We start from the raw sequence: 121,337 nt of genomic DNA on the forward strand, positions 1-121,337 counted from the left end.
CATGGCAGCTGGTCAGCTGCTGTAAAGTCTTTTCCTTTAGAAAAGCCAGAGTGCGACCCAGATGAGAGCGGTGTTTGCGGAGTCAGCATTGCTCAACACAAGAGCTAAAGTACATGTTGATCTCTAAATTAAACAACAACACTTACCTCTTCCCTTAAAAATCTAATTTGCCAAATTCTGAAATATCATCCGATGACTTTCACAATACATGTCATTTTACACCCTGCATGAGCTACATATTTGCCGTAAGTGTGTCTGTTTCCTGGAACACTAATGAATACTGGTACTGTCCTAGCAGACAAGAAGGGGGGTTGGTGTGTTGGGTGGTACACCTTTGGAACATCCAAGATGTCATATGATATTGTAGAAATGAAGCATACATAAAACAATTCACATGGCCCTATCTTCTTTCGATAAACAATGGCAGTGTATTTGTTCTTTGTTTTTCTTTGGACTGCTTAAGGTGAGAGAAATGGGCAGAAGAAGAAAGATGTCATATGATATTGTAGAAATGAGGCATACATAAATTACATCCACTTTGATTGTCCTGTGGAAAACCTGTTTCCGTCTCACCTCATCTTCTTTTAGTAAACAATGGCAGTGTATTCTCTTTGTTTTTCTTTTGTTTGTTTTTGGACTAAGGTGAGAGAAATGGGCAGAAGAAACCCAAAGTCTTAAGAGTTATGTGTCCATAGCTGATACACCTGTGTTCAGTAGAATGCAACTTACTAAAAATTTCACGTTTGTCTCTGAAAGTTTGCAGGGGAAGGGCAAAGGATTATGGCTAAGAAGAAGTGGCAGGTAAAGTGGGCGTCAATAAGGTCCAAGTTCTCCAGATATCTAGTTAAAAGCCTTGCAAAGTGCGATCATTGAAATTATGATATTGACAAGATTAGAATCCTTTGCCTCCATAGAACATTTTTACTTTGTGCTACACTAGAACATTACAGGTGATTTGGGGGCTGAACCGATGACCCTGAGGTATTAGTCAACCTAGTATACACAATCATGTGAACTTTGACTACTTGACCACTAACTCAGCAGTGTTGGTGTAGTGACTCCTCTCGCCTAAGCAGTGACTACAGCCTAGTTATCCATGGTCAACCTGATTTGTTCTGTGCTATCAGCATATGTTTACCATGGATGTCAGCATGTTGACACTGTATTGCAACCACAGTTATTTCCTGGACCTTTAATAAAAGCAGGTATTGTTCCTGTAGATAAGAGGGAGGAGGGAGGGGGGAGGGGGGGGGGGGGGGGGGGGGGGGTGGCAAGTGGTGCAACTTCAAAATGTCCAAGTAGCCATGTGTTATTGTAGGAATGAAGAATAAGTATACTGAAATAAACCTACAATCCTTTTCATTTGGGCTTTTCTTTTTTCACTAAGCAACAAGGGTCTCTGTCTGCCAACCACAATCCTGACAAGGCGATCAGAGGACCGCCACATCCTACTGCCAAAGCCGAAGCTTTTGTAAGTCATAATAGCCTCAATTACCACAGCAAATAAGTGGCATAACCTAATTTGTTTCTAGGTCAAGGTCAGATTTAAGATGTTCTTGTGGAATGACACTAGGAAGAACAGACACAACAAATACAGGATGAAAGACATGAAACTAAAGGAACTGGTGACTCTTGATGAGTTTAAAGCAACTGTCAGATCAAGGGAAGATGAATCTATCAGTAATTGTCAGTGATTTTAGAAAGATGTTGCCCATATATTTTATTGTACTCTACCTCTACTTGTCCCCTCCCTTTTCTTATCGCTCTCTCTCTATCCTTCCTTCCTTCTCTCTTTCTTTTTTGTGTTCACTACTTTACACTGTATTGTATTTTATGCTTTGTCATATTTAGTATATTGTAACTTTATTTTTGCTATATGCTGTCTGTCTGTCTGCACCTCTTTGCTGTGGTCTTGGCCAGGTCTCCCTTGAAAAAGAGATTTTTAATCTCAGTGGGATTTACCTGGTTCTACCCTAAGGTCCCTCATGCTGGACCATCATTACAAAAACGTTTCACAGGCAAGTTTGTTTAAACCCACAGAATTTTAACCAGATATGTCATGCTTAATTACAAGGTCATGTGTATAAAATGGTGCACAAATTTTTTTTTTCCATTTGTTGTAATGGTGCAGCCATAAAAAATGTCATCTTGGGTTTGATCATTTAACTCAATATAAGCGTGCTATAGTTTCAACGAAGTGTTGGAACAAGCAGATACAGAATATGTGTGTGACATTGTCATATAGTTTGGAAAAAAGTTTTTTTCTAACTTTGAAGCTACTTCATAGGAAACTCAGTGTGTAAGGGGTTAAATAAAAATGAGACTCAATGAGGTTCAGCTGTAGCAGGAGAAACCAGTTATGCAGATACAGTATGTATGTGATATATCTGCTGAGAATTAGCAGTTTTACCTTTGCCTTGTAAACTAATTATTTGCATGTAAAGTTTGAATGGATTTTTCAGACTGTTAATGAGATCACTGGAAGGGAACTTTACAGTGAGAAAAGGGGCCAATAAAACCAAAAGCCATAATAGGCATCTGTCCTTGATCACTGTCTGTGGATAACAAACAGCAGTGTCAAACCTTTGAAATACAGCAGTAAACTCCATGCCGTTCATGAGCTCCATGCATGTGGAGTGAGATTATCTGATAATTTGCTGTTTGTTCCTGAAAGCTTGTGGGGAATGAATAAAATGACTCAAGTCAAGGACAAGCATCAGATAAATTGGGCGCTAATTTTGTCTAAGCCTTCAGATGTCAAAGCTACATTTTAACTACTGTGAATGTCAGAAAAAGAGGATAGTGGCATGGCTGAAGTCATGATAGCCACAATACAATACAAGTGCAATAGGATCCTTTACAATATCAGCCTATTTAGAACAACTTTACTGTCTGCCACATTAGGATTTCACTGATTTTGGTGTTGAGCTGAATAAATTTTAGTCACACTACAAATATTGCAACAGTAAAATGTACCTCAAACGAGTGTCAACATGAGGAATAGAAAAGGTCAAGTGTATATTGTATTCAGAAAATAGTGTAAAACATGTAGCATAGTATATAACCTATTTGCAGGGCGTCTGTGTTCCCCACCCACTCTAGTCTGCTGTCCAGGTAAAACCCAGGTATTTGCAGGACATGACCACCTCAACGTCCAGACAGGGGTCGGTGCAGTCCCAGCCCTCCTGAAGTCCACCATCTGCTATTTTTTGGCTATAATGTTGAGCTGGAGCTGGTTCTGGCCACACCATGTATTCTGCCTCCTACCCCCCTCTGATTCACCCCACTACTGCAGAGTCGTCAGACAACTCAGAGAAGACGTTTCACACTTTACTTAGCCTCATGCCTTCTCAGTTGTGTCTATTTAATTAGATTTAGTGTCTGAACTTATGTCTATCACCATTTTGAAGTATTATTTTAATAATATAGAATAGATGTGCTTTAATGAAACACATTTACTGCTGACAATAATTATCAAAATATTTGGATACATTTGATGACAGAATATTTGTGATTTGTAACAAGATACATTTTATTGTATCTTTGTCCATCTGTGCTGACACTTGACTCAGCTGTGTTAGTGTAATGACACCTCCTGATAACACAGCTGGTCTAAAGCCTGTTACATTACTTTCCTGCTCATTGCACAAGTTGACATGCATTGCATGCATTATTGAACAACAAAATAAGCACTCTTACTATTCATATGAGGAGGATTTCTACCATAAGCACCAGACTAAAACACTGCTTGTATGAATTTAAAATTGAGTTTTGTTTGTTTTACTGCTAAAAACAAGGGGTATTCTAGAGAATATAAAAAATCTGTGTAAGAGGAGCTATATAATAATAAAATTACTGTTTTGGATTTGCATCTGTAATGCTAATCTTGAATATTAAGGAATGTCATTCAGTAGTTTCATGATACTTTCATGTTATCTGAATAACTGTAATCCTGCTTCCTGAAATGCCCCCATGACTCTGACTGCTCTACATCGCCTGTATGTTGAGGGGGTCAGGTGATAGTAGTCCACTAGGCCATCCTGACAACACTAAATAAGACTAGATAAGCTTATCATCAATGATTATTCACCTGAAACATCCAGAGCAGGAGGATAAGGGGCAGGGGGCATAACCTGAAGTGCTTGAAAAATGTTTTCTAATATTTCTTTTCATGGTTGGCCTTTGTTGCATCTCTTGTTGCAGTCAATATTGCTACAGGTATATGTAAAACATAGTACAGATTACTTGTAAATGTGCCATTGCATCAAAGAAAAGTTTTTTTAGAACGTATTTTAAGCATTTATCAAGTGTTGCCAAGGTAAATAGTATGTACTGTAATATGTACTCTGAACTTCACTGAGAGGTAAATGTTTAGTATGACATCAGTCAGCTCATCTCAGTCAGTGGTGATTCATCTTGATACCCTCAGCTGACACTGGTCCTCTCTTGATCATTCTCGTTGAAAACAGAGATGGTTTCCAGATAAAACCTTGTCTGGCTTTTTGCTTGTGTGTGGAAAGAGAAACAGAGAGAGAGCATTACTGGAACTCACCACCCAACGTCAAAGGGATCGGGAAATCAATTTAAATCTCTCCATGATAGGGGCAAGTAAATTTTTAATTCTTCCAAAATGGACTAGTACCTTGGTAGCTTCCTTGAATATACAAAGGTGGGGAGATGATTTTGGAGGCGTTGGATTATCACGTCTGTACTGTAGGAAGAGCATTTGGTAATCAGATTCCACTTTGGTTGATGGGACATCCCTGATCTGAGCTGCTTCTATTGTGACTATATGTTATTCATTGTGACTGGAGCATTTCTATTCTTTAGCCTTTGACTCATTTTATCTGCATGTGTCTGCATATTTGACTGCATAATGATCCCATCTTCATTCACACAGTTACACACATTTACCCCTGTATGCTGCCCTGGACATCTTTCGGCCACTACTCAGACCCACAAGAGCACTTTGGGGACAAGTGCCTTGTTGTATAGGAAGGGAGAAATCCCATCCAGATTTTACCAGCAAGTCCAGGGATTCAAACTGCCAACCTTCTGTCTACAAACCAGCTTCTAGGCCATATGTTAAACTCTCAGTGCTGCTCAGCTCCCAGACAGGTCATTGATCATACATTAACTTCCATTGACTGCATTCTGAGAATAAGCTGAAAGGTGCATAGGTGAATGGGGTCAACACCCTTCTTATGCAACAGAAGACCCTCAAACAAGCCAGGTCTGAAGGCAGCTGTCCTGGTTACCTTATTAGTTATTCAGCACTGTTATATACAGTATATCTTTAGGTTTACTGTGAAATTAATGCATGTTGTTGCTGTCAGGTGAAAACCACCAAAACCACAAAATGTCAACTTTTCAGCAACCAAGAAAAACAGCCTTGTTCTTAGATTGATGACAATGCATTTTGACATTATCCAGTGGGTTTTGAAAGGGTTTCATAAGCCCAAGAGGTCAGAGAATTGTCTCAACCCATAGAGGAGCATTTGATCCTTCAATTTAAGTGAAACATGAAAATCACCAAAATTGGAGTTAAAAGATGTGGATATTTTGACCTTTGATATATGTGCTCACAATTTAAATTCCAGATACCATCTTGCAAAGAATACCTAGATCTACACTGTCTATTGTTTATTGCCTTCTTTGCCAAATGTTGAATTGCATGTGGGGGACAGGTGGCAAACATAACATTTTGATTTTTTACCAGCCTAATTATAGCATTTTTAAGCTGTGTATTGTCTCCAATGTGAGTTGCTGGTGTGACAATTGAATTTCACTCTCACACTGATAAAGTATATTTGTACTGTATGTATGCATCTATCTACTGTATCTTCAGCTGGGCTTTGGTATTCCTCCTTCACTCAGCAGTGCCTTTTGTCAGCAAATTTCCTCCCACACAGCTTTTGTCCATTACACAATATAAGAGGTTGAGGAATGCCCTTCCCGTAATATACACACAGCTAGGAGAGTGAAGTACAGTCAACGGCCTCATCTGTTTGATCAGGTGCAAATCCCTCTCTTTCAACTCTGACCATTGCCCTATAGAGATAACGTGAAGGGGTATTAACTGTTGGCGACCTCATCCAAAGGGGAATATAAAAATGAATGTACCCATGACCTGCAACAGCCAAATTAGCAATTGTGAAATCAACAACTCTTTCCTAAAGTAGGAAACCAAATCTGACCTATGAAGTCAGAGTAATGTACAGTGACAATATATGCAAGACTGACTTTGTTGATCCTAAAATTTGGCTTTGACATCCAAAATAATATTAAAATGATTATGGTGCCAGGAGTGCATTCTGAACTACAAGTTGTACCCTCATCCCCAGGTATCCTCAATACCATCAGCACATTTTCCTGTTTTCCAGTCTAGTTTCTAATTGTAGATTTATATGACTGCTGATTTGCAGGCCAGACAAGCACTTCACTTTTTTCTGGCTATGAGAGACAGCAATGCCGACTTACAGTATATAGACGTTTAGGACATACAGGAAACTTTTAACTCTTTTAGGGCATACAGGAAAATCAAACTTCTGTGGGCTAAAGTTTATAAAAAATTTAAAATTAATATTTAAGCAGAACACAAGTGAGAAGATGTGGTCTGTAATTTGTCCACATTTACCAAGGAGAACGGTCACAAGGGGCAAGATTCAGGCACATATTCCCTAAAATCTACAATCAACAAAAAGCATGTGTTTAATAATTTGTGTAGATAACAGGAATTATACCCCTTCTTATATTCAACATCATCACCTCTGTGATTTGGTTGCAGACGAACCACGGGCAAGTCTTGACTGTGGGCAAAAATTTAGAACAGAAAATTTAGATAAATCCCAATTGATTACATTTGAACATGTATTTGAATAGCTTGCAACGCATGTCAGAGCTTATTTGTAAATTGATTTGGGTTTCTACCTATGACCTTTATCCCATGGCATCATCATGGCTCTGAGGTTACATTCCACAGACCGACCAATGTGCAAAGCATGTAACAGAAGACCAAGCAAAAATCCCCTTGGTTTTGGTGGTTATATTTCAGCATCAGCATATTTTCTTGGCAGCATATAAAAAAGAAAGGAAACAGAACGACTACAACTAAATATCAGTCTCTCTACACCATCCCTGTACAGTGTAGGTCCGATTGATGAGATGAACCGCCCCTCATTCATTCACTTCTGTATCAAAAGTCAAGTCAAAATCTGAAAACCGATCTACTAGTCTCTAATTAACCAATAGAAACTTGAGTAAAAATGTGCAGATCTACCCAATCCTCTCAGATCTACACAAGTGTCTCAGGGACATTAGACACATTTACTTGATTTGTAATTTGTAGACCTTTTGTCTTAATACCCCTACCCTCCCAAATAATTACAATAATGGTTCAACCAATAACCAAGTGAGAGACCACATTTGGGACAAGTAGGTGCTCAGGTAAAAAAAAAAGAAAAAAAAAGAATGAGCCTTCCCTTACCTGTCCCCAGGTACAGAAAATAATAACAACAAGAGCTAGAAAATAAATTCTGACATTTGAAAATCCTTTATGGGAGGTAAAAGTTTGTTTTTACAAGTCCCCAGTGCCTCATCAATCAGTGATCCATTATTTTGGGATTTTCATTTTTATATAAGCTATATCAAATATATTCTATCCTGATGTGCCTCAGTGTATCAGAACAAAATGAAACCTAAATCAGAATAGAATATATCACATAATAGAAAAATTAAAGAGTGCTGGCATCCATAACACCTTACTGGCCAAATGTTGAGCACTACAAAGGGATTAGGCTGTCAGTAGAAACATCGGTATTCAGACTAGTAGAATGGTGGGAAAAGCCGTCCATCCACTAACAGATGTCTTGGCAATAGGGGGCCTAATTCCAGGAGAACAGAAGGTCAAGGCCAGTAACACCATCCCAGGTCATTGGTGAAGGGGCGAGGTCTACCAGAGAGATACAGGCAGGCAAAGGGGTAGGGGGGGGGCTAGTTCCTCTCCTGCACAAATACAGTCTCCTGTGGACAAAGCCCCGCCTCCTGCAGTGTGATGTCATAGTCCAAGTGGGCGAGCTTCCGTCTGGGGAAGTTGGTGACAAGCTCGAAGCGTTCGTTAGGGTAACCCTTGGACTGGACGTGTCTTACCAGCGCCTTGAAGGGAGAGAGGAACAGATGAGAGACGTTTTAAGAAGCAATCAGTATTCAAGCCACAATATGCAATAATCACTGGGCATAGAGAGGAAGCCCTTGCTTTCATTTTAACTGATATGCAGTAAATGTGCCGTGTTCTCACCATAAGTTTGGCTTTGGACGACAGAGAAATTTGCTCTCTCTGTCCATCTGGGTATCGAAGCATCAACCTGGCTTTGGGACCTTGGGAAAAATCAAAATGGAAAACGGAAATGTTAAACATTAACATCTCCTACATATGATGCAGTCCTCCTCTGGGCCAATCGGTAACAAATATGTCACCTAGTTTTGACTGATAATTGTAACCCGTCAAAATTAGATCAGTGGTGCCTTAAATGTTGTGCATGGCATGTGAACAAACAATGCTGCGTCTTCCTTGGGCTAATTAGTGTCATTTTGAAAATGGAGTGAAGGTCTGCCCTGCGTTCAGCCCCGACAAAACGTAGCAAAACGTTTATTTAAACGGAAACGGTGGTGCATTGAAAACCCTGTTGTGTTACGCAAGCGTTGCAACTATGGCAGCTGAGAAGGCCATTCTTTGCATTCTTTTCGAAGAATTTTCGGAGCCTGATTAAATCGGTTTAAATACGTGTTTAATACTACAAAATACGCTCAATGTTACAGTCACTGCCCTTGCCGTCCAGAATAGCAGAGAACATCCAAATCGAGTGAAGGGGTTTGTGGAAACTGTGCTTCCTAATTATAGTGATCCAGCATTTGCCTCATCTGCATTTCAGGGTGACAAGGCAAACATTTCAGGTGAAGGATAATCCACTTCTTACCTTCGAGACTGTGTTACGATCTATATGAGCTAATTATTTTATTATGAGTATTAGGACTATCATTATTGCTGATCACTGTTGTTGTGATATGATATTGTAATATTTACCATTATATATTTAGAGGAGTAGAGTGGAGTAGAAAAGTTTATGAAAGTGTCACTCCACAATGGTACATACAATAGCAAAAGATACAAATATGTCTTAAAATCACATTGCCGACCACTCTTAACAGTGGGTAGGCCCATGTCATTTAAATATAGCCTACAGTATATTTATTTGTTACATTAATCATAATTCCTAGCACACCTTCCTAAGGAAAGGAAATGCACCAGAAGACATTGCTATTACTAAATGATATTTAGACAGACTTTAATAAGCTCCAGATCTATATGCTTGTGCTCTTATTATTGGAGTTGTTCCATTGTGCGCACTGCCTTTTTAATACGGCGGGGTTTATATACACGTCGCTGCTGAACACCTCTGACACACCCACCAAACGAGAGACAACGTACCTCAAAGCCCGTTGCACACTGTTTCGAGGAAACATGACGTTCAACCCGGAAACCGTAGCAAAATGGTGCACGCCATTTTCAGATTTTACGTGCCCCTGGTCACACTATGCACCAAAGTGCACGAATATTTGCTTCGCCCCTCATTCACCTCCATTGAAAACCAAGCAAAGGCTGAATAAAAAACAATTTCTGGTTGTAAAGTAATTTCACTCCTTTGCTTTCGTGCAGAGGGTTTGAAACAAAATCCAACATGGCGGACTCGAATCATGGCAGTATCACATCATCCAATTTAAGACAAGTCAGTTGTGAGGAAGGAACAGATGACACACTTGCTTGTGTAATGATTTGATAGATACTAGCATGCTAGTAGCTAAGTCAACAACAACCCCCTGACCCAAGAAATCATACACAAAAACAAAAGTTCATCATTATTTCTGCTTTTCAAGCATGATGCTAAGCTAACTCAGCTCCAAGATAGCCGCTAGTAGATAGCATCATTCCCAAGTTTTGTCAAAATCAGTTGAGTTTGTGATACCAAAAATTACTGACAGGTTAAAATTGTGTAAGCATAGGCTAGATGTAGGGCTTGATATGGACAAAATCAATATCACAATATAAAGCGATATTGGTATGTAAAAATTGCATTGAATTGCATGGTAATATAAAGTATGATAAAATTCCTTCATTAGTTTTAGATCCCATTTTATGAGATTTTAATTAGTATTTACTTTTTAATATGAATTTAGACAACAAAATTGTGTATCAGGATAACTTGATATCGCTATTTTTCATCACGATATGATTCTACTGAAAGATGATAAACGATAATATGAACTTAGTGCCAAGCCCTAGCTAGATGCATTCTCATATTCAGACAAATTAAACATATAAAGAATGTGCATTGACACACATGGACATACATGCACACACTCATACAGTTTGCACATTGAGTTGCACATTGTCATACCATTGTCATCAAGGCAGTCCGAGTCACAGGGTTTGGAGGTGCTGGTCTTGGAAGGCCCAGCGCTTTGGGCTGTTGTGGTACAGTGGTTCCCTCCAGAGTCTGCGTCAGGCTGAGAATGACGAATCGCAGCAGCTGGGGGTTCCAGGTGGTTCTTTTTGCTCTCCTCTTTCCTGTGGCTGTGGTTGTTTTCTTTGTACGAGGACTTTCTGTGGCAAGAAGAAGAAACGGGGCTGTCCGGACAAAGAGGCTGGGAGGCTGCAGCGGCAGGAGGAGCAGGCGTGTGTTTGCTGGCAGAACTTTTCTCTTCCTGGGGTTCTGGCGTTTCGTTGTCTGAGCCGTCGACAGAAATGAGGCCCTCGCTGTCGGAGAAAGGCTCTGCATCCGAGTCGTCGTCCGATCGGGGGGAATCGGGGGCTTCTGGGACGTTGGAGGACTCGTAGTGGGTCTCCTGTAGGGACGCTCGAATGGCTGCCTCCAGCTGACTGTCCTCACTGGCATCAATCAGACTCTCCTGGACCAGAAAGCAGAGTGTGCAGGTGTTGAAAACAAACCAAAGAGCTGGATGAATTCACATAAAGAAAAGGAAAAAAGTGAATCAACAGACAAATAACTGTGAGAGAAGAAACTCCCCAAACTTTATTTTAGTGAAGAATAAACAAGCAGCAAGCAAAGAGTTACAGAGAGAGAGGAGAGAAAGAGACTGAGAATTAGAGCAGCCACATGAGATGAGAGACTCACAGAACGAGCTCGTTTGGCAGGGGGTGCATGGCAGGATGGCCCATCTAGCTGTCCGTGCTCTGCCAGGAAGCCAGTCGCCTGCTCCAGGAACGATGCCACATCCAGCTGGTTCCACTCCACCATTTTTTGACCTAAAGGGGACAAGTTATGAGGGGAACAGTACAACACAACTCTAGGGTTTATATGTACACAAACCGTTTTTTGAAGTAAAACAGAACATACATTTTAACTAACTACAAGATTTTTTTAAGATAGGAAAAGCGGAAAATGGAAATATTTCAACAGGTGTGTTCAGATGCATGGACCTTGAACTACAATGAACTGGGGTATTCAGTCCATCACGTGTAAAAAATAATAATAATAATGCTCTGCCACAGTCAGTTGTTCAAGGATGAGCTATAACTTTTGAATTCTTTCACATAATAGCACTGCCTTGTTTTCTAATTGGTGTGCACACAGGCAGGTTAGGCTGCCTTCTTTTAAAAATAGCTGCACCAAATATTAGCGGAGGCATGGTGCAATTCACACACCGACGTCATGGTGGCAAATGAGGAATACTTTTGAAAACAGCTCCCAAAGAGATTGATGAAGACAGGTCAGGGAAGGTTCCTGTTCTTTTGAAAATCTACCTATGAATGTCAATTACTAGTATTTATGTATTCAATCTTTTCGTTTCCTATTCTCAAATCTTTCTGATCATTAAATTGTGTTAATGTATTGATTAACTACTAAACATGACAGTTTGAACGTGTCTGAATATCCATGACCCATCAGCTGTTTCTGCGTCCCCCCTATAAACACTCACCTGTACGGGGGTCGAGGATGGAAATGTACGGGAACTTGTTCAGCTTGTAGAACTGGATGTATCTCTGTCCCTCTTCACTGTCATGATATACCTGTAATAAAGAAAATATGTGAGTGCATAAAATCAGTGGCATGCTGTCAAGACTAGCTTTAAGAGACTTGGAGAGTGGACATTTTTGTGATGACAACATTTTCTCAGTGAATCGAAAACCATGTCAAATCAGTTTCATCTCAATACGTTTGGGCCACAGGACAATTGAGGAAAACCCGGCACACAGCTTGGAAGGAACATAACTGCATCACAGATAAAGCACGAAACCAGGCTTAGAAACTGCATACCTGCCAGAATATGAAGTGCTCTCTGATGATGGTCCTTACTGCATCGTTACTCCACACATCCCTGTTCAGACACTGGCAGGCAAAGTCCTGCACATTCTGAATGTTGATCATTAGCCACTTGTTCTCCAGTTGTCCACAGTCTTTTGCCTATAGGCACAGGGGAGAAAATATAGAATGAGAATAAACAGAAACAACCAAATTGGGTCTAGTCAATTACTGTAGAATGAGGAAATCATTAACATGGCAAGTCTTGATGGGAGGAACAAGCAGATCTATTGTGAAGATACAGCCTGATGGCAGACAAACAACTTATTTGAGGAAATGAACAGGTGTGCCTTTATGGAGAACAGACATAACCATCTGTATCAGTGGTGGGCAACCATATGCCAGGGAGGGACAAGGGTATGCAGGTTTCATTTCCTAACGCTACACCAGCTGATTTCACAAATGAGCACACCTTCAACCGGAGAGGAAGAACTCATCAGTGAAATTAGTGTTTGGTTGGAATGAAAACCTGCATACTCCTGGCCTTCCGTGTCACATGGTTGCCAACTGATCTACATAGTCACCATGGAAATATCACTGAAAGTTCAGAACCCATGCAAAGTGAATAAAGACGTGTGGTGTACAGGGTCCAGCGAGTGACTCCTTACCGTCTCAAAGCTGCCTTTGTGCATGAGCTCAATGGGAGGACGGAAAAGGTCTGCCAGGGTGCTCAGTTTCTTATCCACAGTGCTACCGTTACGCAGCTCCTGCTCCTGGCGAACTAGGAAACAACATACATCCACAGTCATTACAGCAGGTAAAGGTATGGTATGAATACAATGACAGTAAGGGTGAGACAAAGAGAGTCAGGGATTTCATCGTTGGATGTGATTACACTGTATTATCACTGCATTGAGCAACCACGTTATTTATCAACCTCTTTAAGCTCAGGAAAAAAAACTTGGAGAGATTTAAAATACTCACTAGTTTCTGTTTGGAAATCCCGGAAGCCATCAAATATAGATCTAGCAGGTCTTCGTCGCTTTGGCACTGTGCGTATAATAAACACATCACAAGTCACGTTCAGAAAGTAATCAATGTCAGTACTCTCAGTAATAACAATGATTTAGTGTTGAGATCCAATAATATGAGGTAGTGTAAGGTCAGATGCAATATAGTACCTCCAAACAGTGGTTCTGGTTCCACCAATATGTCCTGCTTCTGGGGAATGGGCGCTCGTACTTCACTGAAACATAAGGCAACATATATATAGTCTAAAAAGAATCTACTGTAAAAAAAACAAAAAAAATCAAAATAAACCAAAATAAAGTTAAAAAGATGAGAAAACATGCCAAAGAAAAACAAAACTAAAGAATTTCCAAACCAAAATGCTTGTCCTACACAAGTCTGTGACGTAAAACATCAACTTACTCTGCAGGGGGACCTCTGCTGCTTGAAGCCCCTGTTGAACTGGAGCTGGTGCTGGGCTCTTCCGCTATTGCCCCTCCATCCAGGAACATGGTCACTGCCATCTCTAGGTTGTTGTTGCATGCTTCTAACATATGTTTTCCTACACTCTCTGTGGCCCCTAGCAGAATGATACACACACAGATCTTGGTAAACATTTTGGATTAAATAGTAATACATAATAGATAGTTATGCCTGTGTGACAACTGACACCATTCACGTGATGTATTTATTGACTTAGTTAAAATGTGCCAGACAATGCAACTGACGCCATACTATACACAAAACATCAATATTAAGACTCTGGTTTGATGCATAAAGATACACAGTAATATATTGTAATAATTCAATTAAAGTCAAGAGATCATTCATCAGCACAATGTCAACAATCTGAAAAGCTTTTGCATATATGTAAAGACTCTATTTGTGGTGTAATCTTGAGTGTTAAAGTGTACAGTAACGTTAGGGTAGGATCAGACTTTCCCGTGTGCACTGCGCATGTCCGTTTCACTTTCCAAGTCTTCTACACAAGCAGCCCCGAGCTGACTCGTCTCTTCCATTAAACAACTTAATATTGAAACACTGTTCGCCGTGTTAACGCGGTTAAACTATCAAACAACTTTTAACATGGCGGTGACAGAAACACTGCTCTCGAGTAAGAGCACACCGCATGAAACTGAAGATGTTTCAACCCGTAACATAAGGCGGAGCCTGGGGAGCTACAAGCCGAGCTGATGGTGAAGGAAAATGTTGCACACCCGACGTCCATTCCACATAATCAAACAAGCAATACGAAAAGATAAGACAAGCAAGCCCAGGCGAACGTTATCTCGCTGTAATCAACACCACAACACAATCAGATTTTTTTTAAAGTGACTGTGAGAGGTTACATTTGAGCCTTGTGGTTTTATGAGCCTTTTTCAGTCTTTTGCTTGACAGTTTACCAGCTAGCTACACACATTCTTAGCGGCCGTTACTGGCTGCTGTTCTTTTCCCTCTGCAAAGCATTGACAGGGCAGGGGGCAGTGCAAGACTTAATGCCCGTTTTGTTTCCTGCGTAGTAAATTCGAGGTGCTTGAGCGAGGAAGCTATTTTTCTAGGGTAACCCATGCCGACTTTATGGATCAAAGGCTAAATAAAATATTTTCTTTACCTGTTATTGCTGTGAATTGTTGTATTAACCCATTCACCCCCGGAGCTGATGCATCTCCGAGCGCCGCCATCTTACCGCCACAAACAACAACACAAATGCTGCGCATGCGTTTCGCCGTCCTTTCCGTGGCGCGAGGGCCTTTGCGTCACCAAAGACCTTTGTTGCATTGTGGGATATGTAGTTCACCCTATCCATTCCAATTCTAATATGACTTAGAACCCTTTTAATATTAAAAACTAAAAATTGCATAAACTTGCTATTTAAAGTAGTGTGATTTTATTGTTATTATTTGTATAATACATTCAGTTCAAAAACAGTCAGCCAAGTCCAAAACCTGAAGCCCCAGAACAACAGTTATTAGCAGTCAACTGCTCATTCAGTGAAGAGCAAACAAGATCAAGGTCATCTTAATTATCTCACAAGAGGAAAACTGTTGTACAGCCTGGCATAAACAAAAAACATCCCATGTTTTTGGATTTCACTTTTATGTAGGGAGGGGGATGGCACTGGCTTCCCTATGTCATAGCAAAAAATGTCAAAAGTATATTTATGAGTACACATAGTAACACTTCCAACCCGACTGGCCCATTGTATACATTTTTGTTCATGCTGCATGTAATGTAATATCACATTCATGTTGATAATGTCACATCAGCTTCGTTCCAACAGAGGGTTCGAATTTAAAGACAATCTGATATTCCTGGGGCCATAAACCTTCTCCGGATGAGTCATGGTCTAGGTCGTTTTACCATAAACCTCTGGATTTAAAACAGGGCCTGTGACAAGGAGCAAATGGTAAGAGCTCAAATGTTATACTGTTATTTTCTTGCCTCCAGTAGCAAATTGAGTAATAGGTACTCAGGCCACTTCTTTATGGTTTTGAAGGCCCATTAAGTGCAGATGCAAGGGATGAGATGGTAATGGTCAGGGTCTTATATTGCAATAAAAAAAGAACACGCTTATTTTAGCACTTTTTGTCTAAATCCACCATTGCATGAAACCATGCAACACACTACAAGTGAATTCTACTCTGTGGAAAGCAGAGATTTGATGCTACCAAATTGTATCCATGTTGGGCCTTTTAGTCCTGAGGCAGAAATTGAGTCTTGTATAAAAGATGCATCTCTTTAATTGTAACAGGGAGTAAATCAAGTGCACTCAAGCATTATATACAAGAGACCATATGGATACGTCAGTTTTTTTCCATGTGGTCATCTCAGTGTTTGGTGAATTAATAAATCCTATGGCAAACATGGCCAACAAGTACACACCAAAAACTCCTATTTAAGCAACATTAGTGTGAAGGCCAATTATAGAATACTACAGAAGATGTCACTGTAGTACCACAGCCTTAACACAGCTTAAAAACAATGTGTAAAAAAAAAAGACATAAGATGTCCGAGCCTATATCATTAAGTTTCTTATAACCGTAGTTAGCAATGCCTATGAGACCAGTTCACCTGTTGATATGAAAATCCACCTTAAAAAAAGAAATTACATTACTGTTGTGATCTCAGAAGTCCAATTAGTATTTGTGAGCATGAACAATTGTTTCCTAAAGTTAGAGACCAGAGAACCAAGGCTCTAATCGGTGATGTCTTCAAGAGAAAAAAAACTCCGCTTCACTGACTATGAAATGGAGACTAACTTTAGGGACACATTAAATGATTTTACATTCACATGAGCTTTATTTCACTGTAGTGGTCAGTTTTGTCAACCGGAAAATGGGCCTGGCTATATTCTGTAAAACCTCTGCTGATGAGATAGTCAAACCTGCTGGACAGCAAAGTTTGCCCCATATCAGGAACAGATGAAATACTGGTTTATTAAAATTATTTGTCAGTTTATGCTGTAAAGGATATAATTTCCTTAAAAGAAACACTGTATGCAAGTGCCACCTTACTGAGCTACTTTAAAATGATATGAACTGTAGGGCATCTATATTGCATCTGAAGCTTCATTTGAGATATTTCTATGACTACAATGTTTGGTACCTGGTTCAGTACATCGTTTTGAAGCGGAAAGTGTGTGTTGAGATCAAGTGTGAAAATATACAACATCCCAAGGATTAACATGTGTAAATTCTGTTTTAGAATGGATTTTCCCTTTAAATAATCTTGAAGTTTAGGAGTTCACGACTCTGCTTTATCCTGATACCTGGTTTGTAACTTATGAGACCAGTCTCATTCTGTCAAAACAAAGGATTAGTACTCACAAAATCCCTCAAGTAGTAAGATTGCAGTGCAACTTCAACAATAATGTGATAAATAAGATGAATTCTGATGGGCGTTGTGAGGATGAAGCCTCTATCCCATACTGTATCCCACATGCAAGAACAAAAAAATAATAATGGCAGGAAGAAAAAATTAAGTAATGGGAGTAGGATAAAGTCAACTTTTTGATATCTTGTTTTCACAGTTCATATCCAGCCTAATAAATTAATAAGCTTTCACACAATAGCATAGATCAAGTTGTGTATGAGTGCATACTTAAGTGCACGTATGTTTGCGTGTTAAGTGAGTGAGCCATGGGTGAATTTCATGTCAGAATGTACGCGTGTATATTTGTGTATGAGCGAGTATGATTGTGTGCGCGTCGGCATAGTGTCTGTGAGGCCAATGTGTTTCAGAATGAGGTCCGTTTCGTGGGCAGGGCAGGCAGGGTGCTAAGGTAAGGGAGAACACTGTGACGTTGGCAGACGGAGTGCGGGACTGCGGCTCAGAAGCGGATGAAGGTGGCATCGATCTGGCGTACGCTGGGCAGCGCCAGCATGATCTTTCGCCGGTACTGAGGGTCCTTCTGTAGCGGGTTCCTCTCCAGATAGACCGTCTCCAGAGATTTGGCGTTCTTCAACTCATCGAGATCTGACCAGTTGTCTATCTGGTTATCGTTCATCTGAGGAGAGAGGGGGAGGGGAGAGATTGCATCGGAAATGAGAGGACGCAATTTGTTTTGTCTTATGTAGCCCAGACACATATTTTAGGCACACCTATCACAAGGCAGCATATTACAGATACATTTTAAGTGCATCAAATAATACCCCCATGTCAGTCCACAAAATCTGACTTATATCCATACCCAGAACTCCTGTAGCTCTGTCAGATGGCTGATGTTTTCAATTTTCTTCACTCGATTGGCTGCAATGTCCAGAGTCGTGAGCTTTTTCTGTAAGGGAAAACAACAGTGTTGACACAACATTTTGGCATATAGTGACAAACTTTGTTGTTATATGTTTTGCACTGCTAGCAAAGTGCTTGATGGACAGTGTGGCATCTAGCCCTTTCAGAAATGGTCTGTTGTATTTCTATAACTCACATTGTTCTCTAAGCCCTCAATGACCTCAATGCCATTGTGGCTCAGATAGAGCTCTCTCAGGCTGACAAGGCTCTGCAGACCCTCAATTTTAGTGATGCGGTTACTCTGGAGATAAATACACAAACACACTCAGTCATCCATTTCAAATCATTAAGTAATATCTCAAAATATACAATTTTCATTTTTTCTTATTACGACTCCGACAAATGTTGAAGAGAATTTGTGTGAGAATACCTGAATGCTTAAAACAGTCAGGTTGTGCAAACCCTCTAGATGCTGAAGCTGAGTTATCTTATTGGTGCCAAGGAACAAACTTTGCAAAGAGGCGAGTGTATCCAAATTCTCTATTACCTGTGAACACAACAAAATGGAGACAGACGCACACAGACATACATCAAAATGATTGAATTACCCTTTCAGAAATTTCTTTTAATTTCTTATTTTTCTCACTCCATAATGCTGCAATGAAAGTGTTTTAATTTGTGTAATATCTGATTTACACAAAGTTTCAACAGGTAATGTCTCACTGGCCGACTGGCCCTTTCTGTCTCACCCGGATGCGGTTGGAGCCCAGCTCCAGCATCTCCAGGCCTGTGAGGTGTTCCAGGTTGGCAATGCAGCTTATTTTGTTGTGCAGCAGAAAGAGTTTCTTCAGCCGAGTCAAGTGCTCCAGACCCTCCACCTTCCTCAGGATGTTGAAGGACACGTCCAGCTGCCTGTTAATCAGTCAAACAAATATGTTGAATAGGGTAAATGTAATTGAGAAGAGGTCTCCATGTCCTAAAATGTCAGCCATAGAAAAATAGAATTGAGGTGGGGGTAATGTGATCATTGGTGGAGCATGTTTGTAATTTTACCATCTGAATCACCATCTGACCATGTTAGTCTTTTTTACAGACTGCGTGGGCCTCTGCCAGTAAAAATCTGGCCCCTTTTTCCTCCTGTACGTTGCCCTACATTGCCCCCATACTATATTGTTATTTTTTTTAACATATCAACGTCAATTGTGGAAGTTACTTATGACGCATGGTACATTTTTAATGCAATGACAACATGTAAATGGAGCAGGCATTCCCATCTCTGTAATTTTGGAGATTACAGAGATCTCTTCTCCTGTCTGACCTGGCCATTAACATTACAGATGTCCTATGTTAACAACTACTTTACGCACACTGTCCTGAAAACGAATTTGGACCAAATAGGGCTTAAGTTGAGTAAGTTTAGTCAGCAAGCCTATAGTTTCCTTTGGACTCACTCCAACTCTGTGAGGCCCTGCAGGTTCTCCAGTTTGCGGATCTGATTGTCATAGAGATCCACTTCCCGCAGTGAGCTCAGACTGTCAAGGTTCTCTATCTTTTTGATGAGATTCTGTCGTAAGGAGAGTGTCTGCATAAACACAGAGATAAGAAGAAAACAATCAATTGATACAATCAGATATCAACAGCTCTATTTTATCATACAACAAGCACCTTCGTTCTTCAGATATGATTAACTAAGAAAAAAAAACATGGTTGAAAGAAACCCAAATTCTAATTAGTTTTTCCTGTCAGGTCACAAACTAAGGAGTAATCCCAGACCCTGCATACAACATGGCTACCATTACTGCATCAGACACTGACAGAGGAAGACAGAGTGGCAGTTACAGGGCACAAAATAGGTTATAACCAGTTACTTACTTTAGCCTTCAGAAGCACCTCCAATCCTTCAATCTTTCCAATACGACAGTGAACAAGATCAACATCCTAGAAACATAAGAGGCAGTTTAAGTTGACATGTTAATGTGTATAATTTACTGCTTCCAGACTCACAAAACATGGGTCAAGCAAGCTTTGTGATTGTGGGTGGAGGCAAACACCAACGGTGTCTTCTCACCTCTTCCTCTGGGTCCAGGGTTATGGTGTCCATATCAACAGGAGACTCTTCTTTACCTAAAAGGTGAGTAGGAATAAATTAGATCAACTAATTCTGCTATTACATCAAGGTAGGATAATCATATAGATCATGTAGACACAGAGAGGCTAAGTGTTTTAAAACAACATCAGTGGCACCTGCCTAAATATTTTTGCCTGAAAAGACCAGTGATGGTTATGCAACACTGTCATGGATAGGCTAACCACTATGTTTTGCATGTCTGATTGTTATTGATGTAAAAGTCTTTTTACAGATGACAACCTGAATGCCACTATGTGCCTGACTGATTATGGAGGGAGAGGAGTTGTGATGATTTACTTGTGGTAGCGGGCTGATTGGGGTCCACCTCGCCATTGATACTCTTCCTCCGGGTCTCATCATCACCAGACTCCTCAGACTCACCCCTCCGGTCCACTACAGGCAGCAGACAATGGGAAGGGATGCTTAATTTCATTATATATAAACATACATATACATGTCTCAGTGACACATTCAGAAATCAACTTCTGTGCATGTCAGATTCTAGTCAGTAGGATGCCAAGGCTAGGCCTAGCCCCAGCTAACCCGTGGAAGAGTCAGGGCAGCCATGTGCGGCAGTCATCCTCTGCTGGAGGGTTACCAGGTTAAACTAACGATGGCTTGCCGGCGGTCATGTCTCTGCAACCACGATCCTACTGCAAGAGTCATGTCTACACAACTAGGAATACAACAAAATATATCTAGCAATGAGCCCTGAATCAAGCTGTGACTCGCTGTGAATGGGATCAGGGCAACCCCTCTTCATCATGTCAGAGATAGCTTGCTAGCTTGATAACGACGTTAGCTAACGTACAAGCTAAACAAGGCTAACCATGTTAGCGTTAGCTAGGTAGCTGGCCAGACCTGAGTTACCCTGTAGATACCGTTACTTAAAACGGAAAACACATAATATGGACGGACATGGCATGTAAAACAGAAAATCAATTTCCGACCATTGGACTAAGCAAAATAGATAGGAAAACTGAAATAACTACCATTAGCAAGACAATGTGGGATAGCGTTAGCTAACGTTAACTGTATAACGTTCACGCTAGCTAGTTTGTTGTTAGCATATTAGCTAGCAAGCCAAGGATGAAGCACTGGCCAGCAACTAGGAATAATAATGTTGATTTGATCACCTGATGTGCTCAAATGGATATAGAGATGTTTGTCTAGATAAATGTCGGTTCAACCAACTGATAAAATCATGAAACGGCTGCATCTTTATTTATTTACTCACCTTCCATTTCTTGAAGCTCTCCAACAGACAGGGAAGCCATATTTCCTGTAAACAGTCCTGACAACCGCTCAGCCAATCCGGTGGAAGCACACCTGGCGCGCTCTGCTTTCAGACACCAGAGGGCGCTGTGAGCACACAGGAAACAGCCAGGCTGCTGGAAACGAATGGTAGAATAAAGGGGTATACTACTACTAGGCCTACTTCTACTACTACAACTACTAGCCTACCACTACTACTACTAGCACTACTACTACTACTACTACTAACAATAATAATAATAATAATAATAATAATAATAATAAGAAGAAGAAGAAGAAGAAGAAGAAGAAGAAGAAGAAGAAGGACAACAACAACAACAACAACAATAACAACAACAACAATAAGAAGAATAACATCAACACCAATAATAATCATAAACATTATTGATCTACACAAGGCAATTATCTTTCTTGCCCCTCTCCAGCCAGGTCAAGGTCAGCTACAGAGCAACACCCCTGGAGCTGGGATTCAGTGTTTTGCTCAAGGACAGCTCAGCAGGACAGCAGGACCCAGGTCCTCGTTTTGAAACATTTCAAAACTAACCACTAACTAAGCCACCCTGTCGCCAAGATACAACATCTGCATCGTGCAGATGGTCCCAAGCAGAGGAAATCTGTTTCTTGTATCCCCTCTCCTTCTGTCTGCATGGGAAGCATGCATATTGCAGCACATTTCCCCAGTACATTTAGTCTTTGATTGACTTCAGTAAGCCTAAGCCCCAACCTCACACTGGGTGAGGATCTGGCAACACTCCAGTTAGCCCAGCCTCAAACCTGCTGGCCAAACATGCCAGTATAGAGAAGATGAAGAAACATTCAACTAATACTGGTATTTCACAACAGGTGGACTGTATTGTATTACATGAAACATAAACACAAACAACCTGACTGTCCTCTCCTCTGTAAATCCCCTGCACAGCTTCACTTGTCTCTTGAAGACTGTTTACACAACCACTTCCTGTCTGTCTTACATAACTTCCATTTGAACTGAAAGAGAACGCTCTAAGTGAGAATGAAGAAGGGGATCTTGACACTAAGCGTTATACCCAAGTCAATATCCTTCATAACATAACATAACATAACATAACATTTGGGTGACATTTTTAATCAAAGCACCTTAATATACCATGAATGCATTTGCTTCTAGTAAATTAGTTAGTAGTAAATTAGTAAATTATTTCTAAAACCTCAGTCTTGTCAGAGAATGAAACTTATCTCCCACACACTGACACACTGACACACACACACACACACACACACACACTGTCATAGTGCTAGTTTGCAATATCTCATCCTTAGTTATGCTCCCATTTTTTCTCATTCCTCATTTTTCCTGATAACAGCAAATGACGTGACGCAGCTTTGTATGCTAGAAGCATCAGAGAAAGATATACAAAAGAACATCGCATTCATCCAAACGTGACCTATAGTCTTCTGAGGGACAGACAGGAACAAAACGTTCTACATTATCAGACCAGTAAACCACTGCATTGATAATCAGGTAAATAATAGGAAAGAAGGATTTGATGTGAGCCCAAGTTTTGGCATAAGACAACTGACACAACATACAGCAGTATGTTTAACTAACTGGCTAAATATTTTTTTTGCAGGCTGCATATAACACAGAATCATTGACTAGCCAGGCAGCTGAGAAACATACTTATTAACTCTTTTCAAAGAAAAACACTGTCTTGTAAAGAACTACAGTGATCCTCCAATACATTGTTTAATTAAAAAACTACACATTTTACAACAAAACTGTAAGTCTGAGATAATAAACAATGTCATAAAGTACAATAAAGTCATCATAAAATCACTATTTAGTACTACAGACACACACTGTCTACATAGGAATATTAGAGGAAAATTATTGTGATAACATAGAAGATAGAAAATACCATAAAGATAAGGTAAATTATTGAGTGCCACAGACAGACTATGAGTGTGTATAGGAATATTTTTGTGATACTGTTGTAATGATCATAAAATGATATTGGTCTCTGACAGGCTTTAAAGCCCTCCCAGCCCACGTGCCGATGATCTTACACTAACCAATCAGGCGCGAGGCGGATGTGCATTTTAAAGAAAACACTCGGAACGGGACTTATTAGACGATGTGAGCGTAAGGCGAGAGGAGGCTGGTCTGTGTGAGGCTTGCAGAAAAGTTTTGGTCTAAGCTGGTCTGGGTTTATCAGTCTGTTGGTTTAAGGCTAAATGGCTTAAAACAATCTCGGCTATTTAAAACTCTAACGCCTTTACGTCCATCGTCGAAGGTGCACGCTGAACATTATTGGGTCTGTTTGCAGCTGAAGCGAAAGTGAAAGAAATGTATTTACTTTGCATCCTTCTGCTGTGCTCCTTAACTCGGGGACTTCCACGTCCGATAGGTAAGTCACCTGTCTCTTGCTTTTCGATAGAATACTCTATACATCAAGTGGGGAAAAAAATCGACTGTAAATTAAATTAAAGGCAAAATTGTTTTATTCCTCTAGGGATTATGATCTGTCGCACTACTTTATGGTATTTTTCATCTCCCGTGGCACCGTATTCCTATTTGCTGCGACATTTGTACAGTATCCCTGCAGAATGAATTAATACAGAGTTACTAGTTCTTCTTCTTAGCGCGTGCATTGTGTTTTTGTTTTGTCAGACACCATCATCATCCAGATCCAGCAGTGGGGAGTGGTGGGTGGGGAGCAGATCGAGCAGCAGGTCTTGCTCAACGGAGTCTCTATGACTAGCAAAAGCCAGGAAGTCAACGGCTTTGTGCAAACCATATCGGCCGATGCGCCCTTCCCAGCTCTTACAGGTGTCAGCCAGACTGAGATTCTGGGTAAGATACATGACCGATAATGAATGTGATTATTATGGAAAATAATGAATTGATAACATGAAAAGCTTGCAACATACTCTAGCACAGTTCTCAACGTGGGGTCCAGGGTCCTTGAGGGGGTTCCAGGGGGTCCCCCAGCAAATTGATGAATTGTTAAACTTCACCATTATTTCATTTACCAGAAGTTAACACCATTAGAGAATGTAGAGGAATGAATATTTTGATCATAGTTTCACTGTTATCTCTCTACCTACAATACAGATAGTCATGGAATTCTGGACAAAATCATATCTAACAGTAAAAATATTCTCAGATTTGGGTTTCTCAGATAGGGGTCTGTGGCCCTAATGTGGACTAAATTAGGGGTCCACGATATAAAAAAGGTTGAGAATCACTGCTCTAGCACATCCACTTCAACCTGCAGATCTCTCACACAAGACGCTGTATCTTTAATTGCTGTATTTCAATAGATCAAAGTTGCATCTACTCTGATCTAATCTAATCTAAGACTCAGTATTGTTCAATCAAAAGTTATATGCCCTTATATTATGATTCCAAAGGAAACCACACTCTCCTTCGTTTGCGGGAGTGCATACTGGAAGGGTCTGAGGTTCACTGGACGGACCGGATGCTCTGTGATGGGACGGTTTACCTGACCCTGGACGAGACCGACACATGGACAGTCCAGACTCCCCAGGCTCTGGCACTCAAAGAGCTGTGGGACCAGGAGGGAGAGCGCACAAGGAGGGAGAGGACCCACCTGCAGGAGGGATGCACCAAGCTGATGAACGAGCTGAGGCTTTCTGAAGAACAGTCAGGTAGGCCGTGCGTTCATTTTCACTTTTATGCTTCTTTTGAGCAGGTATGGAAGAGTTGTGCTCAGTAGTGGACACGCAAATCACCAAATTGGGGGTGGATAGAGAAAAAGAGGCTGCTTTGTTGTTTTTGTTGTTTTTGGGCTCTCTCCCAACCCAGATTCTAGTTGTTTTAAATGGGGTAATAAAAGCCCAGTTGCCAGTTAAAGTTGATAAGTTGTAGCCTTGCACACGCAACAATATTATTCCAGCATCCAGTTTCATTTTGATGAAACATTTTGATGATGCTCTCATACAAGTAAGTAGAAAAAAGAAGAAACAAACAAACATTGAATAGGGACTGCTTGAAACTGAAAGTGAAATTCCTATTAAGGAGTGAACTGGACCAGCTCACAAGGCTTTTCATAAGTTCATGAACAGCCAGCTGTCCATCATCACGTCACACATTGTAGTCTAAAAAATGTCACAATTCATTTGCTGTTCAAAAAAATGTATTGATAAGTTATATAACTCATGACAATGTTACCATATAACACTATGGCTGGAGTTTTCAAGTGGTAATTTTGCCAACTGATAAGACTGAAACTCAGAAAACTAATCCTGAATGCTGGTGGTGGATTGTGGAAGCAGCTGATGTTGGCAGTTGACTGTTTATGGATTCATGTGACACTATGCATGCTAAAATGCATAGTGAAAAGTGAAAGTGAAAGGGTTATACCATAGTGAATCAGTTTGTTCTGTGTCTGCACTAATTATTTAGTGAATTATTAAAACTGAATTATTTCACCCCTTAGACACACAAAACTAGTTGTGCGCACAATTACATGCAATCAGTTTTGGAATGTTTTTCTAGTTCCAGGGATTCCCAGTGCTGCCTTTCTGGTCCCACTCTTGGCAATACTGACCCTTGCTGTGCTGATCACAATCAGCGTCCTCATCTCTAAAAAAGAAGGTGAGTGAATGAGATTTACTTTTCCATTTGAATTTCTCCTCTCTACAATACTAAGTCAAGTTTATTTGTACAGCCCTTAATCACAGTTACAGTTTCAAAGAGCTTCACAATACCCTCTAACAAAGCAGAATCATCCATTTCCCAGAATAGACCATATTTTTCTCAGTCTTATAAACATCGAACAGAAAGTTCAGAAATTTATGTTTGGTAGATTATTTTTCTGTTGTAACAATGCTTCTTGGCAATACATTTTATATCGTTGGAAAGCCTGTTTATTTCCCTTTTAAATGGTGCCTCATTTGTAAGGAACATGCATTTGTGGGATGAGCAGCACAGCTGAGTATCTGGGTTGCGCTCATGTAAAATTTACCAAATCTTCTCTGCCAATGCCAAACAGCTTATTCTGCTGTTGCTATTGACTCTTGTTTGGTGTTGTTTGGTGGATTGGATGATTGAAGTCTATCAGTAACAAGGAAGAAACAAGACATATTGGCAATTTTACAATTTATTCATTTAACAAACAGTCAGGAGCCTCAGTAGCGTGTGGAAGAACCATACACAGCCACAACAGCCTGGCACCTCCTCCTCATGCTGGTCACCAGCCTGGTCACACACTGCTGTGGGATGGCATTCCACTCCTCAACCAGGATTTGTCGCAAGTCAGCCAACGTGGTTGTGTCGGTCACTCTAGCACGAACAGCATGCCCAAGCTGATCCCATAAGTGTTCAATTGGTTGAGGTCAGGACTGTTGGCAGGCCATTCCATTCTCTCTACTCCCAAATTCTGGAGGGTAGTCTCTGATAAACCCCGCTCTGTGGGGGCGAGCGTTGTCATCTTGGAGGATGGAGTTCGGTCCCAGACTGTGGAGATATGGGATCGCCACTGGTTGCAGAATCTCATCTCGATATCTCTCTGCATTGAGATTGCCTCAAATGATGACAAGCCTGACATGCCATGACATGACATCGCTGAACATAACGTTCCTCCACATGTTCAGGTTCCAGTGCAGGTGTTGCCGACACCAGCGCAAACGGGCCTGACGGTGAAGGGCAGTCATGGCAGGCCTCCTGGCAGGCCTCCTGGCAGGCCTCCTGGCAGGCCTATGAGCCCGGAGATTGGCTGCGTGCAGTCTGTTCCGGATTGTCTGGGCCGAGAACCGTGTGCCATAGCGTCCTGCAAACCTTGACTGCAAATCTGTAGAAGACAGCCTACGGTTCCTAAGTGCTGAAAGGGTGAGGAACCGGTCTTCTTGGGGTGTCGTCTTCTTGGGACGCCCACTTCGCGGTCTGTCTCTGACTTCCCCCGTTTCATGGAACTTGGCCTTCAGTTTGGAGATGGTACTATGGCTCACTCCAAATAATGCCGCAACTTGCTTTTGTGGAACACCAGCTTGAAGTTGCCCTATCGCACAGGCCTTATCGAGATCAGACAAAAGTGGCATGCAGATTCTTGGAGCAGACACCAATTGACCACTGTAGCAGGGCCCATGCTCACAGGTGCTGCCAATCAGGTGCCAATCAGGTACCTGATTGTCAGCACCTGGGGGTACCGGAAGCTCAAAACAAGAGTCAATAGCAACAGCAGAATAAGCTGTTTGGCATTGGCAAAGAAGATTTGGCAAATTTTTCATGAGCACAACCCACATACTCAGCTATGCTGCTCATCCCACAAATGCATGTTCCTTACAAATGGGGCACCATTTAAAAGGGAAATAAACAGGCTTCCCAATGGTATAAAATGTATTGCCAAGAAGCATTGTTACAACAGAGAAATAATCTACCAAACACAAATTTCCGAACTTTTTGTTCGATGTTTATATTAGACTATTTCAGTGAAGAAGCAGAAACTACAGTAATCAAGCAATTTGCCTCTGCTTTTAGGTTCCCTTTACTTTACTAATGCCTCATTCTCCTTCAGTGTTACTCAGCTTTATTTTAAACATGTCCTGTAATCTGTAGTCACATGCATTTGGTATGGTGTATCATACTCATGTGAGGCATGTAAAGTATGGTCATGTGTTTTTCTTTCTCACTCTCTCCCCTAGGTCTGAGGCACCCTGGAGGTAAAAAAAAAAAACATTCTTGATTTCTCTTTCGCCTCTGTAGATTTCAGTTAACAGGCATGGGAGAAGACTGATAGAGAGTTTAAGTTAAAAATTAACTGTGTGTGTGTGTGTGTGTGTGTGTGTGTGTGTGTGTGTGTGTGTCATGTGGTTTGTCAGTCCTGAATAACTCTATGATATCTTTTCTCTAATTTGCGCTTTTTTATTTCCTTGCAGGTGTTATTGGCTCAATTATACACTATCCTCAGGACATGACAGACATGACAGTAATGCCTCCAGATAAGATGGGCTATGGTTACCTGACCTTGTAGTTTCAAAAGTGCAACTCTTATTTGGTTCCTATTCCAGCTTTCAATCTATAGTCTTGAATGTATGTCCAGAGTCTGTAACCAACGTTTTGCTACCAACAATTCACTGTAATGAAGCCATGAAAAGACTTAAGCTCTGGGTTTTCTAGGCCATGCTGTTTTATGCACTTTAAAATGTATACATCACACTTTACACTGGTGCTTTTGCATAGTTTTTTAATATAGGCTACATGCATACTGTACACACACACACACACACACACACACACACACACACACACACACACACACACACACACACACACACACACACACACACAGAGTTGTGAACGGGTTAATTCCCTGCAATCTTGCAGTTACAACCTTTTTTGCAGAATTAACAGCTTCCATTTTCACCAGTCATAATATTTTCCGTAATAAGCTGTCCAAGTAAAGAACTTATGAGGAAATATTCAATTGTAACTTAAAATTTTAAGCAGTTGTCACACTCTTAATGCACATTAAGAAAGACAGAAAATGACACAAATTGCCTTGCGGTCTTTAGATAAACCATTGCAAAATCAAGAATTTTTTGGCTTGTGCAATATTATTGTTTGATATGTTCATATTTATTTGTGATGCATTGTTGTGATTGTTGATACATTTTGTTTTCTGTCATGCAGAGTTTTACTGAAAAGTTATATAATTAAAGATACTTTTATGATGTCTTTTGTATTTTTATTTTTGACATTTATTTTAATCTGGTAGGCCTATAGATTGACCTTGTTCATATACTGTCATGGTAGGTACCTTAATACATGCAATTAAGCCAGCTGATTACAGGAAAAATCTAGCTTTAAGCAGAATTCACATATGTTATCTACTGAACAGCGGTTTCTTAAGTTCTGGCACAAATGAAGGAAATTCCTAGGACTGTGTGAATCACAGGATGCCATCTGGTTTGACCTGGTGGACTTGATACAAACTGGTTCACCACCGCCTAGTTTTATTTAGTGTGTTTGTATAATGCCACGTAAAAAGATGAGATGGCTCAGCCGAGGCTTACTGGAGAGCTCTGTTTAAGTCGGTCTCAGTTTTGACAGTGGCAGATCTCCAGGTTTTGTGTCTTGCTGATTAGAACTAAAACCTTTTGGCTTCTTGTTTTGAGACAGTTCATATTAACAAATATTGTTTAGATTCTCTAGAAAATAGGAAGAATATATGAATTGTGTTTTTAGAGAACATTGGATACAAGAAAGTTAATCCTAACATCCATAACATAACAGAAGCAAAGGAAACTGCATCGGCTGCTCCACAAGATCCTCACAGTTTTCTTTCCTCGTGCTTCAGGAGTTTAATCTTGATCTTGAAACAATTGTGTGTGAGCACTTGGAGAGTATTGTTGAAGCCAAACAGATGGATGACACTGCTGGCTCCATCCAGACCAACTCAGCAGGTCGAAGGCAACATTAAACTTTATGAAAGAGAAAAGAAACATTCCATCCCAATATGGTTTATTCGAGTTTGAGTACTGCAGCTCAAAATGGTTTAAAAAGGAGAACGCCACACAGCCGCACACTTCCTCCAATGCTCCCACATCCATTCAACAACTGCACAACTTTTCAACTCCAAGTCCTCAGGACTCTAGGTCCTAAACTTTCTGATTCACAGAAATTACATCTAATCCTTAATCTACCAATGTAGGAGTTTAGGACCTAGACCTTTTTAAACCATTTTGAGCTGCAGTACTCAAACTCGAATAAACCATATTGGGATGGAATGTTTCTTTTCTCTTCCATAAAGTTTAATGTTGCCTTCGACCTGCTGAGTGGGTCTGGATGGAGCCAGCAGTGTCATCCGTCTGTTTGGCTTCAACAATACTCTCCAAGTGCTCACACACGATTGTTTCAAGATCAAGATTAAACTCCTAATGTGAGGTTTAGTCGCTTTGATGTTAGACGGTTGAACAATGAGTCAAGTGATCACTTAAATCGATTTGTTCCATTTTCAATTAATTTCCACGCGAAGATTTAATTTCCTGATGTTGACATGGTTGAATTCCAATTTCAGAAACCCACACTCACAGGCTGTTATTCACAGAAATATCATGAAGTCTAACCTTTTTTTTTATTTCAGGAATTCTCCCTTTTGAGTGTTTTATAATCTCTTTTAATAAGAAATAACCTATTCTATTTGCATTGATATATCGACCTTTATAACATAATGCTAGTTTCATTTTTCTGCTCTTTAATGATGGCTAAGTTCCACAAGGTTATTATTCCTGAAATTAAATGTCCACGTATGCTGTCCACATAATACATTGGGTCAATAATTTTTTTTATCTAATCTAATAAATCTTACACAACTTGATCAATGACTTTTGGCCATACAGCATGGAAACAAAGGATTTATCTGTCTCTTATCACGCTATTGTTTTTTAATTATTAACACTGTTGATCTACCAGGACCACATCTAATAAAGACCTGTATGATTAAGAGTAGTCTGCTAGTGCAAGTAAATTTGAATGTGCTTTTAATCAACTGTGCTGTGTGCAGATTCTATGGAGAGAATGTAAGGGGGATTTCAATAACATTGTTTGGCTACACTAGTTTAAGTCAGTCTTAAATTTAAACAAAAAGTTTTCCATGGGTGAATGAACATAGGCTACCTGTGCTATGAAAAGTGAGTGCAGGTGAGTGCATGAAATCTGAATGAAAGTGGAAAATGAGAATTTTTTATTTGTCTATGAAGTAAGTGATGATATGGTTCAACACTTTTTCTAATCATATTACTGAGAGCTAACCCCAGACATTTATAGGCCTATAGTATGATGGAGTTGTTAATAGCCTACTCATCAATCAAGCTAGTAGGCCTGATGTTAAACACTCACCTGAAAAGTGTGAGAAGTCTTTTATTTTCATGACCAAATCAGATTAAATTCATAGGCCACATATCATTGATAAATTGATATTTTGAAGGTATATTCCAACAAAAAAGACTTAATTGATGTCAACGCTATGCACTAGCTACTTCCACATAACTTTACAGTAGAGCTTCCATACAGCTTTCATTTAGACTTTGGCCTCTTTTATTCTTGGATTCAACTTTGTGATACTTCTTTGAGATTTTTGATAGGCTAGTTTGAATTGAGCAATTTTGAAACAGCTATGAAAAATGAGTGGGAGTCAGTGGTAGCTCTTTCTGATGTCATGCTAGAAACTCCAGTTTCATATCAGTGTGTCAGCATACTTAGAATTTAAAATTATTTTGTGATTGAACTTATACTTGCTGCGTTTTACGCACATACAGGCTCCACTGTATTTGTAAATCATTTTACAGAAACAATTTACATTTTCAATTTTGTCGGGCTGATCAAACTCATTGCAAGCTGTAGCAAACAAACTGCTTTTAGTCCACACAACAGTCGCCCTCTAGTGTGCACCTTTTAACCAGTAGATGGCGATACAGTTTTTTCCTACCAGTTTTTGGAGGTGAATGAGGAGATTTTTTTTTCTGACGTAGGTCTTTCAGGAAGTTTTCTCCACCAATCACATACATACATTCATGTACGTTACTATAGTAATGCCATGGTAATGACAACAACTTTTGAACAAACCAATCACAGCACCGCTTTCAGACATTTAAACCAGACGGCGTCATATTCACCAAATTTGAAAATTGAAAGGGAGAGAAACAAGCCAGTTGTGGAGCACGTTTCTTTGAGAGGTGAGCGAATTATGTTTAGCTACAAGTTGTAAAGATAAAACCATTGCATTCAATAGTGGATTTGGGGAAAAAACAGCTCTCTTTCCTTGTGTTTTTCGACCGTCGGTAAATCTTTACGGTATGTTAACTTGTGAGCTAACGTGAATGCTAACGTTAGCTAACGTGTCTTGCTCTCACTTCAACACATAACAGTAGCGTAGCTAGCTAAATTGACATTAAGTAGTACGGTCAATGTTAAACGAATGGCACTGCTGCTATTTTTCATGAAACGAAGTCAAGTCAACTGGTTAAGCCCACCGGTTTGCTGATAACATTTGAGCTAAATGATAATGTTAACCAGCTGCTCTCTTCGTCTGTTTGTCTCATTCACCACTTACTACCCTTAGCGCTAGGTTACTTGTTTCAGACTGTATAATCTAGCGTCGCTGAGATAACGATATCTGTTGGTTTTCCTTATTTTCCAGATTTGAAGCCTGGATAAAAACATGGCTCAGTTTGGGTTCGAAAACGACATCCACAGTATCCTGAAGTTGGACATGCCGATCACAAACGCGCCCATGGCGAGGTGGCAAAGGAAGGCCAGCTCCTCAACCACGTCTACTTCAAACGCTTTGTCACCTGGAAAATCTGCCAATGTACTGAGTACATCAAAAACGCCGAACAAAACTCCAGGTAACTTGCTCACATATGCAAATTGTATGGATGCCGTCCAGTAACGTTTAGTCTTCAGCAGACTTGTTGGACAGATTGGTGTTGATCTCTCCGAAAAATGTTAACCAATGAGACACTTTTCCTAGGTCAAAATAAAAAATGCACCCCTTCCAAAGTTGGAGGCGACCGCTTCATTCCCATCAGAAACGGAAAACAAATGGATGTGGCAAGCTTCCTGCTCACCAAGGAGGCTGATCCCATAGACACAAACAATCCTGCAGGAGCACTGGTGAGGAGTTTGCTTTGATGCTTATACTTTATGTCTGTTCTCTATTTTTCATGAGGCATTTTATTGATCAGGCTATGTGTCTTTTGTAGGAAAACCAGAAAGCCTGGTCTGTCACACTCAATGGATACAACATTGAAGAAGCAAAGATCCTGCACCTTGGAGGGAAGCCACTGAATGCTCCAGAAGGTATAGTGGTTAGGATACTGATGCAGTGTCATGCAACTGTATGACCTGAGCATGGAAAGTGAAGGGTGTATAATTTTGCTGTCATTTACAGGCTATCAGAACAATTTGAAAGTCCTCTACAGTCAAGTCACGACCCCAGCTTCCACCAAAAAGACAAGATACATATCATCCGTTCCTGACAGAATCCTCGATGCTCCTGAGCTCAGAAATGATTTCTGTGAGTTTCTTGTCTACTTCATATTTCAATGACTGGGCGGTCGGCAAATAGTAATGTACATGCATTTCTGGTGTTTTGGGTTTAGTTGTTGGTTCGGTGACATTGTCATTAGACCATTAAGTGATTATAATTTTGATTATCGATTAATTGTTTTGGACGCTTATCAAGTAAAAAAAGATTTGCTGGTTACAACTTCGCAAAAGTTTTGATTTGGGCATTTGTCTTCTTTTTTTTTATATTCTATAGATAAAATGATCAAGAAAAGAATCAATAGATTAATCATTAATGAAAATGATAGTTAGTTGCTGCCCTACAGTGACATGACCACAACATATGAATAATTCATCACTTTTCAGATTCAGACCAATCTCCTGAGGTTGGGTATTGGTTTGGGCAGTCCTTTTGTACTTAACAAGCTTTCATTTGGTCCCACGTCTCCCAGATCTGAATCTGCTTGACTGGAGCAGTCGCAACATGCTTGCTGTGGCTCTTCACAACAATGTCTACCTGTGGGATGCCACTCAGGGAGACATCACTCTGCTCATGAAGTTGGAGCGTGAAGAGGACTACATCAGTTCAGTGTCCTGGACCAAAGAGGGCAGCTACCTGGCCATCGGCACCAGTGACTGCAAAGTTCAGGTGAGCGGGGCATCACGCACACACCCGCCTCACTGAATCTTAGGTTCATCGTAACAGAGAGCACTTTAATGTACTGCCTCCCATTGTTTATTCCTGCATTTTATTTTTTTCCCTCAGTTGTGGGATGTGGAGAACCAGAAGCGTTTACGCAGCATGTCCAGCCACACAACTAGAGTTGGTTGCTTGACTTGGAATGATCACGTTCTATCTAGGTACAGTCTCTGTCGGACACTTGTGTCTAAAACTGACACTGTTGACTTGAATGTACATGGCTAAGGCCTAAAATGAACAAAATGGCTATGACTTTATTTGCTGAAATCAAATGGAATGAATGTAAGTTAATCTTTTTTCCCCATCCCCAGTGGCTCCAGATCAGGACACATCCACCACCATGATGTGAGGGTGGCAGACCACCACATCTTCACGCTGACTGGTCACTCCCAGGAGGTGTGTGGCCTGAAGTGGTCCCCCGATGGGAAATACCTGGCCAGTGGCGGCAACGACAACATGGTGTATGTGTGGCCCGGCGTGCAGGACGGCAGCAGCAGCAATGATGGCCAGTCGGTCCGCTGCTGGAGTGAACACCAAGGAGCGGTCAAGGTGAGCAGCTTCACCCTGAGACTAGATAATGGATTTTGAATGAGCAATTCAACACAAACTACATGTTTTTTAGTATCTCTATTTTTCCTTCTTCCCCTACACGATTAACTCATCATGAGATACCCACATTCAGGACAGGATTCCCACTGTCATGGAATTTCTCGAACATGCCAGCATGGAATTTAAATACTTGGTTCATGAATACTTTGATCCAAATTATCAACCGTAGGACTTCTACATCAGATCCCGGTGTGAATTCTGACAATCATCGTTTTTATTTTCCCCCATTGTCTTAGGCTTTGGCCTGGTGCCCGTGGCAGCCGCACATCCTTGCTTCTGGAGGTGGAACCAGTGACCGACACATCCGCATCTGGAATGTAAACAGTGGCTCCTGCATCAGCTCACTTGACACTCAGTCCCAGGTAACTGCAATTTTTAACCCATCTAGTCCCTTAGTACGATGTTGATGGTTGCTGTCAGTTGATGATGCGCTGTAATTTTTCATTTTGTGGACATTTTTACTTCAACAGTTAAGCTATATGATGACTTTGCCTTTCAGATCTCTTCCCTGGTGTTTGCACCCAACTACAAGGAGCTGGTTTCTGCCCATGGATACGCCCACAACAATGTTGTTATCTGGAAGTACCCTTCTCTCTCCAGAGTCGCAGAGCTCAACGGTAAGTTATTGTCACGATAGATGGATAGATATCCTATACTTGCTCTCACATACTTGGGGCTTTTTAAAAGGGAACAACCAACTAACAAAATTCAAACCAGTCTTGTAGTTCATGCTTTAACTGGTCTAAGCAAATGAATGCACTTTTTTATTTTAGGCCACGAGGACAGAGTTCTTAATTTGACTCTGAGTCCAGACAACTCTACTTGTGCTACTGTTGCTGGAGATGAGACTGTGCGTCTCTGGAAGAGCTTCGAGCTGGACCCTGTTAAGAAGAAGGCCAAAGAGAGGATGGCCAAATCAACCAGCAGTGTCATTCATCAGTCAATCAGATAATGGGCTTGGTCTTACTGTCTGAGGTTGTTGGGTTCATGTATGATATTGTAATGTGTTATTCAGTTATGTAAAAAATGTTTTTATTTACTCTAAAATAAAGATTTCCACTCGCACACTAGCATTCTTCTACTTTATGAACATAGCCTTTTCTGATCATGCACAATCTTATTTTTATTTTTTATTTTTATTAAATTTTAAAGTGTTGGTGGTCATTCACTAGAATTTGACAGTTTCAAATTTCAAAAATGTTTTGAATTATTTAGCAAAATGTACTGTACAAATGTTCAGTGTTGGCTTTTAAGCAGAATTGAATTGCTGTTTTTGAAATGTATTTATGGACTGTGGTTGGCTTTTATTGTATGACCAAGATGCATAGCATACAGTGGACTTGGTTATGAATAAATGGAAGTTTCACCTTTTTGTGCTTCAGGCAATTGTTTGTTGTCTTATGTTTTTAGCATGTTCTACATTTCACAACCTGCAGTGCTACTAAAGGACAATGCCAGTGTCTGATATGGGTTCTTTGTCATTCTTGCTTAGGTAAGTTAGTAATTCGACAATCTGAATTTAGAGTTTGAGACAACTTGTGGCCATTTTTGAACCATCACTTCCATTGGCTTTTAGGGTGTAAATAAAATCTACATAGGACCCACATAAAAAATGATGGCATTGTCTTGTAAAGAGTTCAAAGAAGCATGCTTCTGAGAGCGCTGCAACACTGGTAAACTAGAGATGCATGAAGCTGTATGGACTTTTACAGCTTTTTGCAATGTGTCACTTTGTCACAAAATGCATCAATACTGTAATATACAATATAAAAGTTTGTCATAACATTGGAAAATTGAGGAAAAAAAATTCTGTGTGCCTGTTTCAAAATGACACAGCCCTTCATCTAAAACTGGTTTTATTTCAAAAGATAAATAAAAACAGAAGGAAAAACACTGGACATTTACAACATAACGTTTGGCATGAACTGTGTAGCTGATATTTACATGTGCTAGTCTTTTCAGTGGACACTGTGATACTCAAGCAACAAGGGTCATGTCAGCCAAACAACAGTGCGGGCCGTGTCAAGCTTGAGTTTGACAATACCTTCAGTGACAGTCGACCACTAACCTTCATACAATGTGCCTCAGTTTCAACAACAATCAACAATCGAACAACACAACGTGGCAAGTAGAGATCACCCGCAAAAAACACTGCCATTCATATCCCAAGAATTGTGCATAAATATATTTTCAAAGAAAGACTTAAATACAGTTACAAAGTAGTATTTTGGAATCTGTGGCATTCATGGAGGCTCTTTAGACAGTCATTTCTCTCTTCTCTAGAGGCAGGTTAGATTTCCTTCACTTTGCCCGGGAGGATCTTGCCGTTAGTGTAGTGGTGTGCCACCCCGTTCTCCAGTTGTTTGCCATTGGTCACCATAGTAACATAATCATTAGTTACGCCATTGTGTTTTGGCTTGTCCTCTGTGACAGGAGGTCTTTTGCCCTTTATGTAGGCCTGTACCCAAAAGTTGGAGAAGAGGAGGAAGAAGAAGGTACCATAGATCCAGATGAGGTGGATCCAGACAGGAACCTGGTAGTCACACTTCTCCATGAAGTAGTACTGGCTGATGTGAACGGAGACCAGAACAAACTGGATCTGTAGAAGGAATAGGAAAATAGGTTTCTATTAAAAAAGGGCATTGATATCAGTTCTAACCTAATCTAACCCCATACCAAAACCAAATATGGCACTCATTTCAGTGTCTTAATATATTGTATTAGAAAAAAGGAACATACGAGTTGGATTGCGGTCAAGTACTTCTTCCACCACAGGAATTTCTGGAAACGAGGTCCTGCAGCAGAGAGTCCATAGTAGAAGTACATGATAACGTGGACCACTGCATTCACCAAGGCATGGAAGGAGCCCATTCCCCCAACTGGGAGGGAGGAAGAAGAGAGAGAGAGAGAGAGAGAGAGAGAGAGAGAGAGAGAGAGAGAGAGAGAGAGAGAGAGAGAGAGAGAGAGAGAGAGAGAGAGAGAGAGAGAGAGAGAGAGAGAGAGAGAGAGAGAGAGAGAGAGAGAGAGAGAGAGAGAGAGAGAGAGAGAGAGGAGAGAGAGAGAGAGAAGAGAGACACACAATGATACATTTAATTCACACCCATTCCAAGTTCAATTCTACGGTTTCACAGAAATAAATGTGACTGTACTGTGATGTGTCATGCTAACACATGATATGATGACATTATTTGTTTTGGATCCATACTTTCATGACTTTGGATGTGAAATGGCACAATAACTTAAAATGACAAGCGGCACCTATAATTTGACCACATCTAATGTACAGAACTAACGCCTTTTTTATGCATGGTCTCTAGTGACACCAATTGTTGTGTGTTGGAATGACGTCATGCTGTGTAAATCTCACCAGGGGTCAGGGTGATCCCCCACCACCAAGTCCAAGGCATGAAGGAGTGATGGAATACATGGAGAAATGTGATCTGGCTGTGTTTCTTCCTCAGCACAAAGAATACCTGAAATAAATCCGGCCAAGCTCAGGTTACATTCACATTTAAGTGTGTCAACAGAATAGGACACAAAAAAAGGTCAGAAACAGGGAAAGTCACAACAAAATGTGAACATTTTTGGAGAAAGTTCCTTACCGTGTCAAGGAGCTCAATGTATTTTGAAAAATAAAAAATCCAAGCCACTCGAATCATCTGGAGGGATGGAAAGGCAAAAGAGAAGTTAGAGAACAACCTATGGACTCAAAATGAAGACTATGATCTTTATTTATCAAGCCTTCAGAACAGTGCTGATCTAAAAATGAGCAAAATTAGGATAGGATATGACATCACTAATCCTTAAATCGTAGCTCCTTCTCTCTGAGGAATGTGTTGCTTACCCGAAGAGCCTGCGGGCTGCTCGAGGGGTCACAGAGGTCACATCTCCACGAATAGGTGGTGGCCCATCCTGACATCATGAACTAGGTGTGAAAACACATCAGCAACAGTTATATCATTAAAATCATAAACACTCTGAAAGAAGTGGAATAACATGTTTCCTTGCCCTGATTGACGGATTTGAGTCAGCTAATCTAAAGCTCTGTAGTTAAAATAGTTCAAAATGTAAGCATTAGGCTACTCAAGTTTTATTAAATAACATTCTGCATTCATTACCTCTGCTGGCTGAAAAACTTACCTCATACACTATGTAGGCATTCAGTGCAACCATGGCAAAGTTGTAGACAATCATGGTTGTGTTGAGACGAAAGGGCTTGCGGTTGGCCATGAGGCGAGGCCCAACATACACTGAGAAGAAGACATAGGCCAACAGGATGCTGGTCATCTCTATGGGGCTCTGCATCAGTGGGTAGTCCCTCACCCTCCCATCTGGGGACAACAAAAGCACACACACACTCATCAATATCTCGGCACATCAGTAAGGGTTACATGCAGAGATGTAGTGGAGGTTAAATTCAATTTACCCACCTTTAATTTGCAATTTACCCTCTTTTAGACTCACACAAATCTTTATGGTGTAAATTCATAGAATCATTTAAGCAGAAAAAGCACAAAGTCCTTTTTTTATTTATGTTAGTGATTCTTTGCCTTATGATGGCACTGACTAGAGGTCAAAGTTTACCCACCTTTTTTCCCTTTTCCCTATTTCCCACTACATTGCTGGTTACATGGATACCATAAATCATATGAAATCAATAAAACAGTAAGTGTAAACTGATTAAATGAAAGCACTCACCAGTTCTCTTCAGTAGATAGTCATGTAATTTAAAAACGTTTGATGCAAGTTCTCGCAGCATGGTGACTGCTTCTTTTTATGTGGTCTTTAAACCCCTGAAATATAAAAACGGCAGTCAGAAACTGAAGCTGAGCGAAAGGTGAGGGTGTTAGACAGGTGAGCAACAAAGCGAACTGTCCACCTGCTTCCCCACTGACTGAACAAACAGGAGACAGCTGCACAGGCTCATCAAACACCCCAGAGTGCCCTTGTGCTCAACCTTTTAAGAGACATACAGGGGAAAACTGCACAAGGACCTTTGTTATTTTCACAAAATAATTCAAAGTATATTATTTCTACTAACAATCACAGCCATTCTGACACCAAGTCTGTGCTTCCTTTTAAAAGGAAATCCTTTACTTTCCAGTTATTTCAGTCAAATAGAACAAATGGAGGAGAACACAGTCACAAATCCAAGAGTGTGAGGCATTCGTAAAATATCTGAATTGTACTGTCAGTCTCGACACAATGAGGCCCTCTCTCTCTCTCTGACTAACAGAGCAAGTCAAACAGGTGAGGCAAAGAAGTGAACCCACTTGGCCGACCAACCATCTGAGCTCACTAGGCATGAGCTGATCATAAATTGACAGGGGAAAATACACATACAGCAAAGCAAAAGGAACTCCATCAAAATAGGAGAATAAATATTGTTTTGCCTCCCTAATCCAGAACAAATTTAGCTTCCCTTGGTGGGAAACAAGTATCTGACAAAAGACACCAGTGTGATCACAATGAAACCTGTCCTGCCATTTAAAAAAAATAGCACAAATGTTACGGGGGCGGTACAAATGACACATCTTGGCATGAGTTAAGCATGTGTGGCAGCATCCCTGAAATGGCTAGGGTGTTTGCTGCTGTGTTAGCAAGTGACTCACCTGCTGAGTACAAGTCCTCAGCCCTCTCTCCCAGTCCTGAGGACAGCTGCTGCACAGCCAGGGCAGGCAGCACTGGAGCTCGGTTCACAGGCGACAGTGGGTCAGCAACACCGGTGAGAGTGACGGGTTGGAAACCAGATAAATGTAATGCTGTTCTGTGGGTTGTAGCTTCCTACTGTCCTCCAATGAGTAATGTGGAAATGTTTTCAATGAAGATCCACCAGAAGCCCAAACACTCATAAGTAAGACACAGAGAGAGAGAGAGAGAGCAGGAGACAAGTAGGAGGACAACTATGATAAGCGTGGGATTGGAATACTTCAACTCAATTTAAACCCCAGGACACTACTACAGACAACGCCTTGCTAGTTTCAGGACCACACCCTGTTTCAACTCTAAGCTCCACCTTCCTGTCTTCACTTTGCCTGTTTGTGATTGGTCTGTCTCATCAATGGCTGCTGAATGGATGTGGCCTGATAGCTGAAGGCACCGTTAAAGAAACCAGTAGCCAAGGGGTGAATGGCTCCTTTGTTAGGCAATGAAAACCAATTAACACACCGGCATCAAAAAAAGTAACTACACGTCAAAGATGAAACCACTATGAAACAAATAAATGGACAAAACAATGTAAACACTATAGATTTAACTATTTCCCCACTGGTGCCACTCCTAAAAGATTGGATCATTTCGCTAAGAATATTTTCAAACCACATTCACAACAAACTATTTGTGCTAAAGGTGAATTCAGATGTGGAGCAATATTAGACAATCATGAATGCAATGTTCCTTGTTGCCCATCCCTTTCTGCTGTTTAAGGAGATTGCTTGGCATGGAGGCCAGACTCCGGTCCCGCCTGTGCTGCTATGACGAGCTCCACAGCGCTCCTGTGGCTCTGGTTCTACCTGTTCCCCAAGCACTGAGGATGGGTGTGTGGTGTGGATGGGCCTTGAAATTGACTCATCAACCCGTACCTTGGAATGAAAGGCTGGCTGGAATGAGAGGAATCCATGTAAGGTGCTAGAGAGAAAAAAATGAAAAAGCAGGAAACCTCACCGCTGACGTATAGCTTAGGACATGGTTTTGCACATGGAGAATACTTAGAGACCATGGAAATTAAATAATTAAGGGTGTGACTGTCTCATAGAATTCATACTGCAAACATGACATAGTAAATCTTCATTGAAATAAGTGAGGAGAGGGTAGTGGCCTGGAGCAGAAGTCTTATGAGGCACAAAAGATAAACTTAGGCTATCTCAGTACATGTTTCAGATAATTCAGTGAAGCCCTAGAAATCACACCTGCAGGCTGGCTACCACCTGGACACTTGAAGGTGTGGCTCTCAATCTCAGTTGCTTTAGGTCACCAAAAACTCAGATGGGAGAGAAACTAAGCTCATTAACATGCTTAAGAGCTCAGTTTCACTGTTTAGATCTGCCAAGTGTTTCTGCAAAGGAAGAGTTGCACTAAAGCACTTATTCCAAAGCAGCAGCCTTTACATCCAATTCTGGTGGTCATCCATGTCCAACCAGGATAATAACCAAACAGTTCCATAATGATAGTCTGTCCATAATTAGTTGGCAAACCAATAAAGCCTTTAAGGATACATTGAGGATAAATGCTGCCGCTACTTATCCTCTAAAATCAGTGTAAATAAGCAAAAAGTACATGATTCAAAGATGTCATTATTTTGAAGACTACAGACTTGTTGTTCTTGTCTATATGTGTCCTGTCTGTTTATCTGTTATGTATGCTCTACTGCCTACCCTTTTAATTGCCCCTTAGGAATAAATAAAGTGTTATTGAATTGAATTGCCATTGTCTCTCCAGTCAGGCAAGCCAGAGCGTCAGCTGTTTTTCATAGCTGCCATATTACTACATGCTACAAGACACTGGCTGTTCTTGCCGATCTTGTGACCGCATAATCTTCACTTAGCTCTAGGTTATCCCAATAGCAGAATTCATTACATAGAAACTGGCAAACAACATAACAACGTGGAGTTGTCACTACCACAGTTCTTTGCCTAGCAGCATGGTAAGAGAATAGGCAGCGTCCACGAGGCATACCGGTTGTCCTCAATTAGCTAATTGTGAAATTAGACAGGGGAGATGCCTCAGGAGGAGAGAGACTAGGCTGCTGAAGACTAAAATTGATGGATTAACTAGATATTAATGTGAACACATATTTCCCTGTGCGTTAGTTTATGTAATAGCATTTGGAGTTGCCTAACACACCACCAGCTCATAAATTCACGGTGACAGTAACAATGTTGGAATCTGGTGTCTCATCACTTGTTCATTTCATCGATATGAGACAAGACCAGATTCCATGTGCTAAACAACTTAAGCTGCAATATTGTCAAACACATCGTCTGAGACCCCAGACTGCTAAAGGCCTACTTGGTGAAATGGCAAGAAAAATAGGTAAGTCTATGGAATTTGAATATGTCAACATTGCAGTATTTTCATTCATTGCATGAATGTCAACACCATAACTGACTACAAAACTGTAAAAAAGTGTTAGCATTGCCTGTCTTTTTTTTATTTTTTATTTATTTAACTGACATATATAGAACAGAATAGAATAGAATAGAATAGAATAGAATAGAATAGAATAGAATATACTTTATTGTCCCAAAAGGGAAATTTGTCTCGGGCACAATGCTGCATACAGTTGCTCCATATAAAAGACACATTAAACAAGACAACATAACAAGACACATGTATGACATGCATTGGAGCTGACAGTTTAGAAACTAGGCCAATTAACAGTATTGGGGCCGCTCACCTGAACACTGACACCTGATTGTCTAAACAGGGCGAGGTTTTCCTTCTTGTTTTCATTTTAAAAGAATCACTGAAGAAAGTACTAAAATGCTAATTACTGAAACATCAAGCTTCACACCCTGTCCATTACCAGCTGAGATGGGGAAAAAAATCATTGCTTCTACTGTAGAGTAGTTGAGAAGATTTTTTGAGTAACTCCACTGAGTATTTTTAATAGATTGTACTTTTATCTCTTTGAATCTATTTGAATAATTCACTCCTACTTTTACATACATTTTATTTAGACTCTTGACATTTACAATAAGTATAATTCTGGACTTCACATCACAACTGATAATTAACTGATACTAGTTTGTGGATTTTAGAAAGAGACTATATCCCCCAATTTAGGTTTGATAATGACCGCCCAAGGTAATCTGTTAAATTTGTGGGAGGATTATACATAATCTCAAGGATGTTTATTCTCACTATCTATGGTCATGTCTAAAATGAATATTGAACATGATTATTTTCAGTAAACCACTCTCTTTCACCTGAGCTTATAAGTAGGCCTACAGGCTAACTCTGAGTGGCGTGAACCTTCAGCAACAATACTTCAATTTAACAATAAAATACATCACTACTCGTTCCACTGCTTCTTAACAGGCAGTAATTGCTCCAAAGGACAAAAAAAAAACAAAAAAAAAAACACATCACAGGGAAACTTCCGGTTCAGCAAGTTGACAAATTGATGCACAGGTTATGACACAAACACCTCCTGAGGTTCAATGTCTGAACTGGCGCCAGAGCTGCAGAGTAAAACAAAGTATTGGCTTGATCTCCAGTTAGTAGCCAGGAGGGGTGAACTTTCGCAGTAACTAAACAGCGTGTATTATGTTTGTCAAGGTGTGTCTTTTCACCATTTGTTCATGATTTTCCCCACTGAATCCTGCTGGATGCCAAGCAGAGTGGTGCTGTGGTGGGCTGTGAATAGGAATGGATCATCCCACGAAAAAGAACTATAGTAATCCTATGATGAATTGTCATAGTATACAGACACCCACGAGGGGCAGCTGTGCCTCTCTGGATCCTTAGGAGCAGCTCTCAGCAGCTTACTGGGTGACAGAAAAGTAACCAACTATAAGACCCATAAAGCAGTAACTGCACAGCTGTGAAAGACAAATCAAAATGTATTTCTGCCCTGACTAAAGAATTGATGGTACATGGCTGGATGGTATTTTGTTTAGGAGAATTTCTGGGTATAATCTTTGTTGATATGGAAACAAAACCCTCCTCAGGACCTTGAATGTTTCAAACACACAACGACTGCGGTTTGCCTTTGTAGGGCAGCATGCCATGATGGCACCCATGGCACACTGAAACATCCTGTCATTGTGTTGCCTGCTGTGTTTTACGGGAAATCCAGGATTGCAGCCAGGTGTGCATTGAGGATACAGGACAGTGGTTTGGCCTTCAGTAAATGGAGGCACGCTGTGTTCTGCCTGGTCCTCTCAAAGCAGAGTGTGTTCACTCTTGCAGCTGCACAGACACACCAGCAGTTCTGTGCCATTCTCCTGCCAGCTGTAGTCTTCTAGTAACCTGCTGCAGTCTGAAGACATCATGGAGGGAGTTAGCTCTCAGGTAAACCAAATCTCTCTTTCTCTCTTTTTCTCTCTCTCCCTGAATCTGCTGCGTTATTAAATTAAATACTACTTCAATAAACAGCTGATTCCTCTGAAATTCAGCTCATATGTTGATTAGTTCAATTTCAAGGGAGGTGGAGAAGGAAGTCTGAGTTACTGGATCTCTATATAGGGGATGCTATATCACAGAAGTGTCAACATCTTATAGCATCATGTACAAGCACATTAAAGACCATGGTCATTATTTAAAAAAGTTTCAATAATACGACAACAGTTTATATGGCTGCATTCTACTATGGTGCTGCCCACTCAACCTTTACTTGTATTTCCAAGGCCTGGCTACATGCAAATATAAGTGTTTGACAATGATTAAGCACTCAGTAGAAAATGGGGACACTGTCACTAAAGGGAATTTTGCCTGTACTTCAGCAAAGGTCTTTCATTTCTGGCTGGCTTTCATTTCTGCTGAGGCTCATTAACATTTACATTTATTATTGCAGGCCCCTCCCTCCCTCACATCAGTTCATAACAGGCTGTTTCACCCTCCTTTGGCACAAGATGCAATGGTAAAAGAAGAGAGCCCAGCAAACTCTCTTTTGGATTCAGTTGATTGAAATGTTAGCTCACATAATTGATACCCTCCCTCCCACTCTCTCAATCATTCTCCCTCTCATCGTTGAAAGCCTCTCCCTCCATTTTAGACCCTGAGTAGTAAACAGTAGGCCAATCAAAACAGACTCCTCTTTGTCTGGGATTACAGTTGATGGACAGACTCCAAAAGAACTGTTATGTATTGCATGATGGGAGGAAAAGATCTTCAGGTGGACAGTGATTATGCTGCCTTGGTGCCAAGGATGTGAACTGACCCTAACAGCCTCCCACACCCTACAATAAGACCACATTATATTGAAATATATTTGGTCAAGAAGAAGAGGCTCTTCCTCTAATACTGGCCCAGGAAAGCTTGTGGAGACGCAGCTGCTGTGGCAGTGTCAAACTACGGGGAATACAACAGACAATGTGCCAGTCTTAATCTTAAAAATTCAAGATTATCAGTGTAGTCATCAATAAATATAATAGCATTTTGTGTTGCATGTTATTTGCTTTTCCATCTTTTCAGTGAATACGCTTTATCAGTGTAATGATCATAACAATAATGGTAAAAATAAACTCAAGCTAAGTACTCGTGAACACCAATTGCAAACTATTGTGTTCTATTGTTGTATTTTGAAGTATTGTTATGGGTGTGGCTGAGCCTGTCCCGGGAGAGAAACCAGTCTTGAAGAAATTGTCACATCACCTCAGAAAAGTCAGTTACACCTCAACTCTTCACTTCTTCTTTCTTGGATGTAGTTTCCCCTTTGGCCACTGTGCTGAAGTGGCGCTGTTGCGAGTTCCTGCCAGAGCCACAGGAAGTAGATGGAGAACACAGTCTCACAGTTTTACCTGTGAATTGTGTGTGGAAAAAAATATTAAATTTTGTGACTGCTTAATTATTGTCTTGTTTGTAACGTTGGCTGTTTGTTTGAAGAAAACGAACGCTGCAATACTACAGTAAACGGCCTCCAGGTGTCGCCTCTCGGTGTTATCTATTTAGGCTTCTGACAATACAAATGAATAACAGCGACATCCAGCGGCCGGTCAGGGTACCTGCAATAAATAATAAATTACTAGATTAATTTGAAATAAATAGTCGAGTCCTTTTCTTCATTAACTTTGTAATAATTTCTGCACTACGTTTTGTTTTTGAGCAAAATACAGAATAGTTGATTTACGTTGATATTCAGTCATCATTTTAAGGCTATTATGATAGCCATGCATCGTCTAGGATAGGCAGAGTAGGGAGTTCAAATCATGATTATGTTTTACTATATTTTCAATTCCAAAGTGATCAGTGCGATCAAATAATTGTTGGTCAGCAGCATTTTGTAGTGTTTCTAATGTCTTGATAAATGTTAAATCATACGACAGTGTAGTGCTCCAGTTGATTGGCTGGCGCACACACACACACACACACACACACACACACACACGTTCACGATAAGCATCTGATTTGCGAGAATTTCTGTTTGGAGTAATTCGTAAAACAACTAATTGTGAATCTTCATTACCACATCCTCCTTGTCAAATGTAAGCAACTGTGTTGCTTGTGTTTTCCTTTATTCAACGTGTGTGTGCGTGCGTGTGTGTGTGTGTGTGTGTGTGTGTGCGTGTGTGTGTGTGTGTGTTTCCTTTCCCCAACCCAAATCAAACCATGCATCTCAGTGTTTATATCACTCTTTCCACCTTGACTGACCTTGTTTTCTTTGTTTTGTGAAACACAAGGCCAAATAGTTTGACACTAGACCTATACCTTACAAAATGGCATTAATAGCCACAATCTGCTTGAATAAGACATAATTTGAAAAAAAAAAAAAAAAAAAAATGTTAGCAGTTTCACTAGTTTGTTCTGACTGATTTTTCAGAATCAGAATCAGAATCAGAAATACTTTATTGATCCCCGAGGGGAAATTGGGTTACATTGCAGCTGCTCACATTGTAGAAGTGAATATATACAAGCGTAGAGAAATTATAAGAAATTATAAGAAAAATAGAAATACGAAAGTAAGAAATATGTAAAATATGTGCATTATACTACAATATATAACAATGAGAATAAAAATAATAATAATAATATAGAAATAAGAGAAATAAGAATTCTGTACAATATGCATCATACTCCAATATATACATACACCAGTGTAAATAATTAAATAATTAATAAGTATTGCACAGTTGAATTATTGCAGTTGAATTATTGCACAAAAAAAATTGGTATTGCACAGTTAGATATAAGTTATAAGTTATGGGTTATAACTGCTGACAGGATGAAATAAGTTCAAGAGCCAGTCTACTGACTCAGAGTGTCTGACACTCTGAGGGAGGAGTTGAAAAGTTTGATGGCCACAGGCAGGAATGAGTTCCTGTGGCGCTCATGATAAAGGTCACTGTGAAGGCTCCATTACCAATCATAGCCTATTTGATGTATTCGTGGAGTGTCAGAAAATGAATTATTAGATTGTTTATTGTGTGAAATGTCACATCTAGGCTACACACATTAAACTAAAAACATTAACTTCTCACTGCTGGATACATGTAGTGTAAATCCAGATAAATAGGCTACATGTTGCTCCAGGCGAGACTAGAGGTCCTGGTGAGCAGGTAAAAAAGTCTATATGATGATATGTAGTAGCTACTACATTTCAGAAACTGGACATCGCTTAAGAGACCAATAAAAATCTTGCGTTATTAAAAAACAATGTGTTCTGCGGATACCAACGTGCAGCCCGTGCTCTGCGTCCAGAGTAGGACATCTAGGTCTATTTCTATCCGCTCTCCTGGGATTAAAAGTGCGCCACTTTTGGCCTCAGCAAGTCACCGTTATATAAACTTTAGCAGCAGGGCCACAGGTGCGCTGAGTTATAGGCTATTGGCAGGTACATTTTTCACTTGCAAGATCATGAGATGTCCGTTTCAGTCTGTTATCATTGCAGTGAATTAAAATTAAGCTTGTAGCACAAGCAAAGGAGTGGACAGAAATACCCCAATGAAAAAGAACTAATCCTTTATGATACTACAGAAATATCACAGTAAAACTAAGTCTCTGTCTGCATATTATCTTATAGCTATAAGAGATAAAATACCATAAGTCTGATAAGGTCACAATATTGAGTTTACCACATAGCCTACATAGGTCTACGATAAATCCCTATAGGAATACTATGATATAGACCTACTTAGTCTAGACATTATTGGTAAATTATTTAGCCTACTTTTGTGATCAACAACAAATTTAATCTAGGCCTATTAAAAAAACGGTGGGGGCACTGATAGTTGTGAATGAAAATCTGGAAGCACTCGATTTGCCTCCCAGTGTTCGCCGTAATTGGGTTTTGCTTGTTGGAGTGGCTTGGATAAGGCGACGAATCCACCCTCCGGGGCTTTTCTTGACCATAAAACCAACGCACCCAGTGAGCACGAATGGGAAGGTGGAGCAACAGGCAGGCGTCCTCCAACTGCGAATCTCATCTCTGTCACTCTCCCATGCGTTTGCTTTCCTAGGAAACAAGTGGGTCGACTGTGAGCTTTCTGTGAAACGAGACCGGAGACATTCGGGATAACTTTATCCACTGGGTTTTTCACTTGCCCGGGCTTGGTTTTCAGAGCAGACAGGCCATTTGCTCTGACGGTCCGGCTGCTTTCGTGTGGGAAACAAGACAGTGAGTTGATTTGAAAGGTTGTCTGAATAGTATTTTTTGCAAAAGTCGGATTATTTCTACCATCAGAGGCGCGGACATCTGCGTAAAATGTTGAAGGTAAGTGTGGCTTGTTCTTAGCGTCGGCTTACACCCTAAATTGATAATCAATATATATTAGAATATTGTGTTCATGTTATAGGCCTATGTCACACAAGATTGCACTGAAAAATCCAATGGTTTATGCATGTTGCCTTGAGTATTGGTGAAGGGCTGTTGCTCTCCTAGTATCAGAATATTTCCCTGTCATGTTGTGTTTTCTGGGCTTGATGTTGCATAATCCAAGAGATGTAGCAATATCTTGACTATCACACCATGTGACTCACAACAATAACGCCTCCAACATATTCTTATGTAAGTTTCTGGTCTGATTTTAATTTTGAATGTTCCTTCACACCCACCTACCTTCTCTGTAAGTGTAAAAAAAAGTGTGCAGGAATTGCCATATTTGCCATGATTATTAATATAATCACACAAGTTGCTTGCTTTTTTTTCTACACCAGCTAGATTTGTATGCTGATTGAAAGTATTGTGTGTGTATTTCTCCTGTTAGAATATGAAACAGGCAGCAACATTTGGAGATCAAATGAGGATTGAAGTCATGCCTTTTAAATGTAACCCATTTGCTGTGGCTGTTTGTGTTCTTCTTCCACACAGTCTGCAGATTGTCTTCACTGTTGATGTTGGCCCTGCTGAGAACAAGAGAGGACATATTGAGACTCGGCTGTTCAGAGGAGGTCAGGCGCTCCCTGTCCCAGATCCCCTGCAGGGGAGCATGGAGGTGCTTCGGCGGTCTTCCGTGTTTGCTGCAGAGGTCCTGGACGTGTTTGACCGCTCTGTGACTGAGAAAGAGCTGGTGTCCCAGTCCAAGGCGCTGTGCAGGGACTACATCCTCTCCAGACTGAACCAGAACGGGCTGGGATGGTCCAAATCTGAACTCAACCTGCCTGCCTCAAACGCAGCACTCTCTGAGGTGTCGTTGGTGCTGCTCTGCCTTGGTAAGAAGAGCCTGAATGACGATCAAGTGAACATCGAAGAGCAGTTTTACAGTGTCTCGCAAAACCAGGTTTATACAAGTGAACTTCAGAATGAATGAAATAAGGGAGGTGAAGAAGCAGCATTTGCATCTTGAGTTATTGGATCCATATCAGGGATGCTGGGTCACACAAGGGGTGACAACTTATAGCACCAAGCACACACATACACACATGGTCGTCATTTCCTTGTGTACTTTGCACCTGACTTTATGCACTATAGTTTCTCTCATACATTCAGGACAGGGATGGCTCAAGTAAGATTTATTTGCGCCACTGCAGTATATTCTCTTCCTTTTATCACTTTGTCATTGTCCCCATTTATCATTTAAACAAGTACCACAGGTGTATTATAGGGCCAGCGCTCCATTATCATTTGCGTGTATCTATATCTGTATAGCACTTTATAGCTCAAAGTTAAAAACATACTTTAAAATAAAAGGAAGGAAACAAATGATTTGCTATAATAAAGGGAAGTACACTCTTACACTGCTGACTCAGCAGTAGCTCATTAGGGCAAACGAGGCAAACTTCAGAAACAATGTTGGATTCCCTGCAAACAAATCTATAATGTTACTACAGAATAATCAGTACAAAACAAGTCATCAGTTAAATGCAATTTAATAAAAATAAGTTTTCATTTTTCTTTACAAGAAGATAAAGAGTTTGCTAATCATATTCCTCAGGCAGGGTAGGCCTAAGTTTTGGATCTCTGATTGCAACAGAACTACAGTATATTTAAGACTTCAATTCTGTAGATAGGGAATTAAATGCTCTGTAATGTAAGCTGGGGACAGGCCATTTATTGCTTTAAAAGTAATCAACAAAAGTATAAAACCTGAGTTCAACTGGAAGCCAGTGTAAGGTGACTGTTATGGGAATTTTATGATCTCTCTGCTGGATTCTACTTAAAATCCTAGCTGCTGCAGTCTGAACTATAGACAGGGGAAAGCCTTATGATTGAGACACCAAAACAAAGTTACAATGCTCAATTCATACTTCTCAAATGAAAGAACCTAGACTGAACAACTCTTAAGACTTGATTTTCAAAATTCAGACCAGAATCAAGAATGATTTTCACATTGAGGCTTATATCTTTACAATTTTACAAGCAATTTTACAAGCCGTGCTGGTTACAAGCTAAGGGCTTTGCATTTGAGTGTGAGAACTGCTTGACCCCGGCTCTTCTGTCTGGGTTCTTGTTTAAGTAGGACTTGACTTGAGACAGCAGCTTGAGTGCTCAGCTTGGTCTTAAGAGCTATCAGCAGAGAGGTAAATGGCAAATAGAGTTTTAGAATGGGTATTAGTGAATGAGAAGTGTGTGTGTGTGTGTTTCCATGCATGTAGGCTATTTGGGATGGATGAGTAAACTTACTTTAATATCCTGATTTCTGAGTGCCTCCACCGCCAGATTAGAATATGGAAATTTTCAATTCACAAGTTAGCATTTATTATTAGGTTGGATTATTTGATAGTTTGCTTAACCCTGAGCATTTAAATGACTGATTTAGATTGAATCTGTACTTTGGGTTCAGCCTTGCTGTCGTATTTTAGGTTTTCCCCTTACTCATTCAGAAGAACTGTTGTCATCATAAAGGTCTTTTTTTTTTTTTTTTTACTTTTTTTGTCTTTCTGTGCTCTCTTGCTGTTACCTAGGTGATGAGTTGGAGTGTATGCAGCCGAGTTTGTACAGGAACGTGGCACGGCAGCTCAACATTTCTGTTGCCATGGAGAATATGGTATCGGATGCCTTCATTGCCGTGGCAACAGAGATCTTCTCAACAGGTATACAGCTGTACAAGGTGTTTGTGACATTGATGTAACAGACTGAATGCTAACTAAGGTCTGCCTTGCTGGAAACTAAATGTCTAGCCATCCGCCAAAGGAGATCTGCTGGCCCAGGTAGAGATTAACACTTTAACGGCGTTGCACATCACTGATGAGAGCAGTGATTATGCAGTAACAGGAGTGTGCGTCAGTATTTTTCCATCACTTCCGTTTGGCAGGCTAGTAGACACATTCATTAATAGTGTGTGGGTGCGACTCATACGTAGGTGAAGTGTTGATAGAGTTATAACAGAGAATCCTTCATCTAAAAGGAATAATTGCTCCTCGTTCATCTCTTCTATCCAGAGATACTTAATTTAGACACTCACATTTCCCGACCAGATTGCATTGATTAGTTTCCAATTTTGGGGGATGGAATTACTTAGGAAACTAAGTATGAACAATCTCCATTTTGGGGAGCACTATATCATTATTTGATTTGAAGTCTTTCATACAGAAAGGATGTTTGGTATGTGTCCACAAGTTTTCTATTGTGGTTATTTCTGTTTTATAGTGTGCTGTTTTATAGTCTTGCACCATCAAACCAAAAATATTTTCTGTCTCTGCTTTCTGTTTTGAATTGTAGGCCTGAGAATTTACAACACAGTCATAGTATGGCCCAAGCAACACTAGATTTGTTTGATGCAATATCTATATTTAATTGAGTAAAATTACCATTTTATCAGCTAGTTGGCAAAATACTGTAGACTTTTTGTGCTGTGATTTCTTCATAATGGTCACTGAAAAATAGTGATGTAAGCATGTGCTGATGGCTTGTGATTACATTTGGATTACAAACATCTTTGTTTCTATATAGTTGCATTACAAATAATACTTTTCTTCTTGATTTATTGTTATCTACAATCGCATAATGGCTGCGAACGCAGATGTCGGGCTGATAGAATAATTTGGGCACATATGTGCTGATAATGCTCTGTCCTTTTATATCTGTCTGGCCTGCAGTGATGCTTGTCTGGTCTGAACAGGATCCTTTATGCCGTCTGTTCTGTAACAGGAGAGATGTGTTCAGATTTGAGCATTGGACATCTTGGAGTTGTTTGGAATAAATTTCAGTCACTGTCACATAGTGTCTGGCACTTCTGTGGACTTTCTACACCACCTCTAGCAGTATCCAGCTGACACATGAATAACTACATGTTATGAGCCTTTGGGATAGATTAAATGGCCTGGAGTACGAAGAACAAGAGCTCAAATTTGGCACAGTCCCAGGAAAAAAAGAGACTTTCTTTTTATAATTTTCATGCTTGTGTTCTGGCCTAACTTGTGCCTGTTTTGACGTCACGAGTGGGTAATTTTTGGAACAGCGTGGGATTCCTTCTGAAGGATAACAAACTGTTGAACCCAGGCCGCCCCCAGCCTTCTGGGATGCGAGGGTTGAAGACTGGATATAAATAGAAAAATACTGTTATTCATGTGAGCTTGTTTTTCCTTCCGTCTAAAATAGTTTCAAAACTACCTATAAGGCATTGTGATTCCTTATCGTGCCTCCAAGCGCTTGAGCCTAACATTAATTTAGAGACAGCAGTGACATGCCCTTGGGTCTCTGAATTTAAGAGTTTCCTTATATGGGAATGATTCTGCACACAATATGTCTAGTGAATCCAACTACATTATGTATCATAATTACATATGTATTGGAAAGGGATTGGTTATCTGATCTACAGTTCGTCTCAAGAAAATCATAATTGCTCGCCTCTCCTCATCCATCTTAGTCTGCCTCCCAATTATGCTCTTTCTCATTCCTCCCTCCTCTTCTCCTGCTTAATCCCTGACAATCTTGTCTCTATTCTCGGCCCGCTTCTCAGTAGGGAGTGAGAGGTGACGTGATCTGGCTGCTTCCATGGACAGTTATCTTGTTTAAGCTTGCCCACAGCTCTGGCTGGGGTCAGTGCCAGCAAACAGAACTCACAATGCAAGCTGCCCTAAAGGAGGCTAATGCCATTAGGCCTTGCGTTGCATCACTAACAGTCATCATAACAATCCCAGCTGCCCTGGAAACAGTACTTGGAAATGGCAGGATGTCCTTAATTATAAGACTTTATTGTTTTTTTTTTGTTTTCGGCTCTTCTCTCTATGTGATGGGTTTAGGCAAGGCAAGGCAAGGCAGCTTTATTTGTATAGCACATTTCATACACTGGGGCAATTCAAAGTGCTCTACACGGAAAAGAGGAAAAAGGAGGTTCCCTTCTTTTCAACTTTATGACGCTTGATTGCCTCAAAGCGCAGAGCGCAAAATGCAAAGCAATCTAAACTGAGGCACTCTCTTGACTCAGTCTCACCCAGTTTAATTTACTACCGTCATGTAACATGGCAAAACATCTTATCAGCTACATTAACACAAATGCACCAGGTTTGTTGACTCAAACCTGGTATTTACAGTTTATTTCAGTGCAAGGTCCATGGCCTGCCCTACATACTTTGTGTCAGGCCACGGGACATGTAACACGGCGAGGAAGTGGAACAGAAACCATAGAGAAGATATGTGTTAATGGTCAGCTGCAGAACAGAAACCTTGCTGCTGGTAGGGTTAGGTCTTGCTCAAGGACACTTCAGCCGGGGAGATGCTTACCAACATAGGGGTTTGAACCCCAAGTCGTCCGGTTAAATCGTGGTTTCCCGTCTCACTTATCCAGGGGTGGAAACAGTACCAAACTAGAAGGGCATTCGGAGAGCGCAGACCTCCGGCAAGGTTCGTGCTATTATTGCTTGTTCGTGAGTCGGATCCGGATCCGCTCCAAAATTTAATGGGTTCTTCCTTGGACCATGCTTCACCCTTCCATGAAGTTTCATGAAAATTGGGCCAGACAAACAAACAAACAAACAAACAAACAAACAAACAAACAAACGGCACCGAAAACATAACCTCCTTGGCGGAGGTAAATATCCTGTATCTATATCTTCTCAACTGACTGGCCATTCACTGCGAATAGTTCCACATTTGGCCAGTTTACGACCGGCCAATTTATAGTGCTTATGAAGAGCCACAAAATCTGAACTCTGTAATGGATGTGATGTGATTTTAAAATGTAGCAACATACAATAATTCAGTCAAAACATACTTAAGTACAAAAAAATGTACTGATTTAAAAAAAAAAAATACTCAAAGTACAATTACACAAAAAAGCTACTCAATTACAGTAACCAGAGTATCTGTAATTAGTTATTTCCACCCTTGCACTTATCACACTGCTGCCCTGAGACTGTAAGGCAGAAACAACATTTTCAGCTTGAATTACTGAAGCTTAACCATATCATGTTTTGTAAACTTCAGCAATACATTAATGATGAACATCAATTCTTGCTGTCTTCCTCTGTCTGCAGGTATAACATGGGGGAAGGTGGTGTCCATGTATGCAGTAGCTGGGGCTCTTGCAGTGGATTGTGTCAGACATGGCCAGCCAGCCACAGTACACATCTTAGTGGACAGTCTGGGCCAGTTTGTACGCAAGTTCCTGGTTCCCTGGCTGAAGAGACGTGGAGGATGGGTAAGTAACTGCTGCACATGCTAATAATCATGATACTTTCAGGCCATGATAAAAGGTTTCTCATGCATCATTTCCCCTTGATTTAATGTTATTGTTATTATTCAAGACAACAAGGGAGGGGGAAACGCTCCGGTTTCTTCTTGTTTCTATGGGAATTAAAACGGCAAGATCCTGGTCATCATTGTTGACACAGTTCATACTAGACCTAGATGGCCAATTGTGTCATCTTGCCTTTGGATTAGAGCCTAGTTCAGTTTCATAAGCTCTCACAGTCAGGGTTAGAGACTAGTTACATGAAAGCTGATTGCAGTTATCTTAGGCAGGCCCAGCTGTGGCTCTCAGTATTGTCCTCTTACTATAGAAGGCTCTTGATCTGATGGAAAGCTCTACTGTAGTAGGACTTGTTTAAATGGCCCTCTGTTGGTTAAAAGACACAATTCCATTAAATTGCATTTGCTATGGTTGATTCATGCAAGGCAAAGGTTTATTTTATAAAAGCAAATCAGCCATATTGGGAATGAATGTGGCCTGTAAATGTGTCAGTTATTACTTGAAGAAACTCTAGTGGGAAACTACCAGTATTAAATACATCCCTCTGTTTCCTTTCTCCAGGGGGAAATCACAAAATGTGTGGTGAAGAAGGATCTCACCCCTGAACACCACTGGATGTCCTCTGCCATAGAGTCCTTGAAGTACTTTCTAACCACAGTATATGTCTTCGTCATGAAGGAACAGTGAACGGCAAGACAGACAGCACAGGAGTCGTCCTCAAAGTCATAGTTTTATATGAGATTTGAAATCTCACGCTTGACGGTAACGGATCGAGTGGAGATGGACGGCTTGACTGATGTGGATTGAGCCAACCGGCAAATACCAGTCTGCTGCTGAGTGGCCATCAACAAGTGTTCCATCAGCATCAATTTGTGTTATCTTGGTGTCAAATACATCTGTAACAGTGATTACCCTTCGTCCAAAGAGTAGTCACAATCATATTTAAAAGCATATAATATATGGCTTAATCTCTTTTTGCATAGGAGTAAGTTTGTGTCACTCCACTTCTTATACACATACAGTACACTGCTTTAACCAATGCAGTAAGCCAGTCTTATCCAGTGTTGTAACTGTAATGTATTATGCTCTTCAGCTTTCCAGGGGTGAATGGAAGCTGTCCATACTCTTGAGACAAAACAGTCCAAAGCTAAGTTTGTCTCAAACAGATCAGGGAAAAATCTACCTAAAGGAGAGATTAAGATAAATACCATTTTCATAATGAAAGCTGATGTTCTGGGTCTGAACAGCTTGCTGGGCTTTCTACACGCTTGTGTGATTGAATGTTACTGGCCGGCACTTTGCGTTCAGCAGTGTGTCCTCGGCCCGGATGGAACTGCGTGACCTCTGTGTTCACCGTCCACACGACCACAGAAGTCAAACACGTTCCGTCTTATCAGTCTGAAAAGGATTGATCTCAGTTGGCAAAAGCAAAGGTATTTCAATTCAGGAGGGAGTTTACACCTAAGAGCGATATCAGGTGGCATCAGCTGGTTACACTTCATGGGTTTGATTTTCACTTTTGTGCTCTGCTACAGCACACAGAACTTCTCTTCCCAAATATGAGCCAAAATATTGTGTCCTACTGAAAATCGGCTGCTTAAATTTTGGAGATGTGATTGATGATTACATGTTTGTCATGTCTCATTGTCATGTCTCATTGCGCCCAGGTTTGGGAACATCAGGCTCTCATTCAGAGATTGCACATGGCCAAAGACCTTAAGGGTGGAGGAATGCTGCATATGTGATGATGTTGCATATTTTGATAGTAACTTCCTTTTTAATCTGTAAATAGTTTATTTATGATTTTAATAATCAGAGCCGTTGCAGTATACAGAGAGCCACTACAATGGCTCTCGTCAGAATGATTGAATGTATCGTATGCCTGTTGGTTGTAACTTGCACAGTGTTAAATTATATGTTTGTGTGTGTGTGAACATTTTTTTTAAAACTCCAAAATAAACTTTTAACATGATCCACACCCATGGACTTTGATTCATTATTTTATTCCTCTGATCTGACAATCAGGCAGCTTGAGCATGATAGAATACAATGAATTTTCCTTTGGGGAAAAATTCTAAAATAAAATGGTAACCAAGCAACTCAGCTGACCACTGTTCAGTTGGTGAAAACAGTTACAGGATGCAGTAAACAAAGATGACCTAAGTAGAGAAAATCAATATTCAAGAAGAGTGTAACAACTAGGCAGGTGGGAACAGAACCAAACACTTCATGCCATGGACCTATAATGCACAAAAGCATTGATGCATTGACTCCAGAGGTAGAGTAGTTCACTTTACATCTTATAGTGCAATGAAGTTAAAGATATGAGGGCATTATAATGAACATTAGTGCTTTATAAGCTTTACAGCTCAAAGATTAAATATCTTGACTATATTTATCAACATAAATCAATCAAACAATCAATCAACAAATCAATCTAGTATGTTTTACAGACTTTATGGCTATATTACATCACAACCAAGACCATTCAGTGTACTAACTTGGTCAAAACAATATGAAACCTTGCTATCTGAGATAGATTTTTGAACTTGACTGGAACATCAGCCCGTCTCTTAGTGCAACATCAGCTTTGCATTTGCCACTTTTTTCCAAACTGGCAAGAGCAAATACAGCTGTTTGGATGCTTTGTATTGTATGATAGATAATGAAGTAAAGCTGCAGTCTTTGTACGTCTGACTCTAGTGTCCAAACAATGCCAGCAAGACACTTCAGTCATGTTCAAGCAAATGCTCCAGATTGATAACGACTCTCATTTACTAGTGTATGTAATGCACTGTACTATTTATTATTCATTTTGTTGGTTAAGTTTGATGTAAATTATCTTAATTAGAACAGACATGCTGTCAGATCAGCATGCCTGCATGAATCGTAAATGGTTGAGTAATTTATACGATCAACCGACCTGACAAGCAATTATTGATCAGTGTACTTATTTTTGGCAGCATTTATAATTCGAAGCCAAGATCTTTGTATGCATCTAAGGGCTGCCCGTCTGTTGGGTCAAGATGACCGATGGTAGGTGATGTGCAAGTGCTGCATCAGTGGCTGGTTGTCTGTTGCCATAGAAACTGTCTGCTCCAGCTTCCCATCTGGTCGGAGCTGGAACACTCTAGAAATCTGAAAGGAGGAAAAGAGCAGGCGAGGTCACCGGCACAAAGCAGGTAAAACTGCAGCATAAAACTTAAAGCCTGTTAATAACTTGACACCTTGCTGGTAACATTCTGTCCATGTTTTGTGGACTTACACTGACGAAGCACAAATTTGATGATTCATTAATAGCAAAATGCGTCAATTTATTCACATTCACATTAAGCGCATCATGGTGGATGACAGAATCACAGTCTGACCTGCTGTACGTGTGGCTCCTTGGCGAAGGAGGTTCTGGCCAGAGCGTGGCTGTGCAGGTTCAGCTGCTGTCCTGCCAGCTCTCCTTCCTCTATCTCCACCAGACCTGCACAAGGAGATATACTGGGACTCAATATATGTGTGTTTGCAAGCATGTGCATAAGAGAGTAACTGAGTAATAGAAATACAAGGTATTTGATACTTGTTATGTGCCACATGTCATTCTATATTTCTCTAACCTGAGTTCTGTGCGATGATGAATGCCACTCTGTTGGTTCCCGGCTGCAGTCTAATGAAGCCACACTCTCTGTGCAGCGGCTTCTTATTCGTAGCATGGAACGCATTGAACCTGCGAACACAATATCAATGAGGAACCAGCTGAGGACTGCTTAAGCCTACCAACCAGTGTTTCTAAATGACAGTGCCAACTTTGCCTTATTTTTGTTAGCATATCACAGCAGATAGAAACCTACACCAACCCCAACTATTAACGATTTTCTCCCTTACTGTCTGGACAACGGTATCATGGTACCACAGCATTCAGTCCAGCACCAACTGACTCAGGAACAGCTCCTCTCCCCCGTGCCACAACGCATAACAGGATTATCAAACACACCATGGTGAACTTAGCTGAACATTGCCCCCTACCAGCAGCATCTATGTGATGCACAAGTCACTCTAAACCTTATTTCCTGTGATGCGTCAATACTGTAATACTTACATCAATCACTTTAATGTAGCAATATTGGATTGCATTATTTAGTTTTGTAGCACTGTTTTGTCTAGTATTTGTATTTCTAGTATCTTTCTAGTATTTCTAGTATCTGTTCTTACACAGTTTTGTTTTTGTTCTACTCCACCCTTGTGCAAAGTGGACTGACATTAAAATTGAATTGAAGTAAACTGAATTGGTCTAATGGTAGCTGGAGAGGTGGCCATACTGCTGAAAGAAGGGAGGGATTCTGTGACCCCACCATCTTATACATTACAATGGTACAAATTGGACAGGTATAAAGGCCCTATGTGCCCAGAGAAAGAGGTGCTGTGTATCACCTACACCACTTAGATATAGTGCACATTTATAGTGGTGAATGAAGCCTATTCCACCATCATAATCATAGCTAATAAGCATATTCAGTGAGCAATTCAGCAGTCATAGTAGGGTGGATAAGAAACAACAAACTATCAAACAAATATCCCTTCTACTTGTGAGACTCACACATAGTCAAAACGAATGGGAGAAGTCCAAATGCCTTCTGATATGAGAAAGTTACAGCAAAAACCCCCCTTGAGAAACTAACTGATATTGCAATGATTGTAGTTCAATTGATATTTGCTAATGTGAACATAATTCTGTCTTTCTTTCCTCAGCTTTTGCAGTTTCATTCCTCCTGTCAAGTGAAACCCACATGAAGTTGATGACCGGCTGCCCCACATGGCTGAAGTGCAGAGTCTCTGTGTAGCGGAAAGGATTTATGGAGGGGAACGAGCCCTCCCCGGGTTCATCTGACTCCCAGGTTCCCAGGAGCCAGTCCAGAGGCAAGAGGCCCGGGTTCAAATCCACTGAACACACACACACACACACACACACACACACACACACACACACACACACACACACACAGTCTATATAAGGACACTTCTCTTCAACATACACAAGAGGGCATAGCATACAAACAATTGTGTCTCTGGTTAATCAAAGCAACCTATACCTCTTATTAAATAAGAATTCGCCCTTACATTGCACAGCATGCCTCTAAAATTCCCTAAGAGCCAATTATAGGTTTCTAGATTAAGTTTAGTGTAAGGGAGAATTAGCTATAGAAATAGGCCTAGTCACAGACTTTTTTGAATGGACACTCTCCTTCCTTTCCACTCGCAGCTGGTAGTCGAAATGTGAGAATAAGAGGTTTAGGAAGTTGTTTACAGGACAGGCCTATACCATAAATCAAGTGCACACGGAATTAAGGTCATGCACCACCGATATTTACGGCTCACACAATTATTACACTTTCACGATCTCTCCGACCCAGTTTAAAATAAAACCATTACCTGATTGATGAAAAGGGCACGCCATTGACAAAGGAAACTGTGGAGTAAGTTGTAAAATCAGGCAGAAAGATAAGATAAAAAGGCGGTGAAATGACACGGCCAAATAAAATGCATCAAACTGCGACAGTGTTATTCTCACTCCGGAGCCCTTATATTGACGGCCCACGCCACACCAAGGAATCTTGGGAAATGTAGTGAGGCCAGTGCAACACGACAGCTACATAAAATGACCTCGGAAAACCCTGAAGACATTTACTGCTGACTGTATCGCCGTCCATTTCTGGAGTCATTTCTGGCTGTTACCCACACAATGAGGCAAGAGAGGTGTTTGATAAAATAATGCACATTTTATTGACATCTGTATTAGGCTACTTAGCATTCTGTGGACAATGATGCCCTGCTCTTTCCTTTCAAAAGCACTTACTTATACAAGGAAAAGCATGGCCTGTGTTTGACATGTATCTTTTTTTTTTTTTTTTTTTTTTTTTTTTTTTTTTACATTTTTGCGTAAAATCTCTGTGGTTAAAAGCAGCGATGATCCATCGTCTGAATCCCTGATAGTTCTGCAGTACTCCAGGTGTCTTCTTGTGGGAAACGGCATTTAGATTTTTCCCTAAATAAATGAATGAATGAATGAATGAGGACTGGGTCACTGGCGTAGGAAACTTATTCCTTATGCCTTGCTCTTTTTGCAGTTCTTGAGAGCGTCTGCCAGGGCATGCAGCGCCATGTCAGCATTAGCCTTCTCGCAGTTGTATCCCATCAAGCCAATTCGCATCACCTAATGAAAAAAAGTGATGGGGAAATACGTCAGAACTGTGTGGAGCTGAGTGTGCAGCTAACAAGAGTGACTCATCAGAGTGATTCAGCCAGTTGTGTTAGTACCAAGTCAATGGTGTTACTCTTGTTGTAACTTGTCATTAAACATACAGACAGAATAACAGGACAGAGAGGCAACATAATGACAATGTGTATAGGTGGTAATGGTATGAATGTAGGCCCAAATGTTATAGACAAAATCTTAGGTATCTGGAGATGGGCTCCCAAAAATAGCCCATTTTAGTATTATGACTATCTTTGTTCCATTAGTTTATTTTCAGCTGTTAATAATTTGAGTGGGAATGAAGATGGATGTTACTCCCCATGTAAAGACAAATTATTCAATCCATTTCCCTTGACCTCAGTGTGAAAAACAGCAGCAACTCACCATGCCGATGGAGGGGCCGAGGCCCCCTGTCATCTCCATCCGATGGTGCTTCATCATGTAGGCCAGCATCTCCCTCCAGTCATAGCCGTCAGGGATGGCAATGGTGGTGACAGAGGGAAGCCTCAGATCCTGCAGGACACAACACATAGTCAAGGGCAAGCTTATGCCTGAGAGATATGATACAAGCCTCTAATATTGGTTAAATATATATTTGGGACAATGGTCCTGTGTCGTTTGTCCATGTTGTATTGTTTCTTGCTGAATATATAAGATAATAAGGTTACAAGATTAAGGATTAAGATCTTTATTGTTTTTTTTTTAAATGGCATGTCAGCTTTATTAGAAAGAATCCAGATGAGAATGACAGGAGAGGGGCCAAAAATCGGGAATTGCATGCAACAAAAGTCATGAGACAGATTCACACCCAGTGCTGCAGGTGCATATAACTAATAGCTTTTTATGCCAACAGGATACTCCAGTTCCACAGCATGTTTAGTTGTTGTGTGTCTGCGCCTCACCTTATCTGGGACGAAGAGCTTGAGACCCAAGTCCTCCAGTCCCCTGTACAGGTAGGCCGCCACCTCTTTGTGCTGCTTCCAGGACTGCTCCAGCCCCTAGAGGGAGATAGAGATTGGAGAAGGTCAGTGATGACACACTGCCACCATGTGACCTTGAGCACTCACCAGCTAGAGGGGCCTGCTTTGCAGTCGACGCTCTGCTGCTATATACTGTGTATCATGTTGTATGTGTTCTAATTTTTTTATGGTAAATTGGTATACTATAGAAAAATTACTAAACTCCCAAATGCAAAATAAAGACAGTGTTGATTCCAAAACCTTCTGGACAAAAGGCTGGCAGAAAGAAGGCTTTGGTAATTTCAAATGGTAAAAAGTTTTCAGACTAACCATGACAAAGATACTAATTATGGAAAATATGCTCTTTCTAGCATAAAGTAAATGCAAAAAGTGGTGGAATGTCCCTTTACCTTCTCAGCAAGAATGGCCAGACTCTCTCTCAGGGCAAAGAATCCAGACACAGGGCCTGTGTGGTGGTATCTAAAGCCCAGAGGACATTTTATTAATTATTGTTCTTCTCTATACCAAAACTGTAAACATCCAATTTTGGTGTTTCTTTGCACACTGGCATCGCAGACTGATTTTAATCCCCCACCCATGACATTGACGCCCACATTTCTGAAATTGCTTTCCTGAGATTGCTAGATTTGGAAAAAAAAAAAAGAAAAAAAAAAGATTCATGTGTGCATGAGGGGAATAAGGATGCACACTTTTACCTCATTCAATTGGCAAGAATCAGTTGGTACTCCAACGCTGATCTCTAAACTAATATTTGCTTGAAATTATGGTTTTATCTATTGACATGTGTAGGTTAAGTTTAGGCTATGTTTGGTGGACTTACACTCTGGCTGGTTTGCCATCGCAACCCCAGTAGTTGGACAAATGTGTCATATCAAAGAGGTAGGATACTGGTTTTGTTTTCCTGTTAAACATCTTGTGGCTGTGTGGGATAACAGAGAGAGAAAGACAATGGTTTGCTTTTATATCTTTCTATTCTCAGTTTTTATGCAGTTGCCGTCCCCCAACACATGCACACAAATTAAGACTCATATATGGAAACATGCATGCAGGTATCATCATACACACACACACACACACACACACACTCAAACAAACAGACACGCACACACAACAGGGTCCCTCCTTACCATGCTCTGTCATTGAAGGAGATGGGTGCTGTGCCAGGAGGAGCATTCAGAGCCTTCTGAGAACCAGTGTACAGGATGTCGATATCTGGTATGACAATAAGAGACACATAAGATCAAACACACACACACACACACACACACTGACACACATGCGCATAGCAGCAGGAAGATTTTAATCTTTTATCATTGCCTTACTTTGCTTGTCCATGAAAATTGGCGCTGCCCCCAGTGATGCAACTGTGTCAACCAGGAAGAGGCAGTTATGTCTGAGTGGCAGAGAATTAGAAAAAAGAGTTATTTAATTAGCGGTGTGAAATATGACAGACTTACACACTGTCAAGTTTGAGACAGAGAGGTGCCTCACTTTTGGCAAATGTCTCCAATGCCATCGACTGGGTGACAGAGGCCAGCAGAGGACTCTCCATGTGTGAGGAAAAACAGGACAGGCTTGTGCTTTGCTATGGCCTACAAACAGAGAGAGGAGAGTCTATGCAGATGGACTTTAATCTTGTTGATGTGTGTTGTTATTATTGACATACACAGTGTTGTGACAAATTAATGTGTATCAGTGAATATTTACTTAGTAAACAGAGAAAGACTGGGTTAAAATAGTTTAGCCAGGTAGATACAGGATGTTTGAGAGACGTTATGCCTACCTGTTCAATTTCGCTATTGGTAAAATATCCTCCTGGTGTTTTTACCATTTTATGTACATTGGCGCCTAAAATGAAGATAAAAACAATAACATTTTAATACTGTACAAAAAAAATCCACATTCAGTGTAACTGTTATTGCTTAGTCATTATCCAATGTATTTACTTATTTATCCTTTTTGGAGACCCAACGAGTGCGTGCGTAAAACCGGGCGTAAAGACGTACCCATTCTTTCCGCAATTTCTGCTACACGCTCTCCCCAGATTCCGTTGATGGCAACGAGCACGCTCTCTCCAGGCTCCACCGTATTGAACACCGCACACTCCATAGCAGCGTGCCCGGAGCCGCTCATGGCTATAGTCATGTTGTTCTCCGTCTGAATGGCGTACTGGATCCCTCTCTTGATGTCATTCATTATCTGAAAACCACAAATGGATGCGTAAAACACTATTTGGGCTAATTTATCAGGTGTTGTCATCCATAACTCGTCCATCCATAACGTTGCCTTTGCGCAACGGTTTTATTAATCACAGACAGTTTTGGATCCCATGCAATTAGGAAGAAAGTCTATTTGTTCCATTTGTAATTAAAATAAGAAAAACGCCAGCAAGTTATTTTTGACAGAAAGCTGCGATGCTGGCCACCAATGAACGGCTGATGTTCCATAACAAACTTGAATAGAATTTGAATTTAGCCAAATAAAACCCCAAATTGCATATATCTATTCACAAAACAAAAAACATTTGAAGATGTTAGTCAACTCTCAAACGAAATGAGGCAACAGTTACCTCATACATTTCTGGGTGCAGGTGACCAATTATTGGTCTGCCGCCTGCAGCTAAAACGCGTGGAGGAACGTTGGAGGGTCCCGGTCCGAACAGGTAACGGAGAGGCGCTTCGAGCGGCCGGAGCATGCAGGCCGGCGGCGGGACGGTCAGGGAGGACATGGAGCGATCCAGGCGCTGCAACAGAGGCGCGCTCCTCGGGGCCAGGAGGCTCTCGAGGGCCGCCGCTGTCTGCTGAGCGACCAGCGCGCCCCTGCTAAACAAAGCCCGCTGCATGGCTGGGGTCCTCGTGCCTGGGAAGCCTGCTGCACCTAGTGAGATTAACACCGACAGACGGAGGGACTGACTTTGACCGTGAGGTTTTGGTTGAAGATTTAAAACAAACAGGTCTTTGACCTCTTGGCCACGGGGCGTGCGTCACTCACTTGATTTCAGGCAGGGCAATAGGAGGCCCGTGCTGACATCAAAAGGCTTAGCAAAAGGAGTGTGGTTTTTAATAGTATATTTTCGGTTAACTATTAATAATAGTCCTAACCCTTTAAGATTGTTTAATTAAGCTTAAAAATAGCAAATAGACGAAGATAATCACTGAAAACATATGGTTATCATGGCCTTATTCCCAGGTGGGGCAGACTAAAGGACTGGAGTGGCACAATCTGACTATAGGGGAATTTCTAATGGGCAAATAACACAAATTATGTGAAGTCATTTGATGACCGGTAGGCCTGTTACAGTATCTAATCTTTGGTTCTTAAACAATTTCCACGATTTTAATTCAAATCTTCTCTTGCCTGGGGACCTATAGGCTCATTAATGCATATTGGTACTTTTGTCAATGGAAATCCACCTGGACTGAGTTTGTGACCCATTATGGGTCTATAGATCCATAATTTTAAAGATACTATTACAGGATATATCTATCTAGATTGTTGAACCTTGTGGAGACGTGAGGACTTGCACTTGGCAGCTTAGACCAGTTTGGGTTAGTTTGGAGTTGGGAGGGATATGGTTTGTTGATTTTTCACGCCCCTTCAGTCACAGCAGGGCAGGATTTCAGAGAGGAGTCTTCCTTCTCTGAGAGAGCAGATTGGCTAAGCAGGGGGCAGGCAAATACACACACACACACACACACACACACGCACACACACACACACACACATGCACATGCACACATGAACACATATATGCACACACAAACATACATTCATATTTAAGGACAATGGCTTATTTTTCTCTCTAATTTCAAGTGAGGTGATTTCCTTGTAAAGTGAGGGTAAAAAAACCCTTTTTGGTCACTGCAGAGTTTTTTCTGTGCAGATTATGCATTGATTGTGACTGTGAGTTTATTATGCAACTGTTCTTGTTTCTCCATGAAAATATTATTAAAAACATAATGTTCAAGAAGGAGATCAAGCACTTTAAAGGAGAAACGGTGGAGACACTGTAATCTGGATATGGTGGTACTTATATCTGTTTTTCCACATGATTTTCACCCTCAACCAGGTCAGCTGCCGACCCCTTGTTTTCCCCACTTCATTACTAATTGAAGATGTGAGGAAGGGTAATGGATAACCTGATGTTTTTCTCACAGTCTCACAATGTGTTGACACTTATCCGGTGCAAACTATAGGCTCGTTAGATTACAAAGCTGTGACCTATATTAGAGACATTGCACCTTGAACCTCACCTCTGTACCTGTGAGTAGTGGTCGCTCAAAGTAGAGCAATGAATAAGTAGAAATCAGATTCAGCCTCATTAACATCCATTTGTTTCATGCATTCACTTGAGTAATAGAGGCACTTCAAACCTCAAACCCTTCAGATCAAACATTTACATCAGGTTTAATCTTTGTTTGTTTTCAGTAATTGAATCCAGTGTTGTGCAGCCACATGTGCAGTTTGATTTTTGCCAGTCTTTAACTTTAGTATTATGTCACAGCAGGATCCGGAGTACGAAAAAATGCCCGTCTCTGAGTCCGGCGTAGTAAATAATTACACTAACTGGTAAACAAATGGAAGTCAGTGTTGTACTCTCACTGGCCTTTGCACTATAGAGAGAAGAACATTCAAAATGTACACAAAGAGAGGAGGAGCACTTGGGGTGGGATAGGGATAAAGTCACACTGAAATGAAAAATGAAAATTTTTAGCTCATTCAAACTACCATACCATACACTTATTGGACAGTTTATGATTTCTCTTATTAAATTTATCTTACTTAATCTCATTACTTTTACTTCCTTGAAAACAGAAAATCTTTAGTGGCGACTCCATCGTGTACCAGGAGGCGACATAAGAACAGCCAATAAAACCATCACAGATTTTTTGAACAATCCCTCCCCTCCCATCAAATAAATCTGCCTTTCTCTTGCTAACTTATATCCCATTGGTTTATACTTTTGAATGATCCCTCCCTGCATTATGTCCTGCCTCAATATCCTGTTTCAACAGGAAATACATCACATTAAGGAAGCAAAACAGTTTCAATGTGACTTTATTCTCAGTTTAAATTGGCTATTCCTATGTGGAGAAACATGACAGAAATTCAGTGATATTCCCCTTTAATTGTCATCATGGTCTATTCAGGATGCCTGTCTTTCTGTCAGTCTACTTGGCTGTCGGACCAAACAGACATGCAACTGCCCGTCTGCTTGCATGTTTGTATGTAAGGCTGCTTTGCCATTCTGTGTCAGTGATTCTAAATCACATATTTTAATAAATATAAAGTAATATACACTTGAGTTTAGTATGTTATAGTCTTCGAACATTATGGTCCAATTATTATTCTAGAACCAGAGTTCTAGTTTTACATGGCAGCAATAACAGCAGCTTAAATCATGACTGAGTTACTGAGTTGTAAAATGCAATGTACTTCTGATAGCTTTCAGGCAGATGGTGACTGAGCATCTATTTTGCATTCTGAAGGCTGCTTCACAATATGAATCTGATTATGGACAGGTTATGATGACGGATTACGATGATACTTGTCTGAAAAGAAAAAAAAAACAATGTCAAAACTAGAATGTAGAAATTTATTTGAGGATTTTATCACACACAGGAGGTGACATGTTGGCCCTGTGTGGTTCAATCAGTAAATCAGAGCAGTAGAGTCAATTCACCAGAGGACATTTTGCACAAGAAACCACAAACTGTCTCCATCCTGGAATCTGGACAGCCTGTATCGAAGCCTATATTTGAAGCCTAAAACACCTCAGATGAAGTTTGTTGTGTTATTACACACTTAACAAATAAACAACGTTGCAGACAATGAATGAGCTGCATTGTTTTCCACAGCACTGGATAGTCGAACTTCAGTTACAAAGGCTCCATTTAGCTGCTTGTGGAGAAGTGGGATGCATGCTTACTCTGGATGCATCTGTGGCTCCATTTTGGCCACTTAAGAAACTAAGGAGAGACCCATAGAGCAGGCAAGCAGCAGAATCTGTCTCTGGATGTTTAGTGTGATGGGTCTCCCTTGGGTACCTGGCTGTTTCATTTCTCCCCTCCCTGTGTGTCGTTCATGGTCCATTGCTTCAAGTCTCACTCTCTCTCCCTCCCACTTCCAATCTCCTATTCTCACCCTGCTGTGTATATTCCTTTCTGCTTTACCCCTCTCCCCATCCCACCCTCCTTGCTACTGTCTGCAGCCTGACCCCCCATACCACCACTACCACCATGGTTTGTCTCTCCAAAGCCTCTGTTGCTCTTTCTCCCTCCCTTTCCTCTGTCTCTGCGTGCTGCATCGCTCTGCCTGGCTGCCTGCCTCCCGACTCTGACGATGCTGATGCTGATGTCATCACAGCCTCACAGCCTCCCTGGCACAGTCAGCACCGCCATTTTCCCGTCACACCGACGGTGTGGGCCGCTCGAGCAGCTCAGCGCCTGCACCCATCCTTCTATTTATCCATCCATATCTGTCCCTTGCTCCTCCCTCCCTCCCTCCACTCTCTCTCTCCGATTGACGCACCACTGTGTTCGAGACTCAAGCCCACCCATCTCTCTCTCTCTCTCTCCCTCCCTCCCTCCCTCCGTCCTCGCAGCCAGAGGCGGATTCTCCATGCATGGATGCGCCAAGGGATGCTGTAGGCTGACCGAAGAGAGAGAGAAAGAGGAAAAAATACACTGAGGAAAATCAGCAAAGGAGGCACGGGAGGATTTGGACGCTGTTCGGGCAGAGGATTCACCCCCATCGAGTCGGAGGTGGTTAGGTAAGATGAGACTCCTCCATTCTAGTGATGAGATGTTTTTCATGGCGTGGCGCAGCAGAGGTACCAAGGGTGGCACTCCTTGGGGTGGACAGTGCGTGCGTGTGTGATTTCGAGGCCCGTGGTTAAGTGTGAGGCGATAAATAAGGGCACTGCGTCAGGATGTAGGTTATGCTACATGGGATATTTATGTCTGTCAACAATTGCCTATTCAAATGTCCGATTCCATCCCCAGAAATGTCCATCATGGCACTGTGAATAAATTGAATAAACATAAGAGAAACGCCGTGACATGTAATAGTAAGAGCGTATAAAAACCCACAGTGGCATTTAAAACATAATGATGGGATATCGGCGTGCTGACCTCCTTTCTGTCGCAGTGTTAGGTGATTTGGTACTAGTGCCATTTATGTTTACGCGGCCTGCCTTTGAGGTGCGGCAGGCAAAGCAAGATGGAGGGGACAATATTTACATTGGCCAGTGCGTTAAGGTTACACATATTCACAGTCTTTCTCTCTGTGTACAACAATCACAACTGTCTTGGCGTGTTTTCTGAGAATTGTAGTCCAACAAACCTACATTTTGTTCCCTCTATATTCCTACTGGAGAGATGTAGGTGTAGGCTGTTAAAATGAGGTGAGGAATTCTGTTTTTCACCGGTTGCAAATGAGAAAATGGGTGGGATCTGCACCGCGTTGGTTTCTTCTTAATTCCTCTTAATGTCAGTTGCCACATAAAATCTACTAATTACCTGTTAATCTGTAGAGAAACAGATGAAAACCTCCTTAAAAGTCCCTAACGAACAAGAACGGTGTGTCATATAATTCTATAATAAATATTCTAACGATGCACCAAAATTGTAACTCCTTACACGAATATTATAGCAAAATGAAAATGTTTTTTTTTTTCGTTTTGGGTGAAGCATCGAGGAGATGTTGTTTCATCACACGGCTTTCGCCCGTCGCAACAGATGAGGAAAGGGGATGATACCCGAGGAATAAGCAGCCATTTTACCGTAGAATAGCAATGATGCTAATCTTACTGCCAAATAGCAGTCTATCCGTATACTAAGCCGCGTTATTAGGAGCTGTGTGTCTCATAAAACGAAATTGATATCCGTACAGTATCACCAGGATTAACTGTGTGAAATCTTCAAGGCCCAATCAGTAAATCCTTAATTGAAATGACTCACACTCTCTATTGAATTGAATTGAATTGAATGACAATGAACATTTTTTTTTTTAAGGTGGGGTTATGGCAGGTCTACCAGTAGGCTGCTTGTGGAATACTGGATGTAAAATCATACCTAAGGAGTGCTTCACTTACTATGCAAAACAAAACCCAAGTTTCCATCTCTCAGATTGGTCTGTTTCCTTCATGTCTCTACCTCTATCTCTACAATCTCATCAAACCCTTCTCTCCACATCTCCACAGGTGCCAGGTGTGTGTCTGCCTGGCCAGCAGATCCCCAGCCCTCTGACAGACACCCTGCTTGGTAGTCGGCTTGCTCCCCACCCACCGGCAGCATGGCAGCTTCAGTCAAGGTGGCGGTGAGGGTCAGACCCTTCAACTCCAGAGAGATTGGGAAGGAGAGCAAGTGCATCATTCAGATGTCAGGAAACACCACAAGTGAGTACAAAGCACATTTTCTTCAGTGTTAATATCAGTGACAATTATTTGTAGTTGACAAGTGTTGATTGGAGAGTTGTTTGCTCAGTCACAGAGCTGATGTGGCTCTGGGGCGGCTGGTCAAAACTATCTTAAAGTGTTAAAGTAACTCTGATGGGTGTGGACTTATAGAAACACTTGCATAGTGTTGATGTTTGGATTTTGCTGTGTATGGTGTGTCTCTTGCAGCTACATTCACAGAAGGATGCACATATTGTGGATCTGGCATTACACATTTTGACCAACACACATTGTTGTACTTCAATCCTTGGAACAGTAACACATTTTCCTTTTTCACTGTTCAGTGAATATATTGTTTCTATAGACATGCACATATTTATTCTAACCAGACATCAATTTGACCCTATCAGGAGCACTGTCATCAATAACGTTCACAAATTTGGAACTGAAATTATCTAGAAGATTATTCACAGAGGTTGAAATAAGGGTTGGTGAGAAAGAGATAGCCTCCATGAACAGTGCACTACTATTCTCATTGATAGTTGTGACAGTTTTTTTTAACAGTTTCTGATATAACATGGATGTCAGGATTAATAGACATATCAAAAAACACACAAAAAGTGATAAGATAAGGCAAGGTAAATTGCAACAATTTGAAATATTGAGACTCTTAGTAATAATCAGGTCCAATATATGCCCTCGACTGTGAGTCGGCCCTTTCACATGCTAAGACAGTCCTAAGGTGTCCAATATGGCTACAAGGTCTTAAGTACTCTTGGCGTTTGAATTATCAATCTGAATATTAAAGTCACCAGTTATAACTAAAGAGTCAAAGTCAGTGGAAATATTTAAAATATGACTATTATATTTTTCCTTTTTTCTAAACTACAATATAAACTACAATTTTCTTATAAACTAGAATCAATTAATTCCCTTGCTAATTTTCTTGGCCTTTACATTCACTAAGTGTTCTATAACAATGCAAAAGATTTGCAACTGACGCACCAAAGATGTTAGATGACAGAGAACTTACCGTCTGACCAAGAGAGGAACAGCCAATTCAGCTCTAACCATCCCCACTGTAAACAGGCCACTGGGAATAAATCTTTCTGTTGTTAGTTGTTTGATCTAAATGGATTGAAAATAGATTTTGAAATCGAGATGTATTGATGAATCCTTGAAAGGCTCTGCAGTCAGATGATTTTCCAGTCTGGTAACCTGAATCACCCATGTTCATATAAATAATGGATACAGTATGATACAGTAGCTGCAACGTTGTGATTGAGGCGGGGCGTCATGTAGAGTGAGCCTCTTTAGGTGCTGACCCATGGCTTTAAAGTGTGAAACACATGCAAATCAGTAACACAATGACGTTCTGGTGCAGTTTTGACCATTTCTGTGTGACCTATAGTGAGGCAAGTTTGGCATTTCACCTCAATCATTTGTCTGGTGGGAAGCTTGTCTTCCAACAGCAGGATAGTGGGTAGCGAGGCACGCAGCATCTTGGCAGCTAGGGAGGCAAACAAAGGCTTCTGTCAGGCCTCGCGACTGAAGCCTGTCAGTGTGTGTAGGATGTAGTGACCTCTACGGCTCTCTGCTCTCATCATACGAGCTGCAGGGACCAAAAGGCTTCCTTGTTCTGGCTGAGCCCAGACACACGGGTCAGCTGATGCAAGGATATGTGTGTTGTGTGTGTGCCTTGTTTTGTGTGTGTTACTGCGTGTGTGTGTGTGTCAGAGAGAGAGAGACAGAGAGAGAGAGAGAGAGTACGCTCGGCACACTGCCGGGTCTCTGTGCCTGTCGGTGTTTTGATGACCTCATTATCACAGTTTGAGGAAGCCACCGATTAAAACATTCATTATTTCAGCTCATTAACTGGACTAGCTCTAAATGTGAGTCCTAAGCAATTTCCAACATTGGTGGTCCACTTTTTCATTTTATCTGCATTATGGTTTTTCTGGATGAGCACATGCTGTATCAGTCCTGTCAGAACGCTCAGCGGGACGTCGCCGCTGCTGTATTGAACTTGTCCACAGGGGGCGTTGCACCGGATTCAGTTTGAAGTCAAAAGAGCATCTGCTGCTGCAGTCCTGAGGCACTGAGAGAGAGAGAGAGAGAGGGACAGAGAGAGAGACGGAGAGAGAGAAAGAGAGCGAGAGGGAGGGAGAGAGAGACAGGGAGGGAGAGAGGGAGAGAGAGAGAGAGAGAGAGAGAGAGGGAGGGAGAGAGAGACAGAGAAAGAGGGAGAGACAGAGAGAGAGGGAGAGAGAGAGAGAGGCAGGGAGGGAGAGAGAGAAAGAGGGAAAGACAGAGAGAGAGGGAGAGAGAGAGAGAGAGGGAGGGAGGGAGGGAGGGAGAGAGAGACAGAGTGATGCAATGAGTGGTATAATGAGTGGTGCATTTAGTATTACTACTATTAATACTAATAACTATACTAATAATCAATTAAGCCAGACAAAGAACTCCCAAACTGGAACTAGTAAGTCGGCTCTCTCTTTACGATGAGCTCAAGTCGAGATTCTTTGAAAGTGATATTGAAGGAATATGCTATGTCAATTTTTTATTATCCAAAACCATTGGTTCAGAAGTTTGGTTTAATCCCGCTGTTACTGAGGTTCTTTATCTAAGGAGAAACCGTATCTAAGGAGAAATATACTCCTGTCTTGGCACCCAGGCTTTCAAATCATAATGTTGCCTTATCATGTGGGGCACCCATCTGTATAAGACAGGCTTTACTTCATACAGTATAGGATCATAGTACTGGTTATACTAAAAGCCCTGTAGGGTTCTAGGTTTGTTTATCTGAGTGTATTCGTTTTTTGAGAAGACATAGAATTGAAGTGAAACAAACACAGTGATAAAATAGATAAAATCAAGATAAAAAAACAAAAACAAGGTAGGGAATAAAAATATCTTATCTCAAAACAAATGAAAGATGGAAAGAAAGAAAGAAAGAATAATAACAAATAACAAATAACAAATAAATAAACAAACAAAACAACAACAAATCAAGAGGACAAAAGACAAAGCTGGATTAGATAGCAGACTCTAACTGAGAACAGAAACAACATGGTGGAAAACAAACAACAGAACAACAAGAGAAATAAAAAATAAATGAAAGTTGCCCTAATGCAGGAAATAAAATCATAGGGGAACTGAATGCAATAATGTGTGTGTGCGCGCATGTGTGTGTGTGTGTGTGTGTGTGTGTGTGTTAGTGAGCGATGGGACAATGAGCAAGGAGACAAACAGTAAGAGAGAGAGAACTTGTGCATTGAGAGATGTGAATATAGCTATTTCACAGTCGAGATCCTCTGTATCTTATGAAGAACTAACAGCGAATAGGAGTCTGGGAAGAGGCAGGTTATTAGAGTGTCTCAAGCTCTAAGGATGAAGGTGTAAATGTTGGTGCCTCTAACCCGCTCTCGCCCTGTTTTTTGTCATTTTAGCAATCCTGAACCCCAAACAGCCAAAAGAGAACAAGAGCTTCAACTTTGACTACTCTTACTGGTCTCACACAACGGTGAGTTTCTCTGCATCGTTCAGTCACACTTTGAAGACTTGCCTTACATAGTTGTTTGTTTTTTACTACCTTTAGAACTAAATATATTTACAATTTATCGTATAAGAAATTCTCTTTAGTGGTTTAAGTTAAAAAAACAAGTCAAATATTTAATGAGAACCATTGATCTGAATCTTGGTATTTAACAACATGGTAGAAAAACTTGTTTGCTATCTGCACACAATGCATTTGTCTCTATAACAAAGGAAAGTTGTCTTCTATTTCTGATGTCTGAAAATGTGACATCTTCCACAAGATACATTTTGATTTTCTGAATTTTCTTGCAATGTAAGAATTATTATCATCTTTTCTTTCTCTCATATTCTTTTTCTTTATTTCCACTCCACTCCCTTCGTCTCTGCAGCCCGAGGACATCAACTATGCATCCCAGATGCAGGTGTACAGAGACATCGGAGAGGAGATGCTGCTTCATGCCTTTGAAGGCTACAATGTGTGTATTTTCGCTTATGGCCAGACAGGAGCCGGGAAAAGCTACACTATGATGGGACGACAGGAGAAGGACCAGCAAGGAATCATCCCTCTGGTAAAATAAGAGATGGTGCTTTCAGACGTAACTTGCAGAAGCATGTAATAAATCCTAGTGACAAAGCAATTTTTTAAACTAGCGACATATGTCAGCATTTTAATAATCGTGAAGATAAGATTCCAATTTTACCACAAAAATAACAATCAGTTGTTTGTTTTCTAGCTGTGTGAGGACCTTTTCACCAAGATCAACGGCAGCAATAATGACAACAACATGTCTTACTCTGTGGAGGTTAGTGAAGTGCAATTCTGTATCATATTTTTTGTATTTGATATTTTTCACATTGAGCATTTAAAAGGCTTTCTTTCACAATAGGTCTTAACAGTGAGCAGCATTTAGGAATCAACAAGTGCAAGTGGCTGAGTTAAAAAGATGTGCAAGGGATAATAATTAAATGTTAAGGACAACAAAAGGCTTTTTCACAGGAACCACACTTACTGATAGACCAAGACACAATGTCTAGTTTTTCAGGTGAATTAGAGGATAAAGGTACAATGAACAGATATAGTGTTGTAAAAACACATCAACAGCATTTATGAACCCATTAACAACTCATAAAGACATTTTACCGGATTCCTGATGACTCTCTCTTCCCCCCCCTTAGGTGAGTTACATGGAGATCTACTGTGAGCGTGTGCGTGACCTGCTGAACCCCAAGAACAAAGGGAACCTGCGTGTCAGAGAGCACCCTCTGATGGGACCCTATGTGGAGGACCTGTCCAAACTAGCCGTCACCTCCTACAACGATATCCAAGACCTGATGGACTCTGGAAACAAGGCCAGGTAACAGAGTGAGATTGTCCGTTAACGATGGATTCCTGCATGCATGCATGTTGAGGTCATGCAATTTTATGTGATAGAATTAACCAACTGATAATAAATAATAAATGGTTGGAATAAGTCAAGATAGATGGACAGAAATACAAGACTCTTCTGCCTTTCCTCAGGACGGTGGCAGCCACCAACATGAATGAGACCAGCAGCCGCTCCCACGCTGTCTTCAACATCATCTTCACCCAGAAGAAACATGACATGGACAGTGACAACACCTCAGAGAAGGTCGTGCATCGAAATACAAATCACATAATGAGTTTCTGTCACTTGAAATAAGCGGAAGCCTAAGAAATGGACCTAACTAACAGATAGAGTTTTCTTGCATCAAAGATACTGTAGCAGGCCTCTAACCGAACTTTGGTAGGACAGAAGCCAAATGGCAGAAATGGTTTTATGACCTTTTATGAGTGGGTGGGGGCCATCTGTGGTGTTGTTATCCGGATGAATGCACTATTTTATTGATCGATATCCACACTTAACTTTCACTGCCGATTCTTCTAGTGCAGTCTTGAGGCTAATTGCGTCGGCTCTGGTGAGTGTTTTTTCTTTGTTATGCCGACCAATTTATTATCACGATATTATGTGTCCACATAGGTCAGCAAGATCAGTCTTGTGGACTTGGCTGGCAGTGAGAGGGCCGACTCAACAGGAGCGAAAGGAACCAGACTGAAGGTGATTTGTCTGGTATTTCTGCATGCAGGAAACAGAAACAGAAAATGCATTTAATATTGATTCATTGTAAGGCAGATTTGAACTGACAATGCTGTAAATGCATGCCAGGATGCCTCAGGGGGAGATGGTAACTAATTTGTGTATTTCGCTGGTTGGTTGCACACAATATGTACTATAGGTTTGATCCTTCAACCTCTTCTTTCCTTTTTTTGTGATAAATAAATGGATGGATTATATAACAATATGCTAATTTGCACTGTTCTATCTGCACTATTTTACTGTGTTTTTGTTTTGTTGCATAGTGTCTTTGTGTGTTTTTAAAAATGGCTTTTAAATTAATAGTATTGTTGTTGTTGTAGTTACTTTTATTACTATTATCAAACAAATGACTCATGAATAGATGGATAAACAATTCTTATGATTAACTTTGACGTCTTTGTATTTGCAGGAAGGAGCAAATATCAACAAATCCCTGACCACACTAGGGAAAGTCATTTCTGCTTTAGCTGAAGTGGTGAGAGTCCTTCACAGTCCTCTTCTAAAATATGCTATTTCTTATTTGCTGTTGTGCAAGTAACACAAGTTTTCATTTCTCTTTCACCTTTCAGGACTCTGCACCAAACAAGGTTAGTAATGCTTACTGTTGCTAATTTGGCGAGAGCGAATAGTATCCTTATTCAATGTTTTGTCAATTGTATTGTATTTATTTGAATATTTTTTATGAGTGATTTGCAAATAAATTGTGAATGATTTTGTGTTCAGAACAAGAAAAAGAAGAAGGTGGAGAGTTTTATCCCATACAGAGATTCAGTTCTGACTTGGCTGCTGAGGGAGAACTTGGGTATGCATACAGTCTCTTCCCTTCATACTTGATATTATCTTATTTCTGCGATTGTTGTTACTAAATCAAGAAGGTAATTTGTGTCAATTTCTGCACTGTCATACCTCAGGAGGGAACTCTCGCACGGCCATGGTGGCTGCACTCAGCCCTGCGGACATTAACTATGATGAAACCCTCAGCACCCTCAGGTGAGGAAAAGCAATCTCAATGATGACCTCTCTCTTTCATTTCAAACATTTCAAAGATATTTTTTCCTGGGACCCATAATGGTTTGTGTAAGACATTATCTAGGCTAATCTAACAAAATGTATCCTGCTTTTAGGACATTAACCTACTGGCCTATAATATTTTATCAGGTTACCTTACATTACTGAGCACATTTAATGAACATAATGAACATGACTTTAGGTACTAGGTATTGTTTTAGCTGCCATTTTTATCAGCATGTGACTTTTGTTTCCCAACTCAGAATTTAATTAACTAATTTTGTATCAATGTTTGACCCTTATCAAGGCCTGCTAATCTTTTCACTCATCATAGTGACATAGTGTGTGGCATCTTATCAAAGGTGTACTGCATCATTTCTGCAGTATTTTGTGTCAATTCCTCCTCAACTGTGGAACCTAGCTTCCTTTTGATTTCCTGCTCACATCTTGTCATTAATCTGTCCATGTAATTCAATATGGGGAGCCTGAGGAATCATCGTTTCACCCTTCCTCTTGCCCAGGTATGCTGACCGTGCCAAGCAGATCCGCTGCAACGCTGTGATCAACGAGGATCCCAACAACCGTCTTGTGCGTGAGCTGAAGGAGGAGGTGTCCCGCCTCAAAGACCTGCTGTATGCACAGGGCCTGGGAGACATCATAGAGAGTGAGTTTTGGACAGGGAAACACACAACTGGGCAAATATGCACACACGAACACAAAGACACACACACTTTTTTCCTTAGTACATTCAAAACAGAGGATGAGAGTTTTACTTGGAGTGTGGGTGTATCTCACACTCATTCTTCTCTCTCCTCTGTCCTATCAGCGTATCGGTGCACCGGCCCTGCCATCGCTGGTTTGAAATGTGTGTATAATTCTGGCGAGCCTGCGCTTTGCAACTAATAGAAATGAATCCCCAGCTGGCCTCCACCACACCAGAGACCTATCTTAACACCCACAAGAAACCAAACGATGAGTCAGACAAGACAGAAATGAAAATACAAAAAAAGAAATCATACAAGAAATATTTAGGACAACACAAATAAATCTTGTTGCTAGATTCCATTATTCTTTTCTCAGAAATTCTCCAAAATGGCCTCCTTTTTTCTTTCCATTAGTTCTAGTTTCCATGGTAATACCTGTTTTTATCTGGGCAGTCCACCCTCTAAATATTCTTATCCTATCACAACAGTCTCATTGAATAATTGATTCTAATTGTCTGTGAAGTGAGCCTTTTTTTCATTGAAAAGCTTTCTCCCTGACCCGACTGTGTGCATTCAGAATACGTAATGCCCAACTCTATTCTCTATTCATCATTGCCAAAAAGCAAGTGAAACGAAGGAGTCAAAACCATGCTTAGGCTTAAAGCATGCTGTTCAAGGCAGTGGTTTTATTCCTCAACCGGCCCAAGGCTACATAATTGGACTGGTGCTTTGTTTTACAAGATTAGAGATCATGGAAGAAAGGACTGACCAGGAGGACGCCATTTTAGATTGCTGAGAAACGCTTTCCTTTCTTGTATGCTGGTTCTCTGTGTGTGGTAGCTAATTGGAAGCTGTGAATCAGGTGCCTGCATCACCAGCAGTAAAACAGCTCTTAACCCTGAGCAAATTCCTCAGATAAAAGAGTTAATAAACCTCAGGCTGACTTTTGGCCTCTATGCAATGTACTGATGTAGATGTTTTTTGTTTTGCTTCTGATTAGTCATAACCGTGCTTGTGAGCTTGTTGAGTGTATGTGGATGTACAGTGCATTTCGGCAACAAAAAAAAAAAGCATCTGGTCTCTAATTTCCAGTCTACATGGCATTATGTGCCCCATTAATTTGAGTTGCTCTTTTCACTCTCTCTGCAATGGCTTTGGTAAGCAAACTACCTCTGCTTCTGTGATCCATTATTTGAGCTTTCTCTTCTTTTTTTTTTGTACTCCTCCCTGTTGTCCCTTTTATCCTTTTTTATCTGTTTCTCCGCGTGTTCCTCTCTATCCCCAATGTCTCTCCTTGATTTCCCGGTGTCTGCTCCTTCCTTCCTTCCGTACTTCCTTCCGTCCTTCCTTCCCTCTCTCGTGCTCTCTTCCATGCAACGCCTCTCTCTCTGGCAGACCTGTGCGATTATAAGAACTTTGTGAATAATCGCCAGGCTGTCAATCAAAGGGGTGATCTCTCCACAGTGACCAATGCCATGACGGGAATGAGTCCCTCCCCCTCCCTCTCAGCCCTGTCCAGTCGCGCCGGGTCCATCACCAACCTCCACGACCGCATCTTCAGCCCCGCCAGTGAGGAGGCCATTGAGAGGCTCAAGGTAGGAGAGACGGGGGAAGAAAATACGGGACATACAGGAGATGGGAGAGGTTCGCTGTAGAGGAGGAGCAAGGTTAGATGTGTGCTAGTGGGAGGAAATGAGGCGAGCGGGAGAGAAAACATCAGAGAAGGAGAAGACGAAGATAAATGGGGTGTGGAGAGTAATTCCAATTAGGGTGTGTGCCATTTTCAGACATCTGTCTTAACCTTACCAACAGGAAACTGAGAAAATCATCGCTGAGCTTAATGAGACTTGGGAAGAGAAGCTGCGACGCACTGAGGCCATTCGCATGGAGAGGTTAGTCAGAAATATAATTTAGATGTAAGATTCATCCTAAACTCTCATTCTTGCCATCAGCTTATGGATGTAACAGTGGGGATGATTCCATTATTGTTTTTCCCCTCACCTTCCCCCTGAAATGTATAGTTAACAAGGTAAACATCATATGTTCTGTGTTATCAGTGGCAATGGCATCTCACTTCACCCTTTTCACACCGAGCCTTTATAACAATTTTAACCCCTTCTGTAAAATTAACTATGATGCTATGATGGTAACTGTCTATAGAGAGGCCCTGCTGGCTGAGATGGGCGTGGCCATGAGAGAAGATGGAGGCACTGTGGGCGTCTTCTCCCCCAAAAAGGTCAGATACACTCCCAAATGCACATCGCTGCAGCACAATAGTCCGATATACTTATAACATCTGTTCATACTTACACAGACACTCAAACACTCAACTTATGAGGCTGAGTGACAGTAACAATTCTCTTTTTAGACCCCGCATCTGGTGAACCTGAATGAGGATCCACTGATGTCCGAGTGCCTCCTGTATTACATCAAAGACGGCATCACCAAGTAAGGCTTTATTTATGACTGTAATGCACATGATGCAGTATTGGTCATTAGGCAACATTAACATTTTCTGAAATTTGTATATATCCTCTATTGGGATTTTCTTCTTGTTTTGTACCTGACACAGCCCTTATCTCTTCTTCCCTCAGGGTTGGCCGTGATGACGCCAAGACTCGTCAAGACATTGTTCTCAGCGGGCATTTTATCAAAGATGAACACTGCACCTTCAGCAGCACCACAGGCCCTCAGGGAGAAGGTAAAGGCTAGCTGTTATTTCAGTGGCTTGATATGATGGTGCTTGCAATATTATGTAAATATAGCCTACTAAAGGGTAAAGATAGATTTTGTTGTTAAATGATGTCTGCCATCTTTTTATCTGGATGTTATTAAATATTTATTGTTTTGATATAGTTTGTTGTTGTTTTTTCTCAAACAGGTAACGTCATCCTGGAACCCTGTGAGGGGTCGGAGACGTATGTCAACGGGAAGAGAGTGACCGCCGCCATTGTTCTGCGGTCTGGTAAGTGTGGAGCCTCATGTCATTTTGTGAAAACGGTGGAAAAGGAAGAAAGAGGGCACAGTGAGGCGTTAAGGCCCTCTTGTATGGGGAGGATGAGAGAAATCTGTGTGAAGTGTGAAGTCGAAACAAGTGTGTGGATTTGGGCCATCTTGGCCCAAATCAGTCTGTATCAAGACAAACAGATGTTCACAGTATGTTACATTGTTGAGCTTCAACTTTCTACATAATGAGTGTGAAAAAATCTTTAAAAAAAGAAAAGAAAAAATGGGAAATAAATTTCAGTGTTTAAAATGTGAATCAGAGGAAAGGTCTGTAATCTTTTTCTTCTTTAAAGCCTGCAAAAGTCATGGAACTCAGTGTTACCAAAATGTTTCTTTCCTAATTATCTCTTTACTGTAAAATGATCTCCCTCTAGTGGCTATTCTTATATTTTCAGTTCCTTCCTGGTGCAGTCATAGGTTAGTTTGATGTTGTCATTTGCTGAGTTGATGTAGCTGTGAAATTTGAAGAATTTAGTTTCACTTTGCTGCCACGGGATAATGGGAATGTCCACCTGCATATCCCTTATATTCAAGGGTACATGATAATGTACCATTCAGAAATGAATACCCCTTTTTAAGTAAACACATAACAAATGTCCCATATCTAGCATAAGTTACAATCTTAGGTTACAATTATGATGGCACATTTCCCATTTGTTGGCTTGATATTGGTAATCAGGCATTTCAGACATGCACAGTCCAACAAGGAGACTTACAGCATTAGAGACATCACAGCATGTAGATGCTTGTCCTTCTGGCAAGCATAGATTGACATTTTTCCTCTGCACTCTCTAGGGAACCGCATCATCATGGGCAAGAGCCACGTGTTTCGCTTCAACGACCCGGAGCAGGCTCGCCTGGAGCGAGAGAGAACACCGTGCGCAGAGACGCCGGTGGAGCCGGTGGACTGGGCCTTCGCCCAGAGAGAGCTGCTGGAGAAACAGGGCATCGACATGAAGCAGGAGATGGAGCAGAGGTACATGGAAGGGCACATCAAATTCATGATGATGATGATTATTATTGTTGATGTTGTTATTAGTGAGTTTTTAGGGCTTCTTGAACATTTTGCACAGTATCTCTGTGTTTTACTAATCATAATCAAAGTAGTAGTAGTAGGATGGTAGGGGTAGCAGGAGTAGCGTCCATTAATTATCATCATAAACAATTACATGAGCTTCTCAATGCTCATTTTGCAGATTATGCAGCTGAGTTTATTGACTAGAATAAAGTATTGTGTTTAATCCCCTTCAGGCTTCAGGAGCTGGAAGATCAGTACCGCAAAGAAAGAGAAGAAGCCAGTAACCTGCTAGAACAGCAGAGGCTGGTGAGAGAAACCTCCATTTTATTACTTCAAATTTCAATGTATTCACTCCTGTCTAAATGCTGACATTGATATATTGTGCCATTAGTGGCGCCCTGATAAAAAAAAAAATGGATTTCATTGTCTATGTATTGCAAGTGAAAGCAAAACACCACATTCATACACTCAGTCTGTTATGATTTGGGTCATGTTTTTTTTTTCAGGACTATGAGAGTAAACTGGAGGCCCTTCAGAAACAAGTGGACTCTCGCTACCTGGAGTCTCCTGAGGAAGAGGAGGAGCCTGAAGAGGAAGGTGACAACATTAAACTTTTTCTAACCCATCAAAGAACCCCTTACATCTCTTGTATTGAAGATAATTTATAGTAGCCACTGCTATATTATATATTCACCAAAACAGCTGTGAGGGCAGAGAATGATACTTAGAATGATTTATTTTTAATAATAATGACCTGATGTGATCACTTGAAACACCTTGCCTTTACTGTAACTTATCATACCCATTTCAATGGTAGGTTGATCATTTCTTTCCACTTAGATGCCTTTATTTTATTACATTTTCTTCTTCTTGCCCTCCAGTACCATGGACCAAGCGAGAGACGGAGCTGGCTCTGTGGGCTTTCCGCAAGTGGCGTTTCTACCAGTTCACTTCGCTCAGGGACCTGCTGTGGGGAAATGCCATCTTCCTCAAGGAGGCCAATGCTATCAGTGTAGAGCTCAAGAAGAAGGTAAGACTTACTGCTGCGAGGTATGGTGTCACTTTTCTGTCGTGCTAGTGGGAGCTGCTGTGTCATAAAGTTCCTAAACTGAATTTATAGCCTTTCAGCCTCAATATGTTTTATGATGTCTTTTATTTTAGGTGAACATTAGATAGATGTCTCTAAATAACATTAGTCAAATTTTATTCCAAACACAAATGTATCTGGGTTGAAAGTGCTAAATGTTTACTAAAATTAGGCCATTGTTGTTGCCTTGGTGTCAGCCCACTCCAAAATTATAATACTCCTCTTGCACAAGTTGATATTGATCATTTTTGAAGTGGCAGAGTACAAATTCAACATTTATTGTCACGTGGTGCTGCTGCATGGAGACTTTGCTCTTCAGTCCAGGCTGAAGGTAAGTGCAGAGCATTTGGCTTTGTGTCTGCCAGTGGACACTGACCATAAAGGATTTAATTGTATTTGCATCAGCGTGAGTCGCTCAGAAAAGCCACTGATTCACATTGTTTCCATACTTAACACAATGATTTAGCCCTATGAGTCAGAACAATCTAATATATATTGAATGAGAGCCACTCTGTCTCACCATTCAATTACTAAAATGTACCTAATGATGCTCAATATTCAAAATGAAAGTAGTGCATAAACCGTTGACCATAACCGTTTCCTGTCAAAAAGTTATTGTTTGATGAACACAAGTAATTCCATACCATGCCTCTACTTGAATCGCCGGTACTGTTGTTGCTGTTGTTGTTGTTGAATTTCACTGTTATGCTATGACTGATAGCTTTACTTTAAGCAGCATGTCTCTGTTCTCCAGAGACTGGATAGATAGATTATAGATTATGATTATGTTTGCCTGTTCACTGATATCATTTTTGCAAATTGTAGAATCCAAATTTGATTTTGCAGATGTGATGCCAATAGGACGCAGACAAGCAGAGGTGGAAAGTTGTGTGCTACTATCGGTCTGCTTGGGCAACCTGCGTCACTAACTGTTGTATAAAAGCCATTAAGAATGTTCTTTATTGTAATTATGGGTACTTTGGTGCTGCCAACGGTGCTTTGCTGTGCCCTGTTCCTATCACATCACTGTTGTGATCACAGCAACGAACACCCGCTCCTGAATTATTATTGCCATATTAAAGCAGTTGTTATGAAATCATTTTTTGTTCTCAGGAAAAAGAGAACAAGACGCATTTTGACAAAGGTTTGAAATCTAATAATACAGGTACAAGAAGCAATTGTCCACTGAAATTCAGTGACTGTAGTATCATTGACTGAAGGTTATTGCTTTTCATGCAAATAATAACATGACTTAAAATATTTTGCGTATCCAACTAGCAAAACTTACACTCGGAGATATACTCCTGATTTCCATTTTAAGACAACCATAGTTTGTAGGAAAAGAAGGCTACTACTGTCTGCCACTAACCAGCACTATAGTCAGCAGTACAGCTGTATTCTTTGTCTTTCTCACTGATCAATATAGAATATACCCACCCACCAGCCAAACTACCACTGACTCATATTGGATGGCGGGGTCAAGGCTTACCCACCACCTGATCACAGTATTCTCGCCTCCAGAACACCCACTCCCCTGTTGTCACTAATGCTTTAATCTCATGTAATCCCCAGGTCCAGTTCCAGTTTGTCCTGCTGACAGACACGCTGTACTCCCCACTGCCCCCCGACCTGCTGCCCCCCAGCGTGGCCAAGGAGAGGGAGAGACGACCTTTCCCCCGGACCATAGTCGCTGTCGAAGTCCAGGACCAAAAGAACGGAGCGACGCATTACTGGACTCTCGAGAAACTCAGGTACTGCAGTTTTGGCATTAAAAAAGTGTATGTACGGGTTAAATTTGATTGCATGATCCTTACAAAATATAGTACCAAAAACAATACAGTACGGAAAGTTGTGTATAAAGATGTGTATGTGTGTGTTCTGTCCGTCACACTCCATAGGAACTTCTGTATCTGCTTTCAGAGGGTTTTGTTTTGTTTTGATTCTTTAATACTGCCGGGCATCTACAGTAATCCGTGTTTTTATCTCAGCTTCACCTTTGTGTCCCGGTTTGACTCCTGCAGCAGAGGCTGACGCATAGTCCGTACTCTCTTTATATCGCCCCCTGCAGGCAGAGGCTGGACATGATGAGGGAGATGTACGACCGAGCTGCAGAGGTCCCCAGCAGTGCTGTGGAGGACTGCGACCACGCCCTGAGCGGAGGAGATCCCTTCTACGACCGCTTCCCATGGTTCCGTCTGGTTGGCAGGTCAGTCACAAATGCTTTCCCCCCCCCTGGAGGCAGTATTGATTGGAACGGAGCAATGGAATAATAATTTAAAGGTTGCACTTCTCCTCCTTAAACCACTCAAACCCTCACTCTGCCTCTCTCTCTTTCCCTCCTTCCATCTCTAATTCTTCTTCTCTTTTAAGAGTACAATAAGTGGTTGCAAAAACTCAAAAACCCCCCTCTCTTTCTCTCTCCTGCTCCTCAGGGCGTTTGTGTACCTGAGTAACCTGCTGTACCCGGTGCCCTTGGTGCATCGCGTGGCCATCGTCAGTGAGAAGGGAGAGGTGAAGGGCTTCCTCAGGGTGGCGGTGCAGGCCATCTCAGGTACAAATCAAGGTTGAATTTTAGTCTGAAGACAGGCAGAGTTTGTTGAAGAATTCTGTATTTGTTCAAGAATATCTTAAAGATCCTGAAAAGAGAGGTGCTAGCTGTTCTTTTGAGTTGCTATGTGTTTGACAAGAAAGGAAGACTTTTAGACATTAACCCCTCTTCCTCTTCCTCGTCTCTCTCCAGCTGATGAGGAAGCTCCTGATTATGGCTCTGGTGTGAGGCAGTCAGGCACTGCCAAGATCTCCTTTGAAGACCAACAATTCGAGAAGGTACTTTATGACTTTTAATAATGCTTTGTGCTATCAATTTGGGTATATTTACCTTCAGGAAAGTAGGTTGTTTGCACACCTATATTAGGATACAGGTGCATAGGAGAGGACTTGGAAGCTGTCTATACTTGCAATTTTACAGAAGAATTACAATGTTTTTGCATGTTCATTTACCTCAGAATCATTTTTAGCCATTTTTTTCTTGGTGTTCTTTGAATGTGTCCTCAAAAAATTTAAGTCACACATGAAAATCAATATGTCATTTAAACACAAGTGTAAAAAGAGCAGGTAAGAAGAGGGTTGGAATATCATTTCCTAAGCTGTCTGTGGAAGTATTGGCATTACTCTTCGTGGCTTGGTACCTTATCTAGACAAAATTCAGATCTATTTTTTTCTGCCCTGGAATTTTAATGCCAGGTGTAAATGGAGCCTAAGCTTATGTGGTTTTGTCTTGTAGTTCCAGACTGAGTCGTGTCCTGGCAGTATGTCCCACTCCAACACGTCCCAGGAGGAGCTGCGAATCGTCGAGGGAGAAGGACAGACCTCTGAGATAGGAATCTCCGCCGATGAGGTCAACAACAACACCTGTGCAGGTGAAAGGGATATCTCTGCAGGGAGTGGAAATAATACTAGCCCACTAGCATGTGGCTCGCACCTCTCAGCCTGGGCTAGTGAAAACCAGCCAGAATGTGAATGGAGTTAAATGGAAATAGTGTGGGGATGTCAGCCAAAGACCTTTTCAAAAATTCTTAAAGATCCATGTATATCCAATGATATAAATTCAGACAGAAAAAAAAACTTGCTATGGATTTGTAACACAAGTGTGTTCAATTGGTACAATCTGTGTTAACGTTAATTCTTAAATCCTTTGAAAGCCTATGAAATATTAAATTATTAAATGCCACATGCCAAACATTTGTGTTTCCATGTCTCTACCTCTGTCCCATGCAGCGACCCCAGAGCCGCCCCGCAGCCCTGTGAAGGGGTTGGGCCTGGGTCTGGACCTCCCCTTAGACCTGTCCCAGGAGAAGGTGCTGACCCACCTGAAGATTGGCAGCACCTTCACCTTCAGAGTCACGGTCTTACAGGCCTCCAGCATCTCGGCAGAGTACGCCGACATCTTCTGTCAGTTCAAGTGAGTCAACAGTACTATTTCAGCATGTCTTTATTTTGAAGTCTTGCATGTGTTGTATGAGTAATATCTCCAATATATACAGTATACATATCAGCATATAATCGTCTCTAAATATCTTTGTTTGTTGCATGTCATTTCCCTGCTATGTCACCCATCTATCTCTTCTGCTAATAAAATCCAAAACATAATCTTACAAAAATAGATAATTAATATTAGTAAAGCTACCCATGCAATTGGAGTCTTACCAACTGCATGTAATGACATACTGAGATGGCAACACTCGAGTGAAATAAAATGACAGAGACTTTTTCTGATTTTTAATAATATGTGTTCATTTTTTTACTGAAGGTAAATGGTTGAGATCTTTGTAATGAATGAGATAATCAGTATGCAGTTGTGCTGCGGTCAGCCTGATGGTTTCAGTTTACACACTGTAAAGTGCTGAAACAGCAGAAAGAGGTCAGTGACTGTAATGGCTTCCCTCGTTTCAGCTTCATCCACCGCCATGACGAAGCTTTCTCCACTGAGCCGCTGAAGAACACAGGCAGAGGGCCGCCGCTAGGCTTCTACCATGTGCAGAATGTAAGCACTGGAAATACTCACAGTACATTATTATTACATTATCAATGAATCTTACTCAGTGATTACTATGTCTGTGTTTTTACTTATCTTTTTACATATTACATTTTACATTATTATAAGACTAAGAGAAAGATTGTGATAATGTAATTCTTATATGGCTGTGTCATACTAGTTAGTTATGAGTCCTAGTTGCATGCTTGAACCAGTGTTTGAACCCATTTTTAAGTAGCACAAAGTAGATAAAACATATCATTTTTGTGTCATTTTTTCTTAGCGATTAACAGACTGTACGTACAGTTTTCTTAAGGGTGCAGTTGAGGTTTTAATCCTCTGAATGTCGTTAATCTTCCTGTCTGTTCTCTGTTAGATCACAGTGGAGGTGACCAAGTCGTTTGTGGAGTACATCAAGACCCAGCCCATAGTCTTCGAGGTGTTTGGCCACTATCAGAAACAGCCCTTCCCTCCTCTCTGCAAAGACCTGATCAGGTCAGGAAGGAATTTGACCTTTCCCCATTTCCCCTCCAGTTGATGTCTAATTATGGTTTTGACTTAGTTTCTTTCTCTCTTCTCATAGTCCGCTGAGGCCGTCCAGGAGGCAGTTCCCCAGGGTGATGCCCTTATCCAAACCAGGTGAGCAGGGACTTTTAACTTGCCTGCAACTTCATACTATAAACCCAGCCATAACATATCCATGATATAATGTATCGCTGTATATATCACATCTATATGCATTATAAAATTTTTCATTATTTAGGGAGGGGTGTCAGTCAAGACCAAGTCCAGTGGGGATTCATTAACTGGAGAAACTGAAATTACCTGCAAATATTCTTCCCATTCAAAATTGTAATTTCTTTAATACAGGTCCATTAAAACAAATTCTATTTTCTAAGTCTTTGTGTCCAAGTACCAGCCAACAATTTGAGACTCTGTCCTGTCCTGTCCTGTCCTGTTCTGTTCTGTTCTGTTCTGTTCTATTTTGTTCTATTTTGTTCTGTTCTGTTCTGTTCTGTTCTGTTCTGTTCTGTTCTGTTCTGTTCTGTTCTGTTCTGTTCTGTTCTGTCCTGCCGTTGCGTTCCACTACTTTTAGTTTTGGTCTGCTCTATTCTGTTCTTCTCTTTCACACATGAATCTGTTTTCTTGTCATTCTTCCAGTGCCGGCCACCAAGCTCAGCACCCTGACTCGCTCCACCGCAGGACCGTGTCACTCCAAATACGACCTGATGGCCTTCTTTGAGATCTGTGAGCTGGAGGCCAATGGAGAGTGAGTTGTATCTTCACAGTGGATACGTGTTGCCAGTTTTATACCATAAAGCATGGGACAAAGCAGATCACATGCACAAGGAATGCTATTATTCCACTATTGCAGTGAATGCAAAAGTACAAATTCATGTCACTCAAACATCAGGTCACTTCACACTGTTAATCATGTGAATGCTAAGTATTACTGCTTAATGTATTCTTGATTTCCCTGCCTTTAGCTACATCCCAGCTGTCGTTGACCACAGAGGAGGAATGCCCTGCCATGGAACATTCCTCTTACATCAGGTAATGTCCTGTCTGAAAATGTCCCATCAAAATACCATCCTCTGTTTCCCAATGACATATTCATCAGCCTCTAGAGGATCCAATATCATTATCTAATACACAGCTAAGAACTAGGATCAGATGCTTTCAAAAATATGTTTCAAAACCATTTCAAGCAGTGGGAAAGCCTCCAAACTAAAAAAAAATATAGGCAAAATAAGATAAACCAAGCTGTCTTCTCTCGTGAATATTTGAGATATGTTCAGCTGTTTTGTGTATAGGAAATCAAATAAATTACCCGAAAGGTAATTTGTCTTTATCACATGAACTCCAGTAACAGTCAGGTGCACTTCCGGTCTTTTCTCCGCTTCACAGGGTATTCAGCGGAGGATCACAGTTACCATAGCGCACGAAACAGGAAATGATATCGAGTGGAAGGAGGTGAAGGAGTTGGTGGTTGGTGAGTACTGAGGGACCTTCAAGAGTGTCGTTTGGCATGTTGCCATGACAGCAAAGATATTCCTCTGATGTGATAGGGGTCGGACTATAGTGGCAGACAATGGGAAATCAAAAGCCGTTTTCTTATTTTTTTGTCTTTTTGTCTCATCATGACTTGTTTGACTTCTCAGGTCGTATCCGAAACACTCCGGAGGCCGATGAGACCATCATAGACCCCAACATCCTTTCCCTCAACATCCTGTCTTCTGGATACTTCTGGCCAAAACACGATGACAAGTATGCATTATGCTCCCAGATTGTTTTTCCTTCGAATGAATCTTGACATTTCTATCTGTTTGTTTACAAACCTTTTTTTAACTAGACAGGTCAGTCGCTTTCTTTAGTTTATATTTAAACTAAAGAAACAAGCTTTTCACAATTGAGTATATCTTTAACTTGTCTCAATACATTTTTGATTTTACATCAATTTGTTTCCTTTACTAAATTAAAACTAATTAAACTTACAGTTAAATGTTTCTAACTTGTGGCTTCTTTCTTTTCATCTTTTGCTAATGGCAGTGTCTCCTTGGGAGTTGACCATAGGTATAATACTCATCATTTTTTTTTATCTTTTCAACTACCATTTTGTCAACAAAATATCCATTTATTCATGGGTCCTTTGCAAGGCTGACACTTTCTTCTTTCAGAAACATACAGACAGATGATGAACTTTTCTCTTTAACCCCCCAGGACTTTCTACCGATTTGAGGCAGCATGGGACAGCTCCATGCACAACTCTCTGCTTCTGAACAGAGTCACTCCCTATGGGGAGAAGATCTACATCACCCTCTCTGCTTACCTAGAGGTACTGCCAAATACTTGGTCATGCCCATGACATTGATTTCACTTTGATTTGTTATTCGCAGACTTTGTATTATTAAAACCCATATAGTAACCAGACAGTTGGCGTTCATATGAATAGCTCCTGATCTGTTACCCTTCCATACCCGTTATCCAGATGGAGAACTGCACTCAGCCGACAGTGATCACAAAAGACTTTTGCATGGTGTTTTACTCCCGTGATGCGAAGCTGCCGGCCTCCCGCTCCATCAGAAACCTCTTCAGCACTGGCTGCCTCCGGCCCTCTGAGAGGTACAGCTGTTTTCTCTTCAGCTTGTATGGATTCATGAAGTCTAAATCCTAGACTGATTTTGAACTACAAGAACTCTATATCTTACAAACTTGATGCTTGATGCAGTTAGTAGTTCCTTCAGTAAGTTACCTCCATATGACGTCTCCTATCTCGTCCCTCTCCTTCTCAGTAACCGTGTCACAGGAGTCTATGAAGTCAGTCTCTGCCATGTGGCGGACAATGGGAGTCCAGGTGAGACAGAAAAAAAGAAACAAGAAAATCATCAAACCCCCCCCAAAAACACAACAACAAACAAAACACATCTTAAAACGTCATATTCAACTTCCCCCTGTTCATTCCTTCCTCTGCTTCTGCTGTATTTCTTGAGCTGTTTGGGTTTTATGTTGGTATTTTGATTTACCAAAGCCATGTACTCTTTGCGTCATCTTCACTAGGCATGCAGCGTCGTCGCCGGCGTGTGCTGGACACCTCGGTGGCGTACGTCCGAGGAGAGGAGAACCTGGCTGGATGGAGGCCCCGCAGTGACAGCCTCATCCTCGACCACCAGTGGGAGCTGGAGAAACTCAGCCTGTTGCAGGAGGTGAGTTTCTGGACTGAGGGGTTGGTAAGAGGGGTGATGCTGTAATGGATGGGACCAGTGGTGGAAAAGATAAGTGGAAAAAGTATTGATGGGTGTTAGGGCTGCAACTAACGATTATTTTCATTGTCGATTAATCTGTCGATTATTTTCTCGATTAATCGATTAGTTGTTTGCTCTATAAAATGTCAGAAAATGGTGAAAAATGTCGATCAGTGTTTCCCAAAGCCCAAGATGACGTCCTCAAATGTCTTGTTTTGTCCACAACCCAAAGATATTCAGTTTACTGTCATAGAGGAGTAAAGAAACCAAAAAATATTCACATTTAAGAAGCTGGAATCAGAGAATTTTGACTTATTTTTCTTAAAAAAATAACCTCAAACCGATTAATCGATTATCAGAATAGTTGGCGATTAATTTAATAGTTGACAACTAATCGATTAATCGATTAATCGTTGCAGCTCTAATGGGTATTGTTTTTGGGTTAGGGTTAGGAATAAGTGCAGTTTAGGGGGGAATTTGATGGATTCCGTCCTGTGTGTGTCTCATACATCTGCGTGTGTTTTCAGGTGGAGAAGACCAGGCACTACCTGCTGCTGAGGGAGAAGCTGGAGGCGACTCTGCAGGCAGGACAGGACGCGCTCTACAAGAGCAGCGACATCAGCGACTTTGCCAAGAGTCCCATCCTCAGCCACAGCCCCGGCGGCAGCCCTGCCCTCGACAGCCCCAACCAGAGGCAGAGGGAGCTGGCTGCCAAGGTGACCGCTAGTCCCCGGCTTCAGTTTGTGACCTCCAGAACCAAAGCTTCCTCATGTCAATCAATAAATCAATCTTTATTTATGTAGCACCTTTTGTGCAAGATTGCAATACAAAGTGCTTAACAAAATGAGAAGATAAATAGATACAACACAATAATGAAAATCAGAATAAAATTGGAAGCATAGTGAAACTGAAACTGAGAGACCAATGCATCACAGTAAAACGGAAGATTAAAACAAAATGGATCGGTAAAACAAAATCACATCAGCTATGATTGTAAAAACACATTCTTATGGAAAAGCTAAACTAAAAATGTCATAAGAGTTTGTTTCCTAGCTTATTCTTGTCCTTATTTTCTGTGTTTTCTGATTCATTTAATCAGGTAGATAAAGCTACTTTACTTGTGATATAGAATAATCTAATTAAAACTGTTTTCTTTTTTTCCCTCCCCCAACAATTCTGACTGTCCTCCTGCTCCCAGTGTCTGCGTCTGCTGATGCACACCTTCAACAGGGAGTACAGCCAGGTGAGCAGCAGTGCCAGTGAGAGCAAGGTGAGCCCCAGCCTAGGCCCTCTAACCCGGCCCATTAATCCTGTTGAACGAGCCCCACACTCCTCCACCCAGCCCCACTCAGTCTCTGCCATTCGTTTAGTCATCGTTCATTCATTTGTTCAGCACTGTTTATTGTCTGTCTTTTTAATATTTCTTTCTTCCTCATCCCTTCTATTGTCGTATTCGCCCGTTGCAACTGTCACTGATGTGAGCCCGCCATGATTCTCCTCACCTTATGTTTATGTATTTTCAACTACTTACTAGATCTGGATCGAATAGTATCACAAATAATTTTTAGGGTTTGTTTTAACCTGCTTTGAGTACCAGATGGGCGGAGTTTGCCACATAGGATAAGGAAATATGAATAGGAAATTTTCAGGAAATCAACTTACCTATTCTGGGACTCCAAACAGTTTTAAACAACGCTATTTTTTTTCCCAGATAGTATTTGACCCAGTTCTGCTACTTAATTGTGTATTCAGAAAACACATGTATCTGTATTTTGTCCCTTTGCCTGCACTTCTTTCCTTTCCCTTATTGTTTACCAGACCTCATTGATCTCTTCCCCACACTCCCTCCTTTTTAGAGACTGCGAGGCTTCTACTTTCCTAATGTTCCTCCTGCATGTCCTTTAACATGTTAACCAGCAAGGGGCTCTTAGACATGATAAGGAACTGTATTATTAGGCTCGTAACAATATAGAGATGGTCTACAGTACATCGCTAGCACATTACAAATTGTCTGATTCAAGTGTTCTCTCAATGCATGTCTGTGTTTGTATGTGCTTAATTGTTCGCGGGTATGTTTTGTCTGTATCTGTCCCTGTTTGTTTTGTCTTGTGTGCGTTTCTGTGCATGATTTTTTTGGCTGTGAATGTGTTTCTGTGCGTGTGCATGTGTCCTATATGTGTGTGTGTGTGTGTGTGCGTGTGTGTGTGTGTGTGTGTGTGTGTATGTGTGTGTGTGTGTTTTAGCTGTCCGAGATGTCTGCATCACTGATGAGGGAATCCTCCTCCTCTGGACTGAGCACGCTCACTCCATCCTCTACCTGCCCCTCACTGGTAGAGGGACACTATGACATTAGGTAGGTAACTAGTGACTGGATGTTCTCAGTGTAGCGAAAGCACCTCAGTCATCAAGAGGCAAATTTAAGTCAGACAGTAAATCAGGTTATAGGCACTGTACTTCTGTTATCATGAAAATGTAACTTTAAAGTGATATTCCACAAGATTTTGGCAACGCCTTTGGTGATAAGCAGTCATTGCTTTGGTGTTTTTAAAGCACTGGCTGTTAAAATAAAGTCACTCAGCATCGACTGCAGCTTCTTATATTTCTTCTAGCTTCTTATATTTATTTCAAACAAACTGCTGTTGTTGCTTCCGTAAACATAAAATCCATCACTTCATGTGCAACAGAGGATTTTTCCTGGGAAAGAGGAACCCCTTCATAGGTGTTTAGAGCAGCAAATGTAAAAGCTTTCATGAGCTAGGTATAGGTTGAATCACTATTATATGGTATCAATCAGCAATAGAGTAGCAAAACAGACATTCATTTATATGAAAAAAAGTGCAGATTATTACTATAACTCTGAATCTTCACACCTTACCTGCAAATGTCCACACAATCCTATTCTCATATTCAGAAAGACTACACATCATTGCCATAAATGCATGATGGGATTGTACAGAATCTCTACTTGTTTGATGTGTTAAAATAAAAAGAGGATAAGGACTGGAGCATGTTTTGTTTTGTCAGACATTTTGAAGACTGAAATATAAATTAAGATAAGGCGGTTGAAACTGTTTTCAGTGAATCAATGAATACATGCAATTTTAAAAACAACGGCACTTGCTTTTGAACAGTAAACAGTAATCCTTTTTTTTTATCACATTAAGAACTGCTTGTCTGTGTTCTGTAGACACACTGAGCCGAGTTCAGGAGCGTCCACTCCAGATCTGGACCCCTACAGCCCAGTGGACAGGAAGAAAACCCTCAGAGGATGCACCTTTGTTCCTGACATACAGGAGATCCGCGTCAGGTCAGAGACTTGCAGATCCAAACTTGTTTATCATAGTCAGGTCATGATATAGATCATACATATATCACTACTCAAATTACTTATTGCATATTTTCATAAATTTTTCCATGTTTAAAATCTCTACAACAAATAGATTGTAAATATTATATGGCAAGTTGCTCTTTTTTTCAGACCAGGAACTAAATGGAATAAATTGTCTTGCTGTCAGACTAGTTAAAACATGTCACTAAAATACACTGACCTTTGGATAATAGCCTCATAGTGCCAACATTTTATTTGTAAACTGTAGACTGTACTATACTTTTAATTTGGGGAAGAAGCAAACCTTCTGTCCATAATTTATAAGAGGTTGTGGTCAGGCTTTGTTAGTTTCTTTTTAACATCAAAGTTCCTCTTGTTGCATGCAGCCCGATTGTGTCGAAGAAGGGCTACCTGCACTTCCTGGAGCCCCACACCAGCGGCTGGGTAAAGCGCTATGTGGTGGTGCGCCGCCCCTACGTCTACCTGTACCGCAGCGAGAGGGACAGCGTGGAGAGAGCTGTCATCAACTTGTCATCCGCACAGGTGGAATACAGCGAGGACAAACAGACTTTACTCCGGGTATGACTGGTCAGGAGTTGTATAGTCAAACTCTTCTCAGAAAATAACCACACAATACACAAGACAAATGTAAATAACCTCAGAGCATCTCTTTTGTGCCTCCAGACTCCCAACACGTTTGCTGTGTGCACCGAGCATCGTGGAATACTGCTCCAGGCCAGCAATGACAAAGAGATGCACGATTGGCTGTACGCTTTTAACCCTCTCTTAGCTGGCACCATCAGGTGAGTGGCCGTGACACTGTTTTCTTTAAAGGAGAAATCCACTCTAAAGCACTTTACCACTGTTAAAAACACCTTGCATTTCTGGGCCCATTTTGTTGTTTGGTGGTGTATTTTATGTATTCCCATGGATAACTGGCAAAACATAGACAACGTGGCATCATGTTGAGATATTTCCAATGCAGCTATAATGGAGTTTGATAGCAGAAAATATTTCAACTATCTAAAACACTAGTTTTACAACAGTAAATGTCAGGTTTTTGTCAGTCCCAGAATCAAAGAACAAGGGCTTCTAGACTCCATTTTGCACCGATGTTCAACAATCATACAATTAGAAATCCATGATACAAGAGGCAGAGATACCAATTTCTTTTGGATCTGTTGTCAGTAGTGTGTGAAAAATAATGCTCTCTTCACATGTTGCACAGTAAATTCACCAAGTTAATTAAGGACAAAATCTTCAGTTACTTTGCTGACATCTCAAATCCTCTTGTGGTAAATGTTATGACAGATTTTGAACATGTAGCTGCTTTTGATACTGACACTATACTACTATTTTAGATGATATGACTGTACAACTGCATTTAAAACCATACCATCATTACAATGGAATTGCTGTTGGACTGACAATATATGCTTAGATTTTGACACTTGTAGATTTGTTCTCTCTATTCTTACTTCTTCTTTCTTGTTTCCTCTCTCTCTGATCTGGTCCCCTCAGGTCAAAGCTCTCCAGGAGAAAGTCCGCCCAGCCGGTTCAGAGGATGTGAGAGGTGAAACCCGGCCTGGTGGAGACCATCAGACAAACAAACCAATACAATCTAAACGCTCCGCTGACCATCCTGCTCTAATGTACATAGACCATATAAACAAACTTATACATAAACCATTTAAATAACCTTCTATATGATGACCTCCCCTTTCCCAAACAACACTCCATCGCTCATCCTGGTACTCCCAAACCGTCCTCCCTCTTTTTGCAGTCACTCTCAAATAGCCACCTCAAGCCCTGCATGGTGTGTGTCCTCCTGACCTATAGAAGAACTACATAAGACAAACTAACGTACCAATTAATTAGCTTACCTCTGCTGGGCATTGGGACTAGTTGTGATTAGTCTTTAGGTTTTCATATACATGTAGAATGATAGAGGTAAACTTATGTGGTCAGTCCCTCCTCCATCCACCTTTTTGTTTACTGTATATGATGCCCAGTCCTAAACCAACCGTTCATGCTTTTCTTATTAGCACCATCAGACGAGGGGGAAAATAAATACTTGCAGCATCCCTTTTCCAGTCATCATACCAGATGTTTCTTTGTGTAGGTGTGTGTTAAGTGCAGGGATGATAGCGTTACCCATATCAGGCTCATTCTCCTTTTAAACAGCATATACATTACCTCAGTTTGGAATGGCTTGGTGCTCTACAGCTTAGAGTCGTCGCATCGTTTTTAGTTGCAGAGGTTTCAGATAGCATGCAGAGGAACAGGTGGAGTGCTGTTGCAAGCGATTTGAACAGTAAAGGAGCATGAGGGATTTGATAAGACAAAAGGGGAAGCTGTTTTAGTGTTTTTTTTTTGTTTTTGTTTTTTTACTCTTTTAACTGTGGTTCTTTGAAAAATGAGTTGGCTTGACTAAGGCAAATATAACTCATGTCCTTGCCTTGCTTTTGGCACGTGTTTTGTTTATACATAATCATTTATGCACATCATAGATGTATTGTTCCTAATTTAGGTTCTCTGCACTGTTATTTATTTGTGACAGGACCACTGACCAGTTTTGTTGCATGGCACTTTATTATCTCGAGGTAATGTCTTTTTCTCAGTTGTTTTAACCAAAGCGTTGCAATCTTGTCTGAAATGTTTCAAATCCCTTCCACTGTGCAGTTGTGGCAAGACACATTGCAGATTTTTAGTGAAATTAGTAGAATGTTATCCAAATCAACACCCAACTAAGCTTCTCCTCAAATTGACCTCAAATGTTTTACATGTTAAATATACCAAGTAGACTACTGTATACGATTAGTTAGGTTTCTTTTTAGCAAATAAGCAATTACTGTATCTGTTTTGGGCTAGCATAGCTGCTAGATTATATTCACAGGTTTGATATTTCAGTCCCTTTGCTAAATAGAAAGGACCAAGTCAAGTAGCTCAGACTCACTGTAGTATTTGATGATGACAAAGGGGTAATTGACCATGGACCTATAATCTGTTAATAAGAGGGCAGTTGATTTGTGAGTGTGAAAGTGCATTGTCCATGCACCAGATAGTGCCTCCCTTTCTTCACCTCGTCCTTTTCTCTCTCGTCTTTTCTTTTCCTCCTGCTCTCCACCTCATCCATGTCTTTGGCATAAACTCAGCATTAGTTACAGTATGTGTCCAAAAAGCAAGCTTTTATCTACAGTACTATTAGATGCTATGGATCTTTTTCTATTGATGATCTATGTCAATGTTTTTGGAGAGCCTGTAACAGCACATACAATACACTGTATATCTCATTATCATTTACTGTAAATGTTGCATTTAAAATCCCCTGCTTAGCTTTTGTACTGTAGCTACTAGATATTTTACAGCCTGGTGCTTGTGTCAGAAACCAATACAGTATGATTAGCTTGGTGTTATTATGACTTTTATGTCCAGGGCTATGGGACAGTTTCTAGTTACTTTCAGCTGTCTGTTGTTCTGTACTGTGCTAAGATGACCCCAAACTTATGTGTGAAGCTGATATGACCAGTGGTCAAAATACAGGGAGGAGAAATCTAAAGGATGATGTAAATCAAGAAAACCTTTACCTTGTCCTTGCTAGAATTAAAAGGGGCATTAAACTGTACATGACACTGTTTTCTCAGTGTTTAATCAGTGTGTACTGTACATTGTACGCTATATTATCTTATAATCCCATTCTTCTGTACATCTTGTGTCATTACCAAAGACTTGGTCAGGCAACCATTCAGTCTTTGTTTTGCTACTGTCTCCTGTCAGACTGGTTATGGTCGGTGTGACTTAAGTCGGTCAACAGAAAGTATTTAGGACTCTGTATGCCTCAGGCCAACCAACCTGTTGAGCACTGCAGCCTAATACAGTGGAAATGCATGCAAAATCTTAAGGAAGGTGAAGTGATATTCTAAGATAATATGGCTGCATTTTACAGTGCAGTATATTCAATCCCTCACCTCAGTTGAAATTTGTGCCCCCTTGTGGCTGCTTTGTTTTTCAACAGCAAATTACTGTACATTTGGTCTGTCAGGTGAGGATTAAATGGAACTACAGCATTTATTTATCTTATGAATGTTTTGGGTCATCTTGGTATATTTATTGCTTGGTAGAATGATTATAGATATCTTTATGTTGCCTGCTGGAACAGAAGACACATGGAAAGCTTTATTTATGAAGTTATGGAAAATGGATCATGTTGGTATAATATATTGCACTATTTATTGAAGTGCATAATCATGCACGAGTCATCTTTGTTTTAATATGATTTAATATGTTGATGTTAAGAATGTGTGGGAAAGACTGGGCGGTGTTTAAATGCACTATGCCCCGACTTGAGAAGATTTTGTTCAGAAACTGTGCCATTGTCGCTTTAGCAATCAGACTACCACCACTCACCAAATTGCATTAACTTCAGTTTACAACTGACAGATGACTCACACTGCTTCCAACCCTCATGGCTCAAGTGCATCATGTTAAAAAAAATAATAATAATAAAACACTCGTTTTAATGCACTGGCCAATAATTGTTGAACGATAAATGTATAAATTGTTATTTTACAGATTTGGCTGCTTTTTTAACTGGCATAGTTCTGGATCTAAGCATGCTGATCCACTTATCTTCTGCTGTACTCTCTTTGCCTCTGTCCCTCTCTCCTGCCTTACCGCTTGCTAATGACAGCTTTTCCCCCCAAAGTGCTGCTTGTAAAGTATTGCCATCCATGATCCCTGTAATGACTAACTGGAAACCTTCTTCTTGGCTCTGTCTTGTACATAAAACCAGATTGCTGTGTTGGGTCCCATCACACAGATGATATTAACTCTCTCTCTCTCTTCCTCTTTATACCATGATGAATTAGAACCCGACCTGCTACTTTGTCAAGTGTCTCCTCAGTGCAGGAGTGCTGATCGAGGATCAGTTTTGCACATTTCAGGTCGGTGCGGGTGAGGCGGTCAACAAGGACCTGGTAGATGATCCCAGGTCTGCACTCTTGTTCTGAGCTGCTTGACAGATACAGGTCACAGCCTGTGATGAAGTCTTAATCTCAGTGCTCACGTTTATCTTTGAGTGTTCTGGAGTTCTGCTGGTGTCTTCTCATGTCTGTGGACACGTAACAAAAGTTGTCGAGAAAAAAAAAATTATGAGAAATAAATAAATAAGTGTTGAAACTTATGCAACATTTTTTGTGTCATATGTTTGGATTTTGTCACTGTGAATTTTTGTTCACTTTATGCATAATGGCAACTGGAAGATTTCACAGTGAACCTCATATTTGGTAGATTAGGACTGATAATGTTTGTGTTTCTCTGTACAAGGTTGACATGGAAAGAGAGAAAAAGAGTCTGAAAAAACATGAACCCAACATGTATCAGATATTGCAGCCTTTCTGCTGACTGTGCAACCTAATGAATGGATTTCCATCCAAGGCAAAAACAACATAATTATCATCTCTAAAAATACACCTCTGTTACATAACACTCTGTACTTTCGCTCTCAGGACAGGATGTATGCATGTGCGCGTGTGTACGTGTGCACGTGAGTCTGGTCCGCTGTGTATGTGAGGCCTTCCATTATTGATTATGCACTCACGATGTACTCAGCTCAAGCAGGGCCAGTCAGACTAATCCCCTAATAACAGAGGCATAAACACTGGGGCTTGACACAAAGGCCCAGGATAAAGTGAGGGGCGCCTGCCTCATATCAGGCCACTGGGGTTACAGCCGACCATTCAGCTGTTTGAGAGGTCTTTGTGACGGAAAACAAATTTGGTAAGATACACTTTTCAATGTGTGGTGAATGGTGAATATTTTCTGTCTCTGTATCTGTCTGCCTGTCTATCTCGCGCCTTCTCTTCTTCCCCGTTTCTCTGTGTATGTTCACCAGTGGCTTATCTAAATTATTAGCCTCTAAATTCTCTTGAAGTGTCAACATACTTCATAGAAATTAAAATCTCCCTGTTCTGTCAGAGTTCCATGTCTCTCCAAATCTCTGTGCCATGAGCCGTCGATGACAGACGCTACACACACACACACACACACACACACAGACAAATACACAGACACCCTCCCCTACCCCACCAGCCTACGCTTCCCCCCACATACATTAACAGTGCCATAAGTCTATACTTGGCTGGTCACCCTATCCCACCTCTTTAATTATGCACACTGAGAAGGCCCCCCATCTGAGGTCTGGGTCCAGGTGATGCTGCTCCTTGGCCTCGGTGTTTATTGGCTGCTGCAGGGTGAAGAGGCAGACGGAGAACGGAGATCCCACAGCTTCAGGACCATATTGTAAGTACAGTACTGTGTGCATTTAGATTAGAATTATGATTTGAATCCTGAAGTTAGAATTATGATTAGAATGATTAGAATGTATATGAAGATGCTGCTCTATGGATGATTTGCAGATATGATTCGGACTTTAAGGAAGGGGGTAAAAAAATAGAAGAAGTGATGTAATATAGTCATAAATTAATACTATTATAAAGTCATAGTAATAGTAATAGAGTCATATAATAAAGTCATATGTATATGTATTTGATACTGTATGTATTTGACTGGTTGCATTATCATAATATCTTATGCAGGCCTAAAAGTTAGTGCAAAGTAGCTCCAGATTGTTGTCATACTTGGAATGAAGTTATGATGTCAAGATGTTACATGCACTAAATGCATTAATTATTACTGAACTATGGTAAAGATATGCTGTACATATAACATTTACAAAGTTACCACTCAGAAGGCATCTGACTTCTTGGGCTGCTGTTTTCAATTAGTCGAGGGGAACAGCTTAACGTAATTTCCCTTGTAGCATTTAGGCTATTGAATGGCATGGAGCTTGTTAAGAAATCCTGTGAATCAGTAAGGTTATCTGAAGCAGGATATCATGTCTCTCTGAACTCTAACACACGCTCTCTCCTACACTCTGTGGGGGGTACGCTACATTCAGCGGCCAGGGTCTTATTTCACCACTTGTTGATTTCTATCTATGTGCGATGTGCTGTGTACTGTACATTGAGCATGTTTGTGTGTGTGTGTGTGTGTGTGTGTGTGTGTGTGCCGTCCTGGGGGTCTCAGTCTCTTAGAAGATTACTTTGGCCCTCTTACACTCACTGCTGGGTAAAGTTCTGTGTCACATTTCTCTCCAGGTGGGGCCCTCACTTTTTTTTCCCTCTTTCTTTCCTCTTTCTCTGTTGTTGTTTTTGTAGTTATTGCTGTTATTCGTGTTGTTGTGTTTGTTTTGTTGCTGTTTTTGTTGTTGTTGGTCTTTTTTTTTTTTTTTAGGTAAACAAAGCATGAATGAGTGAATGAATGAATCAGTCAGTCAATTAGACAATCAAGAATCAACAGACTGAACACATTTTGAACAGTTAATTCTTTTGTTCATTCTACAAAGATATCCTTTTGATTGGTTCATGTGATCATGCCAGTAACCACCTATGTATGTTGAGTTTTGTTTGAGCTTCTTGTGTTTTCTCCATTTCCAGAAAGAGCAGCTCATTGTCCTGTCCACTTGAAACATCAGCGTGTGAATGAGCAGAATCAACATGGAGAACAGCAAGGTGACCAACCATCAATACAGGGGAACACCAACAATAACAGGAGGCAGTTTAAGAGACGGGGAAGGGGTACTCGATTCCCTTTGCTAAAAAAAAACGACAGAAAAAAACACCATGTTAACTCTAGATTTTAGGGTTAAATCTGGGGAAAGTGTTTTACTTTTTACACAGGAAGATCTGTTCCATTTCAACTGATTGCACACTGCAAAATGCTAAACTAACATCAAAAGAACAAATGCTTGTGCGACCAGGAAAAGACTAACCAAGGTTTGAGGGTTTTGCATCAAAGAGAAAAGGGAAGACAGTAATGTCTGGTTCCCCGCTCTCACATAACAACACTGACCTGAAAAAAGTAGATGGTATGTAATTGAGTTTCTTACACTGTGAACAGTCAAAGAGCCTCCGGTGTGAAGGCACTGAGACAATAAAAAGTGCTGAAAAAGAACAGTTTCTGTAGAATTTATTAACAAATAATCATAAAAGCTCAGGACTATCTTATAATTTCTGATTGCCTTCCTCACCCCTGCTGTGTGTGTCCCCAGCAGCCAGTGAAGGAGGTGCCCCCCCTACCTCGCCACCCCCACCCGCCCCCTGTGAACTCTTTATCCGTAGCACCTACTGCCACCTCCAAAAAACACTCCACCGGCTCCATCCAGCATGTGCAGGTGGCTTCCTCAGGTGAGCTCATGCTCATCTGCTCTCCCAGGAGCATCTTATCATTACAGTTAAACTATGTTAATTTCTTACTGCACAAACCTCCACAAGAGTTCACAAATGGTCAGCCGCAAAAATTGGCTGCTCTGAGGACTCTGGGAAGTTGTTAGCACCACTTTCTCTGTTCCATTTTAAGCAGCTTAGTCAAAAAATTACATTCATGCACATCTGAAAACAAGGAAAAGAAAATCCATACTCTTATATGGAATTATCTAAAATCTAGATTTTTTTTCACCTCTTTCTCAGCTTTTCAAGTAAATTTGCCTATAAATATATATATTTATATCTATAGTATGCAATATTTAAGAATTGGGTAAAGAAGCCTGAATGCCAGTGGTTACAGCAGATTCACCTGGCAGGTAATGTTGGAGTTTGACTGGACTGTCCTGAACTTCTATGGAGGTTTGCATGCTGAAAAGTTAATTTAATTAATTTATAAATTCTCATGATGTTGAGATGATTAATTTAGAATTTTGTACAGTTATATGTGTAGTAGGGTGAAAGCAATTCATTGTGTAAATCAAAAGTGTATTCATTATTTTTAGCTGATTCAAGTACACACACACACACACACACACACACACACACACACACACACACACACACACAATCTTGTCTCAGTTTAAATCAGAATCAGATCTGATTGTCATGGGAAGGAAAGGCAGTCATCATTTAAAATTCATAAATACTTGTAAGATTCAATAGATTCAGCCACATTACCTTCCATGGTAAACATCAAATGTTTGTCAGCATTTTTTCAATTTACATAACTGACATTTTATTTGCTGAGTACAATGGATACATAAGTAAACACACTACATGTCAACATGTGCATTCAAAGCCAAAGATTTTTTCCAGTGTAGCAGCATTGACATAAAGTCAAATATGTGCAATAAGTACAGCTAAGTGCTTGCATGCTTCAGATAAATTAATTCAGATAATAATTAACTGAAGCAGTATTGTGGTTTGTTAGTGTACGATGTTTTATTATTGTTGTTATTGGTGTTTTTTGTTTGCAGTGGTGACATCGTTCAACCTTCTGAAGCCTCCAGAGAGAGACCACACCCTGTTCTCTCAGATGAAGTCTATTAAGTCCCTGAGGCAAGCCGGCTTCACTGCAGTCTTCACTGGACAAGCGGTGAGCTGACTGGCCTTCAAGCTAAACATAAATCCTGTATTAGTTCAAGTTCAAGTTCAAGTTCAAGTTCTTTATTGTCAAATATGCAGAAACACAGGGTTATCTGTAATGTGCAGAAGTAGCAGCGAATGTATGACTATTGCAGGAAGTAAAACATTATAAAGGATAATAGCATGTATAATATGACAATTATAAATATATAAATAATATATATACAGTATATACATATATATACAATATATAATCTATCATAAATTATACTTAATATTAATAACTTTAATATGATAATACTAATAGCAATAATAATTAACAACATTAATAATCATCACATTAATCATAATTCATATTATAATTCATATTATAGTTACTATCATAAATTATGTTTATAATAGAATATTATACATATAATTGAGGTCATGATAATTATAAAGTGCAATAAATGAGTAATGCAAATGAATGCAGTAATGCTGATATGCTGATAAATGGTGATACCGTTATGGGAAAGACTGACAGTGCAAATGGCAGAATGAGTGCAAATAGGCAGTGTATGACAGATGGAGTATTGTCCTTATATGTCCATATTAATTGCCCCAAAATGTTCACTGTGTATGTTAGGCTTCACACTAGCAACATTTTAACCACAATATTTTCACAATTGTATACAAACACACACACATACACACATACAGAGTATACATGATGAAAAGCTCACAAAAAGGAAACTTTTCCAATGTCAGATTGATATTGATTCATTTTTGAAAATCCATCAACAGTTATGGTTGTTTAGTTTTACCTTTAGGTTTCACAGGTCTTTGGGTTATGATACTTGCACAGCCAATAAAGGTCTTTGTAAACCTTCAGAGGAAATAAACTGCAGCAGAAAATAGACTCATGAGGTTTTCACAACAGTGATACTATTCTTGAAAATGTGTTCCAGAGGTTGGACAACGAGGAAGTGGTGGAGATTCCTATTGTGGATGTGATCCTGGCTGACATCGACTCCCTGGTGCCCACTCATGACGAAGCCGGCCGCCCTATAGCAGAGTGGAAAAGGCAGGTGATGGTGCGGCAGCTGCAGGTCAGGCTGCAGGATGAGGAGGAGCAGAGGAGACAGGTACTGATTGTATGTGTGTGTGTGTGTGTGTGTGTGTGTGTGTGCATGTGTGTGTGTAAGTAAATATGCATTTGCACAGACTGTAGACTGATGTGAGTGTGTGTGAGCACAAATTTATGTACACACCCATAATGAGCAGGATGAGAAGCACACAGGGGCTGAATCACTCTGGAAAGTCCTTGTCTACACAATTTAGAGACTAAAAAGACTGTAAGATGCTTTCTTTTGCTGCCTTCAAAGTTAATCTAACATCTTTTGATGTCTGACAGCTGTTTTTCTGTAAATCAATCAAAGCACCCTCAGTCCTCATAGAAGAGAAAGAGAAAAAATGTGTGAATCGTATAAAAAAAAAAAAAAAAAGTATTCTATTTGTGAAGGAAACTTGAGTCAGTCTGCCTCATGGTCTACTGTAAGCTAATGGACAAAGATGATTTTATTTCCTTGATGATTTTGTGAAAAAGGACCTCCTCAGGATCGTGTGTTAAATCCTATTCTCCCTCCTACCAGGGCATGACTAATGGCTACATGCCAGTGGACGGCTGGAAGTACTCCCAAGAGCACAATGCAGTCTTGGGGCCCTTTGGCGAGCTGCTGACTGAGGACGACCTGGTGTACCTGCAGCGACAGATTGAGAACGTGTCACACCAGAAACGCTGCCAGGCCTATGAGCTGGAGCTGACCAGGCTGACCGACGAGCTGAGGGCTATTTTACCCGATCCCATTGTCAACATTTCCCTTAACAAAGAGGTCCTACAGCAGATGGATGCGGAGGGATGCTTGTCCTTACCAGTTTGGTGCAGCCGTGTCTCAGAGATTGTCAAGAATATGTCACTGCTACTGACCAACCTGACCAGCAGAGAAGAAGGAGGGGAGAGGAGCATGATGGAAGGGATGATGGAGGGGGTGAGGGAGTTGCAGGGGGTGAGGGATGGTTTAGGAATTGACCTGGGCCAGGGCTTGGGGCAGGAGGACCAAGGGACTGGACCAGCTCATGGGGAGACATCTAGTGGGTGTAGGATACCACACATTGGGATGGCATCGGCGTTTAGCCACCGTCTGGAGACCAACAGCTACAGTAGAGCACGGAGGGACAAGGTAGAGAAGGAGATCCAACAGTCTGGGGTGTCGGTCAGAAACCTCAGATCTAACTTTGAAGGCCAGATTGGGGGGATTTATCCCTTCGCTGGGTTTGTGAACAACTCGCACAAACAGGACATCAAGGGAGGCCAGGGGCTGAAGAAGCAGATAGAGGTGGGAGCTCCTGAAATAAACAACCAAAGTGCCAACACAGGCCATGGCTGTGAGGTAAACCACCATTATACTCCTAAACAAGCTGTGATGGAGACTACCAGCTTAAGGAAAGAACGTATAGTAGTGCTGTTCCTCAGCCACTGGAAAAAGTCTGCATATGCTATTACGATGAGAGCAGCTAGGCTGCAACAGGTACAGGAGGCGGTGTCAGGGAGAGTCGATGCCGTTGCAGTGGCAGCAACACAGCCCCAGCAGAGCGTCACCTCCATGTTTCAATTCTGCCGCCGAAGAACTGCCGTGGACAAGATGCTCCACTCCTGGAGGAATGTAAAATTGGAGCTCAGAGACACGGCCAATTGCTGTTCCTCCTCCAGTCTCCCCTCACAAGCTCCACCCCCTCAGGTCACCTACTCCCCGGAGCAGTTCCTGCCAGAGGTGGATGGTGTTGCAACGACCCACGATACCTTGACCCTCGACCTATTCATGCTGGGATACTTCCACATCTTGGAGCAAGAGCTGTCGCCGGAGGAGAGGAAAATGAGGCATCTCCTCTGCTTCGAGGTCTTCGACCATGTCGGCAGTTTCCCCTGGGAGACGGTCAGGGATTTCCACAAGGCTGTTCTCCAGGAGATCCAGACTGGGAGGCGACAGTGGAGGGACGGCTTCGAGGACATCAAAGTGCGCTTCTTTGGGGACTCGAGAGACTGCCGCTGTCCATCAACATCATCATCATCATCATTGTTGTTGTCAGATACCCGACTATTACCTAAGGTCGTAGTTCAAACTGCTACTCCGGATGAGTGCGGCAATGACACAGACTTCTCCTGTTTCAACAACGAAGACATATGTAAATATATTGACCGCAGCTTTGCTTTCTGGAAAGAGAAGGAGGCCGAGCTGTTTGATTTTGAACGTTAGTCTGCAATTTAAATTAATTATTTCATTTTGATATTAAATAAAATTGCATAAAATTGATTATATGTTGGTGTTTTTGTGTTCGTAAATAAAATTCTATTGACTATGAGAGTCCTTTTTTGATCAACTGTAAGGAGTTTTAGTAATTTTTAGTGCATCAACTTATGAATGTTTTGTTGACATGCTGTAGATTAAAGGCTGTGTTATGAGATCTCACCATTCCACAAGACCCCACCCACTTATCAATTTCAAACATTCCTCCCTCCTTCCACCCACACTCACCCCAGCAGGCATCCCACCCATAGGCTGTTAGAAAGAAGGGAAACAAAGGAGGAAGTAGGAACCTCCGCTGTTGAGTCTGCTTTGAGAGAGAATCTAATTTTCTCAGGACTTATGCAATGTAAAACCTCCTTGATCCACTGATTGGATGTAGGGGGAGAAACATGCTTCCATTCAAGATGTCGGGACAGTATGTTGGTGAGGGCCAAAACAGTCTGCATAGCAGGCAGCTCTAGTCACAGAAGGGATGCCAAATAGGGCTGGGGTTTGGGGTCAGTAACATTTCAAATATATCAGTTCAAGCATTAGTATATCAGTATTATGTGTATGCTCTTGCATTACAAGAAGTCATATGTTGCACAAATAGAAGAAGACTGAACCAAATCCAGTATGTGAACCCACTGTTAATTTGAGAATTCTTGCTCCCATGAGTTTTTAAGATTAATAGGAAGATCTGGCTTTATGGAGTTTATGAGTTCATATAACCTATAGGTGAGATAAGGCGCTTTTCATTGGGGTCAAGGGTCACAAGGGAGCCAATCTGAGAGTCGGGAGGGCGATTGGGGAACTAGGGGAATTGATAAGGACAAGAAAACCCCACTGCTATAAAGATCGTTGATTGAGAATGCCTCTGTTGGACCAAACATGGTCTGTTGGGTCAGAGCATGATGGCAAGAAGCGATGGTTATTGCAGACAGGGATAGAGCCGAGGATCTATGGGCCAAAATGTTCATGAAATTGCACTAAGCAAATTCACGTCAAATGTTGGCGGCTCCAAATATCAGTGAGAGGTAGCTGTTTGAACTTCAATATCTTAGACCTCTGGTTAAAAATAGTAGGAGGCAGTTAAACATTGAAAGTAGTGGCATTATGTTCACACACACAAAAGTACAAAAGATCAACACTGGACAGGGTAAACCCATGGGTCCATCAAGGGTGTGCCCTCAGACTAAGATTAAATGATCCAAACTTAGATACAAGTACATTTTATGGGCAGCATACATGAATATTGAAACCTCCAAATGTTAACACACATATTTGGGCATAATGAAGTCAGAGCTTGGGAGGCCTACAGTACTAAAACACACAGAGGAACTTTACCAATAAATTAAAAAAACTCAGAACTTCAAAAGAAATTCAAATTGCCAACAGAAATAATTTAATATTTAAAACATGGCAGAGAGCCGGTGGATGTGGAAATGAGAGAAATCTGGAGGCGTTGTCTCAATCTCTACGCCCCAGCCACATTTCTGTGGCCATAAAAAGCCTAAACTGTTAGCAGTGACAAAGGCAGGTAAAAGACTTATTAGGAGAGATGGTTAGATTACATTACACAGATCCATTTTGTGTGCTGTCCTGTGCAGTGTCCTGTGTAATTTGTTGTGTTGTCCTGTGTAATGAGGGTCTTGTACCATCAGTTACTGTGTACTGTTCTGTCCTGTGCCCTTTGTATCTTGTCCTGTCAGTGTCTGCGTCTTGTCTCATTTGGGTTGGGACTGACCGAGAAGAGTGGGCAGGGACGAGCTGATTGTAAGTTGTTTCTTAAAACCTCCAGGTTCCTGGAACTGCAATAGGGATGAAAACCATCTTGCTTGTAGGCATCTTTCCTTAAATAGGTCAAAACTGTGGATAAACACAAGACCTGCAGTGGTGCAGAAATCTTTCCAGCCAGCTGTTGAATGCATCCAGATGGCTGAAGGGCTCGGGGCCGTGCCTGTGTGTTAGGTTAGATCCTGGAACAATTCAATGCTTACCAAGGTTCTCGATGATGAAATCTCAGGGAGCAAATAATTGTTTTTAAGATATTGTAGCGAGCGGTGGATCGTTATTTAGAAGAATAGATGTAGAGATATCCTTGTCACTCAAACTTGTGTCTTTAATGGCAAGTAACACACAATTCACAATTTACAACAGAGCACCTCCCTCCTCGAACTGAGGGCAGGTCACTAAACTCACACACCCCTTCGTCATGGTTTAACAATGTGTGAAATGAAATACAACATAAAAGTCTCAGCCGACAAGAAAAGGAATAAGGAATAACAAGGAATAACTAGCAACACTAAGTAATGTGGCAACACAACGTGACTAACAAACTAACAATTCTAATGCCCCCCGGGGCATGCTGGGAGGCTTCTCCCCACCCCTATTCCCCGGGAGGCTACAATATTAAAATATACAAGATATACAAGTTTGGAGTGCGGCAACAATCTTTGGCCAGTTTGGGTAAAAAAAAACCCCAAAACAATAGTGCAGGTCCTTGACTAACTATGAAAATATCAGCAAAGTTTGATTTTGAGCAGATTAGAACAGTGTGAGTTATGCACATTAGTGACAGACAGACAAACGGGTGAACACATAACCCCCACTTGATTAAATTACCCCCTTTGCATCAAGGACCACAATGAAAATAAGCTTACCTGCTTTATTGTGTTATCCTTGACAATTTCTGAAAACTGTACATAGTTTTCCCATAATCTAGTTTCTTTTAATTGTCTAATAAATCAAAAGCAAAAAAAAAAAGAAAAGAAAAAAAAAAGTAAATGTGACTAAGATTAATACACATTTTATTCAGAAGACTAAAGCTAGTCACTATTATCTATATTTGCTTGCAAACTTAAACAAAAAAGCATCCTATATGTATTTATGCACCTACTGTGTATACAAGTGAGGTAATATACATAAAATTATATTTCCATGTTGGTAACCTCAGACACACACGTGTGCACATACAGTAAGTAGAAGCATTGCTGCTTGTCTTATTTGGGATGTTTGAGAGCTAACATGGAGGAGGTGAGAGAGCGCTCAAAAACTTCCGGGTGTTTTAGCAACATCAAGGTATAAGTTTTATTATTATATTATTTCATTATTTTAATTATCAAAAAGTCTTAGAAGTGTATTAAATGTCATTTTTACTGTTGATTTTTGGTATCTTTTCTTGATATGCTAAAGACATTACTGCTCACATCACATGGATGTTGCATTTTTTTTTTATTTTTTTTTTTACTGTAGATGACAAATGGGCCTTAAAGTTTGTGATTATATTTGATTATGTTTATATTGATTATGTCCAAGCTCAACAACGATTAGTGCTTAACTCTACAGACTGACTCAAAACTGAATATAACACACTGCAGTTGATTGAGTCAGTTACAACTACAGCATTTTATAGAGGTGGTAGATAGTGGTACATATCAAACATAAGAAATGAGGCAGTCCTTCTGCAGCCGAGATACACTTTATCACACTTTATTTGGATAGTCCAGTGTTGATACTCAACTTCCTATCAAGTAGCCTAACTATAATGTGTCACACAAAGTCTACTAAGTTTCCGGTGATACTCATAATTGTGTGAAAAGTCGTCTATAGATGTTCATTCTCTGGGCTGGGGTCAATCTGACAGTTGGGGCTGATGTTAGAAATTGGGTCAGATTAAAATTGGGTTAAAATCAGGGTCAGGGTTAGGGGACACAGTAGACTGTAGAGATGAAGCAAATAGGCAAGTGACACATTTCTGTCAGCTGATAGTTGAGTATCAGCATTGGACTATCCAAATAAAGTGCTGACACAAGCTGAAAGCCTTTAAGCCAGTACACAGATGCCACTGGCATTAACGGTAGGGGCAGACAACACTATGGAAAACTGGCCAGACTACTTACAGCAGTATGGCTGCTGGGCTAGAGGGGAAGTGTTGATTCTCTTCCCTCTCTCTCTCTCTTTCTCTGTCTCTCTCTCTCTTTCTCTCCCTCTCTCTCTCTCTCCCTCCCTCTCTCTCTCTCTCTTTCTCTCCCTCTCTCTCTCTCTCTCTCTCTCTCTCACCTCTATTTCTCTCGCATGCTGTCTCTCCGTCTCTCACTCTCTCTCTCTCTCCTCCCCTGCCTCCCCCAGCTCTTTGTGCTGTGTCAGGGCATGCTGCAGTTCAGCCATATGCTCCAAGTCTGCTACCTCATGAGCTGCATCACCACCATACAGCGGCGCTTTGGCCTCAGCAGCATAGCCATGGGGGTTGTCTCCTCCGTTCCTGAGGTACAGTGCCCCACCACCTGCTGGGGACTACTGAAATTACAAGAGCAAAACAATTTTTTTTTTTTTTTAGATGAAACATTTGAGGTTTAAAAAGACAAAGATTGATACCGTGTCACTCTCAACCAAGAGAAGCTGTAGGAAAATTGTATTGTATTGTGTCTTTTCTATTCTATTCTATTATGTTCTGTTTCTATTTCAAATACAAACTAAGGTGAGCCCTTTGATTGCTATTTATAGCTCTTTATTGTCTATTCACACCCATTTTCCAAACAATTGTTACAGCCACCCAGATTTAAGAAAGGTAGGCTATTGGTAGATAGATAGATAGATCGATCGATAGATAGATAGATAGATAGATAGATAGATAGACAGATAGATACACAGATGAACAGATAGATAGATAGATGTTCTGTCCAATGGAATTGAGTACCCATTTTGCTCAGGATTACAAGCAATATCACACACTGAATGAATTGCCTAGATTGCATAGTATGCAAATGTTTATTTGTATTTGTTTTAATATGGTATAAACTGTATTTTTGCAAACCTCAATTCATCCCTTTGAGGGTTAGTGGTATTTGGCAACCACAGTGCTTCCTCTTGTCCGTCCTGCAGGTGGCTAGGACAGTGCTGGTGGTGTTTGTGAGTTACTTCGGCAGACGGATCCACAGGCCTCGTTTCATTGGACTGGGTGGTCTGATAGCGTCCTTTGCTCCTCTATTTATGCCACTGCTTCACTTCTTTTCTGACCCTTACCAATACCGCTCAGTGTCTGCAGGTGAGGTCCCTAACCGGGACTGTGCACAGATTTTTTTGTAGGGCCTGGGATCTAGCATACAAGGGCTCACATTCAAAATCATTTATGCTGCTGTTTTTTTTTTTTTTAAATCAGGATAGGGGCCTACTGCCAAATCAGAATACCTGAATATTCTGTGAGCTACACCACAAACACAATCTGCTGTGGCTCTGACCACAACACCAAGTCTTGCCTTAAATTTGAGCTCACTATTTCCTTAAACCCTCACCTTAGCTGTTTTACAGCATGCCTGCCTAAAATGGCCGCCCTATTGATCTTATCTCCCTCACTGACAAACTTAATCTCAATACCACCCCCCTCCCATATTAGGTAGTTGGTTTTGAACATCGCTACTGTCATATGAAAACCTTATAACTCCAATTTTACCTTCAACTGAGCAAATTCCATCACCCTTGAATTTATGAAACCATTTCAAAAAGCCATTGGATAACCTCAAAAATGCATAGTCATCAAGCTGAAAACAAAGCTGTATTTATCAGTTCCTGAGAAGTTGACATTTTGGAGATACAACAACAACAAATTATCATATATTCTATGTATATATAACTGATCACCTTCAAAACTGGATAGAACCGATCTTCCTGGCAGGTGGGGGTATTTGCTTCATCAACCACTGGCTTGGGATCAAAAGGAAAATTGCAGGAAGATTAAATTGAGCACCTAAACTATACACCAGTCAGTCAAAGGAGAAATCCCCCCTAGCCAAGTCTGGCATGTCTTGCCTCAGGCTGGACCGGTCTGCTACTGTATCATGTGTTATAGAGGCAGTTTAAATCTTTTTTCCTATGGGGGAATCCAATAAGATCAGAGCCATATCATAGTATATTTTATGTATTTATAATTCCTGTGAGTGCTCTTGTTTTACACATGATAATCCTAAATATAACCTCAGTCCAGCAAATCTTCAACCTGTGACTGTACCTTACCATTTGTCCATGTCTGATGCCGCAGCTGGCAGTGGGCTATGGGCTGTGTGTGTCCCTGGAAGCAACTCCTCAGACCCCCTGCTGTGCCACCAGGAGAGCAGCGCTCACTCCTCCTCCTCGGAAGTCCAGACCGAGCTGCTGATCCTGGCAGCTTCTCAGATCATCTTTGGCATAGGCTCTGTGCCCACTGTACCCTTTGGCATGTCATACATAGACGACTTTGCAGAGTCAAAAAATTCAGCACTTTATTTTGGTAAGTGGGATACTGGTCCTTTCAGTAGATGAGGGCCTTTCGCTGGCAACTTTTACAAAGTTTGTTTTCTCATCATTATAAAAACAATGTGCAGCATTTTAGTTGTTGCCAAATGCTTTGCTTATTTTTCCACTTGTCATAATCCTACATGCCTGCTTTGTTTTGATGATTCTGATTTCATGTATATGTGACGCTTTCTGAAGTTTGATGTCTTCTGGGTTGCAGCCATTGTGTTCTCAGTCTCTTCATTTGGTCCAGGCTGTGGTTACATTCTGGGCTCCACAATGCTAAGTATCTATGTGGATGTGGACAAAATAGGTATGGTATAGGTCTAATCTACTATTAGGGAGAAATAATGCTTGTATCAAGTGTCTATATTCTATTCCATTTAAATTTGCAGATATTCAAATTGCATGATGTATTTTGAAATTAGCTAAATCATGCTTCAATTTACCTCTAGAAACAATATTGAAATCAGTCTAACTGGTTTGACTGATTTCCGATCTAAACCACAATCTTTCCTTCTGTAATGTGCATTTTATTTGACTGCATCTGCATTATCATACCCTACTTCCTTACCCTACAAATCCTTTTTCCTTCTTCTTCCTCTGTGTTCCAAGACTCCCATTCTTGTCCTTTAAAAATCTGATCCAATCAAATTTTCTCTTCACCCCATCAATCTTTGTATTCTCTTAGAATGTAATGACCCACATTCCCTCCGTCTAACTATTCCTTACTTCCATCCTCCCCGGTCCCTCCACACATCGTAGGCCTATTTCTTTGGAACACATTTTCTTCCTTTCCTCCCCTCATTAATTAATCTATTTAACTATATAAGGTAGGAAGCACACACAGAAGAGAACATGTACAGCATATACAAGAAATTATTCTCCTCTCCTCTCCTCTCCTCTCTTCTCCTCTCCTCTCCTCTCCTCTCCTCTCCTCTCCTCTCCTCTCCTCTCCTCCATGTTCCTCCCTACAGGCAGTCCCAAAGACCTGATGCCATCAGACCCTCGCTGGGTGGGGGCATGGTGGATGGGCTTGCTGGTCACCTCTGGTTGTCTGGCTCTGGCCTCCATCCCTTTCTTCTTCTTCCCTCAAGACCAAGTCCAGGTCAAACAACAAGTCAAGTCAAGTTTATTTGTATTGCCCTTAATCACAGTTACAGTCTCAAAGGGCTTCACAATGCTCACATCATGAAAACAATAGATGAAAATGGCAAACTAAGGTTTCCATGTCAGCTCTCATTAATCATTTCTAATTAGAGTGATCTTACAAGCGAAAACATTCATAAAGTTGTAGGAGAATGTTTCTGAGTGAGTTGTGAGTTGGTTGTTTTCATTGCCGCTGATTAGCCTGGAGAAATATTCAGTTTGGGCTGCTGAGAGTGAGCATTTATAATTCACAGTTATATTCAGAGAAAAATCACAATAATCTTTAGTTGAAAATACATGGGCAACTTGCCTGGGATGTGACAAACAGGACAAAACGAATGTGGATGATATAGTGGGCTTTGAGTGCAAAAGAATACTGTTGGTTATAATTGTTGTTCAAATTGGCCATTGCATTGCCTCAAAAGTGTAGAGTGGGAGCTAATGACAAACTTGCTATGGAGCAACTATCCTCAGCCAATTTATAATGCTTTCATAACAACTACTCATGCTTTTGTTTTCAAGACACCGAAGACTGACGGTGAAACTTTGAAAAGCGACCCCAAGAATTCTGAGAGTCAGTTGCTGATTGACTTTTTAAAGGGTAAGTGGCTTTGCATGGGTAATAATGTCTCTGTTTATGGGTGTGACTGTACATGTGTGGTAATGTGACTGTGTGTACATGTGTGTGTCGAGACCAAAATTTTTCCAAAATAGTACTTGCTTTTAAACCCACAACCAGCCTATCCGACCCTCTTCTTTGAAAAGAATACTAGCTATCCAATTAACTGACTATCTCTCCTGCCATCGTCTTTTTGAACCATCTCAACTTGGCTTCAGGTCTTTCCATAGCACTGAGACCACACTCACAAAGGTTCTTCTATCTATCTATCTATCTATCTATCTATCTATCTATCTATCTATCTATCCATCCTTCCCACCCAGAGTTCCCTGGTGTCGTGCTGAAGGTGCTGTTGAGACCAGCCTTCCTGCTGCTCATTGTGTGTCAGTGCTGCTTTTTGTTCTGCATCACTGGCTTGTTCACCTTCCTCACCAAATTCTGCGAGAATCAATATGGTGTCACTCCAACCTACAGCAACCTGCTCATGGGTCAGGGAGCACAAACTTGCAAGCATGCACACACATGAACATTCATGTGCACACAGATACAACAGTGCAAGTGCAAGCATGCACACATGCATACAAATTTTATACATATTGTATGCATGCACACACCCACCCGCCTACTCACATACACACACACTGTATGCACATAATGCATTGCAAAGAGTCAATATTATACAACACAGCATCATTCTACATTTAAAAGTTTGGTCATTATCTACTCACCCTCATGTCAGTCAAAACACAGCGAGTTAGCTCGTCAGCCAGCCTTCTCCAAAACAACTGAAGTGGCAAGAAAGTGGTACAAACAAGTGGGAAAGACAAATTTTACATGATATCCAAGATGCCAAGATGTGACATTCTCACTCTTTGGTGAACATTTTGGTGTCACACATATACAACAACCTTTAGCCAAGAAACTTCAAATATTAATTGACTGATGTAAGTATTCTCTCACCACAAAAGCTATTTTTGTTTCAGGGTCCGTTCTGTTATTTCTGACTAAAAAGTACTTGGATATATGAGAAGGTGTAAATTTTACGACTGTGAAACTCAGAAGGAGGAGCTTATGAGGAGCACATGAAGGTAGCAAGACTCAGATCCCACCTGATCACTGTAGGGCGACCAGAGCTTTGTGAGTTGGGAAAATCTGGGCGATAATAAGGTGAATATGGGACTTTTGACCCGCAGTGCAATCATTTAGAACACTGAGATTATGCTGCACAAGCTGTTTGGAGTAATTGTATGGTCATTTTTTTCCCATTTTGTAATTCTAAAGACTAAATGGCCACTTGTTGTTGTTTTGGGGAAGGCTGGCATGGAGCTGTGCTAGCTAACTCGCTCTGTGTTATATGGACATATCAACTTCACCAATGTTTTGACTGACATGAGGGCGAGTAGATAATGACACTGTCACTGTCACTGTGTTTGAGTGAACTATTCCTTTAACTATTCCTTTAATCCTTCCTTTACCTGCCTCGTCATGTCACCGCAGGAGTCATCCTCCAGCCACTGTCTGCAGCAGGGTCGCTGCTGGGAGGGGTGATGTTAAAGTGTTTGCAGCTCTCTTTCAAGATCCTCCCCTGGTTGTGTTTGGTACTTCTCTCCCTCAGTATGGTTTTTATTGTCCCGCTCTTCTTCATGGGTTGTTCCACTCAGAAGGTGGTGGGAGTCAACAGTGGTTATGGTAGCACACAAGTGGACCAGTCAATCAGTAGGTATGTATATTTATCTGTCTGTGTGTGTGTGTGTGTGTGTGTGTGTATGTGTATGTATGTGTCTGTCTGTCTGTCTGTCAGTTACATACAAGTACATGCAAATAGCACATTGTGTCGCTGTGTGCAACAGTTTCTCTTTCATGGAAGCACAAACCTTCATTCTCAATAATTGATGCTCCCATGCAGCACTCTGTCAACGTCACGCTCTTTATATAGAATACCTGCTGTTGCCATGCTGTGCTACATTTTTCAACCTGTTTGCATGTTTGGTGGACATGGATGAAGCATTGCCATATATTACTTTTTTGTTACACTTGAGAATACATCTCACTTATCCATAATTACAGTGAAATAAGAACAATAGAACAATTTTTTTTTGTTACTACCAACAAAGCTGTCCTGATTGCCTCGATATTGCCTAAATACTCACTGATGTATTTGGTTACCATTAAAAAAAAAACATTGGAAAAAGAGTCAAAACCACTACTTAGTCTCTGTGTTTCTTGATCATTAGCAGCTCCTATATGACTGCTCATAATGTACAAATGTATTTTACATTACTGTGTGATGACACCACAACTGCAGAAATGAGAGGATTTTGTTTCCATTCAGTGATATCAATTAAAAAAGAAACTTACTGCACGTATGGTAATTCTCGTATCACTTAAATTAATCGTTATCAGATTTTTTCCTTGTGGTTTTAGGTGAGGTTTTGTATGCAAATGCCAGTGATGTGTTGCATCTTCCCAGATCCCTGCCTGTGTGTAGCTCCAACTGCTCCTGTGTGAGCAGTGTGTACAACCCAGTTTGTGGAGAGGATGGCACTGAGTTCATCTCCCCCTGTCATGCTGGCTGTGCTAATGTCACTATTGACCCACATAATCCCCACAGAGTACAGGTAAAGGGGCACTCTGTTCTTGTCCTTCTGCCTTTCTCTCTTTCTGTCTCTCTTTCATTCTGTCTTTTGGAATGAATAGTTCTCTTTTCTAAAAGCCACCTGGGATATAAATAGTCTTTACCCTCTATAAAGTTCTCATTACCATTTTACAACAATGTAACATGAATCATTTATATTATTAATAGAAATAGTTAGAAAATGTTTCAGGTTTAATTATTAACATTTAAGATTGGGGTTAATTAATGATATCAAACTTGTATGAGATGCCCTGATCCTCTGTCCAGGTCTACAGCCTGTGCAGCTGTGTGCCCGCTGCTGCTGGGGGTTTAGGTGGAGCTGAAATTGGCTCTGCACACCCAGGCTCCTGTGCCAGGAGCTGCTCCTACCTTTTCCTGCCTGCCTTCATCATTATTGGCTTTGGTTGCTTCTTTCATTACCTCTGTCAAAGCCCACTACAAATTATGGTACTCAGGTAGGTGGTGGTAGTGCTGGTGGAGGTGATGATGATGGCAATGATGGTCATTATTATGATGATTGTGAAGCCAATCAGAGGGAAGAGGAAGAGGATGATGATGATGATGATGATAATGATGATGAAGATGCTGATGATAATTAGAAGGAGAGTAATAAGAGAGTGGAGGATAAGGAAGAGCATAACACAGTTGTTGATGATGATGATGAATGAACAGATCATCCTTCCACTATATCTTTAGACCTACTGAGAAGATTGTTGTGAAACGTTACAAAGGATCCATTTAAAATACATGAAATTTCCAAATTTCCAAATTCCAAATACAAAAAATACAATGAACTAATAAACAGTAAATCAGTAGAGGCTATGATTTTAAAACAGCTTCATAATGTTAGGTATAACATCAAACAGAGTAATACTCTCTTAACTGTAAAGGACCAGAAAGTTATTAAACATCTGCTAAACAACATGGTTGCTAAGTGACACATAAGTAGGGGTATAATTGACTATTTCCAGTTAGTGCATGAATATTTAAAATAACTTTTATGTGATCACACATGTGCATTTATTGCTTCCTTCATGACATGTTCAACATAATTTCTAATGGCCCATGTACGATTCCAAAACAAAAGAATGTGCCAAACTCAAATTACAGACAGTGCTTTGGATTGTGACTTTTCTGACAAGAATCCCCATGATTCATTTTTTATCATTATCGTAATGTGATTTTTTTGAAATTCCAATGGGTGGGTAGCTTTTGAGAGAGTACCAGTCACAAAGTGAGTTTTGGAAGCCAGAAATGTCAGCATCTAGCAAAGTAATCATTGAGTCATTGGCTTTGATGAACAACCCCATCAAACACAGATACACACACACATATATTTTAATTTTGTGCCATGGGACAGTAAAAATCTTTCTTTAAAACATTGGAGGAAATCCAACATTCTCTCTACTGCACAAATATCGTTCTCTGCGTCCACATCCAAATTTCAAGAGTGATCTGGAGTGAGTGAACATGCACAATCTAGTGTCACTGTGCGGCAGTGTATCATACAAAGCTATTTATTGGGTTTGTTGGGTTTGTTTGATCCGTGTATCACTCAGTGGTATGTGATATTCAAAGTAGATTCAAGCAATGAAATGTAACTTCTGGGTGACTATTTTTCACATCTATCTTTGCTCAAGTAGGAAGCCATTGGTGAGCTGCTTCTTACTGCATGCTTTTATGGTCAAGATTTCCTCCAAGGTTTTGAATGGGTCACATTTGGACTGAAGATGCAAGTAAATGCAGCAACATCTTGTGGCCGTTCAGGCTATAGTCCATAGTGCAGAGCCAGCAATCTATTGATGATTAAAAAAGCTGGGAAAAAGAGCAGATGTGTGTCTTCACTGAACACTGAGCTCAAGCACACAGTCCATCTCAAAGTGTTAAGATGTCCTCTGTGCTCAGACAACAAGGTGGGGGTGTGGTCAGGATGGGTCATGTGATAGATGAGCTTGGCAGTGACTTGTCTTTACAACTACCCATTACTGTGCTATCGCCAAAACAAAATGTCCAAAATTTGTATTCGTCAGTGCCTACTTTTTTTTTCATAGACATCTGACCTATGCTAGAAGACACTGTAATTAGAGTATTTTTAAATGCAAAAATACTGCTTATTTTTTAACTCCAGTCAAACACAAATTACAAAATACCCAATAGTAATGAAATGCATATGATTATGAGAAACAGGGGGAGGAAGATCAGGATCAATGGAAGAAAGAAGGAAATGATAAAAAAAAAAAAACACAGGATGATTACAAGATAATGAACCATCTTTCATCATCATTGAATCTGAATATTTTGCTCCTCCAGAACTGTCTCTCCAGAGAACAAAACTTTGGCCATTGGCATCGGGACCCTGATCTGCAGTGTATTAGGTAAAGTAAGACGGCTCCAAACACCATACCGTGTAGCATGATGATGTACAAATAGATTGGTAGCCATTCGTACAGTAAAGAGATGCACAATAGAGCTATTTGTTTTCCCTATACAAACATTGTTATTTACACATATAGATAGCATGGCTCTGTCTGTGAGCTCACTCCTGTAATAAAAATGAATAAGATGTGCCCTGAGGCTGCTTTGGCCTCCATGAGCCTGGATTCAAATCTCACTTCACTTCATTTACAAACATTCATAAGAAAGTCTGAGGGAAAAAAAACCTTAATCAGTCTAACCTCTCTCCCTCTTCCTTTCTCCTGTGTGTAGCCTTAATCCCTAGC

General features: G+C 40.8%; 11 protein-coding genes across 12 annotated transcripts; 6 read left to right on the forward strand and 5 right to left on the reverse strand.

The window, feature by feature from the left end:
- Positions 1-6,610: 6,610 nt before the first annotated feature.
- Positions 6,611-15,046, reverse strand: ubxn7 (UBX domain protein 7). Its single transcript, XM_071520784.1, has 11 exons — positions 14,941-15,046; positions 13,752-13,908; positions 13,502-13,566; positions 13,305-13,370; positions 12,989-13,101; positions 12,336-12,482; positions 11,998-12,088; positions 11,193-11,323; positions 10,455-10,965; positions 8,297-8,376; positions 6,611-8,154 (listed from the first exon to the last, which is right to left on the reverse strand). Exons 1-11 carry the CDS (start codon positions 15,044-15,046, stop codon positions 7,993-7,995), a joined length of 1,629 nt encoding a protein of 542 aa, XP_071376885.1. The 3' UTR covers positions 6,611-7,992.
- A 168-nt stretch (positions 15,047-15,214) lies between these two features.
- On the reverse strand, positions 15,215-22,388 carry ppp1r7 (protein phosphatase 1, regulatory (inhibitor) subunit 7). The gene is made up of 11 exons (XM_071520785.1): positions 22,347-22,388; positions 21,425-21,578; positions 20,485-20,580; positions 20,128-20,183; positions 19,932-19,997; positions 19,511-19,641; positions 18,809-18,971; positions 18,490-18,606; positions 18,256-18,360; positions 18,019-18,105; positions 15,215-17,835 (listed from the first exon to the last, which is right to left on the reverse strand). The coding sequence occupies exons 2-11, from the start codon at positions 21,462-21,464 to the stop codon at positions 17,659-17,661; spliced, it is 1,038 nt and encodes a 345-aa protein (XP_071376886.1). The 5' UTR covers positions 21,465-21,578; positions 22,347-22,388; the 3' UTR covers positions 15,215-17,658.
- A 1,195-nt stretch (positions 22,389-23,583) lies between these two features.
- Positions 23,584-28,476, forward strand: LOC139645163 (uncharacterized). Its single transcript, XM_071520795.1, has 6 exons — positions 23,584-23,849; positions 24,113-24,295; positions 24,856-25,113; positions 25,964-26,062; positions 28,108-28,125; positions 28,342-28,476. The coding sequence occupies exons 1-6, from the start codon at positions 23,789-23,791 to the stop codon at positions 28,434-28,436; spliced, it is 714 nt and encodes a 237-aa protein (XP_071376896.1). The 5' UTR covers positions 23,584-23,788; the 3' UTR covers positions 28,437-28,476.
- A 3,617-nt stretch (positions 28,477-32,093) lies between these two features.
- Positions 32,094-36,162, forward strand: cdc20 (cell division cycle 20 homolog). 2 transcript variants are annotated; one of them, XM_071520793.1, is made up of 11 exons: positions 32,094-32,139; positions 32,604-32,811; positions 32,937-33,079; positions 33,169-33,265; positions 33,357-33,482; positions 33,925-34,121; positions 34,239-34,333; positions 34,484-34,721; positions 35,018-35,143; positions 35,281-35,398; positions 35,555-36,162. In XM_071520793.1, exons 2-11 carry the CDS (start codon positions 32,625-32,627, stop codon positions 35,731-35,733), a joined length of 1,506 nt encoding a protein of 501 aa, XP_071376894.1. In that variant the 5' UTR covers positions 32,094-32,139; positions 32,604-32,624; the 3' UTR covers positions 35,734-36,162. The 2 variants fall into 2 exon arrangements, with proteins under 2 accessions (XP_071376894.1, XP_071376892.1); XM_071520791.1 differs by having other exon boundaries at positions 32,126-32,257.
- Positions 36,163-36,620: 458 nt separating this feature from the next.
- elovl1a (ELOVL fatty acid elongase 1a) lies at positions 36,621-40,720 on the reverse strand. Its single transcript, XM_071520794.1, has 8 exons — positions 40,394-40,720; positions 39,480-39,574; positions 38,922-39,112; positions 38,626-38,706; positions 38,384-38,440; positions 38,149-38,254; positions 37,521-37,660; positions 36,621-37,380 (listed from the first exon to the last, which is right to left on the reverse strand). The coding sequence occupies exons 2-8, from the start codon at positions 39,538-39,540 to the stop codon at positions 37,072-37,074; spliced, it is 945 nt and encodes a 314-aa protein (XP_071376895.1). The 5' UTR covers positions 39,541-39,574; positions 40,394-40,720; the 3' UTR covers positions 36,621-37,071.
- Positions 40,721-42,783: 2,063 nt separating this feature from the next.
- LOC139645164 (bcl-2-related ovarian killer protein-like) lies at positions 42,784-57,482 on the forward strand. The gene is made up of 6 exons (XM_071520796.1): positions 42,784-42,812; positions 48,899-49,152; positions 49,750-50,090; positions 51,783-51,911; positions 55,296-55,459; positions 56,072-57,482. Exons 3-6 carry the CDS (start codon positions 49,868-49,870, stop codon positions 56,195-56,197), a joined length of 642 nt encoding a protein of 213 aa, XP_071376897.1. The 5' UTR covers positions 42,784-42,812; positions 48,899-49,152; positions 49,750-49,867; the 3' UTR covers positions 56,198-57,482.
- A 30-nt stretch (positions 57,483-57,512) lies between these two features.
- On the reverse strand, positions 57,513-61,061 carry thap4 (THAP domain containing 4). Its single transcript, XM_071520797.1, has 5 exons — positions 60,929-61,061; positions 60,286-60,439; positions 59,116-59,225; positions 58,879-58,982; positions 57,513-58,648 (listed from the first exon to the last, which is right to left on the reverse strand). The coding sequence occupies exons 1-5, from the start codon at positions 60,951-60,953 to the stop codon at positions 58,532-58,534; spliced, it is 510 nt and encodes a 169-aa protein (XP_071376898.1). The 5' UTR covers positions 60,954-61,061; the 3' UTR covers positions 57,513-58,531.
- Positions 61,062-61,601: 540 nt separating this feature from the next.
- Positions 61,602-65,573, reverse strand: agxtb (alanine--glyoxylate and serine--pyruvate aminotransferase b). The gene is made up of 11 exons (XM_071520799.1): positions 65,301-65,573; positions 64,738-64,930; positions 64,515-64,579; positions 64,223-64,323; positions 64,054-64,124; positions 63,859-63,943; positions 63,552-63,650; positions 63,121-63,190; positions 62,654-62,749; positions 62,136-62,264; positions 61,602-61,709 (listed from the first exon to the last, which is right to left on the reverse strand). Exons 1-11 carry the CDS (start codon positions 65,571-65,573, stop codon positions 61,602-61,604), a joined length of 1,290 nt encoding a protein of 429 aa, XP_071376900.1.
- A 5,453-nt stretch (positions 65,574-71,026) lies between these two features.
- Positions 71,027-96,781, forward strand: kif1ab (kinesin family member 1Ab). Its single transcript, XM_071520802.1, has 48 exons — positions 71,027-71,129; positions 74,579-74,652; positions 75,056-75,235; positions 75,401-75,469; positions 75,843-76,021; positions 76,186-76,297; positions 76,667-76,744; positions 77,193-77,258; positions 77,353-77,370; positions 77,507-77,585; positions 77,695-77,773; positions 78,313-78,455; positions 78,618-78,656; positions 79,891-80,090; positions 80,308-80,387; positions 80,656-80,731; positions 80,864-80,943; positions 81,090-81,196; positions 81,377-81,460; positions 82,297-82,477; positions 82,753-82,825; positions 83,026-83,116; positions 83,401-83,549; positions 85,179-85,357; positions 85,675-85,812; positions 86,039-86,157; positions 86,347-86,432; positions 86,890-87,025; positions 87,384-87,567; positions 88,059-88,149; positions 88,517-88,635; positions 88,724-88,779; positions 89,302-89,410; positions 89,628-89,694; positions 90,049-90,133; positions 90,303-90,408; positions 90,691-90,714; positions 90,862-90,976; positions 91,130-91,263; positions 91,434-91,495; positions 91,699-91,844; positions 92,411-92,599; positions 93,082-93,153; positions 94,127-94,236; positions 95,071-95,190; positions 95,598-95,790; positions 95,896-96,014; positions 96,733-96,781. Exons 1-48 carry the CDS (start codon positions 71,027-71,029, stop codon positions 96,779-96,781), a joined length of 5,148 nt encoding a protein of 1,715 aa, XP_071376903.1.
- Positions 96,782-102,767: 5,986 nt separating this feature from the next.
- espnlb (espin like b) lies at positions 102,768-107,914 on the forward strand. Its single transcript, XM_071520804.1, has 5 exons — positions 102,768-102,782; positions 103,325-103,457; positions 104,513-104,631; positions 105,569-105,745; positions 106,253-107,914. Exons 1-5 carry the CDS (start codon positions 102,768-102,770, stop codon positions 107,912-107,914), a joined length of 2,106 nt encoding a protein of 701 aa, XP_071376905.1.
- A 3,057-nt stretch (positions 107,915-110,971) lies between these two features.
- Positions 110,972-119,216, forward strand: LOC139645173 (solute carrier organic anion transporter family member 2A1-like). Its single transcript, XM_071520805.1, has 8 exons — positions 110,972-111,025; positions 112,076-112,213; positions 112,829-112,991; positions 113,982-114,209; positions 115,192-115,339; positions 117,598-117,702; positions 118,471-118,600; positions 119,073-119,216. Exons 1-8 carry the CDS (start codon positions 110,972-110,974, stop codon positions 119,214-119,216), a joined length of 1,110 nt encoding a protein of 369 aa, XP_071376906.1.
- Positions 119,217-121,337: the final 2,121 nt, after the last annotated feature.

This window comes from Centroberyx affinis, unplaced genomic scaffold (assembly GCF_046629955.1).
Source record: "Centroberyx affinis isolate AG114_WGS23_722 - 3 ecotype Tasmania unplaced genomic scaffold, CSIRO-AGI_Caff_v1 ptg000826l_1, whole genome shotgun sequence".
In the NCBI taxonomy this organism is placed as follows: Eukaryota; Metazoa; Chordata; class Actinopteri; order Beryciformes; family Berycidae; genus Centroberyx; species Centroberyx affinis.

Coding starts and splice junctions, on each gene's coding strand:
- ubxn7 (XM_071520784.1), bottom strand. CDS start 15,046: ATGCGCAGCATTTGTGTTGTTGTTTGTGGCGGTAAGATGGCGGCGCTC. Junction 13,909..14,940: donor ACAATTCACAGCAATAACAG/GTAAAGAAAATA, acceptor TCATTCTGCTAG/GGGCCACAGAGAGTGTAGGA. Junction 13,371..13,501: donor ACCAGAACCACTGTTTGGAG/GTACTATATTGC, acceptor TTATACGCACAG/TGCCAAAGCGACGAAGACCT.
- ppp1r7 (XM_071520785.1), bottom strand. CDS start 21,464: ATGGCTTCCCTGTCTGTTGGAGAGCTTCAAGAAATGGAAG. Junction 20,184..20,484: donor CAATCAGCCCGCTACCACAA/GTAAATCATCAC, acceptor CTCACCTTTTAG/GTAAAGAAGAGTCTCCTGTT. Junction 18,106..18,255: donor TTGAGGGCTTAGAGAACAAT/GTGAGTTATAGA, acceptor TTTCCCTTACAG/AAAAAGCTCACGACTCTGGA.
- LOC139645163 (XM_071520795.1), top strand. CDS start 23,789: ATGTATTTACTTTGCATCCTTCTGCTGTGCTCCTTAACTCGGGGACTT. Junction 23,850..24,112: donor GGGACTTCCACGTCCGATAG/GTAAGTCACCTG, acceptor TTGTTTTGTCAG/ACACCATCATCATCCAGATC. Junction 25,114..25,963: donor GCTTTCTGAAGAACAGTCAG/GTAGGCCGTGCG, acceptor ATGTTTTTCTAG/TTCCAGGGATTCCCAGTGCT.
- cdc20 (XM_071520793.1), top strand. CDS start 32,625: ATGGCTCAGTTTGGGTTCGAAAACGACATCCACAGTATCCTGAAGTTG. Junction 33,266..33,356: donor GCCACTGAATGCTCCAGAAG/GTATAGTGGTTA, acceptor TGTCATTTACAG/GCTATCAGAACAATTTGAAA. Junction 35,144..35,280: donor CACTTGACACTCAGTCCCAG/GTAACTGCAATT, acceptor TTTGCCTTTCAG/ATCTCTTCCCTGGTGTTTGC.
- elovl1a (XM_071520794.1), bottom strand. CDS start 39,540: ATGCTGCGAGAACTTGCATCAAACGTTTTTAAATTACATGACTATCTA. Junction 38,441..38,625: donor GCAGCCCGCAGGCTCTTCGG/GTAAGCAACACA, acceptor CCATCCCTCCAG/ATGATTCGAGTGGCTTGGAT. Junction 37,661..38,148: donor GGGGATCACCCTGACCCCTG/GTGAGATTTACA, acceptor CCTCCCTCCCAG/TTGGGGGAATGGGCTCCTTC.
- LOC139645164 (XM_071520796.1), top strand. CDS start 49,868: ATGGAGGTGCTTCGGCGGTCTTCCGTGTTTGCTGCAGAGGTCCTGGAC. Junction 50,091..51,782: donor GTTGGTGCTGCTCTGCCTTG/GTAAGAAGAGCC, acceptor GCTGTTACCTAG/GTGATGAGTTGGAGTGTATG. Junction 51,912..55,295: donor AACAGAGATCTTCTCAACAG/GTATACAGCTGT, acceptor CTCTGTCTGCAG/GTATAACATGGGGGAAGGTG.
- thap4 (XM_071520797.1), bottom strand. CDS start 60,953: ATGGCGTGCCCTTTTCATCAATCAG. Junction 59,226..60,285: donor CAGCCGGTCATCAACTTCAT/GTGGGTTTCACT, acceptor TTGTGTTCGCAG/GTTCAATGCGTTCCATGCTA. Junction 58,649..58,878: donor AGGAGCCACACGTACAGCAG/GTCAGACTGTGA, acceptor TCCTCCTTTCAG/ATTTCTAGAGTGTTCCAGCT.
- agxtb (XM_071520799.1), bottom strand. CDS start 65,573: ATGCAGCGGGCTTTGTTTAGCAGGGGCGCGCTGGTCGCTCAGCAGACA. Junction 63,944..64,053: donor AATTTTCATGGACAAGCAAA/GTAAGGCAATGA, acceptor TTGTCATACCAG/ATATCGACATCCTGTACACT. Junction 61,710..62,135: donor TCGGCCCCTCCATCGGCATG/GTGAGTTGCTGC, acceptor TTTTTTCATTAG/GTGATGCGAATTGGCTTGAT.
- kif1ab (XM_071520802.1), top strand. CDS start 71,027: ATGGCAGCTTCAGTCAAGGTGGCGGTGAGGGTCAGACCCTTCAACTCC. Junction 86,433..86,889: donor AAGACCAACAATTCGAGAAG/GTACTTTATGAC, acceptor TTTGTCTTGTAG/TTCCAGACTGAGTCGTGTCC. Junction 88,150..88,516: donor GCTTCTACCATGTGCAGAAT/GTAAGCACTGGA, acceptor GTTCTCTGTTAG/ATCACAGTGGAGGTGACCAA.
- espnlb (XM_071520804.1), top strand. Junction 103,458..104,512: donor TGTGCAGGTGGCTTCCTCAG/GTGAGCTCATGC, acceptor TTTTGTTTGCAG/TGGTGACATCGTTCAACCTT. Junction 105,746..106,252: donor AGGAGGAGCAGAGGAGACAG/GTACTGATTGTA, acceptor CCCTCCTACCAG/GGCATGACTAATGGCTACAT.
- LOC139645173 (XM_071520805.1), top strand. CDS start 110,972: ATGGAGGAGGTGAGAGAGCGCTCAAAAACTTCCGGGTGTTTTAGCAAC. Junction 111,026..112,075: donor GGTGTTTTAGCAACATCAAG/GTATAAGTTTTA, acceptor TGCCTCCCCCAG/CTCTTTGTGCTGTGTCAGGG. Junction 118,601..119,072: donor ATAATCCCCACAGAGTACAG/GTAAAGGGGCAC, acceptor TATGGTACTCAG/GTAGGTGGTGGTAGTGCTGG.